Source organism: Ciconia boyciana, chromosome 1 (genome assembly GCF_034638445.1).
Source record: "Ciconia boyciana chromosome 1, ASM3463844v1, whole genome shotgun sequence".
Classification (NCBI taxonomy): domain Eukaryota; kingdom Metazoa; phylum Chordata; class Aves; order Ciconiiformes; family Ciconiidae; genus Ciconia; species Ciconia boyciana.
In genome coordinates, this window is record NC_132934.1 from 200,517,817 (window position 1) to 200,661,995 (window position 144,179).

General features: G+C 39.3%; 1 protein-coding gene across 27 annotated transcripts; it reads right to left on the reverse strand.

The window, feature by feature from the left end:
• Positions 1-23,409: 23,409 nt before the first annotated feature.
• On the reverse strand, positions 23,410-118,910 carry ZMYM2 (zinc finger MYM-type containing 2). 27 transcript variants are annotated; one of them, XM_072850543.1, is made up of 27 exons: positions 117,850-117,952; positions 116,729-116,786; positions 104,999-105,059; positions 99,874-100,013; positions 97,125-97,248; positions 94,989-95,848; positions 87,052-87,337; positions 83,308-83,473; positions 82,213-82,425; positions 69,249-69,399; positions 68,365-68,480; positions 61,048-61,164; positions 60,275-60,425; positions 49,937-50,109; positions 43,989-44,154; positions 43,008-43,042; positions 41,116-41,245; positions 40,832-40,947; positions 39,822-39,993; positions 38,010-38,117; positions 35,970-36,064; positions 34,614-34,782; positions 33,559-33,710; positions 29,416-29,530; positions 28,068-28,319; positions 27,571-27,691; positions 23,410-25,081 (listed from the first exon to the last, which is right to left on the reverse strand). In XM_072850543.1, exons 6-27 carry the CDS (start codon positions 95,836-95,838, stop codon positions 24,889-24,891), a joined length of 4,047 nt encoding a protein of 1,348 aa, XP_072706644.1. In that variant the 5' UTR covers positions 95,839-95,848; positions 97,125-97,248; positions 99,874-100,013; positions 104,999-105,059; positions 116,729-116,786; positions 117,850-117,952; the 3' UTR covers positions 23,410-24,888. The 27 variants fall into 27 exon arrangements, with proteins under 27 accessions (XP_072706644.1, XP_072706646.1, XP_072706642.1 ...); XM_072850545.1 differs by lacking the exon at positions 104,999-105,059; XM_072850541.1 differs by lacking the exon at positions 99,874-100,013.
• Between the last annotated feature and the right edge of the window lie 25,269 nt (positions 118,911-144,179).

A 144,179-nucleotide genomic window follows, 5' to 3' on the forward strand; every position in this document is an offset into this window, starting at 1 on the left:
GCTATTTTATGAAGGTCAGAGGTTGAAAAGACACTGATATCACATAATGTCCACACCCAACATCAGCAGAATAGAGCTGCCAAGAGAGAACCAGCTGGACATGGAGGCCATGGTCACTGTATGGACATACTTATGAAGTTACCTACAGAGAAATGAAAGGTTTTTCTCTGAGACAAGTGTGTTCCAATGCAAGAAGATGCTATCATTGAATAATCGAGCCAGGCCTTTCTGGTTTCCCAGGGAGTATCTGGGTTTGTAAAATACTACTCACATGAAAAACATAATTTTTTCAGGAGGTAACAAGGATAAATAGCCAGGTGTCCTCTGACATTTCTCTTCCTCCAGCTTCAGAGGCCACACCTTGCCTTGAACATCAATTCTCCTGGGAGCTTTGAAGGAAGACAATGTCCTACACTGACTACCCAGTGAAGAACAAACTGTTGTTGTACTCTGAATGAACTTTGAGTGGCTTAGGGATTTTTTTCTGTTGCTGACAATTGGTCTTTCTAATGCTGTGCTGCAGGCCCAGCCTAAAGTCTTTCCTGCACGCTTTTCCTTGACTGATCTTCCCTTTAGCTCCTTTAGTCCTTTTCAATGTCATACTTTTAAAACATAAAAAAATTCCATGTTGATCACTTAGATGGGGCACTGTATTGCAATGTTCTAGCAGTATTGTCTTTAGTTCTGCAGTAAATCATGCAGCTCCAGGATATGGGAAACCATGGACGTGATTTCTGATAATACACAGTGGTATTCCTTTCTTGTTGACCTTAATTTGCCTTTCCTTGTAGCAGAGCTCTGTGAAAATGTTTCTGATCCAAAGGCCACATTTTGAACTCCTGCTGCTGTCATCACTGTAAGGGAGACAGAAACCAAGCAAAAGTACTGTGGACACAACAATCAGTAGCTGCCTTCTTCATTTCACCTATGCTTTTTGCAGTGCTTTGTCTTGTCTTTCAAGTGCAGAACATTACATCATGCTCTTGCCAGGTATTCAGAGACTGAAATAATGGTAGAAAGGTATTCACATCAAGAAAAAGCCTGTATGAAAAAGGCAAGCGATACATAGCTGACAAGTGAATCATATTTCCTGGCTGCAGTCGCCTGGCTCTCAGGGTTACAGAAAATGATTTTCTGACATACAGCCCAGTCTGTGCCCATCTTCTCCAGTAACTCCTGTTCGGATGTCATGGACGTCAGCACTTCCCTGTCTCCAGGGAAGACAATATTTACCTTGGGTTTCAGAGATGTCACATGCTAACCTGAGGTAATGATTTCCTCTGTGAATTTTGGCACGCATGTGAATGTTAATGAGATGCAAACTTTGCAAATATACACTTAAAAGATAATTTGATTGTAATCACCGTACGAGACATCCTACATCAAGAACGTAGGGGAGATTTTCCATATAAAAAGCATAAGAATGATTTTATGGTTGAGGAACTAGAGAAAGACTAAGACACAGGTTTAGGCTCCAGCTTTGCTGCAGACTTCCCGTCCGACCTAGGCTGAGTCATTCACTCTCTTTCACTGCTTGTTGTTTGGAAATGTGCAGAATTAACGCTTTTTTTCTTTCTTTTTCACTCTCCTGTTTTGTCCTGATTTCTCAGATTAGAAACACCTCGACTTTATAATTCTCTTTTTGTGCATTTGTAAAGCTTGAACATAACTGGACACTGAGGTGCAGCTATATTACTCATAATTACTTTGTCACTCTTATGCTTCACTTGACAAGGAAGTCAGTGCTGCAGAACGCCCACTTATACACTGGTTTAATTTGGTTTATTTATAGCTGTTCAACAGGTCTGGAATAACATGGGTCAGCAGCAGCATGTAAGTAAGAAAAAAGAGATCTTTTTCTGAGGATGTCAGCCCATCTTTTCTGCTGCAAGAAAAAGATCTTAGCTTCAAGGGGAAGTCATGCTTGACCAACTTGACAAACTTCTATGATGAAATGAGTGGCTTGCTAGAAGGGGGCGCGGAGCAGTGGATATTGCCTACCTAGACTTCAGTAAGGTTTTCAACACTGTTTCCCGTAAGTATGGGCTGGATGAACAGACAGTGAGGTGGATTGAAAACTGGCTGAATGGCTGGAGCCAGAGGGTGGTGATCAGTGGGACAAAATCTAGTTAGAGGCCAGTAACTAGTGGTGTAACCCAGAGGTCAATAGCGGGACCTATCCTGCTTAACATCTTCATTAATGATCTGGATGATGGGGTAGAGTGTACTCTCAGCAACTTTGCAGATGACACCAAACTGGGAGGAGTGGCTGATACACCAGATGACTGTGCTGCCATTCAGAGGGACCTCGACAGGCTGGAGGAATGGGCCAACAGGAATCTCATGAAGTTCAACAAGGAAAAGTCCAAAGTCCTGCACCTGGGAAGGAACAACCCCAGGCACCAGTATATGCTGGGGGCCAGCCAGCTGGAAAGCAGCTTGGCAGAAAAGGACCTGGGGAATCCTGGTGGATACTGAGTTGAACATGAGCCAGCAACCTGTCCTTGTAGCAAAGAAGGCTAACGGCATTTAGGCAGAGCACTGCCAGCAGGTGAAGGGAGGTGATCCTTCCCCTCTACTCACCACTGGTGAGGCCACACCTGGAGTGCTGTGTCCAGTGCTGGCCTCCTCAGTACAAGAGACATGGAGCTACTAGAGAGAGTCCAATGAAGGGACAGGAAGATGATGAAGGGACTGGAGTATCTCTTCTATGAGGAAAGGCTGAGAGAACTGGGACTGTTCATTCTGGAGAAAAGAAGGCTTAGGAAGATTTTATCAACATATATAAACACCTGAAGGGAAGGTGCAAAGGGGATGGAGCCAGAGTCTTCCCAGTGGTGCCCAGGGACAGGATAAGAGGCAACTGGCACAAACTGAAATGCAGGAGGTTCCCTCTGAACATCAGGAAAACACTTTTTCCCTGTGAGAGCAACCGAGCACTGGCACAGGTTGTCCAGAGAGGTTATGAGGTCTCCATCACTGGAGATATTTAAAAGTCAGCTGGGTATGGCTTTGGGCAACTGGCTCTAGGTGGCCCTGCTTGGGGAGGGGGCTGAACCAGGTGACCTCTGGAGGTCCATTCCAACTTCAAGCTTTCTGTGACTCTGTGAAAGGGCAGTCTGAAGGGCAAAGGAGTACAGGAAGGCTAGACATTCTTCAAGAGGGAAATCTTAAAGGCGCAGGAGCAGGCCATCCCCATGTGCCATAAGACAAGCCGGCAGGGAAGAAGACCAGCCTGGCTGAACAGAGAGCTTTGGCTGGAACTCAGGAAAAAAAGGAGAGTTTATGACCTTTGGAAGAAGGGGCAGGCCACTCAGGAGCACTACAAGGATGTCCTGAGGTTATGCAGGGAGAAAATTCAAAGGGCCAAAGCCCAACGAGAACTTAATCTGGCTACTGCTGTAAAAAACAATAAAAATGTGTCTATAAATACACTAGCAACGAAAGGAGGGCTAAGGAGAATCTCCATCCTTTATTGGATGTGTGGGGGGAAACATAGTGACAAAGGATGAGGAAAAGGCTGAGGTAATTAATGCCTTCTTTGCTTCAGTCTTCAATAGTAAGACGAGTTGTTCTCTGGGTACCCAGCCCCCTGAGCTGGAAGACAGGGATGAGGAACAGGATGAAGCCCCCAGAATCCAAGGGGAAATGGTTAGTGACCTGCTACACCACTTAGACACACACAAGTCTATGGGGCCGGATGGGATCCACCCAAGAGTACTGAGGGAGCTGGTGGAAGTGCTCACCAAGCCACTTTCCATCCTTTATCAGCAGTGCTGGCTAACTGGGGAGGTCCCAGTTGACTGGAGGTTAGCAAATGTGATGCCCATCTACAAGAAGGGCTGGAAGGAGGATCTGGGGAACTACAGGCCTGTCAGTCTGACTTTGGTGCCAGGGAAGGTTATGGAGCAGATCATCTTGAGTGACATCACACGGCACGTACAAGACAACCAGGTGATCAGGCTCAGTCAGCATGGGTTTATGAAAGGCGGGTCCTGCTTGACTAACCTGATCTCCTTCTATGACAAGGTGGATGAAGGAAAAGCTGTTGGTGTTGTCTACCTAGACTTTAGTACAGCCTTTGACACCATTTCTCACAGCATTCTCCTGGAGAAACTGGCTGCTCATGGCTTGGACAGGCATACTCTTTGCTGGGAAAAAGCTGGCTGGATGACCAGGCCCAAAGAGTTGTGGTGAATGGAGTGAAATCCAGTTGGCGGCTGGTCACAAGTGGTGTTCCCCATGGCTCAGTACTGGGGCCAGTTCTGTTTCATACTTTTATCAATGATCTGGATGAGGGCATTGAGTGCACCCTCAGTAAGTTTGCAGACAACACCAAGTTGGGTGGGAGTGTTGATCTGCTTGAGGAGAGGAAGGCTCTGCAGAGGGACCTGGACAGGCTGGATCGATGGGCCGAGGCCAGTTGTATGAGGTTCAACGAGGCTAAGTACCGGGTCCTGCACTTGGGTCACAACAACCCCATGGAACGCTACAGGCTTGGGGAAGCATGGCTGGAAAGCTGCCCAGTGGAGAACGACCTGGGGGTGTTGGTCGACAGCCAGCTGAATATGAGTTGTCAGTGTGCCCAGGTGGCCAAGAAGGCCAATAGCATCCTGGCTTGTACCAGAAATAGTGTGGCCAGCAGGACTACGGAAGTGATCGTGCCCCTGTACTCAGCACTGGTGAGGCCGCACCTCGAATCCTGTGTTCAGTTTTGGGCCCTCACTACAAGAGAGACATTGAGGTGCTGGAGTGTGTCCAGAGAAGGGCAATGAAGCTGGTGAAGGGTCTAGAGAGCAAGTCTGATGAGGAGCGGCTGAGGGAACTGGGGTTGTTTAGCCTGGAGAAAAGGAGGCTGAGGGGAGACCTTATTGCTCTCTACAGCTACCTGGAAGGAGGTTGTAGTGAGATGGGTGTTGGTCTCTTCTCCTAAGTAACAAGCCATAGGACAAGAGGAAATGGGCTCAAGTTGCGCCAGGGAAGGTTTAGGTTGGGTATTACGAAAAATTTCTTCACCAAAAGGGTTGTGAAGCATTGGAACAGGCTGCCCAGGGAAGTGGTTGAGTCACCATCCCTGGAGGTATTTAAAAAACATGTAGATGTGGTCCTTAGGGATGTGGTTTAGTGGTGGACTTGGCAGTGTTAGGTTAATGGTTGGACTTGATGATCTTAAAGGTTTTTTCCAGCCTAAACAATTCTTTGCAAGACTATGAGACAGAGCAAACTCTGGCAATATTTATATCATCTTCAGCAAAGATCCTGTATCAACAAAGCCAGACAATTGTAGGCAGAGCTTTCCTTCAAAAACTAAAAATGTGGTCACATGCTAAGAAAGGGCCTGTACAGGAATGGTGACATGCTCTGCTTCATGAGCCTACAGTTCTGGAATTGGAAGACACTCTTACACTCTGTCACTGCAGTGTTGTTCCCCATAAGAAATTCTGCCATGGTATACCTCTTCCAAATTTACATTTCCCAGTTCATATAGTTTCTAAAACATTTCTTACAAAACTAATTTACAACCCGTCATGAAGATTTTTTGACACTTTTTTGTCTAAATCAATGCATTTCAAACCTGTGAAACCAGTTATGTCCTGTTGCTGAGGTTCCAATGATACACAAGGCCATGAGGAGACAGCCGGTCTCCAGGGCATCAGTGACATATAGCTTTATAGTAACGCTCAGTTACAATGTGATGATTAGGGAGCAGGGTGACGAGATGAGTAGTGCAGCTTCCTGCTCCAGAAAGCTGAGGAATCAGGGCTGTTGTGCAGTTCGGAGGGGAGGCATGACAGTCTGGTTTGGGGTGGCAGAAGGCAGTGGAAATCATGGCAAGTCCTTTGTGCTGCCCACCAGGACTTCCACCCAGAGAGATTGTGTCCCCAATTTTATTATCAAACAAGTTTACCTGGCTGCTAGCAACTTGAGTTAAGTGAGTGCTTCCCACTGATATTCTCACTACCCCCTGCCAGGAGTTACTGCCATTTCCTAGTCCTGTGAATTAAACTAGATAAGAAATGAACTAAATTAGTCATACAAGGCAGAACATATTCAACAAGTCAGCTCTAGGATCTGGAGCAACAGGGGTGGCTGGGCAGACTGGCCCCCACATTGGTGACACTGTTGTAACCATGATTTCTGAGTGATGGTATGGCACTGGAATGTCTCACCACATACTTTCCCTTCAGGTACAATACTTTTTGACTGTCTTGAACATTAGAAATATTTTGTGATATATGTAACTAGAAGATTGGATGGAGAGTTGAAGACGTGTCAAAATTAACAGTACTATTTTCAGACTTTTCCTCCTACATTTTAGCATAAAACAAAGTCTATAGCTTAAGCAAATTATAATTAAATAACCACTAGAAATAATTTTAGAACAGAATTGGAGTTGAACTTTTTATATTTACATTTTTAATAACACATCTTGAATTAACTATTTAAAATTTTGCAAATTTTAGCTTAATAACCAAGTTTAGTTTTCACTTGAGCTCAGAGATGGATGTAGATACTGATTGCACATCCCCTTTTCAGAGGATGAATCCTCATGCCCTGAAAAGACACTTGTTCTAACCGAAACCAGCTGGAAATACTTGCACTTATTTTAACTTCAGTTTTTCCTAGTTATCTAAAAAGATCACACTGTACTTGCTTAAACAAAACATTTAAAAATGCAGTTGTCATCTATTCTATTCCTCCTGTAGCTGCACACTTTGTTGTTTTATAATAAATGGTGACATTAGTTCATATCATGTGATTAAAAAGGATTCATCACACATTAGAGCCCATAATCGCAGCCTATAGTCTCATTTTAACATTTCTCACTGGCATATCCTACTTGACCCTGCTTACTGCAGCACTTCTATTATGTTGTCTAAAAGGACAAGAGGGCTGAACAGAAACAAAAATGCAGGGGTGAACATTGCTTTCACACTCACAGCTATGTGTTCAGTGCTGTTATAGCTCTAGATGAATAGAAGAAATCTGGAGTCTGGCCAACACTACTCAATTGAAATCTCCATCTTCCAAAAAAAATGTCCTGATGTGTTTAAAATAAACTGAACAACTAAACCAGTGAGCAAGAACCTTCTTTCACATAAATATAGGACACCACTCAAGACAACCTCATTTAATATGGTATCAGCTTCATGCTTTATGCACTATCTCTGTTTAGCAGTGTTTATTTTCTTTCTTGGCAAGCTGGTAATATATGATGAGGATAAATATCAAAAGGTTGAAGGCTACTGATTAGATCTTTTTGTCTAGGTTTGTAAGAGGTAATGCAGTGTTGACGTATTGCTTAGGAAAGAAATCAAGCTATAATAGAGCAAAAGCGCACCTTCATGGTTCAACTTTGTTACACGCTGTTTGCTGATAACATCATGAAAATAGCTTTAATGTCTCTATGGAATGACACAAACAGCCAAACCAGATCTTTCTTCTTTTAGCTCTTTCTTTTTTCCTCTCTTTCTTTTAAGAGAGCTGTGTATCAAAACAATGTGAAAATAAAAGGTAGCGAGGTGCTGTCTGAAGCCGAGCAAAACAAGTTTTGCTAGAGCTGAGCTGCTGGCAGGTTTGTGCCACAGGCTCTTGGAGCCAGTGGAGGGACAGGGAGGCCACTGCTGGTGTTGGGGTTTTGGAGGATGGAAGGAGGGCAGACAGCCCTGCTGCGGGCAAGGGAAGGAGGGCTTTGCATCCAGCCCACAGGGCTTCGCATCCACTCCGCATGCTGGTGCCACAGCTTGTTTCTCTTGTGTTTTGTTCCAAGAGCTTCCACGTAGAAATATGTTGAGGAAGCCCACGCTCAAGAGAAAGCCCAGCTTGAGGCTTACCCTGGACATTTGTGTTTCTCTCCTACTCACACTTAGTTATCATTATTCATCATTACTCATTTAACTCCTAACCAGTCTTAATGTTTGCACCCATCAGTTTTCTTTACTGTTGCCCTCTTTTACTCACTAAAAAAAGTCTATCTAGAAGCCTGCTTTGCCCTTTTTATGTTGCCACAGTTTTTGCTTGTTTTTCCCCTTGTGGCCTGTCTGATGGGGTCACCTGCTGACAAAATTGAAGGAGCAGACCATCAGTACGAGCACCACGTGCCTGATGTCCACCCTGCCTTGTTACGGGCTCTGCGACCCATCTCTCCACGGCAAACCTGCTCAAGACAGGGCTGGCTTGGAGCGCTGTCTTCCTGGTGCCTCAGGACTGGGGATTTGGTCTGGACTTTCTTTTATTTAGCAGTTTTAGGATAGCCTTAGAGAGTAGCAAGTCTGAGTGAAAGCTGTTGGACAGGAGCATGGTGTGGTTGGGGTGAGGCAGAAAATGTTCCTCTGTCCTCGTAACCCTGCTCCTGGGCCCCAGGCGTGGCCATCTGCATGTTTCTGAGCTACACCTCTGGCTGAGCCAATTTAACTCATCTTCTGAACCGAATCTTCCCCAGCTTTGCTGAAATCCAGGTGCGCAATGATGGCCGGTGTCCACCCAATGGCATTCCCCTTCCTGAGGAAAAAAATCCCAATTGATCTGAATCACAACACCTCACCCATTTTAAAACCCTACTCCACAGTGCTTATCGCTTCTCTCTCAATTGCTCATGTTTTCTTCTGGGACAAAGAGACAGTCTGTTCCAGTGGCCTCTTTTTTGCTTGGCAAAATCAAGCTAGACTCAGGCTTTCCCCAAATCTCTCACAGCCCTCAAAAACTGATGTGTAGAAACTCCTGTGCACACAAAAAACAAATGAGACATCCCACAGTCCAAAGTATTTCACATCTCCACTGGGGGACTTCGCTCAGATTTTCAAAATTAAACAAAATCTTCCCTGCTCATTTTGCAGAGGCTGGTTATCCTGGCTGGGCCTTTTTTCACATTGTTTAACATATTTTTCATTATAGCTTCTAAAGTCCAGGTTTCAGGGCTGCCTTACAGTGGATCTCTTTTATTCTTCCAGTGTGCCTGATGATATTCTGTCCTTTCCATAGCTTTCATGGTCCTGTTGTGTCTTGGCTTTCCTCCTAACTGGGTCCAGCCCCATAGGCATCAGTCGGCTGCCATCCCCTTCCGCTTGCACTTATGCTACTGATATGTGAATAAGGTCTGGTGTCGGAATCGGTGTGACCATTCCCGCAGCTGGCAGAGGCTCCCTCCGCATGGGAGAGGAGCCCTTTCTCATCTCCTGGCCACCAAAAGCAGACCCTTTTGCTGGCTACCACAGGGATCTTCCATTTGTTCCACAATCCATTGCCTGCTGGTGTTATTTCACCATTGAATCAGCATTTACTCAGCAAAAGTAAGAGTTAAATAGTTAAATAATTATTTCAAGCAGTATCTAAGTACTTATGTGGCGGTAGTTACTGTAGCATCCAACCTCATCCAACATCCTCATACCCTGCAGCACCCAGACAAGAAGGGAAATTTCATTACTTTTGTTTTCCGGCTGTGGATTTGCCCACAGCTATACAGAAAAGCTGTGGTGCAGCCACCTCAGGACACCCAAGTTCACGTGGGCTATGAAAATACCCAGGTGTGATATGGCTATTAACACAGAAATATTCCTCTAACACCCCTCCATGATAGCTTCTTGATTTTGACAGATCAGGATATGGCATGTTTACATCTATTACATCTAGAAAAATAAGTAGATGAGATAAAAGATATGGAGACCTTCAGGGTTATTTGCATCATTTGAGCACATTTGGCATGGGATTCAACTCGTCTAAGTTTAGATGGGAGTAAATCTGGGTTCACTTACAGTCCATGGTGAGATACAGGCACTTCTGCAGTGTGATTCATCTGATTTGCTTCAGACATCTGTACTGGGATTTGCACAACAGAGAGCTGTGCCTCAAAGCTGCCTGTTCTCTTACTGAATTTGGAGGGAGCCGAGGGGGCGAGCTGTGATGGAGATCCTGGCATCATGTAGTGGACTTCACCACACGCAGCTCCTAACTGCTGCCCTGTTAACAGACGTGGCTACTGATGTGCTGGTGAGTCCAGTGTGATGAGTGATGCTCAACTTCTCCCACTCAAAGAGTCATCACAGTGTCGTGTTCTGGTATAAAAAGCCACAATGAATTTTCTGTGTATTTTTAAGTCACAAAAGGTATCCATTATCCAAGTATCCGCCATCTGAGCCCACAGGAAGCCTGGAGCAGGCGAGGCTGGACCCACGGGGTGGCTGCCAGCAGGCAGCAGAGCACTAGCTTTTAGAGTAATTTCTTCCTTTCATTCCTTTGGAATGATTTTCTCTAGATTTATTTCTTCAGCTTTCAATGCTACAGTTGCCAGTGCCACAAGTGCTGCATAGACACCCCCAGCGCTGCCTCCAGCCAGAGACCCCACTCCCTCCCCAGCCTCCCCCACATACTTCTCCCCCGGTCAGTGGTTTGGGTGGCCCCAGACCACACCGTTCCTTGCTGCTGCTGCCATGGGTCGCCCAGGGCTCTCCTCTTCGGTTTGGAGTTTGAGACTCCATCATAACCTCTTCCCGTACCCTTTTGCCTGAAAGACCCTATTCCTCAGTTGTGTTGGGTGTCTGTGGGGCTTGAGCAGAGACAATTGAAGGCCACAAACACCACACAGCTCCAAGAGTGATCCCAGCAGCATGCGCCTTCTTTTTATTGTGATAAAGCTCCTCTTTCCTGATGAAAACCATTCCCAGTCAAGACATGTGCTCCTTAAAACATAGAAGGAAACGTGGCTAAGGCTTCCTCTGTCCTGCAGGTGTTACCTGTTCTGGGACCCAGGACCGTGGGCACGGCCAGTTTAGGCCAGTGATTCCTCATTGCAAGAGTACAATCGCTTTGCGTGCGAGGGAGGATGTGGTGATGCTGTGTACAGGTCATCCCAACTCACCTCTGAACATTTCCCAAAACTGCCACAAACAAAAACTGCGATCACTGTCCAAACCTGTCCACAGCGTGGTGCTCCCATATATGCTCCTGTGTGCATGTTGCTCCCATATACATGGTGTGTGGTCCTTGCATGGTGCTCCTGCATACATGGTGCATGGTCCTCAGCATGGCCCTCCTGTACACATGATGTATGGTGCATGGTCCTCGGTGTGGTGCTCCTGTGTTTCCGCACGTGAAGAGAGCTCGGAGAGCTTGGTCGCCCTGCGGCTGCTCATGAAGGAGGTGTCAGGAAAATTGCAGTAACTTTCACAGGAGGTGGCAGAGCACTCCTGTTAGGCTGCAACCTCTCCCGTCTCAGACCCAGCTGCCTCTCCCAGGCCACCAGGACTCGGTGCTGTCTCCCAACACCTCTCCTCCCATGCTGAGGGAGTCAGCTGTCAAATCATCACTGCCCGGGTCAGTCCTCCTCCAGGACAGGTACCCACATGCCCCACGGCTGGGGGCAGCTGCGGGTCTCCTGCAGCGCTCTGCTGCTTCGCTTAATTTCTCTCTGGTCTGTCAAATAGGGAAGAAAAATGTGCAGTGTAAAATTCCACTACCACCACCCCCCCCGACTGCTTTTTAATCATATATTTTTGTTTGAATTTGTCTGGTTAACATTGGCTCTGTCTTGTCCTGCTTTATTGTAGCACATCTGTACGCCTGGAAACCAGCAGCACTGACACAGAAGTTCAGGAAAAGAAAAGAGTTGAAATTAGATTATTGTTTTCTCCCTCATTCTTAAATAAAATTGATTTTTTTGAAATATTTTGCTTGTTAACAGTACTATGTAATTAATGGATCTCATTTCACTTTAATATGTAACTCTCTGAGACCTGCATCGTTCATGTTCCTGAGTTCTCACAGAGTTAACAAAAATGTGGTTACATCGAGCTTTCATTGTATGTGGTGCCAGCTATGTGCTGTGGGCTTTGTTAGGGACTGGCTGCGCGCGCGCCCACGTGACCGTCTCAGACACCTCACACAATGGCATAAAAAGGCTCTCGTCTTGTCAGCAACACCAAATTTGGCAAAAAAAGAAAGAAAAAGATTTCAAACAATTGTCTTCTGTTGCAAGAACATATATTTTAGTAGATAGCTCTGATGTATCATTTATCTTTTAATGCAATTAATACAATATTAATTCAGGTGCTGACAGCATCACATATTATTCAAGGAACTGATTTTGATCACCTAAATTCCTACTTCAAAATAAATTTATCACCAATTGCCATGGACTTAATTCTGAAATTTTCCCGATCCGTTCTTGATCATGCTTTTCTGCCTCACTGAGAAATGCGTAATGGCTGCAGTGCAATCTGCCTTCCCCCATATATCACACTGCCAGTGAGATTCCTGTTTAGCCAGAATATCTTTTACAACACGTAGAAGATTGAACAGCTGAAAACTATGTTGAAAATTAGTACAAATGATGAAGTAGCATTATATATAAGGTACTTGCCTGCTGACACATATTGTTTCTTCTGTGAAGATGACTGTTGAACTTCTGACCTAAGACACATGGAATTCAAATCTGGCAGAGACTACAGCAACATATAGTAAACAGAGTTAATGTTCCCATTTACAGAAAAAATCTAACTGATTTAAGTCTTACTGTAACTGAGAAACATAATCACCATATGTCCATTGAACTGTGTCCAAAGCTCACGGAAACCAATGTCACTGCTTTCCTTTCCTGCAGCCACCACTGGATCAGGACCTCCTGGCAGCAGGTGGTATAGCTGCTATGAGAGGAGTTTCTTACAAAGGTTAAAATACACATAGCATTTTTGTATTAAAGAAATACTGCTTGATACTGGGGAAAAATATAATTATTATGCAAAATGCTTAGTTCTAAAAGAACATTTTCTGTTAAAAGAAAAGTTATTTGTCTCAGGTGTGTTATACGTGCTCAGACATCACTAGTGAACACAACGCCAGTGGGAGAAACTGCTTGTACGGCAATTTCTCCTTGTGCCTATCACTGGGTTCATGTGTACAGTCACCTCAAGGTTCTCTTGGAAATAGCAAATGAGCAGTATCATGGCACGAACAGACCTCTATTTTGTCTGGCTTGGAAATAATTCCTAGCTTGCCAAAGAAGCAAAGGCAATCTGAGGAATTTGCACTGCAGTTCAAGTAAGAGCTCCCTGCTTCTCCCTTGTGAAACGCTTTCTTTTGCCAGGTTTCCAGTGCTTGTATCATGCATTTGGTAACCAATAGAAGGGAGGGACCTGTTTTATATTCCCAGTGTTCATGGATCTTACTATCAGGGCCAAAGGAAGGTTGTCTTTTGCAATATTCCCACTAGCAGAGGTGAGGATTAGCCCTTACAGACCCACAGTGATGAAGCTGGGAGGTGGGTGGGTGGGTGATGTGGGGTTTGGCCCCCAGAAGAAGCTGTTTGGTGGTGGCCTGTGCTCATAGCAACATGCTGCGAGTGACATGGCAACTCCCAAAATCACTGACTTGGTGCCAGAAGGCTTGTGGTTTGATGGGTGGGTTCGGTGGGTTGGTCTGGGCAGGTTTAGAGGAATTTCATATGCCTGGAAGAACACGTGCAAAGAAAACAGAGCAGCCCTGCAAACTGCCAGGCAGTCTTGAAAGGGGAGACTATTTGGCAAAATAGTTTCGGCTAGCAACTGCTTCGTAGACCCCTTTTCTCCATGAGCTCAGGGTGAAGTCTTGGAGTTGAGAAAACATGCTCAGGTCCCTGTTCCGTGGCAGCAACCCTGGCCTGGAAAAGGTGCTGAGGGTTTCTGTCCTACCTCCTTTCTACTTTGGCCACCCAGGGTTATGCCATGCAGTAAAGTTGGTGGCAAAAAATCCCTGATGCACCAGTCAGCAACTGGCCTAGTCCTAAAGGGCACGTCCACATGCACCTCAGTTCGGGCAGTAGTCACCAGCCAGTCAATTTGCTCTCAGGCCACATGGATTTGCTGCAAGGATGGACCTTCTCCAGCAGATTGGGCTCCACCCAAAATCTGCCAAAGCTGTAATGTTTTGGCATAGAACAAGCAAAGAGACTCTAGGCCAGGTGGAGAAAGCATAAAATGAGCACAACTGGGGGTCAAAGCACTGACATAAAGGAGGGGAAACCTGTGCTTTCTTGCCTATCGTGGCCACCACTTATGTGTTGTATTCAGTAATGGTTTCACGTACAAATTCCATGAGCCTTAAATCAGTTGTGTAACAATTTAGAAAAGTTTAGGTAGTTTGGTTTGTTGGCTATTGAGTTCACACCACTGAAAAGGCACATAGATGCCTTCTCACAGAGGCTATTTCTGGCCAGCACAGTTCCAGGGAGTGATGTACACGTACAGGCTTAAACTGCCATGGAAACAACTCTAAAATGAGATTCTTCACTTGATGAAGGATGCACTTGTACTTTCCTCTGAGCTTCATGCATCAAACATCAAGCAGCTGATGTAAAATTTCTTTTTTTTTCCTATGATGTTCCAAATTATCTGCAGGGAAAAGAGTTTCTCTTTCAAGATCAGCATTCCTTAGCCAGGCTTTCTCTCATTCACCTATGAGACAGCTCAATTTGGGATGAGCCTAAAGGGGTGCCTTCTAAAAACATCATAAACATGATTATTTTTTAACCAATGACACATATCAGCTAAAGAAATCTGCTGCCTCTTATCCCTGCTAGAGGTATAGTTTAAGACAAATTGCTGCAAGACAGCAGCACCTCAGCTGTTTCTACTGAAGAGGGGGAGGTGGGGAGTTTGGGTGGCCTGGCAGGCAGCAGAACATCTCCAGAAGCATGCAGGGGGCAAAATAGCAATCACGACTACGTTCAACAAGGTTTGACCCTTGAGGCAGACAAAACAGTCCAAGTTCTCCATCTGAAAGACCTGCCATGTGTGGGCCAGAAAAATGCCAAAAGCCATAACTGTTTCTGATGTGGCCTCCCATCACATATTCCTTGCTTTGACCACAGAAATTTCCTTCTGAGGAAATCAATCTTAGCAAGACAATGATAGCAAATGCGCAGGCATGTGTGTCTGCCATTGGGTGAGACATGCCCTCACAATGATATTTATCACCTGGTATGTCTGCAGGAAATCAGCTTTCACTCAGGGTCTCTGTATGACCAAACCCAGTTGCTTATGGGCTGAAAATGATTCATGAAAAGATTAGTTTCCTGTGCTTGATCTCCCTTCCTGTACCAAAGAAAGGTTTTTCTCAGAAGTTGAAATATTGTGCTGGTAACAACATTGCTTTTTCTTGAATTTGACCCAATTAGTCTGGTACCTTGCTGGGCATCCTGGGATAGGCCCTCTCTTTTGACCCTGGCAATGTTTGTATTGCCTTTCTTAACCACAGACAGAGAAACAGACCTTTTATAGAGTCCAAATGTGGATCATGACTTGTTATAGTCATGATCTCAATTTGCAGAGCCAGTAAAGCTGTTTCAAAGGCCTTTGCTACTGTGTTAGTTACCTTCCTGAAACAAGTAGCTTGTATCTATTGATTCCTCTAGCAACAGTTCAGCAAAGTGATTGTCACGAACTGGAAATGATGGGCTACAAATGCTCATCTTCAAAATCTTTTCAAAGAAAAAGCAGCCCAAGCCCTTAAAGGATTTCTAGTAGTCTCCTTGGTACCTGCATTTTCTGAAAGATACAGTTGGGGAAGCTGAATGCTAATTTCCCCCGTAAGTCGAGAATCATACAAAAATAAGTTGTAGCAGAGCTTCCAGAGCTGCATTCAAACGAGCCAGCTTACGTTAACTTCCCTGTCCCTCACATGCACTCCTGGGGTCTGCCAGGAGCACCATGGCTGGGGGAGCTGGCAGGCTTCTGTTGGAGATGTAAAGACCAGAACAGGAGTTCTCAGGTATGGCTGGCGCATGTGGCTACCCACTGCAGGAGACATTCATAAAAGCATTTTGCTTTTATTATCTTCTTTTATAACATTAGGATACAACTCTAATGTGCACTACAACATGAGTGAGAAATCACAGCAGGTTCTGGATGGATATACCTCCAGGCTCTGCTGTCATAAAACATCAAAACCCTGCCAGGGCCAACATGCCCCACGACTGCAAACTTAAGGCAGATACCTTCTGCAATCGATACATATAGCAGAGCAACACACCTACACTATAGCTCTCTATCTTCAGCTCCCAACCTGAATGATCCATTAACATCTGGGGCATCTTGACATGAATCTGGACTAGTGCCCAAATGCACCTCCAGGGATTTTGGAAGAAGGTCTCACACTACTTGCCATCCCAGGCCTGCAGGCTCACGTGATTCCCGCCAGAAGCCCTGCAAGATCTGCAATGAGGTGAGTCTCCTGGTGGTTGCTTCCACCACAGGAACTCTGCAGGCAAGGCACAGTGGTCACAGGGTGGAGCTGCCACTGCTTCGCCCCTTGCGAGTGGGGACCTTTTCCAGCAGGACATGGGAATTACTCCATTAGTGAGAGGGAACTGACAGACAGGAGCAGCCAAACACAAGAGCGGGCTGGAGAGGCGTTTCCCATGCCAGGCACCTCCATCACCCCCAGCAGCACAGTGCCTCAGCTCCCAGCCTCCTCCACAAGACCAAATGCAACTCCCATCGGTGTACCGCTAGCCCATGGTGGCAGTGAGGATGCCACTGGCACCGAGAAATCTTTTTCCTCCTGGTAATGATCACCTCAGAAGAAAACAGCAGCACAAGATGGCTCCCCCTTGACTCAGGAACCTCGTTCCCTGTGTTGGGAACAGCTGTGCCTTTGGGAAGGCAGAGCACCAAACAACTTGTAGGTGGTCTTATTTCTCTGAGGCCCTTTTGCTTGCCTGTTTCTCCTTGCAATCTGTCCCAGGGTACTGCTGGAGGAGAAGCAGCTGGGATACTTGCCTAAAAATACAGGGGAAAGGTTTCACTTTCTTGCATTTCAAGGAAAAAAATCTATACATTGTTTCTGTGATTGCTCTCCTGATGCAAAAACACATCCACCCTTACCTAGAAGACAGCACTGCTTGCCCCTGAAATCACATCCCAATGGGTTTCTGCAGAGTAACAAAACACAGTGTGAAGGGGGCATTACTCTTTTCTTGTTAATTTTGCATTCTTTTGCTTGACAGCTCATAGTAACGTCCCTGGTTATTCACTTCCTCCCTACTGAGCTTAAACAGTCCAAATCGTTCAGTCTTTCTCCCAGAAAATCCTTTTCACATCTTTGCTAGGCTCTGATCCTTAGAAAGTTCAGTAATGGCAGCACAATGGCTGGTTCCTTGTTAAACCGACTGTGGAGCTACCACGGAATTTTACAGGATTCTCTCTCATTCTGGCAATATACTGAAACTTAACTCACCTAAGCTATTGCCTGTGGTTTTGGGGATTTAGTTGATGTGAGGAGTTACTTGCTGCTCTGAACCTCCTCCTCTCTTCCTTTGTGGAAGATTATTCCGCGATAAGACACCAATGACACAGACAAGAATGTCCTCCCTTGGGGATGAGCACACCTTTTTTTTACATGTGAAAATACACGTCTGACCACCTCTGGGGACGAGATGGGATTTTATGATAAGAAATACTTTTTGCCTGAAGATCAGCAGACATGACTGCTTCAGTGTAATGTGGTCATCTTTCTGGATGAACATACATACATATATAAATACATAGTGCAATCTATAGATACTTCTTTGAAGTATATCACTTCAAGTACATTGGCTACAGGAACTGTCCAAGATACAAGAGCATCTATGTGAACAAGCCTGTACCTTGCAAAAGACGCCTAGGCTCCTATCCTCCAGCCAACCTGAACTGAATGGACATGCTGGTAGAGAATTCAAATTATTTCCTTTTCAGTTCCCTCAGCTGATATTAAGCCCATCAAAGACTGCTCTTCCGCCTGTTGTCTTTCAAAACTTGTCTTCTTTTATTTATTATTTTTTTAAAACTTTCACCTTTAGTCCCAATAAGGTCACTGATACAGCCAGAACTCATCAGAGGAAAAAAAAAAAAAAGCTTTATTTCTTAAGTTAATGGAAATCAGACTGTAAATCTTTCAATATTTATCCTTTTGACTACCACCATAGAGTTGTTATGTACTAATGTGGATATCATGTCTGGGCCTAGAGAAAAGACAAATAGAAAATGTTTTTAGACGTAATGAGGAAGGGAGACTTTTGGGATTTTTTTTTTTCCAGAGGTACCAAGGCTGATGATTTTGCAGTGATGGTGGGCCTCTTCCTTTGCCTTAGTGACACAGCTTTATCCTGAGCTGAAAAGCTTCCTCTTCACTTCCAAGTAGGGTATTTAAAAAAATACTAACTAAGACTAGAAATGCAAATACTACACTTACATTGCCTTGCATAATGCATGCTGAAAGCAGAAATAATCTTCATGACTGGAGGAAGCATACTGCTTACTCAGCAAACATACTAAGAAATAAAACAGTATTTCATATTTTAAACCAGTAAAACACTTTTAGTGGTTTGGCACAAATGAAATGTCAGCAGTTTAAATTACACAGATGACAAGGATGTTCCTGTTCATTTCCCAGAAAGGACAAAGAGGTTTCATGTTTTATGAACCAGAATTTTAGTGTAAAACCAAAATAGAGGACTTGCAAGTATCTAGGCACATTGTACATGACATAACACACTAATGCTTTGAACACTTCCCTCCCCTGTGACTGTGAACCAGGAACAATTATTTAAATAAATAAATAAAAAATACATAAATAAAGGAAGAAGATGCTAATAAACCTAACTCTCCTTGGACTGGGCAGAAGACCCATCCTTGAGGAGCTCTTCTGAGAGAAACCAAAACAGCCTGCTTGTGTTTGGGAAGAACCAGCCACCAAAGCATTTTTTTATTACTTTTTTTTTTTCTTAAAGTGTACAAACTCAGACTCAGGAAACATCCATAGCTTGAAGGAGGAGCTGGTTTAATGCTAGGTTTTGCTCTTTCCAGACCTCTCAAGTCCAAACTGCCGGCTCCCCTGCTTGGCACCCGCAGGCCTTTCCAAAGCTTGCACCTCCTGCACAGCTGGAAGCACCAGGCGACAGAGGGACACATGTTTTCAGTATCTGCTCCTCTGTCAAAATCTCACCGTTTTGGGTAAAAGCAGGTAAAACCAGTACAATAAAGATTTAAACTTGGGGAACAATTCCAGGAAGCTTTCAGCACTCACGTCAGGAAGGAAGATAGCTGCTTTGCTGCTGCCTTGACATTGCCCCCTGCCCCAAGGAGGGGGGGCAGCCAGAAATGGCCCTCACCAAGTACCACATGCCACTTCTCCGAGAAACATCACATTGCAGAGAAAGCAAAACTCAGATCATGTTCAAGTCCCGTTCATACTCACATCCTTGGAGTTTGAAAAATTACTTGAACGAGAATCAAAGTTGAGCTTGATCTTCTCATTTTCTTTCTCTATTTGCTTTTTGTGAACATCTGCAGAAATTGTTCTGCTCAGAAGTGTTTCCAGGACTGCCACCAGTGCTGGTTTGCCTGGGTAAAACCATGCTTCATGAGGGGAGTAACAATCTGGGATGTTTTTCCCAGCTATGACAAACAAGAGGGTCACCTTGTTGCTCCTCACCCGTAGCCAGCTCTCACGTCCGTCTGCCAGCAACACAGGAAATGACCAATGGTGTCCTTGAAGGCTTTCTCCAAGGACTCGGCGATCATCAGAGATTTTCTCCTTTCGTTTCGCAAAAAAAGAAAACAAAAAAAAGGACACTGGAGGTAGAAAAACATTTGATTAAACAATTAGTTGAAGTGTTGTGATGCCTCACTGGTACCGGTACCTGGGACACAATACAGTGGTTTAACTGCATCCTTCCCTACTCAAATTATGCCCATGTAAATCTGCCGTGACTGCTGTATCAGTGGCTTTACTCCATGAAGATAACTGGTTCTTGGGTGAGGAAATAAAAATATTTCCCAGATATATGTATTTGGAAACACCAACGTACTGAAAATACAACTAACCAGACTAGGCACTTTTAAATATGTACCTCATTTCCATGTCCACTGACAGCATACAGCAGTCACTGGGTGAAATCCTCTGAGCCAGGCTACGCGGGAAGTTGGAACAGGTGACAGAAGCTCGGAAGGGATCAGAGCGTGAATTAAACCCACGCTCCTAAACCCTGTTAACTGTTCAAAATGGATAGAGCCAATCTTTTCTGTCCCTTCTCCTTGTGCACTTGCTCACTCTCCTTGCCCACCAACACCAGCTTGTCTAGTCACCATCATCTATCTATCTATCTATCTATCTATCTATCTATCTATATCCCAGAAGCTCTTACCCATGCTAGTAACTCACTCAAATCCTTTCTGGTATTTTGCCTGTGAGAACCGGGTTGGGGAGAGGGCAGGCTTTTGTAAAGGTAACGTTAAGGTGCAATTATGCCTTACTAAGGGACAAGGAAGAGGTGGAATTATCGTTTCAGCTCCTTTCCTGCCCAAGTCTTATTTCGCACCCAATCATGAACTTGGCTTATGTTGCAGTCACACATTTTCCATCAAAGACAGACATGAAGAAACTCTGAAGCAACCTGACAGCACAGGAAAGAGCATGAGAGATGCCTCCGAGTGCGGCGCAGGTCCCGGCCTGCCCGCGGGCAGCAGAGGGGAAGCGTTGCCCGCCAGCACCCGCAGCGAGCTGGGGCCCTGCCAAGGCAGAGCCGCTCGCCAGAGGCTGCCAGCTCTGACCAGAGTAGCACAACGAGCAGGCACTAATCCCCACATCATCTTTGTACATCTGTGAGACACCTGCTGTGCTTGTGGGTGTCCAAAGAGATGGCTAATTAGTGTTAGAGACACTAACACCAGCCTAAGTTTTGAAGCACATGTCCCGTTACGTGCTGGTTTCAAGCATCCATGCCGTGGCTCGTGTGCTGAGGCTTTCAGGTGTCAACATTTCAAATTAAAAAGGTGCTAGAGGAAAGATTTATTTCTGACTTGACAAATCGGAAATTGCCATGCTTGACCAAGCCCTTGGGGACAGTGTGTCCAGTGCTGCGGCCACGTTCAGACCCCTCACACAAACCCTACGGCTTCGCTCTAACCCTGAACAAAGGGTAACTCAACCCTCAGTGCTTCCAAAGCATCGTTAGCATTTGCCATTATAACCTGGAGAAGTCACGTGTGAGGGTCCAACACCCTTTTAAATCTTGATGACTTCTTGGCCTTAAAACATTTTTAATTTCAGCTTCATTGAGAGTCCCTACGCTCAGTGCAAGAGGAATCAAAAAGCTCCCACTCCACTTACTCTGCATCATACTCCATCTTACATGTAATGCATACCACATAATGCACAACATGAGCGTAATGAAAAGTAACTGATTACAAAAATGGAAATTAAAATATTTAACTGCCCTTCCTAACAGTAACAGACAAAAATGGGAAAGTATAACAGAAAAAACTACTTCTATATAATAAAAAAGGTCAGCGAAAATGGAAATGTGGTGAGTGCCTACCACCACTCATGCCTTTTCTCTTCCATCCCACACACCTCCTCCTTTTGCGACTGCAAGGTTTATGGGCCACCTCTCCTGTTTTCCAACTATTCGCACAGCCTCTCACAGGCTAGACATGAGGAAAACGAATTTTGCTGCATTAGAGAGTACACTGTGAGCATCTGAAAGATAATTAATATTGTACACATTGAAATTACTCCACAACCACAACCTTTTGTTCAATAAAAATTAACTGTCATAATTTATGCTTAGTTCAGTAATTACAAAAAGCTGCATTTTCCTCAATGACTGCACACAATTATTTATGGGAAAAAAGATGACTAAAAGCAAATTTCTTTTCTGAAAATTGCATGAATTTTTCACTATTTCTCACACTGTACTATATTTTGTATGTAATTTGCCTATTGCTGCCATCTAATTTTCTTAGAATCTTGAGGCTACTACTTCACCTTGAATTGTTCAAAACTAGATCTCAAACCGAGGAGACACAGAGCACGTGCTGGCATGATTTGAGAAGTGAGGAAAATCCTGCCCAGCCTGGGCTGCGTTGCCAGCACCATCTGCAGGGCTCCGTCCGGACGGCGCATTACAGTCCCCACGCTGCATTTCCCAGGTGAGCTGTGCCAGAGCTCACAGGGACGGCCGGAACAGCCAGGTTGCCACTTCACACCCTTGTAAGGTGGAAAGCGAGGGCAGGTTCCTGGTATGTGTCATTACATGGAAGCTCTGTGTAGACCAGGGCGTCCTAAGTTTTCCTGCACAGCAACCTGCAGGTAACTCAATGACACCAACCTGATTCTATAGTCCAGCTGCTGACAGTTCTTACAAAGAAAAAGAAAATGTATTCGCCCTGAACTCCTAATTATTATAAAATTGCATGTCTTTATTTTTTCAGAACTAAGGCCTTTTTTTGCATTTTGCATCACCTTTCAAATTTAGGAATAAAATGCATGCATTGAGCCACAATGCATTCTTGACTGCAGTATCTCAGCAGTTTACAACGTTCAATCTAAACACACTAAACACTTGAAAAACATTAATGCTGATGATGGAATAGCTCCCTCTTCTGGAATAAAAGTTATTTTCTTGACGACCATCTTTATATTTCCAAGATGGATCTACATGTAAAAATTTCTATTTCAAAACTTAACTTCATTTTCACTGATATGGAAGGTGAATCTTGGGTAGAAAATGGGAGGAATTTAGGATAATAATGTGATTTCTGATAAACTTCAGGGAGCATTCATTATTTTCTAATGACACTGAAAATGTACGTTTGTTGTACATCATGCCATATTAAAAACTGACATTATTTAAGAAATAGCTGTAATCTGATTTTGAGAACAAGAATTTAAACTGTTTAAGACAAAACACTCAACACACACATACTCAACTTCAGTCCTTTAGTCCTTAGGGTACTTTAAGCTTCACGTTAAAAGTCTGTAGTTTTACAAAAGTGTGTTTTAGTTAAACACTGTCCTAAACAGGGAGTGATTAAAGCCCCTACTGAAATACTTGACATCTGAACTATAGAGAAGGGGCTACAAGTGATCCTTATTGCTATTTATCAAAAAACTGAGATGTATGTTTAAATGAAGTATTTCAAGTTAAGCACATGATGCATTTTAGGCAGGTATTTCGTAACGATGATTCCCATATGTAAAATTTAACTTATGGTCAAGTCAGGTGTTCACCTGGAGAGGCCAGAACAAAACCATGATTACAGTTTCTGACTGTTTCACTTTTATGTATCATGGGCACATTCTATGGCTGTTGCTTGAAAAAAAGAAGTGTTAATGAACTAAGTTCTTATGTACTTACTCACAAAGGGAAAAGAACACTGAAGCTGTTAGTGATCTACTGACTGGTGCTGCATAGTATTTCTTGATTTCACAGGAAGGACAGAGCCACCAGAAAAAAATGAAAAATTAAACATGTACATCTCCATCTACTTTTGAAATAGTGGTATATCTAAAGTTAATACATACTCACAGACACACAAGAATAGCAGAAATTTAAACAAACTTGCTTAACAAAACAAAGCAACTGAAGCTTTATTTCTCTATATAGAAAGAGGTGTCCCTATATGCATTCTTTTAAGCTAAGGAAAATGAAAAAGCCATGCAGCCCTTGCAAGAAATAAATCCTAAGGTGGTAATATATATACACAGAAAGTTTCCCCTTTAGTAGGTGATTCCTCTCAACAGATGCTTAATGTCATTTAGGAGAGCCAAACTTATGACTACTTTATAGTAGAATATTCTACTACATTTTTTTTCAGCACAATAGCAAAACCATTGCATGAACCACCATATTGCTCACATCAGTTAAACAAGAGCAAGTAACAAAACTTAAGCAGCTAAACGTATATCTGGAAATCAGACTCCTTATGCAAAGTAAGCACAATGAAAGGATATAGAACAAATGAAAGGACTTTTCTTCAGAAAAATTATCTTTCAACTTTCTGCAACTTCACGTCTCATATGGCTTTTGAATGGAGGCATTAAGTTAAAAGAATTTTCCCACCCATAGTCAAGTATTGACTGTATTTAAATACAGCAATGCAAGGACAAACAAAAGTTGAAAATTTATCATACCATATTACTTTACGTAATACAGCATTAAAATCCCTTTTGCTAAGGCTACAAAGGACAGATTTACAGTAATATGAGGTACCGGCATTTATGGTTGGAAAAGTAAGGAAGAAAAGAATTATACAGCATTGTCATCAGACATTTCTTTTCTCTTTTTCCTTTTGTTTTTTTGAGGGGTTTTTGGTTTTGGTTTTGTTTTTTACAAAATACATGTCTTGATGACCACATGCTTTAAGCTTATATTCATTTATTTTTTTTTAATATATATATATATATTTTCTTTGTAGGGGCAATTGAGAGAGAGTCACAAATAAGGAAAGGACACTAAGGTTTTAATAAGGGCAACAAAAAAATGTTTTCACCAGAATAGATTCACATTACAGTACACCAATATTGACAGCATTCTCTTTTGTCTATTTTTGGTACATAAGATGGAATCTCTCTACATAACCTTATAAGGCTTCAGTAACTAAAAAGTAAAAAACCTATTAGTTTACAATTTATTTAAAAATTCTGAAAGACACAGCAAGTTCTAAACTTTAGTAGTGCTACCCATACACAACCATCCGGTTTAAGAACCCATTAAAAGAGCCTCCTTTCAAGGGAGCTTCCAACAGCAGAGTTGTGCAATATGGATGTCTCTTACTACAAGGGAGGGGGGGAAAGAAATTACACATGGCACATTCTCATTCATATTTTGCAATGTAAAAAGTTACAAACATACCTAATCAAATAAATAATAAAAAAAAGAATCTGAAATGTGTTTGTTATGTATCCTAAAACCACTACGCAGAATAATGGAAACTTTCACTCACAGACTATTTACATGGTAATACCCAGGTGAGGGTACACACTGCTACAAAACTCATAAAACAAAGGGTAAACTTGAAATGTTTTCCATAGTAAAGGTCTAGCAGCATGACTATATCTAATGCTGTTTGTTTTCGTGACGGTTTTTGGAAGTTTGTTTTAATCTATGTCTTCATCCAGTTCATAATTGTCTTTATCATAAATATCTTTTACTAAAAGAACCCGTACGAGCATATTTTCCAAAGTGTTGCGGTCCAGTGAAGTGGCAGTGTACCAGATGGGACTCTCCGTGGAGACAGAGCACTCTGGTTGCAGATAGAACATGTCTGTCCTCTGATTCAGATTCTGTGGGCTACGAGGGGGAAAAACATGGGAGGTTAGGAAAACAGCCTCACGGGACAAAACAGTATGTTAGCACTTCTGACATCCTCTGTAAACAAAACTCTAACTGTACTTAGGCAAGTTGCAAAAAGAAGATTCATGTGGAGAAATGCAGTGTTGTTCATAGAAGGAGCTGAGCTGGGTCTGGCCTGAGCCCAGCCAGTCCCACGTCCTCGGAGCAGCCAAATGCAGATGCCTGGGACTGAGCAAGCATATGGGAGACCACAGCCTCTTCCAGCTTTCAAAAATTTGCAGCTCCAGGACTTGCTAAACCAGAAAGTACTTTCTATTTATTTAGTAACCCCTGATGGACAGATTTGCAAAGAGGCCCAACACTGACACCAGTAATTGCTTGCACCACAGCCTGATGCAGCCATCTCTGAATACAGAGCCAAGGACGGTAGTTCTGAGAGATGCACAGAAATACAAGCTAAAATTCCTCCTCCTCCTTCTTTACTTAAGGGGTTGGTCGCTGTAAGTCTTAAAATCCTTTAATTTCTGACCTGCTATACTTTGGAGTCCATATACGTGCTTGATCCAGCTCAGACATAGCCTCTAAGCCACTAGAGAAGACCCCTCAAGGAAATTCTAGCATTTTGTCCATTTAGGCAAGTCTCAGAAAATAATTTTCAATTCTGCATGTACAAGTGCTCACTCATGCTCCCTCCTTCATAAATACTGCAGACTTCAGAGGTTAACTGTGTTTCAGGTTTGTGTGGTAAAAATAAGAATTTTTACCAGCTCATCTTCCCAAACTAGCTGATAAAGTTTCAGGTGTTGCTCTTCACCTGCTGGGGTGAATGTTGGCTTGTTCTACTCTCACATAAAACAGATTAAGAGTCAGATAAGAAGCCAAAATATGATAGTTTTAAATATTCTAATAATTTTAATATTTTAACCCCCTTCCTACTTTTTTGACAAGCCAGTATTTTTCTAGGAACAAACAATGATACAGTGCTCATAGCTGTGAATGATAGGGTCCTGAAATTTCAGCTGCAACTGTCCACTGATTGCCAAGTATATTTCAAACAGCTGGCATTACCGTAAATTTTACAATAGCTTTTAAAGTGTTAAATATTTTATTAAAATTATTTCATCAATGACATGAGGTATATGTTATTAGAAGTGGAACCAGGAGAAGCAGTCTGCTGCTCTAGTCAGCAATGGTGACCAGTATCTGTAAGACAGCAGGACTTGAAACCACACCATACATGATGCTCCAAATGGGTTTAAGAGCATTCTTTTCCCCAAAGTTGAGATGTTTCTAAAGAAAAAGAAATTATTTGTTCTTTCCCCCCACTGACTGTGTAACTCAGTTCAAAAATCCAGCTTCAACTTTTGAAGATAGACCCTCTCCAAACCATGACAGTGGATAGTGTGAAGGCAAGCCTCTCTCCCCTCCCAAGTTTATGAAAAACAGAGTTTATGAAAAACAGGTGCTTGCATTAACACACCACAAGTTACTCTTTACATGTGTTGCGGTTTAACCCCAGTGTGTTATCAACACTGTTTTCAGCACAAATCCAAAACATAGCCCCATACTAGCTACTGTAAAGAAAATTAACTCTATCCCAGACAAAACCAGCACAACATGTTTCTCTCGACAACATCACATACTTGCTCTTCTGCCTACATTGTGCGTAAGCTCCTTCTTCCTTTTTAAGAATAAGATGCTGTTTCCTAACACGTTGGGTCTCATACTTCATTTGATTTATTGTGCTGTATATATAATGTGATTTTATTTCTTTGGTATCACTTGCCTATATTTCATTTAGAGTTACATAAAATCTCCATTAAAATCAGTTGGTTGAATGGCTGTTCCAACTAAAGAAAACTATTTCCCATGAAATCCTGTTTTCAAACACTTCCAAAACACTTAGCTGCTAAACTGGTTTTGGGTTTTTTTGGTCCCACCTGCCCTGGAAGAGTTGCCTAAGCTTTTCTTTTTAATGTATTAATTTCTGTGTAGATCGGAAGAAAACAAGCTATTTCTAAATGCTGGGTTACTGTCAGTAGTATTTTTTTCTACTACAAAGTATTTTAAACATGCTTTCAAACTAGGTCTCTCAAAAAAGCACCTACATTTCAAATTCCTGATAACTTAACATTAAGCAAATCCATTGTCTCAATCCAATTCTTACTGAAGAGACAGGGACCTCACAAATGAAACCCTTAGTAGCAAAACCTACCAGATCCCTTGCTGGTAATTCTCCACAGAGATACTTGGTGTTTCCCGGTAAGAAAACTGAATCATACCGTCATTCCCAGACACTGAAGTACTCTGCTGCTCCCACACTTTCTGCACATCTTGTCTAGATTTTAATGCTTTCTTTTAGCTATTTTTCAGAAGATCTCAATCCATTCCCTTTGCTTGAGTGTATTTAATGTTGCATCAAAACATTTCACTTTTGTACCTGGTCTACTCTAGACCACTTCTGTATAACCCCATATCATACCTACCTTTTAGACAGATAGCACTCAAACATTTTCACAGGACATCTAGCTGGATCAGACGTGTTTTCGATTTGTTCAAATACTGGTTCATCATCTTCATGTTTCCTTTTTCCAGTAGTAATTTTATCTTTAAGAAGAAAATCAACAACATCTACGTTACATTTGAAGTTATTTTACATTTTCAGTAAACACCCCAGAGTGGGCAGCCCACCAAGCACTGCAATGCAGTCACCGCAGCTATGCATATCTGCAAACTGGAAATGCAACCTACAGCCACAACAAAGTCACAGCATTTAGCATGGAGACCAGTGGGCTCAAAGGGATCATTTAACGCAGAGACCCTGTAGTCTCCATGGACCACACCGATTAAAGATCTGGGAGCTGAGAGCTGCTAAACTTTATGCAAAGGCAGACCTCTGGCTCCTGGCAAGGTGCCCAGGTGTCCCTCAGAGGAGCACAACGTGGATGCTCCTGCAATACTTATTTTGGAACTGCCATAGTACCTTCACTATCAGCTCTGCACAGGGAAGACACTTGATATCGAAGACAAGCTTTGCTTTCCATTGTTAGAGGATTTTTTTTCCACTGTCTGAAAACAGTGCCAAAAGAAAGTCTTAAGTGCTGCTCCACTGTTTTCAGGCCAAAATATTTAGTGTTAAAGTAGAACAGAGTATTCAGAAGAGCAACCGGTGAATGTGATCCTAGCTGTTTAATCCTCCAAAGGTAATCTTCTTCAACTCGAGAGAATATTGATCCTTCAAAAAAAGAATAGTAGGGAAAATACAACTGATTAGCCCATAAACTGTCCAGGTGCAAAAGAATCAAGTTTCTGTTTACTGTAAAATTTAACAAAATGCTCATGACAGAAGCCTCTAATAAGCATATATGTCCATACCCCCAAAACCACATTGTAAAGACACAGACACTCACTGTTTCAGGAAGAGACAGTCAACGGGAAATATCAGTATAGGCAATTTCACACAGAACACATTTCTGTTTAATTACAACAGCATTGCTTACATGCAGCTCCCTCATGTTATTACACAAAAACAAATGTTCAAGGGGCTAATCTTAATCCCTTAATAAAAAGCATATTTTTGAGTTCATTTTATTCTGCTCAGGCAAGGCCTCCAAATAGCTATACCTTCTTCTTTCTTATTGCTAATGGATACCTCACTTGGAAAGCACTCCTGGACCATATCAGGGTATAGGGAGGGCCCTATACAGAGGCTCTCCAGAGCTAGACAGAGAAAAGCCAATCAAGAAGAGAGAGAAAAGGGGATGGTACAGACAAGCCCTCACTCAAGAGAGGATTGTGAGAAGGATGGAAGAACAGTGGATTCTGCAGTTCAGCACCAGCATCGATCGGCTGGGGAAAATTCCTGTTTTCTCCATGAACTGATGATCCTCCTGAGCAGAAGACCCCCTAGCAGAGAGTCCTCCTAATCCATCTGAGAAAGACTAAAATACATAGCTCATTATAGCCCTACCCACACATAGCCCAGTGCCTGCCTGCCTGCTTCCCATCTGGGAAAAAAATGGACAAAAAGTAAATTCAGATCAGGTGAAAAGTATAGGTTGAAAAGCTGCTGCTTATTCTAACTTTCTCTCCTAAAAATGGATAGCCAATTTAAGACTAACAGGCAGTGGCAAAATCAACTCTTGCAGCATGGATTACCAAGAAACAAGACAATAAGAACAGGTACAGTTTTAATTGAACTCTTAAAGGAGACCTTTATGATTTTTAATCAATTACTATTGCAATGCATAAAATGTTTTTATATATCTACATGCTTAAGAATACAGAACTATTAAGAGATGAAAAACATACGTGACCAAAAAGAAAATTACCATCTGGAAGTATGCTTGGTTGCCAACTTCTAAGGATTTTATTTAATTCCTGTTCAAATGTCTGGTAGATTGGATCAATAAATATGTTGTCTTTTCGATTACTTCCATATAAATACTACAGAAGAGAGAGAGACAGACAATATTTACAATTCCAGATTAGAACATATGCTGTGCTATAGGGTTCTTTTTCAGTACAGTGCTTGCACTTTTATATAAAATCAGCGTCTAAAGCAATGACACTTTTCCAACATTTAGCAGTTAAAAGTTACCTCCAATATAACGTATGTTGTAAATTTCTAACTGGATATGAATCATAGATTAATTACAACTCTAACATTTTTCTCGAAAATTTCCTGTGTGCAACATTGTATCAGTGAATGGGGAGTAATTTAAAACAAACAAAAACTAATTTATCTTTTCCTCCACCTAGATCTTCAAAGAAAAAAAAAAACATTTAGCAAGAACCTGCCATTTTAAATGTGAACTCTGGACGCTGACAAAAGCATCTTCCACACAGAAGTGGGAGCAAAAAAAACCCCATATATTTGTGGTAATGATATGCAACAATGCAAGAAAAATGACAGGATGGTGCAAGGTGCCTGCCTATTCTGCAATCTAATTATCTTAACCTTCTTGACCTTACAGACAGAAACTCTTTTGAACCTTTACCAAGAATTAATGGCTGAGGGCTATACTAGTATTTGACATTATCGTCTCTGGAGACATTTCTAAGAAACGGAGGATTGGCTTCTTAAATTTTCCACTTCAGTGTTATCTTTGCGTGAACAAGCCTGTTGTTAGTGAATACAATAAAAGCGACAGACACACACAAAAAAATGTACTCACTTCTGGAAATGGCATCTATTTCTGTACACATACTTGAAATAACATTAAACACAGCACTCGTTTATACTGGCTGGTTCAGCATATCTTGACTTCCTTATCTTTGCACTTAGTTTTATAATAAGGAAAAATGAATGAATATACTTCCTTCCTAGAAGTCTCCAACACAACATCTTCATTTAGATAACTATTTTATACGATACGTTTAACTAATTCTTCAAAGCACAATATTTCCCAAAATGTGCTTGTTTTTACATATCAGTTTGGATTTTATAAAGCAGTTCTAAACCAGACAATACAGCTTACTCTAAGCTTCGTGGGGTTTGCCCCTCTGTTCCCTGGCATGTTTTTCCTCCATGAATTTTCTTTTTCTCTGGTTTGCATTAAACACTCACACGAACGCTGGCAGTGAAACTGAAATCGAACTGAAAACTGGTTCAAAACCAATTCCCACACAAGCCTGTGAGAACTCAACTAAAAATATTTCTGTTTTCTGGTTCAGAATAAGTGTTTGGCTGAACGCTGACATCCCCAGCAGAAACCTGTGAAGCACCCCAGACCCATTAGCGCTGCAGGGTCTATGGAAGAATGACGTCATGTTGCAGTCTCCCCTGCTACACAACACCCAAACGCATCTGCAGACCTCCATTTCCACACCATAACACTGTGCACTGCTACTCTACAAACTGGGCAGGATCAGCATAAGCAGTTTCCACCTGAGATGAGCTCTACCCAAACCGCAGAGAACGGGAAGGAACTCAACATACCTCTGAGTCCCACAGTGGAGAACAGGCTGAATCACTGCCCATAGCACCTTCAGACAAACATCTGCCAAGCTCCATCAGCCTGAATTTTGCCCAAACGACCCCATCACTGCCCCATTTTGCATATTACACGTGAAAAAAAACAAACAAAAAATCCCCAGTCTGTACTGGGACAAAGAACGAAGGCCACGATGCAGCAGGGGAGCGAGGCAGGCTAACACCTTCTTCTAGGTGAACCCTTTCCACTAGCTGCCTGCCTGACCATGCAACAACCTTTACTTTTAAGTGCGATATTTTTCAGGATCAGTACTTCAGAGTTATCAAAACCATTATTGAACCATTTCTGGCTGGAAGCAGAACAATTTCAGCTGCAAATGAACCTGAACTGAGAAAATGTACTGGTTTGACTCTGGGACTAGTTGGCTGGAACAGAGTTTCCAAGTGCCTTCTTTAAGAAAAACAGTTATTTTACAAAGTGAAAAAAACAACTTGAGACTTGAAGACCCCTGAGCACTTCCCCTGTGCTCAAACCATATTACACTCAGGAGGAAAAGCTCCAACTTGAGCCCATACATAGCCACAGTGAGTGCAGTAATTCTGGTGGAGGGGGAAAGTGCTTTTTTTCTAACCTGCAGCTTCCACATTCTCTTCCTTTGGAGAGAAACTTTCTCTAAGTTAGCAAAATATTGCTGATCTTTGGCACAACTTTATCCTTAAATGGCATCATTTAACCTCCTCTGAGCCCCTTCTGAGTTAAACAGAGCCAATATCCTTTATGCAGTAGCAGACAATTTACTCTCTTTCAGGAGTACATGCGTCAGGGTTGTCAGATGGAAAGAAGGACTAAGAAAATACTAGAAGCTAATGGAGTTCTGTTGCACATTGCGACAACTACATTGCATTTAGTGTACCACTAACTTGTTTAAACCCGTTTCTTCAGAAGAGTAACACATACCCAGATACATACAATTTGCCATTAGCACACAGATGTTGGCTGCAGCCCTTGACAGCTCACACACTTACATGTTTCTGTCCCTCACTTGCTGTCTACCTTTGAAATGCAAACTCTTCAGAACAAGGAACATCTTCCTACCAGTCTGAATAGTAGTGGCACAACTGGGTCAACGAAATGGGGCTGTTAACATCACCCAAATTAAATATTGGACACTAAGTATAAGCAATAATTACAGTAACATGACCACAAGTTGTTCCTCTAATGTTCCAGCGTTGTGTATGCGTATTAGGGCTTATGATAATTGTGTTGTGCCACACAAATTTTGGTTCTGATGAGCTAAAAAGAAAAAATGTTTTACATGTAACTAGCTTTCACAATAGACGAGATGACAATGTCACAGGCACAAAGAGAAAGGTGAGAAAAGAGATTAGTTGAGTTCCATTTCATAAACAAATAGCTCACTCTATGTATTGTTTATCAGCTTAATATGAGTATTTTCAATTCAACAGAAAGAGAGAGAGAGACAGGACATCATGCAAGTGCAGTGGCAGAAAGTTAGCTGCATTTGAAACATGCTTTGTAGCAATATTGACTAAAGTGCCAAACAATGAATGCTCGCTTCTCAAATTTCAGCCATGAGGGAAAGATATCAACTAACTCCTTAATTTTGCATACTCTCAATACAGAACAATTAGTGGAGTACTATTTATTTCAAGATTTTGATTACAAGATTTGTTATTTGATTCAAGTCCACCTTAAGTATAAAAAAAGTTTAAGCAGGATTGCAAAGCCCATGAACAGCCTGCTTTCCACATCATATGCATTTTTTATTGCCTTTTAACTTGAATGAAATTTTCTGTGTTCTCAGCTCTGAACACGGCTTATTTTATCTATGATTTGCCTTATGTACCAAAAATTAAGACATCCTCTGTTTAAAAGATAAGCTGTGGAATAGCTTTTCTAATTATCTAGTGATATGTTATTGCCTTCACATACGATACATCCAAACAGGCTCCCTTTTGCTTTGAAATACAATGAATTGCAATTTGAGGGCAGAGGCGTGCGTGTGTAAGACAGTAAATATAGCAGAGTTTCCTGCACTCTACAAAAAAGCCTGACCACCCACAATCTGCAATATTCAGTAAATTAGACTCTCACAAAAAGACACTTCAAATAGCTTGTTTCTACCATATGCTAAGTAACTGAATTAGTAAAACCTTTACAAATTATTCTTTGTTTCATTCTGCTTTTACATTAAGCCATCTTTAGCAAATAAAATGAAGCACAGCATTTGGAAAAATTATGTCATTTTAGACTGCAAATTCCTTGCTTTAACCCAGAAAGAAGCTTAAAATTATGACAATATACCAGTTTACATTTGAGTTTTCGGAATGGGTCTGCAAACTCTTTTTCTATACAGACAGCTTTCTACAGTGTGATTTACACAGCAGCCTCTCTGTGTTCCAGATCATATTAAGAACAGCTCCTAGCCAATAAATCCACATTATCTCCATTCTTCCACTGAAATGGGTTAGAGTCAAATCAGCAGCTCTGCTTCCCACCTCTACAGCCTCTACTAACCTCCTGAATCCCAAGACACAGATAATAGATGCTGTCAGGTGCATAGTTCTCTCCATTTGGCCTTCGAATTTCATTGACAAAATGTGTCAACCCATAGTTTAACTCAGCTGAAGTATGTGATAATAGATCTTCCTTTAATTTCACAGACTTTGCTGTAAAATAAAGAAAAAAATGCTACATTATACAACAGTATTATTACACGGTGGGGGTGGGATGGGGTATTTTTGGACCGCAGAGCAGGAAACTGGCTTGATGTCTTCTCCACTAACCAAAGAATGAGTCTAAATGTATTAAGTAGTTCAAATGTTAGGTCTATATTAAAATAAACAAGGCTACCAGAGTAAAGTCTAATTAACCCAATGCAGTATCACCCACTGACGAATATACTATCATGCACAGCTGAGGATGACACCGAAGTGGCCCAAGATGCCGAAGTGAACACACTGCTGCAGAGGGAGACCTTCAGCGGAAACGGCAGTTTCCAAAGATCCAACAGCATAACGCAAGGGTGCTAAGACGCACATGGGAGCTGAAGAACAGCAATCCCCCATTTCCCTCACAGTACAAATGTACGCACAGAGGAGTGTTGCAGAAAGATCAGCAAGGCTCCACAGGAGCGAAGGCCACCTCATGTCAGAGCTCCACAGCCAGGTAATGGCAGCCTCAGATGAAGATCTCTTTCCAGGACAAAGAGTAGGATGACCCTCCCTTGCAATTTAGAAGTCCATAAAAGTTGTGAACTCCAAGGTGAGTTAGAATATGATGAAAAACAGGATGCAAACAAAAAAATCAAAATGGTCACGGAAAGTCAGAAGAGCCAGGAAGGTGCTGTCCTGGCTTGCACGAGAAGTGTGAGACCCAGCATTTTGAACCAAGTAGGGAAAACTAGGAAAAAAAAGAGTTTGGCAACTCTGTGGTAAAATATTCCCAGTCATCGTGGGAACATTAGGGACATGTGAAAACTTCTATTAAAAACTCCAGCTGAAAATCAGATGAGTACAGCAATTCTCCCTACCAAATAAGAATCTGGATGCCGGTTTTTTGGAAATACTTACTTGATTTCAGTTCCTCTAATTCTGGAAGCTCTTCATCTAAATGCCGAGACTTTACCCAATGCTTCCATGCATTTACACCATACGCGTATTTGAATGGAAAGCTACACTCTGAGTTTTCAGAGCTGTCATCGTGAGACTGGTATTCTGACACCGCTTTCCTCTTCACCCCCTGCCATTGAAACACAGTGGTTAACACCGCCAACAGCCACTGACAGCAATAACACAGCAGCTGGGCAGAATAAGCAAGCTGCAGGCCAAATTACAAACTGAATGTTCAGTGTAAAGAAACACATGCTTCATTCAGGAAGTAGTTTCTGTGTTGAACATACTTCTAAGGACAGTATTTACTCAAGCTGACAGATGTTTCTAATTCGCCTTTCAAACTCATTCCTAACACAGACAGAAAAACTTTTGATAACGGAGTTGATGTATTGATTATATCGTATTACGCAACAAACACATGATGCACCAAATAATTCAGTGTATTTATAGGATTTCATTGTGTTAATGCACAGGAAGTTAAAGATGCTACAAATCTATGTCAGAAGGTCAACTTTTAGGCTCAACTGAACCCATCAATGGAAAAGCCAACATTGGTCCCAAATTAAAGCATGTCCAGCACTGGATGTGTGGATAATGTCCAGTGGATAATACCAACAGTTTAGACTCCAAATTCAAAACTAGAAAGACACATTTATTCTTAGAAAGTTTTATTAGAAGTTGGCTGATTTTTTTAAAGCGATATCTACTGCAGTTATTGCAACAAAACCATTTCAGCTTTGTGCCAGGCACCAGAAACTCTATTTCCTGTTAGTTTCCTTCTAAATAAAAGAATATGGCTAATTTATTTGCAGTCTCTAAACTAAGATTTTTGACTGAAAATAAAATCTGGGAAAATTACAAGCAAATAAAAATGGGGTTTTAAACTATTTTATATAGGAGATGCTATAGCTCCCATTATAAGCCACGGTAATGCCAACATTCTTTCATTTCACTATCAAATTAAACCAAGACAGCTTTGTTCAAAGTAGAAGGTAGAAAAGCATTACTAAGAGTACAGTAAGTATATACACACTAGCATATTACATCACCCGTTCTACCAATGTGAAGCAAAAATGGGATCAGAATTTAGAAATCACACTCCTATTAAATCCAACAGTTAACTGAGACATAGGACTGAAATAATTTTATTATTTGAAATATATCAATTTATATCATAAAGATAGGATATTAGGTACAAATAGGCAGTAACACATTTTAGAGCAGTATAAGAACTGGAAAAAAAAAAACCCGGCATATTTTTGCCCACTTAAATTTTGTGCTTTTCTGATTTTTTTAATAGCATGATAAGATTACCTTCTTTTTGGACCGAGGCTTTGGCTGTTCCTCATATTCTTCCCCAAAAACAGGAGGTAACAAAAACTCATTTTCTGTATCAAGCTCCTCAGTTGCTGAAAATACATTAACAGAAACTTATTTCTAAACATCTTTTGAATAATATCGGTTTGAAAAAACCAATGAATTGTATCAGTGTGCATTAACATAAGGGGTCCACAGAAGCACACACATAAACATTACCAAAGACTGGATTTCGGTAAGAGGAAATAAACCTATTCTTATTTTGAAAGTAAGGCAAAGCTATCAAAATGTTTATTTCTAAATAATTTGTAAAGGACCCAATGCTCAACATTTTCAAGCAGTATCTCATGTCACTAACGCAGCATTTCTTACTATGGACCCTTACACAATTTTTCCTGCCTAGGCAGTCTTTGGTATTAAGAAGTTTAAGTTATGGTGAGAATGAGCAGCTATGAGTGGAAAAAATACAAATTAACTTACTACATGCACTCTTGTTCATGTATTTCCATCATTTCTATTCATGTTTTGTATTTTATAGAGCACATTATACTTGGTTAAAAACATTAAGAATGAGAATGTAAACTCTTTCAGAGAAACTGGTTTTAGTCTACATTTATAAAAGTGTTGGAGGTCTAGCTCATGATGGATGTTACAGTAATTTCAGTAAACAGATATATGGTAATACGTCAAAATACTATTTACTTAACATTTCAGGGGTAGGATGAAGGACTATTTTCAGGCAACACAGTGGAATGAGACAAAATATGAATGAATTTAATGCTGCAAGTTCCAACTTTATTTACTTTACTGAAGACGGTTCATCCCTTATTTAGCCATCAAACAATGTCTTCATTCAAAACTGAATGCTCTTCTGATAGTCTGATTTCACCACCTTACTACTCAAGACACCATTCAAACTGGTCCAGATGAAATAGCAGTCACATGCAAAGATTTAAGAACTCTGCCCCTTCTCCTGCTACCACAAAGAATCTTATCTCAGAAGCACTTCAGTGTAATCAGTATCTATTATAAACTGCTATTATTTACTATTCCACTTTGATTATTTTTTTTCCTTTCGTGGTTTTTCTCTCTCATGTACCAAGCCTCACTTATGAAAAGGCTTAAAAATCTAGTATGCATCTGGCTAATGAACTTCCTAAGACTAAGGTTAGACTAACCCTTAGACTGGATCTTTAAATTAGACATACAGCAAACTGAGAAACCCAGTCCAGGGATCTAGTGTGGATATCTATGGCACAAGGCAAAAGGAGACTTTCAAGATCAGATACAGAAGCTATCCAGGAGAGGTATGAGAGTTGTATGTCCAAGAGAAGCCATGTCAAGGGAGACACTAGCTACAGCCAGGAGCTTTCTTGGATCTTGGCTTGATTAGGACATGGTATAAGGAAACAGACACTGTTGCCTGCATTCTGTAGAGTGGTTGAAATTTTAATACATAAAACGAAGACCTTCTTTCAAGAAAGGTCTCAAAGTAGTGTTTTCCCTGCTAATTCAAAAAACGCTACCTTTTTCAAATACAGGTATGGACATAAACAAGATACTAAAAGGTAACGCAAGTGATGTGCAGCATACCAGCTTGCAATTTTCTAACAAACTTGATTGCGAAATTTGCCCTTTTGTAATTTCTGCTCTAAAACCACCGTTTCCCATAGAAATACCTGCTGATTGAATACCTGGTGGCATTCATTAGTGTTTTTCATGATACATGCCATCTGCATCTTTAAGCCTTCAACATACCTTTCCTATATCCATGTCCAAAACAAGTGATGCAGCCAAGTTCGTTTGTGAAAGGTTAATTCCCCCTTTTCTTTGCGTTTCAAATATTGTATTTAGAAAGACGGAGGAACTAATTCAGAAGTCCCCAGTCTTGCAAAGACATGGCAAAGTTTTACCTAACAGTCAGTGAACTGGATCTTGCAATCAAATAAAGCTCCTCTGAAAGGATGATGAAACAAAGCACAATGGTTGCCCACAATGTTTATTTCACAATACTTATTAAAATGACAGAAAAATTACCTCTTGGAAAGTCTATTTCAATATCAAGGTCTGGTTCATATGGAACATCAGGCAAGCTTGTCCGTGCCTCTGTTTCTGAGTTTAGTAGATTTGCCTCAACTATCACACCTGTTAAAAAAAAAAAAGGAAAAACTCTCATTATTTTAACCAACACATGTATTAGTCAAAATAAGACACATTTAGAACATTATAAGCTGAGTGGTTCTAAAGCTGCTTGTTCTGCTCATCACCTTCCTAGGTTTTGTTGTTCTTGGGATCTCAGATTTACTTCTCCAACCTGATTTCCTTCAAACAGAAAAGATACTTACTAGCCCATCTGTCCTTCTTCAATAAGATGAGTCAGCAAAGCATGTGTATAGAAAATCAAATACTGGCGAATCTGGATCATATCAACCACAGAACTCAAACAAACTTGATAAACCTAACTATCTATTTTTCTACATGATTCTGCCTGCAACAGAACAGACTTTCAAGTCTGTGAAAGAGATCCTACAAAAGCAAACAAGGCAGGCAGGCAGAGAGAAAAAAAAAGCTTGACCTCTTTCAAATTTCTGGCAAAGACAGATTTCTCCAAATTCATTCTCTGCAAACTAGCAAGCTCTGATCCCACACATCTATTCATTCAGCTAGCTGTACTTAGCAAAAGAGAGCAAGGAACTGCAAATTACAACCTTGCAGCACTACCAGAAATGTCCAGCTTTAGTGGGGGAATGGCAACAGTTTGGAAAACAACAAGCGTCCTGGGACTGCAGCACCATTGGCCTCCTATATGCCAGGCCCAAAGCGTAAGTTCATGTCATTTATCAACATCCTTTGAGACACGTGTTGAAAAAGCTTGAAAAAACCCCAAAATTTCACCTGAGTCATGGAAAAACCTTAAAATCTAGTTTTTAGAAGAGAAGACAAATTTTCCTGGGAAGATACAGAAGAGACTTGAGGATTTTGGCAGGCAGAGCCGGGAAAGAGGGGCAAAGAGGTATGTGCACTGTGAAAATATCATTACAGGATATGCGGGATTTTTTGATCTTCAGCTGTAAAGTTGTCCCAGGCAGTTCTCTCCTTTTAGGTGAGCTGGTGGGATGACAAGCCATTTCAGCATCACAACCCCAATGATCTATCAGCTGATGCATTACTATCTTCAAAGAGATGATACTTGCAGGTCAGGATCAATCAAGAACAAAAGCATCATTAGGTCACCTGGTTTTGTTGACCACAGTTCCACTTGTGAAACGTACATTCCTCTTAGTTTTAACAGTCCCTGCTTCCCCACACCCAACAGAAAGTGTGCCAACAGAACATGTTACTACAAAGAGATCAGGCCCCTGTCATATCCCACCTTCTTCAAATAAAGTTGTGTTCACACCTTTAAGACACAGCTACGGACATCACTTTCCCTAAACGTTTGACTTGAGTTTTTCTGGAAGGAAGAATGGATTGGTTTTGGCTTATTTTGAGTTATGCTGAGAAGAAAACAAGTGCATGCAATCCTGGGTGACTGCCTGCCATCAGCCATGGAGCTGGTGCAAGCAAAGGGAATGCCTGTGTTTTTAAAGACAAAGATCTGGTACAGCACACTGAAGTCACACAACAGACTTCAGAAAGTTTTCTGTATTTCAAATGTGCTAAAATTATCTTTTAAAAATATTTAAATAATTAAGATTTCAACTTAATATAAAAACTCAATAAATAACACTGTTGTACTCAAAGAATCTTTCCCTAAAATAAAACAACCCCAACCCTTCTCTCGATTCACACAAACCCACAGATACACCCCAGCACTCCAAAGAGTAAAAAACTCGGCAGGAAACTCACTGGCCACATCAGAAGCTTCAGCTTTTCCATCGTGTTCAGGTACCATCCCTGACAAGTTCAGTAGCTCAGTTTCCAGAGAATTTGAGGGCACTTTTCCCCTCAGCTCTTCTATTGCTGCAAGGATTTTCTCACTGCTATCCAGAGTAGTGGGCAAGAAAACTGGAACTGGCACCTATGCAGACAGGGAGGAACAGATAATTAGAAAAGAAAAAATGCTGCAACAAAGCATGAACAGCAGTCAAGACAGAAACAAACTCTACAACCCTCTTCTAAAAGACAGAGTTAATACAGATTAGAAACATATCACTTCAGTGTGGGCTAACAAAAAATGTTGACGTTAAATCTTGACGTGGAATATAAATGATTGAGAATGAAGGGGAAAGCAGGAAAGGATAAAAAAAATTAAATATGACAAAATATAGTGGGTTAAAGTAAGAACGGAAGGCACTTTGGAGCTTCAAACCCGTCTGACTATTGTCCAAACTGTTAGTCTGAAGTTAATCAGCATCCTGTTTTAGTGGCTTGCTTGTAAAACACAGAATTTTAGGAATGCAGGGTTTTTTTTCCACCATTTGGATGAGATTTGGTACATCAGGGATAACAAATATAACTTATTTTGCTGGCAAAAGGTTTGGTTTTTTTGCTTTTCTTCCTTCTGTTTATCCCACTATGCCATCCCTCCCCAGCACAATCTTTCAGTTTCCCCATTACCAGAACAAATCTTGCTGTTTAATGCTTATTCAGCAAACTCAAAGGTATCACTCAGAATTGTTCCTAAAAAGTTCAGCAGCACAAGATTTTTCACTCTGAAAACAGGGAGACAGATCCTAAAGAACAATCAGAAAATTAAGTACCACTGTCAGATTTCTAATGCTTTTTCAATAAATAGTGCCGCAGCATCCTGCAATCCTTTAGATGGACCAGAATGAGAACAGTCAACAATACAAAGTGGTCCCAAACATGCATGTGAATGGATGCCAATTTAAAAATGAAGCTGAAGTCTCACTTACAGGAACAGGAACTGTTGTAGGAACAGGAACATTTTGACTATACATGTTCATAGGCACCGGAACATAGACAGGTACAGGAATAGGCACTGGGACATACTCTTTTTTCCAATCATCTTCTATTAAAAGAAAAAAGAAAAAGGCAAACACTGCCAGGTACTTAAATATATTTTACACCTGCAGTTTAGGGAAAAAAAATCAGAATATTTGCAGTATGTCCAAGACAGTAACAGTTAAAAAAATCTGCAATGAAGAAATGAGTAGTTCCAGTACAGTTCAAGAGTTACCTGTCTGACAAGATTTTGTCTGCATATGAGGTTTACAGTATGTGGCTTTTGTCATTGTCAAAGGCTTGCAAAGAACCGCCTTGTTCTTCATTTCTCTGTTAGGTGTTGGAGAAGGTGGTGGTGCTGAGCCCTACAGACAAGCAAATAAAAGAGAATGTGCTGTTACACAACACTGATTTCAACGCAAAGTTCTTGATTTAATATATCAGTTGATACTTTTTATATATGAGATACTGAAGAGGAAGCTCACAACAGCACCAACTATTATTCTTTAATTGCAAGCTATTCTACATTTCTAGTAATGAGCTGCCACTGCCAGGAATGTAACATAGTTGTGTTTTGCTCAGTCAGGGCTAGCACTTTGATTAACAACTTCTGGCTCATTTTCCTTTCCTTTTCTTTTTCTTTTTTAATTTAAGATACTCTTAAAATATTCTTTTTACATTCTTGTTTAAATGAAAGTGCAATTTCAGCTATTTTATAACTTAAAAAAATAATGTTAGCTGTAAAAAGAATTCACTGTAAGTAGCATAACAAACTGCTGGCTCAAGGTCTAACCTTCTTTAATATGCTATAATCCAAAGATTGTTTATTTTTTTAAACAAAATATCTCTAAACAATTTTTTAATACCGAAAGTATTAACTTCGAGCTCCCCCTGCTGGCTCTACAATAGTGACAACAAATACTTGGGAACGTCACATGCATCCTCAAACTGCATCCTTACAGTCAACAGGTAAAAAACCCTCTTGTTCCAGACATGGTTTTCGTCCCCTAGCACCTGTTTTAGAACCTGATTTAAGAAACAGACTGTCACTTTTATTTGGTCGTATGTAGTAAGACTAGCCCCATATATCCTTTCAAATATAGAAAGAAAGTAAAGTCATAAGAACAGCAGGGAACTTTAACAGGCGTACACTTTCTAAAATATAAAAAAAAAAATATTGTATCACACATAGCTTTTACATGATCTTTAAAAAATTATGGACTGAATTAACATCATTAAACATAAAATACTAGATGTTTTTAACATGACAGTTTAGCTTGCCTGATGTCTCTAGTTACCTAAGCAACCTTATTTTCTGTGTTTTTCATTAATATATTTTATAATGCCATCAAAATACTTTCACTTAAATCTAAGATTTACCTTACAGAAGCCTATTTGTATCAAAAAGGTGAGTCAATTTTTTAATGGAAAAATAGGCAGTTCTGAGATCTTCTATATGACAAACAAATCAAAACAAAATTAGGTTTCAAACAAAACACACTAAGCTAACTGAAAAAATATTATTAATAATACTTTTGACAAGCTGACAAAAACTGAAACGTAAAATGAAGGCTGCTGTTCCACTGATGATCCCCACCCTCCCAGACAGTGATCCTGCAAAAGGCTACGCTTCCCTACTCTGTCACCTGCAGCAAAGTCAATCAGACCTTGAGCACCAATTATTCTACTCTTGGGAACTATAATTCAAGATTCGAAGCATTATTTTCAGCCTTTCAAAGCTGAAATACAACCTTAATACTCTAATCAACCAGTGAAATTCTCTTCCCTTTCTACACTCAATCAATACACCTGATCAGTCTAAACATGTGAACAAGATACTCATAGTTTGTGGATTAACTTTTAAGCAACGCTTTTGTCCACTATAGATGTAAAATACATGGCTGATGATGTGGTTTCCAGAAGACACTGAAAAGACAAAATATGAATATTTAAAAATTTAATTTCGACTGCTGATATGAAAAAGATGAAAAAACTCCATGAGTTTAGCTTACTATCATTCAAAGATACTAATTTTTTGTTTTTTAATAGCATCCCTTTAAGCCACCAGGGTCTCACATTTTAAATACATCTAATTATGTTATATATATGTTAAATATATGTACTTACTGTTATTTTTGTTCGGGGGGTTTGACAGCCCTGATCTAAAAGTGTAAGAAAACATTTTTAGAAACTTTTTTGCCTTTTTCAGAATCAAAGCAAATTTCAGTAAGCAACTCAGACATCTATCATCAGGATAACATTAAATTAACAGCACTGATTAGTACTGTATCACAGGTGAGAACTGCACACAAGACTTCTCATTCATAGGCACCTCACTACTCCGTCACTGAACCTTACACAAAGGCAAACGCTAAATCAATGCTCCATCCAGATGTGAATATAGCCTCTTTCAGAAAAGTAAATACCCAAATGTTCAAATACGAAAATGGCTATACAAAGAAGTTGTGTTGCTATAATTACATCAATTAAAAAGCTGATTTATTTGAACTTTGCCTGACTTGCCATTTAAACCACGTAAACATGCATTCAGCCCCCATCAGCAGATTTACACAGTACCTATTGCCAACAGGGAAAAAAAGAAAAAAGGCAATGTATTCCTCTTATCTAGATACTTTCATTCCATTCTCATTTAGTTTCCATTTCATTTATTTCCTTTTAAATCCATTTAATTTCTTTTTTCATTCCTAGAACATTTATCTGCTCTCTGTGACCAAAACACATTTTGAAAAGAAGCACTTCCACAGAGCAAGTAATGACAAACTGGAACACAACGAAAGAGGAAAACATTTTCTGTCCCCATGACGATACAACACTAAAATTATGCTTAATCTAAAAAGATTTGTTTTTAAAAAAGTGATTACAAAGCTGTTTGATTACCTGACAATGTTTCAGCTCTCGAAAAGGCAATAAAATAAAGAGCCAAGATAAAAAATAGCAAGCAGCTCAATGATGCCTCTGATGATAAAATAAAAATGGGTACTCTCTAACACAGTTTATTACAACAAATAAATAATTAATGCAGCTTTAAATTTTTCATTTAAAGGAAGCATCTTGTTTGCCATTTAGCAGCCATAAAGCAGCACATACCATAGTGTAAGTTCTCAGGTCCTTTTTGGGTTGCCAGATTTGGTTCGTTTTGTTGACAGTAGAAACGGAGCAAACAGTGCTGATCACAAAAGTGTTTCATTTCGCCACGCCACTGCACTTTCTCTTTGAGAGTTCCTTGAGACTTACAACAGTCACATCGTGCAGCCTTAATGCAAAGGAAGATTTTGACATTTTTAAACAAGCCTTGGAAAAAAATTATTTTTACATTTTAAAAGGTTACGTTTTCTAAGAGTACTGAAGAATCATTCTGTTGCCGCTACACAGTTAAGTCTCGCTCACGTAGGCTGTATGATAGTTATGCTGCCTTCTAATCTGTGTATACAGGCACATCTGTCAATTTATTTTCAATTGTTTGCTGGGGGTTAACACCCAGAATGAATCTGCTTTGTTTCACTAAGTCTAAAAATTGCTCACTTCTAGACAGTCAGCAAAAAATGAATTTTATGCATCAATTTTAATTAATTCAATTGAAGCATTCTGCAAAACAAGAGCAGAAAGTGACTGAGACTCCTTAATGACTCTCTTTAACCAAGGACAAGTAGAGTTGTTTTCTTCCCCCCAAAGTTTGGCCATTTTTTTGTTTTAAGTCACAAAAAGAATCACTTCTCTAGGTATCAAACCAGAGCCCTTTAGTGTAAATAACTTTTATAGTTTCATTACTTTGGTAGTTTGACAACAATTTTAGGTTCCAATTATTTAGTTCATCAAAGTTTCTCTATGATTTATAAACAACAATAGCTCTCAAACTAAAGAGGTTTCCACAAAATCCAGTTAGCACGTAACTTGAAACTCAAAACTTTGTTCTTCTGTATCCCTAAACATTTAAGTAATATATCTTTCACCAGCCTACGTGATAATTTCATGAGGCATCACTAAGATAGACATTGTTTTTCTTCAAAATAGATTCCACTGAATTTAATCAGCCATGCTATAAATTATTATCTGAACAGTGGTAACCCTAGTTTAAGATCTTCAAGTAAGCAAAGAATTGTTTGCACTACTGCTCCCCTTGATACTGCTTGCAACCTCCATCCTAAAGCAGTCCTTAAAAAAATAAAAGCTTTATGGATGCTCAGGAATCCAAAATAAGTCAACCTAATAACATAGCAAGGAAAAGAAAAGGGAAGTTATGATAATATGCAACATAAAACATTAATACGTAAAACCATACACAACATTGCAGTTATGCATAAGGCTCTGATGGCTAAAAAAAAAAAGTCCAACTGTAGTTCTTGCAACTCCAAAAAACTATGAACAGGCCAATGAGTTCAAATGTTAAAAGTAATTAAATGTTGAGTTCCTTCTCTGTACTTGAACAGTCCAGCACCATCCTCTGGCAACGTAGGAAATTCAGCTCTCAGTTGTAATTTTCAAATATTTAAGATGATATATAGAGAGACTCGATTCTAACAGTATAACCAGCTTTAAATGAGGAGCAATCAAAGCTGTGGCTTCAGGATCACCTCACACTGAGCTCCAGGTGCCCCTGGAAGGGCAGGTACTACTTTTCCCCTTGTGCACCTGCAGGGTACACGAAGTCAGGGACTTTACAGCACTGCATTACCCCCATCCTCCCTCAATTTTTGTTACATTTGTCACTTTGTCTTTCTGCTGATGCTGATCCACAGTTCATTTTGCAGCAGAGATGTTCTCAGTGGGACAAAAGAGCAAGTAAGTTGTATTCTTGGAAGGGAGTGGGGAAGAAGATGAAGTGTGGAGTGTTGCCAAAATAGCCCAGATTTATCAGTTCAGGGAAACTGTGAATTCACACCTTTCATGCAAATGCATCTTCCATAGCCACCAAAAAGGCTGAAATACGAGTAGAAAAAAAAATATGTATAATTCACTCTAATTTTAAATCTCAAGCCCACCTAACACACATGAAGAGTGACAGCTGACCCATGTACAGAAAAGCCCACCTATTCTGACCTGCTGCACACTGCTTGACTATCAAAGCACCACTTTCTGCTCAATTTTCTCTCTCCTTCAAAGAAAGAGATGACAAATCTTGTCAAATGCAGCAACTACAGCCTTTGTGCAACTGTTTTCTCCCTCTTCTGGTTCTGCTCTTCCGTTTAGGCCTTTGGATAAGTGTATTATTGTCTCTCCTGAGCTGCTACTAAGGTATTTAGGTGAAAAAAAAATTGGTTTGCTTCCACATGGAAATTACTATTCCTTATCAAGCCCAAGATTCCTTTATAAGGATGCTTCACTTCTCATCCATACATTTGCTACACCGTAATTCTACCATTTCCATAATCATGCTTGCAGTCAGTACTATACACCCTTCCATGCACTGAAGTTTCCTACCACCTGCTTGCTCTCCCCACTTCCCTGACCATGAAATTAACTGAAAGCAGAAGTGTGAATTCACGATTTTCTGCTTTTTCCTTCCTTCACTTCCCATTTGTTTCCATTTGGGATACTGGCACTATGTGTTAATTGAATCTCCAAAATACCTGCCTTCAAGTCTGCTCTATCTCTGTGTTTCCAAAAAGTCCATCTACACTCTGTGCTCCAATTGCACATAACTCCTTTGCCACTCATGACTGCTTTTTGGTCCAGTTCTTTTCCCACATCCAACTTCAACATGTTTGAATGGGCATGGTGATTAGTATAAATCACTAATGTTTGCACCAAACTTGGTTTAAAAACAAACTTTTCACACGGGGGGCTTTTATTTACATTTTTAATCCTCCAATGACCTGTTCCTAAATGTTCTCCAATGGTTTGGACTGGTATTAATTTGACCTAATCTTAGCTATCTATTCTGAGTTCAATCTGCAATAAATAGGAAGCAAGAGATGTTTCCAGAGAGTGAGTGATTATAAGAGAAAGGAGATCAACTGTTCTGAAACAGTACCTACTTGAAATTGAGATGCCTAACTGTACAATGGCTAAATTTGGACAAGAGAAATTCCACAAGGTTGCTTTGCTGCCTTTACCATTTAGATTAATGCTGGCTCCATTGTTTCAAATTTTACCACTGTTGACAATCATTGCTAGCTGAGCTCACCAGCCACAATAATTTCTCTATGCCTCAGACTGTAGTTCCCCACCTCCTATGTCTTTGCTGAAGACACCTGACCTCCACTGAATAAAGTCATCACCGTACATGCTCAGTCCAATCAATATTCCACTGTAGCCCTGAATGACCTGTAAGCGCACTTCAGCTGTAGTATTTTCAGCAATGTTTCACAATGTATATTTAAAGAAACAGATTTCTGTGCTGTTCTCAGAACGGTATACTCTTTTCAAGGTACTTTCAATGCTCAAGTAACATCAAATGATTGAAACTGTCATCAAACATCAGGCTACTAAAATATTTATATCGAAATTTCCCAGGCATTTTTCAGATTAACATCCAAACCATGGCATGCAATTGAAGTTTACAGGAGGAGCTCTAATAGCTTAGGGAGCTAACCTCAAGACACCAAAAAATTTGACCTCTCTTAGAGGTGCATGGATACCATACAGTAGAAATTTCCTCAGAACTTGGCGCCAACTGGTAACTGTAGCTGTCACCCAACAGATGATTAGGACTGAACTATTCTTTTATGTTTCAATCCCTCATATTAGGTTTGAAGAACACTTCTAGATAAGTCTGATGTGCTTCTAATACTTCTAGGTAACAGTCTGTTGTGCTTCTAACACTGCTACCTTCTTCTGGCTTTCTGAGAAGGGAATTTTGGCATTCAGGGAAGCTCTCCCATAAAACAATTATTTTTAAAAGTTAAGATGGTTTCCAGATAATACTACATGAGAAAGGTATGTCCATAAAAAAAAGTAGACAAAGAAGATGGAGACAAACACTTGTTTAATGAACACAATGCTGGTGTTAAAACATTACTAGGTTATTACTACTTATTTCTCTTAATGTATACATTCATTGAAACTCCAAAATAACACTGGACATTGCATAAATGAGACAAAGCTCATACATATGTAACTATTCTTTTAAGAAGCTAACAGACGAAACAGTAAATGAAGTACAAATTCAGGGAGGGGTCCGTATCTATTCTGTCTTCCTATATTTTGGTCATTATCTATTTATGGCTAGGTAAGAACATCGGCTAACAATGCACTACCAAATATAAGATATCTGGAGTGACTTTTATAGAGGGAGAAGTTACCAGCAAGGATATAAAAAAAAAAAAAAAAAGACAATTTTAGCAAAACACACAATTTCCCAAAACCTATTACATGTCTTCCCTATGTAATAAATCCCAAACTTTTATAATCAGAACTGAATTAGGCAAAGGCTTTAAGAAGTATTTGAAAAAAATGACAATCAGCAATTCAACATCATGTAACACTAGTTCCACTAGCAAGCATAAGATTCAAAAAGTAAAAATATCTAAGACTTCAGTATCATCAAAAGTATCAAAAGTCACTAGTTACCCGCAAGTCTGTTTAGATTAAATTGCCTTTTCATGGCATCATGTCTAACTTTCCTGTACCACAGTACCAACAGCATTTCTTGAGCAGACTTAATGGGCCAATTAAGTTATTGCCTTATCCCACGGATCAGGATAACCTGAAGTCAGAGTTTTCAAGTGGTTCTCAAACCTCAGAGTACAAAGCTTCCATAGAAGTTTATGTACATGAAACTAGTTTGGTATGCACACCCCCAGACTATATTCTTTGCTGAATTACCGAGATATTTCTAAAGCACACCAAAGCTTTAAGTTCTCTATCACAAGGCACTTTTTACGCAGGGATAAATTTCACCCCACACCCCAAGTTTTAAGGCATATAGGCTAAATATTATTGTATGAAGTTAACATTTTAGTAAGTTTAAGAACTTTGCAGCCAAGCTTCATCACCCTATTTTTCCCCATGAGACAGAAGAAACACATTCTGGTCTTCACTAGTTTTCTTTCAGGAATGTCTGACAGGACCCTACATACATTATTCAAAATTAAGACTTTACAATGTTTGGCTGTAACATTTCTGGAACCAGCCATTCCAAAATATCAGATATGTCTTCAGATTCAGTTCTTTTATGGTAGGTAGATCATCTTGAATTACAGGACTTGTATCTAGCCCTCTAGCATTTCAGGCTTTTTATTGCCTTCCAGGCTGTGTACCGAGTTTTGGTAAGGTGATGAATTTTGTACTGTCTTTTTTGCAATTGCATCCACAAGTGTAGTTCTTGTTTTGATATTATCATTGTAGCTTTCCAGGATGTTCACACCAGAGATCAAATATTTTATCCATGGTACTAATCGCAGGTTAAACCCAGTCCAATTTCACCTTTATTTCTTTCAAAAAATGAAAACAAAAAACCTCTTAACGTGAACTCTTTGCTGGTTGTGCTTCACAAGGTAGTTAAGCTTCCAGAGATTTAGAAACAGATGCCATCTGTTTGATTTAAACTTTTATTAGAAATCCATTTGGTCTTGCTTTTCCCTTTGGCATCCTTTCCACTGGGAAATACTGAACAATCAAAGACTCTGCAGTTCAAACTGTGGGAGAAGGGAAAAGGCAAAAAAGGAGGCAAAAACAGGAACAAGAAAAACTCTGCTAACCTAGTTTATCATCAGTCAACTCAAGGTATCATCCAGCTGCTATTAACAGTGTTTTCAACATTCTGAGTACACATTTAAGAAGTTTTGACAAGAAAAATATGGTATCAATTGAGGAGAAAAAATTGGAATTGTAAAATAACAAATATACATAGTAGTTTCTTGGTTTTCTGTAACTCAAGACTTCCTTGCCAAATGAATTAATAAAATCAGATGGTAGAAATGCTGCTCTAAGGTCTAAGAAAACTCAAATGATGAAATTAATACATTTGCTTATTGTGTAGCAAATGCTTTGCTGAAGTAAGCCATGTTTACTGCACAGTCCTTGAGATATCCTCACATGTGCATTTTTGGTTTTTTTAACTGTGGAGCTCTCGTCAAAAATTCTGAGTTACTTGCCTTGTAGTACCAGTCCTGAAATTTTTTACAGCACTCTTCACTGCAGAAATCTCTCACTACACCATCAAGTTCCTTAGTTGCTCCCTTTTTGCACAGCTGTGAGCAGTAATTACAAGTAACACATCTCAGTCCTAACCGTCTTGCAAAGTCTTGTTTATATAGCAGCTTGCAGCCTGGAAACAGATTTTAAACATTAGGAACAAAGTAATTTTTACAGAGAGATATCACAGTTAAGAGTTAAATATTGAAAATTAAATGAATACAACAACAGCTAACAATAGGGGCTTCAGACAAATTCAGGTTGCATAATAGACTATATTTCAAGACATTTTTACCTGAATACCTTTCCTGCACAACTCTATGATTTCATGTGATGCCTGCATCTTTTTCAAAACACTACGCTTGAATCTGTGCTTATCAAATCCCTGAATAAACAGTCAGAAAAAATACATAATTTTCTTTTCATATAGACCCATGCAAAAGCATTGACTTGTAATTACATTGCTCGGTTACACATCCTCAGGATGCTAGATGTCCAGACAATGACAAGCAGAAATTTTAAGCTAGACAACACTATCCACTAAAACAATTCATCTTCAAGGATCAACTTATTTCTACCACTACTTTCATTCATATTAATACAACAAACCACTTAACTCATTACTTTTTAAGAACACTAATAGGTACAAGATGACCTAAGAACTGAGGAGTTTTTTAAAAAAACTTAACTATAAAGTAAGCAATGATGACTACCGAGAATAATTATGCAATGATAAGAGTTTACATATGAAATTTGTGTAGGATTTGTATGCAGTGAATCTTTTATTTTTTCTCTTCACATCAGGTGGGTTTTTGGTTTTTTTTTTTTTTGCATTTGCTATGCAGTCATAATTTCAAGGTTGCCATAATGAGAACTATATTCTTCAATAATCTGATCCTCCCTCAAGCAAACTAGAAAAAGACATTCTAACATATTAAATGCATTAAAAGATGAATACTGTAGCTATTACATAGGCTATTTTGAGAATATAATGTATTTAAACTACCTCAAATCTAGTGTCTATTCAGCTGATGCCTAAATCATACACCATATATCTCTGTAATTGTGCTAATTTTACAGAAGAGAACAGTATGAGAAGATGAAGTAACTGTCTATATTAAACACTGGAGGGATGAGATAACATCTACACAGACCTTTAATCTAAGGTACTGCACCTGTTTTTATGATCTCCCAAATATCACAGTACCACCAAGACCAGAACTCAAGTCTTCCAAGTGCCCAATCTGCTAGGGCACATAGTCTAACACATGCAGACTTCTGTACTTCTGGTAAGCTATGAAACTCAATATGTAACATACATGCTGCACTTCCTCTGGCATACAGAATATAAAAATACTATAATTGAAGGTACTGAATAGATTATAATTAAGTGACTTGTGCTGTTGTCTATTAGGGTAGAATTTCGTATGTGTGAAACTGAGATACTCTTTTAAAATCACTAAAAGCACAAGAATGCAAGTGGAAGCTGCAGCAGACAGCATCTTCCAAAAGCAAAAGGCTATTGAGGCATTTTAACTTGCAATGCTACAAGCTTTGCTAACAAATTAAATTTGCTAGCAATGTCAAAACAAGACAATTATAGAATATTGTACAAATAAGACACTGTAGGTAATAGCTGTGTTTTAAACTGCTTTTCTTGGTCATATATCTGATCCTTTAACAACAGAATAAAGAAAATTACTAAGACACAAAACAGGCAGTGCAGATGGAAAGTGCCAAATCAAGCTATTACCCTTACAGTGCAACTAATTCAGATGTTAAATACACTGCTCTGAAGGAAATAATAATCCTGAGGATACCAGTGTGTGCAAGCTATTAGTTAAAAGTACCCATTAAAGCACTGAAAATTTCTTGCCATTATTTTTTCCTGCTGGGTCTATCTCTCATTATTGTATGGGGCATCAGATTCTTTCACTTTACAATTCTAGAGATAGCTCAGCACCACTATGTATCCTCCTCTTCAGCTGTGCCTTAGAAGAGCCATTCAATGCTGCATCAACCTTTCAAGACTATAGATTAGTAGAAGTACTCTACTAGTAATCAGGTACGCTATGTGCACCTGGCTAAACAGTCTACAAAAAGGAATGGACAAAGTTGACATTCTTCTTGGCTGCTAAACTATAGGGAATAAACTTGAAGAAGATACTGCTGTTACATGAAAAAAAAGTTATCAGGTAAGAATTTTTCCATTCTACAGTCAAACATCTCCCACATCTCTGACTCATGGAAAATAATGAGCAGGGAACATTAAGTAAGGGGAAACAAAAAGTCCAAAATTCCAGCCCTTAAGACTAAATGCCTGAAAAACATGGGCTTTTTTTATAGATCACTGACTGCAGGGTTTCTTGCTGAAGGAGGCCTCTACAGAAGATAGAAAATCCATCTTTATAAGACTTCAGATGTTGACAGAAGATTGTGACAACCCTGAAGACTTCTATAATGCAAGTACAGGCTTTTCTTTCTGCAACATGATGAGCAAAATTCTTCAGATTTGTCTGATACTTTTTAATGTCTTTGCAATAGGTAACTTAATCCACCTGACCAGGGAACATTTGGTTGCTTCAAGATCTTGTCACTTCAGAAAAAAGGAAAACAAAATGCCTTTCTTTTTATAGGATGTATTTTAATTAGGTCCTTGGTACTCTGTGCATACCCAGGATATAACTTTTTATTATAATGCTATGGTTTTGATCAGAATAGTATGACTTTCTTTGAAGCATGGAAAAAGGCATTCGCCTTTGGCAAAACAGATTCTGAGCTCAAACAACTTGGTCTTCATGGTGCACAATGTAAATCCTGAATCAACAGAGCAGTAGCATCCATGCTCACTTTCTAGATGTGACTAAGAAGTGGGATTTGACTGACAGTACTTTGTGGATGAGAAATACAAAAAGCACTGGCTGTCTGATCTTTCCAATATCAACACTAAAATCCTGAGGGTTTGGCCAGCCTAACTCCCCTGGGGACCTGCGGTTCATGAGTGTAAGCGCTGCCTAAGACCAACAGCTGGTAGCCCCAACATTTTGAACAAGAAGATATGAGTAAAATCCTAAGTTCTTCAGGATTCCTGCTGTAACACCAGACAAACAAGTTACAGCGTGACCAGATGGAAATCTCTAGTGCTTTAAAGTGACTCTAAGAGAAAAGAGCTCTTAATTTCAAAGAAAAATCTAAGTGCAGGTCATTTGGTTCAAGCTACACAGGTAATCAATTACGTTCTTTAGCAAAGTTCTAACAGAAGACCACCCCGCAAGTCAACTGTCTCAGAGAGACCATTAAGAAGCATTTTCAGACAAAGTATCTCCAACTCAAAATCTGAACCAGGCAAAAGAGAAGTAGCTGAATACCTGCTAAATCAACCTAATGTATCCTTACTCATGCTATTAGAATTCTGGCTTCCAAGCAAAACGCAACACAAAACCTATCCCTTCCAACAGCCCTGAACTTTGGTTTCCCACATAAACTATAGAGAGAGGATAAGGATCTGAACACACGCAACAGAGGCTTACTAACAGGACAACACACAAGCAGTTCCTCCAAACCTTTACTTCAGGCATGTTCCATGTCGAGAGAGCTTCCTTTCTCTTGACAGACCCAAGAACTGCCAGGTCCAGCCCTGCAGAGCTACCCACGGTAGGAAACATGCTTCACTTGACTGTCTGCAGACTCAGTACAAGCAAGCTACTAAGAACCTGATCCTATTCTACCAGCAGCACCTACCTGAATTACAGGAAGTTCAGTACATTCACACATCAAGCAGCTGTGAAAAAGGATTGCTGAACTAGAAACACTTCCTGAGTCCTCAGAAGTTCTCAACAGCAGTCTCTCTTTACCACAGAGAATAACATCTTTTATAGAAAGTAATTGTTCCATCCTAAAAGCAATTAGTTTTTTACCTCTGAAAGGCTGTACTTACTAGACTACCTTTCTCCTCCTTCAAGCTACATACAAGACTTGCTGTTCTCTTATCTTGTAATAACTTCAACTGTTATCCTTTAATAACTTAATCTACAGAAGCATAACAGGCCTGTCATATCACAAGCCTGAAGTATCAAGAAGCCTGTAGGATCACAAGCTAGGTCTTGAAGATTTCTGGAGCTATGTTCCATCCACATCTTTCTGCTGCCTCCCTCTATATTGATTCGAATGCAATAGCCACCTCTTCCATGCCCACGTTCCTATCATCTGCTGTTTCTGTCTTCAACATAAACATCACTATCCTTAGGAAAACAGATGCAATGCATCCAATTTGGGGTCCTGCTTGGATTACCATTAAAATAGACCCCATCCTCTCTGTGTAACAGAGAGGCTGTGTATCTCACTTTCTTCCTTGTCTTCTGCTTAAGAACCTTTTATTATTTTATTATTCAACTCAACTTTTATACATCCTCAGTTTATCCTAGTATTTTCTGATATTAGATACTAGCTCCTTCCTTCCTCCTCCCTCCTACTCCCAAGCAGTTACTGAGTTTTTGCTTGTTCTTAAATCTTTTAAAGTTGATTATTTTTTCAGGTTAATAAGAAGCATCTTTATGAGCACAAGAAGAAAGGCTATAACCTCAGCACCTTAAATTGTCATCACCCCTTATCTGCAATAGCCAATGCTGTCTTCACTTAAAGAACTGTCTCAAACCTCTTCAAAGACACAATAGTGGAATTAACATGGAAGAACGCCAATCTGACAAGGACCACTGTAGTCAAACGATGCACAGGATTTCACTTGATATTCTTTACCATGTTAGAAATTAGCTTTCCATGAACAAAAAATCTCAAGATTCAGCACAACCTGTACTCAAATTAAAATTTAAATTACATTACTTTAACAGTATAAATGGGAAGATAAACATATAATCCTTTCCTCAGCATAGTTCTATCTTCTGACTTTTTCAACTACAAAAATGCTGCCAGAAGTATCCAAATCCAGGTTAACAAGTTAAAATTTTCAAGTCATTCCAGAAGATATGCATCCAACAAGCACTAATTGGAAGCTACATCTACAGGGTCAGACTCCTCCACAAGTGGAATACCACAAGAATCAAGTCTCCAGCTCTTCCATGTGCATTTGTCTGGAAGGCACGGACCTGTGCTTTCCTTCGGCATAACCAAGAGCCTTCACTTGGTGCTTCTGCAGCAAGGGAGCCTATTAAGTATTTCTTAAGGGACTTTTCTGATTTGAATATGCTGTCTTTTTTACCTTAACTCATTTTTATCAGCAGAAAAGTATCTTTGAGCTTTTACAGTAAAAAAATTTGTTTGGAATAGTCATCTGCAGCTCAAAGATTTAATACCAGACTACTAAATAAGGCGACACGGCCTGAACAACCGCACTGTGCCAATCAAAGTTCTCTAACAAAAACTGCCATGGCTCAAATGGATGCTGGGGATGTCCCATTGTAACTTTTGTCCATAGCAGTCAAAGGAGATCACGTTCTCTCAGAGTAATTCAGGCACCTCAAAATCCCTCCGAAGTTGATTTCCACTTTTCTACTAACCTGATTTGTGGGAAAGGAACACCTTCCCTCAGTAACAACATGACTCTTGCAATTGTGAAAGGGCATTTTTATGGATCATACAGTTTACAGTATTTAAGACATGTTTTGCTTTTCATTTGTCCCCTTTTGCTGGGATATTCCAACTCAGCACCAAATAAATCTTCAAAACAAAGCCACAAGAAAGCTGATATTTCAGGTTAGAATTTATCTCAGAGGGACACTGCCAAAGGAAGTGGTCAGAAGCAGAACGAAACTGTCTAACATGGTAGGCTAAAGCTGAAAAGGCACCACAGCAAGCACAAGTTATTTTAACATGGTAGGCCACTGTCAGGGCTGCAGAAAGGGAGATAACAGCTCTGTGAAGCACAAACCCGAGAGCTTGTAACTGAAGACTTTTATTATGCAAAACACTTAACTGTGATAGGAAATTTTATATATACTAAACGTCATTTTTTTTCTCTAACTACATTCTATACTACTTACTAATCCTTGATAGCTTTATGAGGTCCTATTGCAAAGTAGCATGCAGTTAGGAAGTTGTAATTATGCCATAAAATTTTACATTAAAATGGGTGCTTTACTACTGTCTTCAAAGATTTCTGTACACTAGCCCAAATTCTGCACATTTAATTTTTAAAAAGTGTATCAGTGTCTCTAAAAATAGAGAGTTGATAATGTAAACTATAAAAAAAGCTGTATTTAAACAGTTTCTGTAGCTCATGTTTAACAATAACTAAACCAAACATCAGGAATGAAGAGGTTCAGGCAGGCTTAATGGCAACCCCCTTTGCCTAGGAACACAGCAGCTCAGCGCAGCAGGGCCAGCGTACCAGCTTTTCCTCAGTGCAGTCCTCCAGCTATTGAAGAAGCCCAGCAACGATAACTAAGTCTTAGCAACACTTCATATCACTTATTAGTTTTGAAACTAGTTTGTTAATGTTTCTAGTAGCAACAGGAATTGCTATAAATTTCAGGTAATATCTTAACTAGCTGTGAAACGCTCCTATGTAAGCACTTGTATAAAATTTAACACACTCATATTTAGGCTATTCCCAGTATCTGTAATGTTTTCATATAAACCTAAAAATTAATCAACTAAACATTTAATAGTATAACTTTACTGAAAATCTACTGTGCAGCAGTGGCTGGAAAAATGCCACTCTAAAATCTACAACGCTTTAACTAAATATACACCTTTCCTAAATACACTCAGTTCTGAAATCACTTCATTTCCTAAATTCCTTTTTCCACTTGTCAGGTCTACAGTATTTCAAAAGGGGTTATCTCTACTTAGATGAAATATCAGAATGTCTACATTGAGTTTAAGTTGCAGAATCCATAATTCCCAGAAAATTATTAGCATGCTATTAAGGTGATAGTACAGTTGCCAGTTTTATAGCTGTCTTTATCTGTATTATCCATTTGAAAGGAACTCCCAAGCGTCAGATAACTGAGTTACTCCACAGCTTACTGACCTTCTCCTTCCAAGAAGCATACTACTGGATATGAATCAGTGTTATTAAAATTCACATTATAAAATTATTACAAAGCCTGTGCTATTTAAATCATAACACTTAGTTCTATCAAAAAGATAAATTAAATGCAAAATAAGTCTACAAGTAAAAAAAGTTATGGTGACACTCACCATTAAATGGTTCCATTGCTAGATTGCCAAAGACTGATCTGTTCTCCTAGACCCTCAGAAGGAATATATACTAAAAAACCCCAAAACTCAGTAACTTGAAGATTTCCTCAGGATTAAAAACTTGCACAGCCTATCCTCAATTGTCACTCATGCAACTACACACATAAAAATCCATGAGCAACTTTGATCTTCTTGCTTTAGCATATACAACATACATCTTATTTAAGTTAGAGACTGGTATTTTGGAATGAGGCATTCTAGTGGCAAAACACCTGAACAGTATAATTTCCAAAGCCTCAGCACCAGAGGAACAGATTAAACTCTTTCAACTAGTCCATTCAGGTTGTTCATCCTCCACATAGCATCCGAGTTTCAGACAGAAACAGAAAAAGCATACCGTACTCCACGAAAGAATTAATAACCATCTTTAACACAAATGACAGGTCGGTTCTAATTACACCTTATTGCAATAGAAGTTTCAGCTGGTCACTGCACATATTTTTAAATATCTCAAGAGAAACATAGAAAGAAACACAGTTGGAATGAAGCTGCACAGAAACACTGATCCGAGACACTTTAATGTGGGTGCCAGGGTTTGTGTGTAAATATATTCATATGTGAATGTGTAAAAAAAACCTCAGGTATGAAGAATGCGAGCACAGGAATGATGACATCTTCAGTACTCCGGCTAGGCAGGCATAAGCAGTCAAGGGGTATTTGTGGTTGATCTTATATATGCTTTCCCATCAGTTTGCTTGAAGACGAACAAATAAGCACTCTTGCAGAAATTTCAACACCTGTTTAACTTCTGTTGATTTTATCTAGGATCTTTCTTTCATAAACACACACCTGAAATTTTCCAGTATTTTCCCTTGAGACTTCAATTTCTTCCAAAAATGCCAATAACTTCTGTGACTGAGCACCTTAGGTTATCCATTCTCAAATTGTAATACACTGTCTTCTGTTGAAGAACAATTGCATGCTCAGCAAAATAATCTAAGTTGGTGAAGTTCCTTGAACACTTTGCAATATCAAAACCAGCATGGCCTCCATATCCAACAAGTTGATTTGGTACTTCTACTAGTTTTTCTACTTTACAAACAGTTGGACAACCTTCTGGAAAAAGGTTATGACATCAAGGAAAAACTGGTGGTGTTTGGGTGCCCGGAAAAGGGGGAAGAGAAATCTATCACCTCTGATAATGGAGTTTCTATTTGTTGACCTCCACTCAGTCCATCTGAAGACCTGGCCCTCTCCTCCCCATGTCAGAACTAAACACTGTTAACTCTTGGATTCCACTATTTCTGCAGTAATCAATGACAACCGTTGGTTTTCCTTTAAAACACAGGGCCTAAGTTGTTTCTACGGAGCTTCTGTCCAGGTCAGCAGTTTATTTTCATTGGGTAACATAGACAGCTTTTTTCATATGCATCATAAAGTAGACCTAAGCTACAGCTAGCAAATGTGTGCCATATTTATGCAAGTTACATTCTACTTAATGGTGCTTTTGACTACCTTCTCTCTATTACTCAGTGGTTCAGATCATCACAGTAAGCCAATAAACTTTGTTCTAATGTTAACATTTGGTGTATTCATCCTCATAAAGATCATCTGTGCTCTCAAGCTGGCAGTCTAACACATGCAAACTCAGGACCCACACTAAGACATCTGGCAATGGATTCCCCCCATTTAGTAACTGGATTCACGCAGGAGAGAGTGGTTTTATTTCTTTGCTTCCTCAAGTTTTCCAATAGGAAATACAAGTCCTCACTTATTTCAAGCCTCCTCATACAGAAATACCCCTACGGAAGTACTAACATGGCATAGCTCGCATTATGAATCTTACTGATTTTGTTGTGACAGCCGCCAGGCTTTAAAATTAGGGAGTCATAAGCATTCACAGTAATTCCAGCATATACTGTAATCTCCAGACCAAAAAAGTTTGCTCTTGTCTTTGAACATATTCTGTGGAATTGTTTTATTCACAGAAACAATTTCTAGCTAGATGTTATTGAGCACTGCAACAATACACTGTAAAACTGGGCCTTGCTTTGTCCTTTTTTCCTCTCCAGCTATCACTTTGCAGTCCAGAACACAAGAAGAAAGTAATGATGGCAAAGAAACCTAAGCCACCACACTCCATTCATCAGAAACAAAAGACTGCAGAGTCCAGAGCTATAAAGGAATGGCATGGAGGGAAGGCTGCCTCCAGCCCCGCACTCCACCCCTCTCCAGCTTAACAGGATCCTGCTACAAGTAAATTGGCACATCTGCTGTTTAATCTGTTTGAAAGCAGAGATCTTCAGCAAGGTTTATCAAATGATAGTGAAAGCATTATTATTATAACCAAAGAAAAAAAATATTCACTATATCCTCCAGAGATAGGTCATCCAAACTCATAGTTAGACTTCTAAGATCAGGATTAAATACCAGTATCGAAGGACAGCTCACCAGAAGTGGAAAGGATAGGTTCTTGTTAAGACTGTATTTTGCTGTTTCTATTATAACAATATTTTAATGCAACTTAAAAGAGTCCTAGGCCCATATACCTCCTTTTTAGTTTGGGTTTTTTTTTTTTAAAACCAAATAATTAGTCAGGAAAATTGTCATGACAGTAATCAACATACATCAACAGGCATCATTTGAGTTATTGCTTGAATAACCATTCTAAGCCAACATAGAATTTCCACTGTCGTATTAAATTATGAAAATACTATACTAATCAAAGAGAAACCTTGGTATTCCTCAATGCAGTTAGTGTTGGTATAGGCTCTGCTGCATAAATTTCAAAAAATAATTTACGTATAATTTTTTGTGCATATGTATATATGCATGTGCATACATATGTGTATGTATTTATACACACACACTTAAGAGTGTTGCCCACTCTTCCTTAACCTGGAGTAAGTGGTGAAAAACGCAAAAGACCATAAAAGCAGCTCAGATAAATTAACAGGTACATGCACTAATAACAACAGGTACATGCACTTCATTAATAATAATGAAGAAACTTCTGTTTTAGCCTCAAGTACAACAGAATGAGTTGTTACCTTAAATTTTAACATTAAATATTAACATAGTAAGTCAACTGCAGTAAAATTACAATGCCCAATACCTTAGAAAAAAACCCACATACATACCTTCACTACAAAAGGGTCTTCTGATGCCAGAGAAATTCACTGTCTCATGCAGCGTTTTCTCTTCTTGACAGTATTCACAGTATGTAACTATGCAGTGCAGTTTCTTATAATCATCAGAACATGCTCTGCTGCAGAACTGATATACTTTGTTCTAAATGCAAAGTCACAAAGCATCACAAATAGGGTTAATGGATAAAATCTTAAGGTCTGGATAGTGCAACTTTAAATAACAGTTTGCCATTAAGACACAAATTTAACATGCAAAGTAAACAGAAGTGCAAACACACAATTAGGGTATGACTTCTAATGCTAAAAATTAACAACTCTCAAGTTACTCTCAAGACAGTGAGTGCTACAAATACTCATCATTTCATATGAAAATGCTAAACAGAAAATATGCCAATCAATCTTAGCATATCCTCTTCAGATACTTCTCAGTTCAGAGAGAAGTGTAACAATGGTCTATCATATCTACAGTCATACAATAAACTGAAGATGAAAGCAGATTTCAAACTTACAGCTGATCTGAGAAATTACATTTTTCTTTAAATCCCACAGATGTTTTTTTGTCTGTTATTTATGAACAAAGACAACTGCTTTTATCCATAGCGATGTTAAATGATATTCTACAGAACCAGGTAGATTTTATTAACTTAATTTTTTTAAGCTTCAATACCTTATAAAATAGCTATCTAGAAAAACTGTATTGGAGTTACAGGTTTAAACTTTTAAACACTTCATCGTTCTAAAAATAACTCAAAAAACCCCCTTACCTCCCATTCCAGTACTTCTGGCTTTGAACAAAAAGAACTTTTGCAATAATTACATTTCAACTGAATATCACTGGGAGAGACAAACTGACCATTTGTTGAAGACTGCACACTGAGAGTCTGAAAAACATAAATATATAAATACACACATCACTAAAAAAGAAAGTTACTTTTAAAATGTGCTTTTTCAAGTAATCCTATAGTGTTTGAGAATTTTGGAGTTTATAAACAAACTCTGGAGCATTTCTGGCAAAAGCACAGCAGGTTAGTCTTTTCCCTAAATTCCTTTTCCCTTGTCATCTTAGGTTTTCCAATCTCAGATCTTTACCTTTAAGTTGTATTTCTTTTACCTTACCTTTCTAATGCTTGTTATTTAAGGGTAATTATAAATGCCAAAAAATAGTCTCCCAAAACTGAACACCTGTTAATCACAAAACATGTATTTTCAGATAAATACATTTCACAGCTTGCTTTATTTTGGTCACAGAAGTTCAAAGACCTACAAACAAATATTTTCAAATTCAAACCTCACCAAGGCAGATTATCAACACCTTACCTAAGCATACCACTTGAAAATACAAATACTAAAGTAAAAGGCCTTCAGTGAGAAATCCTGCATCTACTCAGATGTAGTCCTAGTAGTCCTAGTAGTCCTAGCTGGCCTCAATCACCATGGCAGGAAGAGGCAATCATTCAAACAGCCAGCCCCCAAACAACTAAGGTTTTCAGATTGAGAAAAATACTATAGATTGCATGTATAGGTATGAGAATTTAATTCTGTAACTGCATAATTCACTTAATGCATTTCTGAGACAATCAATGGATACAGAACTCAATTTTACAGTATCCATAGTCTTCCAGTAGGTCTTATACGCCTACAGAACATAGTCTTTTGCACGTTCCCTAGATCAAGCAACACCTATTACACGTGATGTTCAAGACAAAATTTGAATCAGGAGTGATCAGTCACTTAAGAAATTTGTCCTCTGGATTCTTCATGTCTGTCTTCTCAACAAACTTTCCCACACCGTTTGCAGCAAGGCAAATATATTAAAAGTCAGCAAGTTCTTTTCAGATAGATTTGTTACTACCTCTCCACCTTGTAACAGTGAAAATGTAAAACACTTCTGTTACAGGATACGTTTCTTCAGACTCTCCTGTTACTAAGGGTTCACCTACGCTAAAAAAAACCAAAAAATATTGTGATTAGACTGATCAGGGTTTACTGGCATAAACCCTCACATAAGTGGACCCATACTGCTGAGTGCTAGCTAGCAGTGCAAACAGTATCGTTTTATGCAGATGCACTAATTCTATATCAGGAGTTTGCAGACATTAAGTAGTCATGCACATTTCCCAATCACGGACAGGACCAGAGAACAAAATACCATATACAGCAGAAAAGATGCCACCTTTATCCCAATGGTCCATTTTCCCATAACAACTTTAACAGTGTCTGATGCTCATATACAGTATTGTCATATTTTTCCCAGTATATCCAGCAAATGTCCCTGTAGTTGAGAGAGGTTTGCTAGACTTTTGGCTGCTCTAAATAGGTAGCTGAAAACTTGTACTAACATGGGAGCCACAAAGGCATTTTAAGTTCAAGGTCCAATCTGTGCATTTCTGCATTTGCAGGTTTCTGCACAGAGCAAACACCATGCTCAACACATGCTGCTATACAGGTTATGTAAGCACAACGAAAGTCCTAAAAGTTCTGGTTGAAAACAAAAAGAAATCAAGAAGCAAGTATACCCACCACTTCCAGTTCAGGAATGAAGGAAATGTTAAACAACTAGCACATGTGACAACTTGTACAGAAACACTGAAGACAGAGGGAAGAATGAAGATGAAATATATTAAGTGCTCATCAAATGAAAAGCAGCCATATTTTTTGATGTCTGTAATTACCTTTAAATATGGGACCAAAACACCCTATTGTGAGGGCTACAAGTAAAACATCTTTTTTTTGTAGTTTTCTCATGTATGGCACTGTTAACTTCTTTTATTTCTTTTCCCAGTTGTTTGCTGTGGTAGAAGTTCAGGCCCTACATAGTCTAGGGGGCTGGTAATTAAACAATAACAAAATCTAGAGATGTGAGAACAACAGAGTTCGAGAGTGTTTAAAATTAAAACTTGTTTTAAAGTACATTTACATCTAACTGTAGATGAAAAAAATCTAAACAATTAAGAATTACTGTTTCTAAAACAAAACCAATGGTTTTTATCATAAACTCCTAAGGCCAACTAAATATTTTCCCACAGAAATCAAGAACTGAATTCATATTACTGAAAGCTCTAAACCAAACAGAAGATGGTTGTAAAACCAACAGTTACAGAATCACAGAATCGTATAGGTTAGAAAAGACCTTTAAGATCAGCAAGTCCAACCATTAACCTAACATGACACCATGTCCCTAAGCACCTCATCCAAATGTCTTTTAAATACCTCCAGGGATGGCGACTCAACCACTTCCCTGGGCAGCCTGTTCCAATGCTTGATAACCCTTTCAGTGAAGTAAAATTTCCTAATACCCAGTCTAAACCTCCCCTGGCACAACTTGAGCTCATTTCCTCTCATCCTATCACTTCCACCTGGGAGAAGAGACCATCCCCCACCTCTCTACAACCTCCTTTCAGGTAGCTGTAGAGAGCAATAAGGTCTCCCCTCAGCCTCCTTTTCCCCAGGCTAAACAACCCCAGTTCCCTCAGCCGCTCCTCATCAGACTTCTGCTCTAGACCCTTCACCAGCTTCGTTGCCCTTCTCTGGACACGCTCCAGCACCTCAAGGTCTCTCTTGTAGTGAGGGCCCAAAACTGAACACAGGATTCGAGGTGCAGCCTCACCAGTGCCAAGTACAGGGACACGATCACTTCCCTAGTCCTGCTGGCCACACTATTTCTGATACAAGCCAGGATGCCATTGGCCTTCTTGGCCACCTGGGCACACTGCTGGCTCACATCCAGCTGGCTGTCAACCAACACCTCCAGGTCCTTCTCTGCCGGGCAGCTTTCCAGCCACTCTTCCCCAAGCCTGTAACATTGCATGGGGTTGTTGTGACCCAAGTGCAGGACCCAGCACTTGGCCTTGTTGAACCTCATACAATTGGCCTCGGCCCATCAATCCAGCCTGTCCAGGTCCCTCTGCAGAGCCTTCCTACCCTCGAGCAGATCAACACTCCCACACAACTTGGTGTTGTCTGCAAACTTATTGAGGGTGCACTCGATCCCTTCGTCCAGATCATTGATAAAGATATTAAACAGAACTGGCCCCAATACTGAGCCCTGGGGAACACCACTTGTGACCGGCCGCCAACTGGATTTAACTCCATTCCCCACCACTCTTTGGGCCTGGCCATCCAGCCAGTTCTTTACCCAGCGAAGAGTACGCCCATCCAAGCCATGAGCAGCCAGTTTCTCCATGAGAATGCTGTGGGAAACAGTGTCAAAGGCTTTACTAAAGTCTAGGTAGACAACATCCACAGCCTTTCCCTCATCCGCTAAGCGGGTCACCTTGTTGTAGAAGGAGATCAGGTTGGTCAAGCAGGACCTGCTTTTCCTAAACCCATGCTGGCTGGGCTTGATCCCTTGGTTATCCTCTACATGCCTTGTGATAGCAGTTCATCACAAGATGATTTTGTATGCCTCCTTAAAGTTTCTATTATCCTGCTTACAATTAAGGACTCCTTCTGTATAGTATTTTAATGAGTCAAGATGACATGCACATAGTATTTTCATCATCTTGCTTTGCCTCTAACTTACAAGTTGCTTAGAATAGAGAATATCTTTAGGAATTATTTGGGAGCATTATTACACACAAAGAATAATGCAGCAAAAAGATCATAAATTCATTAAAAATCTTTCACAGGTCACCCCGAACAGCAAGGTTTTACTGAGGTTGTGCTTTATCAAAGATACCTTTGAAATCTCATACATATATATGTATATATATGCTCTTTTGAATATCTTAAATTCTATCAAAAAAATTGTTATGTTTAATCTGACTTTTCTTGAGCCTGCCCTGAACAACAAGAGCATAGGAAGTGCCAAGCAAAGCAAAAAATCATCGTAAAGCCCTTTTCAGCCTTCAATGCAACCACCTCAAACTGCTCTAAGCTGCCAAATTACTAATCAACAGTAGGCAGACGCAGCCTAGGACTCTTCTGAGAAGACCAGCATAGTAGCACAGCTTCTGGCCTGCCCCTGCCACTGCAGCGTAAGCGACAGAGGGGTCATCCTTGCTCACAGCAACACAAAATCACATTGTGGAAACATTTCTGTACATAAATGTATAAGTGAAAGAGCTAGTAGGCAGACAGACTGTGGTCAGTTTTTTTTCTAGTTGAGAAAAAATAACTTTGAAAGAATCAAGTTGTTCTTAATGTGAAAAAGAGAAGCAAATACGTACGAGGAATCTTTTACATATGGACATCCACTACGACTGTTCCACAAGCAAAATCAGGGGCACTAAATTAAACAGGGAAGGAACCAAACACTCCTCTTACACTCATGCACACACAGACCTTCCAGCCTCAGCGTGGAAGCCTCAATTATTTTTATTATGATCAAATTTGGGAACGTATTTCTGTGACAAGCATGCCAAGCTTCCTCCACACTTCCTGCTGCAACTTACTCCTTTTTTTAAATGTATGTATGTGTGTCTGTGAGAAAGAGAGATGTAAGGTATATAACAAAGAACACTTACAGACACCACAATGATGCTGAAAGAGAACACAACATTAGTGAATAACCAGAGTGAGTAACCTGCTAAAACACATTGTACTTATCATTCCTACACATACTGGTCCTACAACTCTCCACATACATCCATAAACTGGAAAAAACCAACCAACCAAACAAAAAAAAAAATCAAAGCTTTAGCACAAATGTTCTGAAAATTTTGCATGGACTCATGTTTTGCAAGATAGCTTGTACTTTAAGACATTTATACATTTGGTAACTTTGGGAAGACACTTGTACTACAGCCTCCACATTCACAATAAATAAATTAGCAGTTTATTTTTCCTTAAGAGTCAAGTTCAGAGCAAGATCTTCAACTGACCCAGTAAAGGTACTGATAGCAAAACTGCCTTAAAACAATACAACTTTGGAACAGTTCTGTCCTTAACACTGCAATAACTTCCTCCCAGACAGAATGTGAAAGAAGACAAGATACAGTCACACTATTCTACCACCAACTCCCAAAGAAAAATCACATCAAGCAGGCTATTCGCCCTCTTTTACCCTCTTTCTTACAAGGATGAATACTCTTGCAAGCTGTCCACACAAAGGAGAATATAGATATGGACATAAGTTGCACAACAAGCAGCTCAACTGAATCTTTCAAATATTTTAATACATTAAAACAAGTTAGCTAGAAACAAAAGGTTATTCATAAGATAAAATGACAATCAACACTGAAGTAGTGTAAACAAATTAGGAATTTAAATATTCCAACCCATTTGTAAACCAAAAGGACTAAAATTTTTGTAGAAGGGAGACAGACATGAAACAGCAGTTATTCTGTTCTGAGAAGGGTAACCCCTAACAAAGAATAACATATAGGAAGAACAGGCACAGTAAGAAAAAGGTATGAGTATAATGCCAGAAAATTAAAACAAGAGTTATCTGCATTAGTAAACAGTGAAAAATATGGAGCACCACAGTAAATCAGCTTTTCAAAAGATCATAGCAGAAAGCATTGCAATTCACTGAATGGATTAAACCATTTTCTCAACTTAGGTTCAATCCCTTATGTGTCACTTAGGTATAAAAAAGCCTCAAAGGAACACTTACAGTCCAATGCTCACATTGTGGTATACCGTCCTTTCTATCTAAATACTACATGAATAGAACAAAGAAGCTGTTCTCATACAATCAACTCCTATCTAATGGTGAATACATTTTATTCTTCTAGACAGTGAATACATGAAAACTATCAAAAGTCAGAATCTATGACAGAGATGTTTGAGCGAACTAACCGTAAGCAAGTGACCACCTACCCGTTTTTGGTCTTTACTGAGAACTCACAGACTGTATGGCTGCTCTAATTAAACTCCACTACAACATTACAGAGAGAGGTCTACATGTAGCACAAACTGCAACAGAAGCATCAGCAAGGTCTCAGTAAGATCAGAAATTCATAACCAGCACCAACTGATCTGGCAGTTATATTCAATACTGTTGCTTAATGTTGATTTATCTGCAAATCCAAGAAGGCCCAGGCTGTATTTGTCATTCATTAGCTTTATTTTTCTCACTCAAATAGCAGAAAGGTTTTGTTCTGAGAGCTCTTGGGGCTGCAATCAATTCTAAGACCATGTAGAATAAAATAGATGCCGAATGAGTTTGCAAGAAGTATTACAGATTTGTCATTACATACTAACAGTCTGCATCTATTTTGTTAATCAGTTCCACTAACAGACATCTACTAGATGAGTTAGGATGGAAGCACAGAATAGGGCTACATGATGGAGGTCCTATCCACGGTATATTAAGGAAGCAATTAAGAGATTGATTTACTTTCCAGTTGACAGAAAACAGCAAAGTTTAATGACAAAAGGGAAAACCCTGTATGGGTGTAACTGTTCAAGAACACATCAGAAGGCAATTATCAATTATACGGTGCACATCTGGGAAAACTGTTTTTACATACAAAATTGAAATGTTTTCTTTAAAAATGTTATTTGATCACCTAGAAATTAAGCACTACAACAGATTTACACATGCTTTAACCTTGTCATTTTAAAAATATTACATTTGCACAAAGCATAGCAGCCTCTTGAAGTATGCCTATCATTGGGCTTGCAACACTCCAGTTTCTGGACATAATTTAAACAGCTAGTTTCATCCATAGACGTTCTAATGGCTTAGGCTCTAACCTTTCATTTCAGAGACAGTCACTATTCCCCATGACACACCTTTGTTAGTACAATATTCAACATGAGAATTTTGTTACTCTATTTAGTATAAAAGACATGAAATTTGTTGATCTTCAATGCAAAACAGCAAGGCTCATCTCCATAAAAAGGCTGGGGTGGTAAAAATAAGATGAGCAGTGATATTGCTTTGTGTTTTCTTATGCTATCAAGGAGAAATGGGTTGTTGTTACCTGATTTTCTAAGTTTAAGATAGCAGCTAGTGTTATCATTAGGAAAGAGTACTTTGATCAAAGGAATTGTTATGAGCCAGAAGCATCTGCTATGTTAATTATTACTCATAAACACGTATATACAAACAAGTTAGTTTAATATGCAAATACTTAACACAAACACAAGTACACAAATATTTAGGGAGGAAAATATTTAACACAACAGCTAACCTGAAATTTAGCTACACAACTGGAACTGCAAAAGTTGTACAGTTTTCCATCAGGCATTGTGGCTTGATACTGAGGTAAAGAGTTTCGTTTACAAAAGTGGCAAATAATTCCCATACCTAAAAGAAAAACGTAGTTTACAAACAAAATAAACACAAAATAGTAGCGCAGAAAAAAACCCCTCTGGATTACAGGTCAGCTCTTCCCACCATTTCAATGTAAAAAGCTAAGATTTGTCTGTTTTCCAGTCAGCTTCTACGAGTCACATAAAACAAAAGAAATTGCAGAGGTTTTGCTGAATTCTTCCATTAAAGATCAGCATTAAATATGAAATAGCACCTTCTTCTATAAAATTCACTAGAGCATTTTCAACTTTTGAGTTTGCTGAATTGAGATCTATGCCTGCTTTGCATATTGAAGAACACACATTTTGAGTTATTTACCAGTTCCTTTCACCCAGATAAAAAATTTTACCTAGAGAATATCCATATACATTATAACTACCTCTATCCTTCTCCAACTGTTGCTTGAGGAGATAAAATGGGGTGGGGTTGGATCACAGACAAGAAAATATTAATTCATATGCAAGCAAATTGCACTATCATTCTGTGACACATCAGAGCACATTATGTCTCAACACTTTTTCCCCAGAAGTCTTGAGACAGTTGAAAACTGTTTCTGACATCAAGCAAAGAGGCCAGTGGGGAAAATGACCCCTCATTTACTAGTGTTGAATATGATTTTTTTTTTTTAAATAAGTTTAAAAACCTGTAAAGTCACATCTGCCTAGATTAATTCCAAAACAAAACAACCCCCCCGCAGTGTTCAAACTTCCAAAAAAAGTCTACTCTGATCAGTGATGAAAATCCATCATCCTTTTCACTTACTTTGTGATTTTGCATATTTTGATTTGTGTGTGTTCATGCATGCAGTTGAGCAGTATGGCTCCATATATCCATTAGGTCCTATGCACTGAGTCATGTCAAAAAACCTGCACTGAGCTCTGCAGCCAGTACAAGATGTTAATTTGCCATATTTCTAAAACATAAAAAAAAGCAAAACAATGCATTAGTTAAAACTATGTTTGGCTTTTGGTTTTAAATTATGGTATAGCAAACACAGAGGAAAACTTATTTACTTCTGCAATTTGCTCCCCCATCAGAACCTTCCTACATTAACTAACTCTTATGATCATCCTCTCAAGAGCATTCAGTACTATGGCTGAGTCTCTTACTCCTTGGGGGAAGCTGACTAAAACTAAACTTCTGTGTAAAGACAAAAAACAAACACACACCCCTCAAAAAAACCCCAAACAAACAAACAAAAAAACCCCATCCCAAATCCCACCATCTCCAAACTGTGGCTGTGGTAAGAGCATACAGCAAGCTGTGCTGAATTGAAGAGTTTGAAACAACACTGTTCCTCTCTCCTTCTTGATAGGACAATGGTTGTAAGAAAAGAAACAGGAGTCTGGCACGGCAAAGAAGAAGGATAAATAATGATGCTAAACTTTGAAAAAAATTGTACTCTCCAAATGACAACACCCTTAATATTATCAAGTATGAGTTAGGCGTAGCAGTTTCTTGGTAACAGCACTGTTAGGACAACACCTAGCTTCTCAACTCTCCTAGTTCCAGTCCTCCAGGCAGGAGAAACACACTGGAGAGTTCCTATGCTCCTCATCGGATCCAATGAGGAACTGTGACTCCGTGAATCTGGTAACAGACTCAATTTTGACATCTCTCAACACAGCAGTCAATCAACAGTTTTCCACAGAAGGGAACAAATGTTCTATAGAAAGCACAGAAAAGTCGCACCAAGCAGAAATACCAATGACACAGTCAACACACAAAATCAATAGTTCTGACCTGCTACATATATTACATACTTCATTGTTAGGCAAATATCTCAAGCGCCATAAAGCAAGTTTCAGAAAAAAACATCTAGACACCTTCCCTGCCCATAGAAGTAGTATCATGGTTTTGACAGCCATCACAGAGAATTCCTCATTAGAACAGCCATGAGTTTCCTATCAGGCAGACTCTCTCCTTACTGAGTATTAGAAAATACCCTATTGACACTTAGGCACTTAAGATTTCTTCCCTTCTGTTAAGGAATAATTTTGGCACTACCTCTCCCTCTTTCCCTCTTCTCAAGGACTGAAGCGGGAAGGAAAGGCAAAGCATGTTTCATAGGTGCTTCACTTTGTTCAGAGTAACAGAAGCCTCAGTAGATATCTTTGCTCTTCCTGTTTTTAACTACTTACATTTGAGAACTAGCTAAATCCAGTCTTACAGACAGCCAGAGAAGAAACTTATGGTTTTATAACATGTATCCATCTTCCCTATATTAAAAACATGTACATAAAAATGTACAAATACACATGCCTCTGCCACAAATTCGGTGTAACATCCTGAAGAGACCAGAAAAATTTCAAGATACCACACAACTTCACAATTTCCACATGCTGCTTTGATGAAACCTTTGCTGTGGATTTCCTCCAAAAAGGAGTGTGTGTCAAGATATCAAGTTCCTACCTAGAGGAGGGTATTTTATACAACTCCAGGATCCTTCCTTCCCATCTTATTTCATTTTTTTCTGTTTGCCTTTAAAAATGTTACCCAGCACCTAATAATCCTCCTAATCAGCCACAATATTGACAAAATTCACGCTAAGTACCAAGACCAAAATGCAGCAATTATATTGTTCTATGAGTTGGAGCTATTCTTCCAATACACATTCACCTCCTCTGACATGTTAATAGAAAAAAGCAGGACATCAAGAATACTTCAAGTTATATTACCAGTGAGAACACAGGAGGTCACAATTCACCAAGGACTTGACTTCTTGGAACAAGCTTAATGGACAACAACCATCAAAAAACCTGCATGCACAAATAGTCTTGGTACCTCTAGAATAAACCAAAATGTAAATCTAGAAGCACTAATACAAATATGCTGACACACAGCTCCACAAAGAGCATTCAGGAATATAATCAGTAAACAATGCACAGGTAAGTGAAGCTTTCACAAGTTCTAGGTCCAAAAGAAAAATCAAACTGAGGCCATGATGACTTCAAGAGACAGCAAGATTAAAATACTGGTAATAATAAATGAATTTATAGTAAGCTGATCAGAGCATAATCAGAAAGGATTCATTGTGTCAACAGACTACATGTTTTGACAAAAATCCTTTGAAAGTAGAAAGAGCTTTTGCTGACCAGCATCTCAAGTATCTCATTATTTAACTGATGTCAAGATGCACACAAAGTACAGTGCAGCAGCATGTCCATCACTTCTGAATTTCAAATATCCTTATAATACTGGAGTTGTTTACCGATTTCACCCTAGATCTTTCAGACTTAAAAGCAACAAGAAGAATCTTTACTAATATCTAGTTATAATCTAGCAAGCCTCGATCTAAATTATCAACACTACGAAGAACAAGAATTTCCAAAAAACATATCAAGGATGCAGAAGATTCTGTGAGCAGAAACAAAAGCATAACAGCAAAGCTCTCACTTTATTCTTCTCACAGCAACTAGGAAGAGTGTTTGAGCATTTCTGCATTATTAAAAGTTTAAACATGTTGTTACACAAGTGAAGGAGGTAGGACACCAGTGAAGAAAAAAAAAATTAAAAGGCCCAAAACCTCTTCAAATTTATTGCTCCCAAAACCTCATAATCATAATTTCCTTCAAGTTGAACTTTTTCCTGCATTTTTATTACTCGTCAGTACTCCCCAAACTTGTAAGTTTGAATATTAAAACCATTCAAAACCCAAGGAATACAACACTATTATTAAAAAAAAGATTAAAGCATAACTGCAAGTATTCATCAATCAGCATTATATAGGTGTCTCACAACTATTTTAATAGTCTAACTCAAAGGCTTCCTCCATTCAGAACATCAGAGGACCTCATACTGTACTATCCCATATGTTTTTAGATAGCCATAATGCAGACCAAGAATTTTCTCTTGTTCTTAGAATCATAGAATAGTTTGGGTTGGAAGACACCTTTAAAAGTCATCTAGTCCAACCCCCCTGCAGTGAGCAGGGACATCTTAAGTGTCAAATTTCCAGATGAGACTCTCTCTTCTCAAGGTTCTCAGGTAACTTACATTTCTACTCTCACATTCATCACAACATACTTTCATCTCTAAGAATCTGCAGTATTAGTTTCATTCCATAGAAAAAATAAGATTTGAGAATCCTTTCCCTAGAAGTACCCTTCTAGCTGGAATAAACAAACAGAAGATTCACTAAAACGAAGGAGAACTACAGTAATACATAGGGTTGAAGAGCATTCTTATGAGGTAAGGATTTTTGGCCTGGAAACAAGATAGCTTAAGAGAATAATGACAGAACCAAAACGGTATAACGTGGGGCACTGGGGATCAACTGTTCATTGTCTTTTCCAATACTAACAACTATGGGAAATCATATGAATATTAACAGAAGTTTCAAAACAAACAACAGGAGGCAGCTCTTTGCATGACAGACAGCAGGTCAGCAGAACTTCTTACCGAAGAGTGTCATGGATGGAAAACTGCTTCTCTGTGTTCACAAGGAGACTGGACAAGCACTTACTAAAGAGATTCACTAAAAATAGCACACAGGAACATTGCATAAAGTTCAAGAGGTCCCCTGACCTCTAAAGGGTCAGAAGCTAAGAGAATGCTCAGGGGAAAATATCCAAGTACCTCCTGCCCTGTTCTTACACTTCCTTGCATGCCCACTTACATACACTGCAGGAGTCTCTATCCCCAGTCTGAACTAGAACAGCTGTTCTCATCTTCTTACTACAGAAGATTTTTCTTTTTAATTGAATATTTTAACCATCCTCAAGGAAAAGCAGGTGTTCAGAAAATAAATTTAGAAAAATTTAAAGCTGTGCCAATGTTGTTGGTATTTCACAGTCAGGGGACAAAAGAAAGAACTTCACTGGCAGAGAGAAAAACAGAACAAAGAATACCAACATCTTCACTACTGATTAAGTAAAGAGGGAACAAAAAAAATAGAAAACTTCCTGATTCTTTATTTTAAACATCATTGCTTCATTCTTTGTTTCAGAAGAATAGAATCACAGAATCATGTAGACTGGAGGGGACCTCCAGAGGTCAAGTACAAGCTTCTGCTCAAAGCAGGTCCAGAGCTGGTTGCTCAGGATCTTGTCCAGTCAAATCTGAGCATCTCCAAGGATGAGCATTCCAAAACCTCTCTGGAGGATTTCACTGCCCTCACAGAAAAAAGCTTTTCCTTCTATCTAAATCAAGTTTCCCTGTGTTTTCAAGTTGGGCCTGTTGCCTCTCATCCTTCCACTATGCACTTCTAAGAAGAGTCCAACTTTGTCCTCTCTATACCCTCCCATTAGATAACTGATCCCCCTTTAGCCTTCTGAAGGTTGAACAAACTAACATCTCCCAAGCCTGTCCTCCTATATCATGTGCTCCAGCCCTCTAAACATCTTGGTAGCTGCTCTCCACTGAATTTGCATCAGCATGTCAACGCCTTTCATCCTGTGGAATCCAAAACTGGACACAGTGCTCCAGATGCAGTCTCAGAAGTGCAGGGAGGGAAGGGAAGGCAGGAAGGCAGGCAGGGCACAGAAATCACTTCCCTTGACCTACTGGCTACACTGTTGCTAATACAGCAATAGGTTGCCCAGAGCAGCTGTGGAGTCCCCATGCTGGGAGATACTCAAAACACAAATGGACAGGGTCCTGGACAATCTACTCCAGGTGACCCTGCTTGAGCAGGGGGGTGGACAAGATGACCTCCAGAGGTCCCTTCCAACCTCAACCATTCTGTGACACAACCCAGGATGCAGTGGGCCATCTTCGCTGCAAGGCCACAGTGCTAACTCCTGTTCAACTTGTTGTCCACCAGGATACCCAAGCCTTTTTCTCCAAAGCTGCTTTCTTGGCAGTTATCTTCCATTCCAGATGAAGTACTAGCTTCATCTTGCGCTGCTCATGATACTTCAATGGTAGGCAAAAGTGATTATAGACAAAAACCTGCACATTCAAACTAGAATCAGTTTCAAGTTTCCTTCAAAAATGGAATTAACTTGGAGCCAAGCCACAAGAGAACGCATCAAGCATTTTCCTTCCATGCACCACTTCTGGCAAATTCAAATCTACAGTGTCCTATAAAATATATGCAAGTTTAAGGACTGCTATTTTAAGAAAAATTTTAAGTAAAAACATTGCTATCAAACCAGTACAGACAATTGTATCAATTAGATTACTAAGTTTAAAAAAAGTTAAATTAATCCAGAGGCAAAATTTCTAGAGAATAATGGCCCAGTGCCCTCTGAGGGGAATTTTGATGCAAAATAGTCTGAGTACACCTCTCCCTCACTATTCTATCTAGATTCTGTGTTGAGATGACCTACTTTTAGCTAGATCCCATTGCATATTTGACTGCTTCCAAAGCATAAAGTCTAAGGTAAATGCAGAAGCCTGAATATTCTTCTGTTCTTATATTTGATTCTAAACTCACTTGTTCTTTCATGACTTGTTTCTATACCCTATTAGAGACTTAATCCTAGAAATCAGGTCTACTTCATGATAGGTATCTCATGATAGATAACTGAGAAAAGACATAAAACTTGATGTGATTTGAAAAATCTTACGTGTTACTAGTTCTATATACATTTCAAATCCTCATTCTGTCCACTAGGACAATATTGAAGTGAAACTGGCAACTACAAAAGTGGCTATCAAGATGCAAGACAAAACAGATCAATGAGATATATTCCAGAAATACAAGTCTTGTTGCAACAGAAATCCAAATTTCTGGAAAGAAGAGAAATTTCACTTGGAGGGTTTCTGAGGAATTTTTATTCTTGCCATTATCAGCAACAGTCATTTTAGAAGGAATCTTGATCTTCCTTTATTTCTTACTGAAAGGATCACGAAAGCTGAAGTCTAGAGCTCTTCTTGCATACATCCTACTAAGAAGAAAGATCAAGTCCCAGAAAAAGTATCAGACCAATACTGTAATTTCATGGTAGTTTAGAAGAGAGCTTCACTTCTGTTTGCAACTGAAACTGATGAAAGTCTCTGTTCTTGAACCTTCTGGCTGCAAGAGTATTTCAGTAAAGCTATTAGTGCCTTGCATCTAGGCATCTGTGCTACAGACTTTTATTCTTGACTGAAAAAAAGCAGTATGATCTGCTTCACATGCCTTCAGAAGGACAGAGAGCAGGATGAAGACAATGCCTGCAATGTAAGAGAGCATTCTTGCTACAACTTCTCCCATGCAAAGGCCAGTCGACTGAGAACATCAGAATACCAGCTCATTATTACAACACTATGTAGGCAGCCCGAAGATTTGTTTCCAGTTGAAGGAAATGCTTTGCAGTCAAACTCATATGGTCCACAGTAAACCAGATTGGTACATACTTCTCAATCCAGGCAAACTTCTCTCTGCTAGCTTTACAGAATAACAGTTTCAGATCAGAAATAAGATAAATACAGGGAAAGCTTCTAGAAAAGAATATTCTGGGACAGAAACACAGTCAACCTGTGTTCAAATACAAAGGTAAAGGAAAAAATAAGACAAAAATTTTCTGTAAGTAGAAAAGCAGAAATATTCATTACATGGAATTCTATAACAGAGATCCATTAGTAAGGCAATCAAGAAAATAGCAGCTAAACTACTTCAGATCTATTTGAAAAAAGAATGGTCCAGATGGATCAAGAAGCAACACGAACATCTAAGAAAAGAACCAGATGCCAGCAGAATCTGTAACAGCAAAGAAGGAAGAAACCATATTATTGACACAGTCTTTTGAAATACTGCACCCAAATCATCTCTCCCCCAAGAATAACAACTGTAAACTCTTCCCTGCTCCAACAAAAGAGATTAAGATTAGTAACACCTGAAAAGCATTTGCCCAAGTCTTAAGAGCAAAAGCTGAAGTAATTGCTTTTGTGGTCCTTGAACACCAAGTGATTTGTGTTTACATTCCATCAGCTGAACTCTGCAAACAGCCAAATCAGTAACTTGTCCAGTAACTTTTATTTGGCATCTCCAACTGCCAGTGCTCCCTCTTTTTGCCAGTTTTGTTGCTGCTCTCAAGACGCTTGCCTTCACGCCTTCAAGAAAAGCAGAGCTGAAAATCCCTTCTTCCCCTGACTCAAAAGGCAAGTTACTTTTACATTAACTGAATGTTTCAGCTGTTTCTGTTTTGCCTCTTCTCCCTCTTCCCCTCAATCCTCTCCAATTATTCCAGGTACAGCAGTGCACAGATGTGGTTATATCCATCCTACCTCCGATACCTAGTCGTATCACCTTCTTGCTTCTTCCTAAGAATTTCCTGTGCTCCCACACAGATCACACCTCACAATTTTGACTGCCATAAGTACTTTTCTTCAGAACTACAAAGCTGTTTTAACATCTCTGATATACCTATCTCACTATCTTCTAAAATATTGAGGAAATAACATCCTGAACACTTACTATGAATGATAATTCAGGTGCTTAAGGAAGCTGATGATATAGTTTTTATTGAAGAGCAGCAAATTCTACAGCTGAAGACAGACATTTGAAGCAGAAATGGCAAAATAAATGGTTCCAGAAACAGGAGTAAATAAAAGGTAGAAGAAAAGGCAGAACAACAGGATAGTTTCTAGAAGAACTTGATTTGCATCAGAGACACAAGAAACTGGAGGCATAAATATCAAGAGGCCTCAAAAAACCCCACACACCACTAAGCAGGAAGGAAGGGGAATTAAGTATTTCTTGGTTGATAAAGATTTCTGTCATTTAACCATGGTAGATGGGGTAAAAAGCATCTAGCTATCTCCATTTGTAGGAGTGTACATGGTATTGGACTTCAGTATTATCAGAGATTACCTAATATCAAATTTAGTATTACCTGAAGTGAGACAGAAGTGGTTTATCATATGAGGAAGAGATTCCACTACTAAACCACAGTTTGAACTAGCTGAAACCACAGAACTTCTCTTTAAAAAAGTGACCAGAAATTAAAAACAAAACAAAACCCCTAAGTTTAAAAAGTCAGTATTTCTAATATTTCAATGTAAAGGAGCTGTTAAACTCTCACAATTACTGGTTTTGTCAACAGTATTTACTGTTGAAACAGACACTTGGAAACAAGAGTTTAGAAAGCAGTAACAATGGCAGGAAGCAGCAGATTTTGTAGTTAATTGTACTATCAAAATAAGAAGGACAGATCTGTTCTAATAGTAAAGCAGCACAGAAAGACAACAGACACTGCATGGAACAAGATAAAGTTGAAAACCCTAGATGCTTCCACTGAAGTACTATGTGACAAGACATTCTATTCTAGCATAGCATTCAGTTAGATTGAAACCAGTAGGTAACAATGCATTTTGTGATATTAAATACAAACTCTACAAAAGCAATGAATCATAAGTTGCAGAACTGATACACATATTACTGTACACAGTGAAGGCTCCTAAACCCCTGCACACAGATAAAGCAGATGAATTCAAGAGTTTCACAAAAGCAGTTGTTTGGCAAAGAGCAGAATTCAAAACAAGGAAGCACAACTGCCTAGGTTGGGTTTTTTCTATTGCTTGTAAGTGAATGGCTTAAAGGTATGGCATAGCCTGGTTAGTCTTGAAGCATGTTCAGTAGTAAGTCTTCATCTCATCAGGGAAGTCAATCAAATGCACTTTTATTCAGTGCTGAAAGAAAATTTTCACTAGATGAAAACACACTGCAAGCATCCTCTCCAACTAGGAATATACTCATTTGGCTTGCATTCACCCGGTACTGACCTCATTCCAGAGCTATTAAGAAGCCTAAGAAGAAACAGCTAGAGTTCCTTCCCCCCTTTTTTGACAGCACATTAAGACCATAACTTTTAAGAAGCACCCAAAGCAAGCAAATCCCAGGTCATATTCCAACAAGAAGAATTTTAGTTAAGGGAACAAAGCAAAAAAAGTAAAGGAACATTTTAAACTAGTAAAGCATTAAATGCTTTCATGGCACAATCAAGAGCACTGTGGACTGATTAGGCCAGTAAGCAAAGCAGTTAAAGACTGTATTTTTAAAAGTAGACAAAGACTCAGCTTTATCTTAGTTGAACAGCTGAAAATTAAAAGGTATGGTGGGTTGCACAGGCCAAGTCACAGAATTCACTTATTCCTTAGAACAAGGTTGTCAAGCCTGTACCCAAATCCAGCAAACCAGGACACAAACAAGGTTGCAACTGCCATGAAAAGGAAGTCGACTAATTTTGTAGACAGAAAATATGCAACAGTATCACAACATTAAATCAACATATGTATATGCTTTTGGTTAATATGTCTTCACAGCAGGTATATTCGGGGTCTGTTTCAATTTATTGCATAGATACTTATTTTTAAATGAATCACTAAAGTAATTTTTAAAATGGTTAAGTTCTCATTTTAATTATATGAAATGCCTACTTGAAGAAATAAAATATTTCAGCATTTGCACAGTTGCAGACAATTTAGCCACCTCCTTGTCAGATATGATCTCATTCTCTTCTAGCATTGTGGTGTTTTATTCATTTTGTTTAGCATCATTCTTTAACTCCCTCTTGCCCCTTTACATGTGAAGAGATTGTACCTCAGTGCAACAGGTAAAGAATTTATGATCTAGAAGTAGTAGTTGTCTTCAGGTTTAAAAGAAAATAACCACGTCCAATAAGGGCTTTGTTATTTTATCTAAACTATCACAGTTATTTCATTTTTGGAGGAAGTATTTTAGCGTTGTTTTCCCTTTTTTAAAAAAGCTTGACCTGCACTTAGCTGTCTTCATGAACAGCTGTTGTGCCATCAGGAAATTAACATGCTCTTGCATATAACCACCATGAGCATTAGTTAGGCTATGTCTATTTAAATTTTTTTTACATTCTTACACAATTTATTAATCTATTTATTCTTCATAGCTCTTTTAATATGAAAGAAACCTAAGTTCTGTAATTACTTCAGTTTTAGGTAACGAAGAACAGCCATCACCTCTCAGAAAAGCAAAACACAGGATGCAATATTCAAGAGTATTTGTGTGTGTTTTAAAGCAGGTTCTGAAACTGGTACGTAAAAAGCTAAGTGCATCCACCACCTTGAAAGGTGACTTAAGCACTTCAGAAAAAGCCTACTCCCCATCCCAGGAATAACACTGTTTCTTACTCCCACCAACAGTCTAAGGCAGAGGAAAGAAACCCTTTGTAGCCGATGGATTATTTGCAGTCAGTGGCCATTCCAAGAGCCACGGTAATTTTTTATTACCCACAATTTTAACTTTTTCATTCCAGGAAGAAAAAATGTCCATGATAAGTTATTGAAAATTAATTGTTCAAATCAGTGTAATATTTATTCAAAAAAATAGGGATGAAGTATATAGATAGGTACAAGTAATAAGAATCAGTTTTCATTTATTACTACTACAAATGTATAGCATATTGATAGGCGTATGACATTTACAATATAAACTGCTTAATACAAAGCTCATACCGGTCAGACCTATGTATTTTACAACTGTTTGTAAGAAAACATTTGCTAAGACTTATGTGACACATGATAATCAGTTGTACAACACAATGCTGTAATCAAATGATACATCAACTTTTCCTATATTATTGATCCCATTGAGTTTATTTCAGTGTGTAATAGCAACTCTCCCATATTCTCTCCTTCACCAGTTCTCCTTTAAAAGCAAGATCTAATAAAAAATTTCCAAGAAAACATTGTTACAACTGAAAAAAGCAACCTACAATTTACCAATTGTGGCCCAATGAGTTGTCAGTGACATTTTCCAAAGTCTAAATACCTTTTATAAAAACAGAATTCCTTGAATACATTCAGTTCAAAAAACCTTAATGCAAGTGGAAGTTCAAACCTAAATAAATCCTGTTACACAACTAAATATGCTCAAATAATTGTGTCCTGAGCAACTTTGGCACCTACAACAACATACACTAAAAAACTCCTAATGTTATAGTTTGAGTTTCTCTTGATATCAAAAATACCCAAAAACCCCCACACTCCAGGAACATTTGAATCCTACCAGTTAAGAATTACACTTAATCACCACTCCAAACCAGATGCACATGAGCACTAGAATTAAGCTTCTCACAGCCTATTACAGTTCCCCAGTACCGAATATTTCCACAAGTTTTAAGAACTTGCTTGAATAAAGTCTGCTGTCAGAACTGAATGCACCAAAACAATGCGTCTCAATTTTAAAGCTTCTCTTAAGGATCCTCACAATAATGCACCATACCCGACACTACTTGTGAAGATTCCTGGTACTGCAAACTGCTCCTCCGCCCCAAATCAAACCAGAACATACAACCTGCTACCCATATCCTTCTCAAATACATATCTAAACACAAAATACAAAAATATCTGAACAAATAGAGTACAGTCTGTAATGAGAGTTAAGTACAGATTTATCATTCGACCTCTCAAAATTCCATGTTCATTTCATAATTCCATGTGCAGTGCATGTTATACTGGTTGTGTGGGAATGTCTCAAGTTCAAAGTTAATCTCATGCCTTTTTGTTTCTTCGAGAGACAGTATTCAACGTTTCTTCAAGTCTTTCCATGGCTTCTGGGCATGACTATGTTTTTAGTATCTTGGAAACCTATCCTGTCCCTTTTGGTATAGCTGTGACAAAAGAATAACGCTTATGTTACGTTTTCAGTTACGCTGTTTACATATGCACGTTTCCAGATTTGCTGTTTGCACATTGCATATACACAAGAACAGCCATCCCCAAAGGTTCAAAACTGAATGTCCAAAGAGAAAATACAAACATACATGATGCAACATTAAAGAACTTAAAAACATTCAGCACTGCACTCCCTTTTCTCTTGGATCATTGGTTTCTTAAAAATGGAAAGAGATGAAGAAAGAACCCAAAGCAATGTGCAGCACTGGGGCCACTCACATATTCAAGTGTGGACTTCAAAATCAGATAAAGAAATTTATTTCTAGTAAAATAGTACTTTCTTATTTCATAACACTATCCCTACAAACTAAGAGCAGAATGTACCAAGCAAAAAAACCCAAAGAAAAAAAAAATCCCCAAATTGCATATCCTCCCCCAAAATATTTACTATTTCACAGCTATCCTATTATACCATAAATACTGTGATTAACATTTAAAACCTCCCAGCCAGCATTAGCTATGGTTGAGAGCTAAGCTGGTTCTGTAATATGTAAAAGACATCAGCATCAGGTTTCTTGATTTGGAATTATTTTTAACCACAACAATTATTACTATCTTAACGGTCTTCAGAATAAATTAAAAAACCAAACCAAGTAAAGAAAATAAAAGCACAAAATTTAACATGTCGAAGGATGAAAGTAACAATAAATTCTGAAATCCTATGCTATACAGCAAAGGAGATTAGACATAGTACAGGTACAGAGCCAATGTATAATCAGTTAGAACATTCTCACAGCAATGTCCAATCTGTATGCTCTGCACATTTTTGAATGTTTTGATTGCATACAACTGAGCTTTTATATCTAAAAAAGAACATCACTTAAGGACTAGTAAGCCTGTGTGTCGGGCTTGCTATTAATATATTTGTGATACACCCATTAGAAAGAAATAGAAATTAACAGAAAGTTTAATTTTAAAGATATTTTCATTAATAACAAATAGGTATTGCTATTACAGCAGCATTCAAAAAAAGCCAGGAGTAAAACGTCCATTCCAGCTAGTCTGCCCCCACTGGAATGAATTTCATTTTTAGAAGTCTTTGTTACTTTAGGCTTCTAATGAGAAGTAAAACCATGTTATCAGTAACAGGATAAATTTAAGGCATATTAATGTTTATTTAATTTTAATTTATAGGTAAAGAAGTAATTACCTGCTTGTATTCACCAACGCAGTTCTGACAACAGAATCTTTTCTGCTGACCATCAATAGTAAGAATATTGTTTCCAGCTCCTTTACTGGGCAAATACTCTCCGCAATGCTCACAGCAATTCATTATTAAACCATTTGCCATCCTGTATCTATTGAAGCAATGGTCACTGCACAGCTTATGAGTCATATTTTTAAAGCTAACTTCATGACGAATCTAAAAAATAAAAATAAAAAAATGTATTCTATCACCACACAAGCATGAAGTTGTTTTAAAATACTAGACAAGCCAAAAGTCTTACATTCAAGGACAATAACTAAAACCAGATTATACTAGCTCACTATTTAAGAACAGAGATGCTTGAAATGACCATGAAATATAGAAACAGAAATTGGTGTTTCTGTTGTCTCCAAAGTTCTAGAAAAAATGTTGGACCCATTTGTTCTTTTAGCCTAGAAGCAAAGATCACAGAGAAGGATGTAACAATTGCATATTAAAGCAGAAGGTAAATTTATGCAATTTTATAAAATACTCAATTTGCAGGCTAACAACATGGCATATAAAGACTGGCCAGACACATATGCTGTGTAAAGTAGTAGCCTGATCTATGGCAGGCCCAGTAACAGCATCAAGAGTAAATTAATACATTAATGAGAATTTAAAATTATGTCTATTCTACATATCTCTAAAAACTTTTGCATAATCTTTCAAAATATGCAGTAAAAATAAAGTAAATAATACAGTAAATATTGGCTTTTTTCAACAGCAGTTCTCCTACATGGGAGATCTGGGTTATAATTACAAGATTCTATGCCTAATAAAATTGTTGACAGTAGCTACAAGATATTAACAAAAGGCACTTCAAGTTTCTGGAAAAAAAAAATCAAATATTAACCTCTTTGAATTCCTTCTTCTGTCAGTGGCTCTTCATGAATATTAAGCCTGCATATCTTAATATCTCACTACATATGACAATACTGAATCATTTTAAATTTTCTTATTTTCAGTTCTCTTGTTTCAGAATAGAAGTTATTAATATCATCATTACTGAGAAAGATAAGAGGGGAAAAAAAAAGAAAACAAACCAGTCAACCAGACCTCAGTTAGTTTACCACAGATAGTGCATCTTGATTTATTCAAAACTCCTTTCGAGGGATTCTGTTTATCTTCATAGAAGGATAAACATGATGTACTGCAAAACTCCTGGAAAGACTCACTTGAATCGACTTGAGCAACAATGGTACCTTTCATTGTTGTTATATCTCTGAAAGACAAAAAAAACCTCTAGTGTGCTTGTGTATAAATACATATATGTATTTAAACAAGAACACTTTACATTTTATAAGATTCATCCTTCCTTTTAATGCTTACATTTCAAACTGGGTTTGTGGGTGTACAGTTGTTAGTCACATGTCAAACACTAAGTTTAATAATATTTTTACACCTACTGCAAGTACAATGTCTTTCCTGTGTAACAACCTATTTTTTTGTTTGGATTGGATTTTTTTTTCCCATTACATTATTCTAGAATTAAGTGATATTAATGCACCATTAGGTACCAGCTGTGGCAAACTCAATCTTATACAAAAAATTAACACAGCAAATTTCAACTAGCCCTTTTGCAACTTTATACAAAAGCTATACTTAAGTTTCATATGAAAAATTCATATGAAACTTAAGTTTCAGATTGATAGTAAAAGGCAAGAAATGGTCTTTATTTGTATGTAGCACCACCATTTACAGTATTAATCTCAGGATAGGATGAGGCGAGGAGAGAAGGTTGTTTTCTCATACTTATAAATATAACCAAAAAGCTTAAAACTCTACCACAAACTTGCCTAGAAGTTTTATAATTTAAAATTTTAAAAAGTTAATTTCATCATTACTTTAAAGTTCCAAAGCACCTGAACAGTTCATGCAGTTGCCTATGAAACTGCACCAATTTAATCCATTAAACCAGACATGCAACCATCAATAACTGAAATTGAACAAACTTTCTTCTAACCAAACTGACCTACACTGTTTTTCACTGAAGTTAATTCTAGACTTCCTTGATCTTCAATGTGTGCTGCACACACTGCAAACTTAGCAAAGTTGCTAACACCATGCTTGTCAGTGCACCTTTGTAATCAGGTCTCCCAAACTTCTACAGTCATTTCTAAGGTAGTTTCACTCTTGATCCCAAACTATCACATCCCATAAATTAGAAGCAGTAAGGAGAAATAAAAACCTCCTCCTTTACCCTCTAAGTAAAAAAACTATCATTGAAATACAGGAAATGCTATTGGGCAGAAAATAAAAAATTGATTGGGCACATCTGGATCTCTATTGACATCACGATGGATCACCAGTTGGAAGAGACATGCCCCAGACACTCACACCTAGGAGCCCTAAAACCAGGATGAGTGGAAAAATGCTGTATGCTTCCCTAGACAGACTCCCTTGAAAATAAACTTGTACCGCGCCTGGATATTAACACTTGCAGGCCTGCCTTCTTCCATCAAAGGAAAGTCAGCAGATTTTGGCTTGCCCTTTGGCAAGCTAGTAAGAATTTGTGTTGGGGAGTGTTATCACTTCTGTTCTACAAAACAAAGCCAGAGCTCCTACCCTGAGGAGCTTACAGTTTCCAGCTCGATTCCACCAGGACTTATAAACACTATTAACCTGTATCAAAGGACAGAAGTGCGAAGTCAAAAAGAGTAACACGAGTCAATAAAAATTATAAACACTAAGGAGAATGCTAGATATTTCCCGTAATTTCCTTCTTATAATAATTCCTATGCTATTTATGTAGTTACAAAGATTCAGAAGGAGTGCTAGAAAAAGTGGTTTACAAGAAAAAAAATGTAAGAATTCTGACTTTTCAGATGGGGTTATAATTTTTTTTTTAAAAGTTACTGTAGACTTCACTTTTTCCACTTAAAGTAATCTACATATTTAAAGATAAATCTGAGCATTACCTCTGAAAGTCTGACCTATGACATATCAACTATTATAATCTATCCAATCTACATTCAAGATCTCCTGGATTTTGCTAGAATTCCCTTATCCTTCCACTGAACTGCAATCTGACAATATTATGTCTGCTTTAGTAGGAAAAGAACTCAGAAGCAAGTACGGAGCAAAGAGTACCTGGTTTGCTACCACCAGCTAGCAAAAGTTTGGCAATAAAGGAAAAAAAGGCTGGATAAGATTGAGCTTCACAACGAAGCCATGCTGCAGAGGAACAATTTCATGCATGTACTGCCTTCTATTTAACTGTAATTGAGTAAGCAACTGCATATTAGTGGAAGAGCGAAGACCAACATCACCTCAAAAATTGTCACAGAGGTTCTCTAGAAATCAAATACACTAAACAAACTACTTTAGGTAACCCCAAAAGTTAGACATAAGGTATTTTCCTCATAATTCAAAAATAAAGCCTTTTCATTTAGGGCAGTTTTATATTTAACCTCTTACAATACACAGATAAGTATCTCCAAAGTTGCAAGAGCACAGATTTAGCCATGAATTTTCAAGATTTCAGTCAGAAATAAAAAGATTAGACTAATCTTCATCTTTATATATCATACAGCTAGGTGAATATGGTAGCCGCCAGATTATTTCTAAAAAAAATAGCGTATAAACATATACAAGCCAACAGAGTACAAAGTGCTTTTAGCTATCTCTGTAGAGGCAAGGGTTGAAAGAATTTGAGCTTTTACATGTATTTAAAAAAAGCTAAAATACGTTACATCTGCTAGGTTTTCAGTATACCAAGGTATGAACATACAGGATACCAAGGTACGAATATACAGGATATCAATACTTTCTACAAGTTATTTTTACTGAGTCTCAAGAAGAGGGGGGGAAAAAAAAAAAGACACTCAGATCAGTAGCTTACATCTGAATACAAGTCATTAATCCACCACATTGCATACTGAAAAAACCTTTTTCACCAGTTTAAATCTGCAATTGAGCAGAGATCACCCTCTCCAAAACATACATTAATGAAGGCAGTCTTTACTGCAAGCCTTCTTTATTTCAGCAAGAATTTATCATAGTGTCACTGCAGGGTGTACTGGATTGAGACTTTACTGAAAAAACATGAAAAAGTGCAAGTATCTCAGTAATAAGCACCCTGAAAGAAAGATAGTACAGCTATTTTGTACACCTAACGCTACAATAGTACAATTATGGAAGACTTCTCTTTGGCAATTTTAAGTTTGGGAAATAATGAAAAATTACAAGTCAAACCTAACCAATAATTTAGAATAAGCCACTTCTAGGTATGCTTGTCACTCCCTCTGTACTTCCCACTTAAAGTATCTTAAGCTTCAAATTGCCATAGTTGCCCCTTACTATGGGGAATGTCTAAGGCTTCTCCTCTCCCCACACTGCAAACAGTGGAAGAGCTCCTAAATTTCTTCCAGCTTCTTGCAAGTACCAGTTCCTCCTCCTTCTAAAGCCTCTTGATTTTGTATCTTCATCTATCAAAATGAATACTTTCTATACAACACAAGGTCCACTTCTTTTCATAAAGGACTTTACATATTAAAAAATATATCTTGTCACAGGGTATATTATAACTTGGACACCTTGTCTTTAAAAAAAAAAAAACAACCAATAATTTTTAGTGTATTGGCTTTCATAGAAACAGTCTACCATACTCCAAATTCAAAAGCTGGTAGACTTTTTATTTTGTTATAGCAGGCAGTGAATTCAACATTTCCAAACAACATTAAAGTGACACTTATAGTCAGATTTTATGTCATTAACGGAGCAATTCTCATACATGCATGAGAATCTCAAGTATTACTGGATTTAGCTGCTAATATGAAACAAAATTTAAAAATCCCTTACTTTCTGCACATAACACAAAGTTTCTTTGGAGTGGGTTTGTGTGAGAATGATGACAGGCAGGTAGTAGAACAAAAAAGGTGAGCTGATCCTTTTCGCTGATACGCAGTCTGTCCCTTTTGTAAAGGTTTTTTGCAGTTTGCACATGTGACTTTAACCTGTTTAGAAGGCTGCTGCTGCGCAGAAGGCTGGAAAATCTGTTTAGGAAGTGATGCTACAGGTGACAAGGAATCCACACCTGGTTGCTTCTGATTCCTAGGGAAGGAAGCTGACTGGGATATCCAAGAATCTTCAAGACAAAAACCAAACAAACATAAAAGTGAACAGACATGTACATATATATAGAATAATATTCACAGATATATAATCATAAAATAATTTTTCTGTTGGAACTGGCAACAGAAGAAAGATGATATTTTAGAAGTTCAGGTTTAAAATAAAATACTGTTAGATGGTACCATTCTCCATTGTTACAAAGCTTCAGAACATGAACAAATTTCAGGTTGGTCTCATCCTACATCTAGTGACAAGTTTTGCAGACCTCAATTCACTTGGACTGGGTTTGCAAACTCACAATTTTATCTTCAGACAAAACTGCAATTACAAAAAAAAAGACACCAACAGAGAACGTAGAATTTCTAAACTAAGGTTTGAGATATAAACTCTAGAAATTTATAAGGACATGAAATCTTAAGCTTTTCATCAGTTATTTTGTTGTAAAGCTTTAACAAGCATCTGTAAAAGTTCACGTGTCTGGCCTCAGTGATAAACCCCAGAGCTGGGGTTCCCCATACTAGTTTCCTAGTCCAGCCTGCAGCCAGAGAACTACACTGCAGTTAGAGCGAAGCACAGCGGCTCCACATCTGGGATCTGCTTCTATGTCATTGATTCCTGTAAGAGTTCCTGTTTTTCTCAATAATCTTTTCAATGCAATGAATACCACTTAATGTGCAAACTGGCAAAGTCATGAGAGTTCCAAGTCATCCTCAGTAGAAATCAATGAACCTAGAAAATAATATTTCATTAAGTTCTGGCAGTACACAAATCCATGTCCCTGTGTTCCAGGCTCCACTAGTCTTCCATCTGTATTTTTGGACAACAGACTATTATGGAACAAAGTCATCTTTGCCCAATCTTTTGTAGCATAACATGCTACAGAGTAACTTGCATAACAAGAACTTAAGTAAAACTTTTTATCCAACAGAAATACATCTAGAAAGATCACATGCTTCTGCTAAATTACAGGTTCAGTATCTTGGTTTGGAGCAGAATATACAGTTCTGTGAAAAAAAATCCCCCAATAAAATGTTATTTCTAGGCTTTTCTCTGGAATTTAAGCTTTCATTTTAAATAATTATCACCAGAATTTAGGAACGTTGAGCTTCTGAAGAATGCCAAGAATGATACATTACTTAAGCATTAATTAAAACCTGAATAGGAAGTTCTTTCTATTATAAAAAACATTTACACACATTTTCAATAGTATGTGTCAGCTATCCCAAATACTGTCACAGCACTTGGGACTTACCTTTCAAGCTTTTTATTCCCAGCATCTAGAACAGTACTCCACTGTTACCTACTGAATAGCAAACACCTGCATAAATATTACTGTATTTGGTAGTACTTGTGCTACTACTTTTAAGTAAAGAGCAAACACAGCATTTACTGTAACTAAATAAAAATACTAAAGCCTTGAATGTCTTACTGTAGTAACTCAGTGTATTGCTGGAGTGTTATTACAACTAATATTAACAACCAAATATAAGAAAGATTATTTCAAATTCTGTAACTTCAGATAACAAAAACTTTAACCTACACACTTCAGCAACTGCCCATCCCTTATTCTTAAGGGACATTATCTTGGTCCATAATCATTCATTAAACAGAAGGCACCCTTTCCTCATACTATTTTCTAAAGTCCTCCGCTTCCCCAAGAGGGTTTTATTAACAATATATTCTGCTGCATAGTTTTAAAATTAATTCTAGGGACGAAGTTCCAAGAACCTTTGTTACAGCAACAAACAATGTACATTCCTTAGCAAGTAGAAGATCATTTTCCAGTGTGCCTTTGTAGCTGTCAAGGATGTCCTATTTCTCAGACATGTAAGACAAGTTGGAAATTTACCCATTGTAATGCTTGAGGGTAAACAGAAGAGGTGGAACAAAGAGGTGAGGGGAAGCGAGAAAGGAAGCAGAACAAAACACATTTGTCTTTAAACCATTAAAGAAGTTTACCTTTGAAGACATGAGATCCATACCGATAAACTAAGATACATTACCACAGTGCTTAAAGCCAAAATTCACTTGAGTGCCCTCTTCAACCTTTTCTATATTATGTCTACTATCTCAGATATATTTATACCCTGGTAACCTTAACACCTCAAAATATTTTGACATTCTCCTCTCTTCTCATCAGTTTCAAGTGGGAGCACATTGTATCTCTTACCAGGAATATGTAAGCATGTGCAGTGAACTTACATGTGCTTGTAATTCCAGTAGCGCTCAACTGCCACTCACAGAAACTTGAGTTTGCTATGCTCATTTGGGTTTGAAACTTTTACCATGACCTCCTAGTACCTCATTAAGATTATCTCAATATTTTCTTAGTATCTTACGGCTTCAGACAGCCTCCCTTAATTGACATTTTGTTGCATTTCTCCTTCCACAAACATACCACAAGAACATCTAAAGATCTTCTTGCCTTTCCTTTTTTTGCTTTCACTTCTTCCACATCACACCTTCACAGACATTAATTTTTATATTGTGGCTTTTCTTCACATCTCACTTCTTAACCATGTTACATCCTCCACTTTATATTCTCTACAAAGGATCTGCAAAATCCATTTTTCATGTCCTTGAACTGAGAAGGTGTATCACACTTCCTTGCCCTTATATCTTCATCCTTCAGGTTCCTATCTGCAATTCTTTAATGGCCAATTTTATGAGACTGTACAGTTTCATGTTCAATTTCTTCTTACTGTAACGGTTGTTCAGGGTGTTCCCATTCTTTCGCACTCATTCCTGCTCTAAATTGCTATAAAATTATTCCTTACTCTCATCTGCACCGATGTATGTATTATGTGGAGCCATCTTGCAAAAGTGGCTCAATGAAATGATGGCTTTTAAAAAAAGCTGAAAAAACTCTACCAGCACAACTTGGGGCAGAGGTGGGGAGGAAGGCAGTAAAAGTTTTACAGATGTATGCAGCTCCTGAAACATATTCAGCTACATCTGCATTAATGACCTGGTTCAGATCGGGGCAATTCTGAACTGCATCCTCAATTTACTAGGTGTTGGTTCTGTTTTTGGAGCAGTTTTGATGCACTAGATTCCATTCAGAGAAACAAAACCTAAGTTCTAGTCCAAAAGCATCTGAAACTCATCTACATGGACTTCTGTTCATCTACATGGACTTCTCTAAGACCTTTGATATGGTCCCCCACAACATTCTTCCTGCTAAATTGGAGACATGGATTTGATGGATAAGGAATTGGCTGGACGGCTGCATCACAAAATTACAGTTAACAGCTCAATCTTCAAGTGGAAACCAGCAATGAGCTGTGTCCCTCAAAGGTCCACAGTGGGAATGATACTATTTAATACCTTCATCAACGACATAGCGGGATTATGCGCACTCTCAGCAAGTTTACGGATAACACCAAGTTGAGTGGTGCAGTTGGTAAGCTAGAGGGAAGGTATGCCATCCAGCAGGACCTTGACAGGCTTGAGGAATGGGCCCACATGAACCTCATGAAGCTCAACAAGGCCAAGTGCAAGGTCCTTCACCTGGGTCAGGGCAATCCTCAGTATCAATACAAACTGGGGGATGAATGGATCGAGAGCAGCCCTGCAGAGAAGGGACTTGGGGATAGTGATAGATGAAAAATTGGACATGAGCCAGCAATGTGTGCTTGCAGCCCAGAAAGCCAGTTGTATCCTGGGCTGCGTTAAAAGAAGCATGGCCAGCAGGTCGAGGAGGTGATTCTGCCCCTCTACTCTGCTCTGGTTCAGCTGCGTTCAGCTCTGGGGTCCTGAGCACAAGACAGACATGGGCCTGTTAGAGCAGGTCCAGAGGAGGGCCACAAAAAATGACAGAAGGCTGGAACCTCTCTCCTGTGAAGAAAGGCAAAGAGAGCTGGGGTTGTTCAGCTTGGAAAAGAGAAGGCTCCGGAGAGACCCTATTGCGGTCTTTCAATATAAGAAAGCTTGAGAGACATTTTTTACTAAGACCTGTAGACCTGTAGTGACAGGACAAGGGGCAACAGTTTTAAATTGAAAGAGGGTAGATTTAGATTGGACATGAGGAATAAATTTCTTTGATGAAGGTGGCAAGACACTGGAACAGGTTGCCCAGAGAAGCTGTGGATGCCCCATCGCTGGAAGTGTTCTAGGGCAGGTTGGACAGGGCTTTGAGCAACTTGATCTCGTGAAAGATGTCCCTACCCATGGCAGGGCGGTTGGACTAGATGATCTTTAAAGGTCCTTTCCAAATCAAACCATTCTATTAAATGTACTCCAATCCTTACTAAGGACTTTAGGTTCTGAATTAATGTGTTGGACAGAAGTTTCTCTGTTATGCACCTACTGCTTCCCATAGAGTGGACGCATTTAGCTGAGGGGAACAGACTAAAACTGCTCCAGAAGAAACTTTCCAAACCACACATAGAATCATTTAAGTTGGAAAAGTCCAACCATTAACCTAACACTGCCAAGTCCACCACTAAACCATGTCCTGAAGCACCACATCTACATGTCTTTTAAATACCTCCAGGGATGGTGACTCCACCACTTCCCTGGACAGCCTGTTCCAATGCTTCACAACCCTTCTGGGGAAGAAATTTTTCCTAATATCCAATCTAAACCTCCCCTGGAGCAACTTGAGGCCATTTCCTCTTGTCCTATCACTTGCTACCTGGGAGAAGAGATTGACCCCCACCTCGCTACAACCTCCTTTCAGGTACTTGTAGAGAGCAATAAGGCCTCCCCTCAGCATCCTTTTCTCCAGACTAAACAACCCCAGCTCCCTCAGCTGCTCCTCACAGGACTTGCTCTCTAGACCCTTCACCAGCTTCGCTGCCCTTCTCTGGACACGCTCCAGCACCTCAATGTCTTTCTTGTAGTGAGGAGCCCAAAACTGAACACAGTACTTGGGGTGTGGCCTCACCAGTGCTGAGTACAGGGGGACAATCACTCCCCTAGTCCTGCTGGCCACGCTATTACTGACACAAATACATATAATAGATTTGCCAGAGCCTCACTATCAACAATTTTGATCTACTATTTTTCTAACAACATGTAGATGTCACATGTCCCAAGTCCTTTCTCACTAGGGAAAAAAAAAAAGTATCAGGAAACAAAACATGTTTGCATCTTCAAAGGCTTCAAAACCTCTATATAGGAAGTAAACATGAATAATAGGTCTTGTCCAAGATGCAAGCTAGAATGTGTCTTTAGGTAACGGACTAGTTCTGAGATTTGCAAAACTGCTCTGTAAATTGATGTATTAAGTCCTTACGCAAAGTTTTGACATCAACAAATGCTAACTAGCAAATCCCTGAAGAAAGTTGTGGTATCTGAAAACAAAGCTCACTATCCAACTTCTTACATCCTATTTCTGAACTATAAGCAGTGTTTTTCAATGTGATCTTCAAATTTTATATATCAAAGCATTTTTATCATCAGTAGGCTTAAATTAACTAACCAGGAGTCTACACATCCATTGGAAATATTTTAGAAGTCTGGAAATCAGAACAGATGGAACCCCACTGATGCAGATAAGATGAATTTATCCTTGGCAATCTTAGACTGGAATTGTGTAGAATATATTAAACATATTTAAGATCAAATGCTTCCTGTCATATTATCGAAGTTTCTAACAGGCAGGGTTAACTTCTACTGGCAAGATTTTCTAGAAGAAAAGGAGGCAACTTCCAGGGAAAAAGAACAAAATTGAAACTTAAATCTTGAAAACCTTTCCCTTACATCTTTAAGTACAAAAACCTGTAAATGATCCGCACCTACCGTGTTTCAGGCTTTTTCTTGTACAAAAGCCATTTCCACTACAACTGTCTTCCCTCTTTCCTCCTCTTGTTTCTTCTTCTCATGTTCTTTATCATTTTTCTAATTCCTCTCGTTTAGTATTTTTCTCCTTCCCTTTTACCTGTGGCAGCCCTTCCTGCTTCCTTTTGAACCTAGTGCTCTTTATTTTTCACATACAAATACCACAGCCATAAGAAAGTCCTATATATGCACACCTTGAAATACATCTCGTATCCACTTGTAAACCTATTTTTTCCTCCCTTCCAAGTGAGTCTTTTTCATCAAGGCCCTAAAAGGGCTCCCAGCCACTACTCCTGTCTCTCTGAACTCAATCTATTTCAATACTGCTATGGTCCCAGCCTTCATACCGGGAAAATTCTGGTGTGTCTCTGTTAATCGCACCAAAAATAAAAGTTCAGTAGTTTAAGAGAAAGCACATGCTGATTTTCTTAGGATGCACTTTCCCCAAGAAAAGCAAAGGCACTACTTTAAGGTAACAAATGCTTTAAGTTCTCATCCATGACTACTTGACCATCTCTGATAACATCATACCCCATGTCTTAAGGGATCAACTAGCAATAGTGGGAATGTTGGTTTTAAAAGATTAGGAATTTAATTTCTAAATTATTCAGCGAGACATCCAGACTATAAAAACTTCCCAGCTTTCAACTTCAGAAGACAAATTTTGAAATCAGTTTCAAGATTAACACAAAAAACCCACAACCTAACATCCTACTTAAAGCTTAGCTTCATGCTGCCATTTCCAGAATACAATATGAAAGATATTAATACTTTTGCGAAAGTACATTTGGTAATATATGACCAAATTGAAGTACTGTGCTATTTAAATATTCGTTGAAAAACAGGTTAAAAAAAATCTATGTGTTTTAATCAGCATATGAGCAAGTTAAGAAATCATGCATTAACAAGGGTCTACTGCACCTAGATTCTGTTTTAAATTTTGCTTTTAAAATGACCCTAACTAGTCTGAAGTTAAACCTGTAGCAAAAGTGGTAATTTGGCTTTTTCCCTCACTTCTAACCTAACAGAGCAGCAGGGTACCAGTATGTGTTGGAACTTGGAAGGTTTTCAATTGCTTATGTGATAGCTTAAATTCTGTAGACTAGCAATTCCAGAAGACCATTCATGGCTGCTCCATTTGGCTTTTAGCAATACCTGTTTACTTGCTAAATCAGGAGACAATATACTACTATTTACACAGAGATATAGAACAAACCCAGCCAATTCAAACTAATTAATATTGTACAATATAAATACATATCACAGGCAACTAAATAGCAATTATAAAGTGTATATAACTTACTGCAGGAATATGAGACTCCACAAGTAACTTGGACCCCATTTTGTTAAGCATTATAAACACCAAGAATTGCTCAGTATGCAATGAATTATGACAGCTAGCTACTTACAACTTAAGATCAGACTTTCAAATTCAGGTTTATTTGCATGTCAAATTATATGTCTTGATGGCAAGACAACAGATCAGTAAAATAATAAATAACTTTGATGCATTATACTAGTCATAGAACTGCACAAAAAGGTACAAAAGTTACATAGATACACTAACCTTTGTGTCAATTAAAGGGGTACACTTAAGTCATACAGATAGCTCTGCTTTAGATACAAATACTTGCGCCTCAAAACATCTGAAGATATCACTAACTGCTAAACTGGGATAGTTTACCTACCTAACACGTTATGTCATTGAGCATATTTTATTCCAGAGTCACAGGTAAGGTTGTGATGGGGATGAAGGGAACCAAGATCTTCCACATGAATTAAGCTAAAAAACTAAGCTGTGCTACTGCCAAAAATATTTTAATCAAACATTCCATTATTTATTTTCAGCTTTTAAGGAAATGTTCAGAATTGCAACTTACCAGGATTATGATGAGTCACAGATTCTCCATTTTGAAATACATCTCCAGCCACGTTCATTCTACCAGGATTGAAAGGTCCTACACCAGTCTTGGTCTGTGAAGTTAAAGATGGGGTGTATGTTTGCATATTAACACCAAAATTACTTGACTGCAGTCCGTTAGATACATCTCCCAAGTTGGCATTCTGCAGTGATGTAACATGTGTAATCATTAAGTTCATGTCACGCCCTTCAGCATTTTCTAAATGACCATCACTCACAGAGCTCACAGCACCTGTTTCTAATGTAGTAACATTAGCAATCTGAATTTCAGAGTCTGGTTCTGTGGTTATACCACTATTACCTATTCCTGAATTTACCTTACTTCTTGAAAAACTGGAAGCTGAGAATTCCATATCGTTGGTTCTGTTTTTACACTCTGGAAGTTTTCGTTCATTAAAACTGGAAGCATTCTTCTCTTGTCCTTGATTTGTTTCAATGTCTTCTTCATCATCAATAATAATAGTTTCACTTATACTCCCCTTTTGAGAATTTAAGTCTTTTGGAGGAGGAAGCATTTTGCAATCATTCCCTTGAAGTTCTTCATTTCTTGATGATGTAAATGCAGTGTTCCTTTGATCTGTTATCAGTGATGTAGAATTTTGCGGAGGTTGTATAGGTTCGATAAAAACTACATCATCGTCATCTTCTATAGGCGAGTTTTGGAATTTATTAGGTTTAGAAACTAAAGAACTTGGTGGACCTCCAAATGTATTTCCTACATTTGCAAGACCTGCTGCCATGGTGGTATTCCCTAGTAGACCAGGAGTACGTTCAGACAGTTCTAATCCTCCCAGAGGACTCGTGTCCATTCCAGATCTGCTGTTTAAAGAAAAGCATAAAGCAAGAAAAAACACACCCAACTTCAGAGTAAGGTATAACTTTCCAATAACAGTTCTTAAAAAATAACTACAGAGTTAATAGTTCCAGCTTTTACTTTGTTTTCTTCCTGAGATCATGTACAGAAAAGACAAAGTTTCTCTATGCTCTTCTTTTAATGTCTTAACATTCATTTACTTTCTAATCCTACACTAGCAAAAAAATATTGCCATTACCAACATTTCCCACACAATAGCTACACATCATTATGTTTAGCAATACATACATACACAGGAAATAGAATTTGATGGTATTTATTACATGATCCTGATTTCTCAGTCCCTTTCCCACCCACATATGCACACAATGATCTTGTAACACTGCTTTTGCTAGACTGCAAAGCAAAATCAAAAGTTAAACACGCAGAAAGAAAATCTGCATTCCTATTAAATTTCATTCCTATTAGAAATGTTACAGACTTTCAATATCAATAAATTTATACAATAAAAGACTGAAGCACATATCCAAGTGCCTAGCAAAAAAAAAAAGGCAACTTCATTTTGCATATTAACAACTTTAACATTTGACTGATTTTACCCCAACCCCACACTGCCAAAGCTCCTTAGGTGGCCCCAATATAACTGGAACACAGAAGTAAGCAAAAGAGATATGGAACTGCTGCACATGACGAGAACAGATAAATTATTGAGCAGCAGAAGGTGCACAGCAACCTCTCATTTCTAGCCACTACCAGAGGCAGCTCATTTGAGATCCTGACTTACTACCTCAAGTTCCACTGCAGCTTTCAACAACTTTCTCTCTTTTCCTTTCAACAGCAAGTGATGCTTCTTCAGGCTCCTTCTCAACAGCTACTTTGCCTGGGGGTTTCTGTTTGCTTTTAGTAATTGTTCAGTTTGGGGAATCTGTTGTTTATAATTGTCAATTCTACCATGAATTAAAGAAATTATAAAAGGCAACCTGGATATACAATTTCTGTACCTGTAATTCCAAACTAGTATATAATCGGTGCTAAAGGACCTCAGATCTCTCTAAAAAACATCTGTACTAAAAATCAGTTAATTAAATTGATCTTGATATACACAACAAGAAAAATAGACATAATTACATGATAATTTGGGTATGTCTGGGAGTATACACTAACACGTGACATCACTAGCTTTTGTGAAAGGCTAGAAGTAGCTTTCTGTGCTTTTTTATAAATCCTTTATAGAGGAAGGTAAATAGACAAAGTAGAAATATCCTGCTCATCAATACTTACCCATCCAGAAATCCACTGCAATCTGTTTACCTTAATAAGTTGCTCCAAGAGCTTTTATTTTCTTTCCTGTGGGGAACCTGCTCTTCTTGTATCAACTTGCTGCCCTCCACAAAAGCAGTGTGTTCTGAAACAGGGTTAAAACAAACATTATAGGCGAAACAGTTTCTTAATTTCAAACCTCTTCTACCAACTATGTTCATTAAACTGATCTCCTTCTAAATTTACAGTTTAAGTTCAAACCTGACTTTCAGCACTATCATCTTAAACATTAGAGAGAGAACGTCAGTCTATACAATCATTGCCATAAGTAAAGCAGCAACAGTACTGTTTATTCTAGATTTTCCACTGTCACATCACATTTCCAGAATCCTTTGTTTGATGCTTTATAGATAGATGGAAAAAATACAATGTTTGGTAAGAGACAGACAGACATAACTGCAATTAAGTAATCAAACACTAGAATTAAGAAGTATATCGGTAATAGAATATTAAGGAAATAAATGGTTCAAGTAAACTGAGCTAGAGAAAAGAAACCTTAACAATTACATTTCTTTGCTTTTTATTGTGTCAACCTCCTTGATGCTTGTAGCAGAATGTACTATGCTAAAATTAAGATATAGCAAAAGGAAAATTATAGAACATACATTATAAATCAGGCTTACAATGCAATATAAACCTTACATTGCTAATAATTTTCAAATTGTATATATGCACTGCGGTGATACTTAGCACAGGTTCAGGCATCGATAGCTTATATTAACAAGTGATCATTCACAAGAGACTGAATATGTTCAAAGTTCAAGCCTGTATTTATTCTTCAGGTTTTATAAGTCATTAGGTTTCCCAGACTTGGAGGAATTTTTAAAATACAGAGTATCAACCTGTGTAGTTATCTACTGTTTGAGGACAGCCCTTAAAATCCCTCTGGTAAAGAGGCCCAGAGGAATAAAGCTCAAATATTCTTCTACTAATTTACAGCATTATTCAAGCCCTCTTGTCCATTAACCAAGTGGGAGCAAGATGGGGGCAAGGGGGGCCAAACAGCAAAGCTGTGAACCAAATTAATCCTAGAAAGGAGGCGACCACCTTTTAATTCCTTCATATGTTAGCCTTACAGCCTAATGCCATTATGTAACAGCATTTGAAGCACAATAAAGGTAACATTCTATTGGAATGAAAGAGGTTTTCTTACAAAAAAAGAAATTTGTATTATCAATGCAGTTGGCTTGTACCTCCCTGGAAATCAGTCAGTTACACTGAAGATTAATTTAATCCAATATTCTCTTTTACCTATCTTATTTTTCCCCTCTAGGGCTGAATAATTCAAAGATTTCCCTACATCTCAGCTTTTGCTGAAAAGAATTCATTCAGTTAACCGATTCTTAAAAGTTTCCCAGGTTTATTCCATATATTTTCTTTCTCTACAAGGACAAAAGTATCACAAGCATATAAAGCTTTCAATAAAGTTTTAAATATACCTGAACAGATGGGAGCAAAGAAGAAATGAGACTATGCCAAGACTATACCTCAGGCCTGACTCAAACCTTTGCTATTCCTATTTTTACAGATCCTTAGTACAAAGACAGACTTGGGCTGTATTACAGTACTACATGAACATAAGATGTAGCAAAGGTAAGACCCAAAACATATGTCTTTTTGCCTAAATATATTTTTTTTTTCCACAAAGGCTCTTAAAATAATATAGGTTATTAAAATCTTTAAGTATTACATAAAAATAAGAAAAGTTTATGTGCTTAACTGTTAGTGCATAGACATAAGTAAAATCTGCATATACTTCCTCACAAATATCAGCTCCTACCTCTGCAAGACACAGCAACAAAATTACCCCCAACCCCCAAAATCAGAAAATTTTTTTTCCAAAGATTCGCAAAATGAAGTAGCTTGTTTTCTAAAAATGCTAGTACCAAGGAGAAACACAAAAACTACATAGGCAATGTCACCGTCAGTATCTCTAAATGAGCAACTACCAAAAAAGGAATAATCTACAGAGTGAAAAGAATAGGTTTAGGATGTGAAACTAGGAAAAACCTCATGCTTCACAACTCGTAACAGCAAAAGATGCTTAACAATAGAAATACAATTGCTAGAAACCTGTAAGATTGATTAGACTGATCACTGGATGAGTTGTTGAGACTTTGAAAAACCCAACAAAACACAAACTGGTGAGACCTAGTTTGCAGAAAATGCATGTTCAATACTGCTGCAGAATGAGCTCAAGACTTTGCGGTAACACACAGGCACCAAAATTACAGCTGGATGGAAACAGAGGCACTACCAATATACAATGGTCCTTCCTGAACCAGGCTTTGTGTGTCCTCCTTTTAAATTAGGCTACATCACTCATTTATAAGTCTTCATAATGAAATAAATTACAATCCGGTAGCTACATTCAAGGCTTAATTGCTGGAAGAAATAAAAGGCAAAATGCAGGCACTTCTCTGGAAGGATGGCAAATACTACAGCTTTTAAGACAGCCAGCTAGGTAATGCTTCATAGGCCAAGTCTTAACTCCATAGTTGAATGATAAAATAGAGCTTTAAATTTATCATGAGTTGCAGAAATTGGGGTGGGGTGTGTGTCTACTTAAAAAAATATATATATCAATTCCACTTTAACAAAAGCAGAAACTGGAATTTAAAAGCCTTTACTAAGTGCCATTAATAATAGGATGCCATTCAATCCCACCACCTGGGATGAAGGTGACAGAAGAGTAGTCATGGTTACGTACACTTGGAGGAAAGTCACAAAAATCAAAAGGAGTCACTGAAATCCAGCCAAAACTACAGTTCCACCAACACAGGGCACTTGAAACAGACATCCAAAGTAGGACCAGCAGGTGCAAGTTGCGTCCATATAAAGGCTAGAAGCCTAAAAATAAAAAAGGAAAACTTGAAAGACTGCTTTTGGAAGAATACATAACTGAGACATCTTCAAAAGTGAATGGATGAACAAAATTCAGGACACAATATTATACTAAGGTAGAAACACAGGAACAAGAAGTGAGTGATTGATTTGCCTCAGCGAAGGAATACTACTTTCTGCTAGGAAAGCACAGTATCCTAACTAAATTATTTACCTCAACAGATACTGTGCTACATTTAAATTCCATATGCTATTTCTTCTACTTTGCATATTAATGGTATACTATCAATCACTTCCACTCAACGGTGACAGCACATGTGAGATAAGGGGAACGAGAGACTGCAAAGTAATAACTGAAGACTTCGACTACTGTTGTGCAGACTAGGGGAAGAGGGCAGACCAAACCCCCCAAACCCCTCGCCCCTGACACACCCAACCCCCCACCCGAAAACAACCCACCACTGAATGATGAAGACCAATTCTTACAACACAGCCAACTGCAAACAGCTAGAATACTGACAGGAGGAAAAACAACTCCTGATCTAATTCTGAGCCATGCAACATAGTTCAACATGCAGTTATCCAGATAGCACTCCAGAACAGCGTATTTGAACTCTCATGGGAATAAAAATTAAAAAAAAAAAAATTCATTACTTCAACTTTTGGCTTCAAAAAGGAGAACAACGTAACTGTGAGAAACCCAGTTAAAAGGAAACAAAATGGAGCAGCTAGAAGAACAAAAAGTTTCTTGAGACCATGAAGGCCATTTAAAATGCACCATATTAAGTATACAACCAATCTACAAAGACCCCCAAAAAAGACTACTATCAGGAAATCTGAGCTAAAAAGATGCTGGAATTGTACTAGGGGGAAGTTTCAAGTACATTTGCCCTGTTCTTTACCATTTGCTAGGCGTGGTTCAAGACAGGCTACTGAGCTACATCAGAGCAAAGGTTTGTGTAAAATGCCAATTCTTGCCAATTTTACAAACAGTAAAATTTTCCTAAGGAAAAAGAGTACCCAAGAAGCCTGAACCACAGCAGAAAACACAGAATAAACTCTTTGCATTGATGCTCAGTAAAGAAAAGGTCAGGGAAGACCACATCTAAGCTCTCTTTCTAGGGGTCAAGTCAGAGGAAAAATGTCATATCAAAGTGCTAATAGAGAAGTATTTTAGAACAAATCACTAGGGCCACATGGCATTCACTTAAGATTTCTAAAGACAGTCAGCAATTTTATATTTCAGTATCTGTAACCAATTACTTAAGCAGAAGGTGATAACGATTACCCAAATAATTACAGACTACAGTCCTATCTCCATCACTAAACAGACTGATAAACACTACAGCTGAATATGGGGAAAGAATTAACATGAATTTTGCAAAGAAAAAGTAATGCCTCGCAGGACTACTGGAGAGATCTTTTGAAGGGTTCATATACTTGTTGACCAACCCTGACTAAACTAGTATACAGCACTTAAGACTTCCAAAAGGCATTCGAAGACATTCCTCGCTAAAGACTGCAGTGGAAGCGATCTATAATAAAGATTCGGGAAAGGGTTCTGTGGAGGATTTGTAGTTATTTAAAGAGAAAAATATCATGTGTTGTTTGCTGTTATCACAATAAAGAGAAGTTACCAGAGGGGTTCCAAAATAAAATTATATAGGTCAACATAAATCAGCCGTAAGAGACAGTGACTACCAAAGTGACAGTTTCCTAATCATACAAAATTATTCACAGCAGCTGAAAACAGAAACTGGTTGTAAAAAACTACAGAAGGATATCACAGTGCTGAACGCTCACACAGTATGATAGGCAAAATCACTAGTGATAAATGCAAGGTAATGAGCAGGTAGAAAAGGGTAACTACATACCTAGCAATTCCTCTAAAGTGGAAGTCTAAGATCCAAGTTGCAACTCTTTCAATCTTTCAAATCAAATCTACTCAATCATCAATGATAAAAGAGGAAAAACAATATAAAAGAAGGAAAATCAAGCACAATACAGAACACATTTGTCATTACATAAGCAAGATGCTGGTGAACTATGTTTTTTTAACCAAGAGATGTTCAGGTCACCCCCTTTTCAGAGAAAGGGAAAAACAGGTGAGTTACATGAACAATTTATATTAAAGGAAAAGTCTTCTTGTTGGAAAAGGAAGACAACTCAAGGAAGATGACAAATCTGCAAGAAAAAAAAAACACCACAGAAGATAAATAGAGATCTATGCTCAGTGTCTTACAACACACAAACAAAAAGGTGCCCAGTGAAATAATTAAGTAGCTTTAATCATCTATTGTGCAGGAAAACATTTTCTTTTCTTCTTAATTGTGAGAGTCACTGCCATAGAAGGCTACAGAAGCCAGAAATGCAAACCAGTTCAAATAGGGATTGAGCAAACATGAAAATAAATGCACCGATGACTGTTAAACACAGCGGCCCAAAGGCAAGTCTACAAAAGTCCTTAGCCAGTCAGTTGCTGAAAACCAGAATACACCTGCAGAGAAATCATGCTGTAACTGCCAAGTTTCTACTCCTAGACATCCCTGTTGCAAACAGGTTACTGAATTGTCTATTAAACTAGTACAGCAATTAATCTAACCTAGTAGAGGAATAATAATATTTTTACATGCATAAGAAATGTCACTAGCCTGATGGAAACTTTATCCATTTACCCCAAACCTGAATTTTGGCCTATGGCTGCCAGGCTGACTTCAGCTGGTGGATGGGTGTCAACATTTAGGCAAAATAATCAGATAAGAGACCAATCTGAATGCATCTCAATGTTCTGTGAGGCTATACGGTTCTAATTATCAGTTCCTGCCCCTGACATTTCTTTGACCATAACATCATTTAATTTCTCAATTCAGCTACTTCCAAGAGTTCTTATCCTTATTACAGAAAGTCACCTTTATCATTCAACTTTTCGTAAGTCTGATGATCAAAAACTCAGTCTATTGTAAAGACTCTATGCAGCTATCAAGAAGCTCTTTCTCAGCTCAGCTTAACAGTATGCTGTAACATCTTGCTACAACTCAGGAATATTCATTCCCTACACAACCAGATGCAACCTACATACCATGGCTTTCTTGGGGTATGAACCATCAACTAAACCCCAGTGGCTGACCAAATGTATGCCACAGTTCACCCCAAAAGCAAAGTAAACCACTGCAATTAAAATCACCTTTAAGTAGCTGTTTTACACTGCAACTGAGGCAGTCTAATAGTCCAACTATATCCATTCACAAGGACTGAAAAATGCTAGAAAAGTGGAAGTAATACAACATTTTTAAAGGGCTGCAATTTAAGCCAGCTTTAAACTAAATCCAAATGCTGCTACTGCAGGCCAGTCACAATATGGGTAGTGAATATTATATACACTGTACGGACAGACACCTACCTATGCGACTAGAACTCCATGTTAGAAAAAAAGGAGTTGCAGGGCCCTTCTGGGTCATCAGATATAAAACTCTTACCCCAGGCAACCACACAATAAAACCATTTTTGTTAAACATTCTTACTATAAATAAACATTCAGCATTTTTGGTTTGGTAGGGTTATGTTTTGTTTTTCCTCCTTATATCCTTCCTGAGGGATATCTAGTCATCAACCCCAGCATTTCATGCTCAGATATGCCTCAGATATGTGGTGGCTCTGATTTACTTTCAACTTGTACATCTCTGACTTTAACAAAAATTTTAACACTTCTGAAGGTCCACCTAGTTACCAGGTCCACCTAGTTACCAGGTCCACCGACTCATTTTGTTATGCTATCATGTGGCACAGAGGTTTCTGCAACCACACACATAAACAGACAAAAGTTGATCCAGCTGTCAGAGACTTTCCTGCTGGAGTCCTTTCCAGCCGGATCAGTTCCCCAAAACAAAAGTCTCTCTGCAACACTAACAGCTGTGCCTGAGCATAACGAGGTTGGTGCCACAGCTCTGAACTTCAGTGTAAGGATCATTTTAGCAGACAGGATAGTACTGACAAGCCGATAGCCACAGACTGAACTGCACTACCGTGACAGCAAATACTGTGTAAAACACTCCAAAATGCATGTGCTAACTGACAATGAAGCAAGCAGTAACAGACTGAACATTAAAACACATGTATATCCACTGGTCACAATCAGTAGGGTAACTGAAATTTGTAAGATCTTAGGCAAACCTAACATACTACATTAAGGCCGCAATGACACAACTATTTAATCGGCGAACCAGCTCCACACACAAATCATGCTAGTGAGTTCAACATAAATACTTGCATACTTTGGGCTAAACTCAAATGCAAGTATCCACAACATCAAAGTAAAACAAGGGTCTGTCTTAAAATATTACACAAATTAATTATAAATATCAACCAAGAGTCTGAATAACATTTAACACTAACCCAAGGTATTTATATTGCTGTTTTTCAGAACACCGGTAAGAGCTTTCAGCAACAGGATACTAAGTTTAGGTCCACAAATCTAATCTATCCATTGTCTGAGTACCATCATTACAAAACCCTGAGATCTCATTACTTCAGCCTAGAGACACTACTCCAGAATTTAATTTTCCAGTAGGTTTGGAGCTGCTTCAACTCTCATTATTTCCCCAGATTTTCAAAGGAGTTGTATGGTTTGAAGAAATTAGCTTACTAAAAGTCATTATGTAACACCCAAAACGTGTTTGTCACACAGGTATCAGGAAATTTAAGAGAAAAGCACACGCACACGAAGACCTGTAATCCAGCAAAGATGGCAACTAAGAACAGTAAAAATGCAAGATCTACACAGTGAAAGAAATATTTTGAAGCAGTTGAGTCAGTGAGTTTTGGTTTTATTCAAAAGAGAAACACACTAACTAATTTACACACAAACTAAAGCTTACTGAAAACATGCAAACTTCAGTATCTCCTGAGCATCTTAACTGCACTGCAGCCACCAGAGTTACATGTGAACGCTGACATCTGGTTTCCAACTGATGTTTCCAGGAACATCTGAATACCTTTATTTAAGGCAGCCTCCTCCTTGGGTCTTCCTACTCAACCGGTGCTGAGAACTGCTCCCTGTATGCATGAACAGAATCAAAATTCGGGGTCAGTCTCAAATTTGATTCTATTCACGGTCAATCTTGAATGCAAGTGTATCCACTCCAAGCACCTGTCATTTCCAAGATTACTCATAGGGGAATAAGCAGCATTTGGCATAGCAATTCATGGCAAATCAAATCATGTTGACTAACTACAAGTAAGTTTTAGGGCAGCCATACTGACATGTATCCCTCCCTTATACACATACTTTCAATGTATTTCATGGTTGTTTAATCATGAGAAGGTGCTGATCAGCAAGAACCCAGCACCACTTCTAGCCTTAAAAGCCATTATGTGTAATGCGGTAGACAGTAAATTTTCTCTCTCTACTACTCAAGCAGCAACATGCTCCTTAAGGATATCCTTTATTATAAATGGAATAGAAAGGTGAAACAAGACAAAGAACCACAGAAGAAGCTGTATCTAAATGCTTATCTATTACTTATATCCAAATGCATATCTATTTTCAGGAAAGTAGGTAACACTAGACCACAGCAACAGACTTGAAAGATGACCTAAGTGGAAAGGAAGCAGTACAGTAACAGTAGAGAAACACTATGCTAAAGACATGAAAATAGGAAAAGGACAAGTAAAACACTGAAAAATAAACAGTAGAAAGTGGCCTTAATACAGCATGCAGCGAGGCCAAATTGTCATTTGACATATCTTAATTTTTAAAAAAATTAACACTTAGTAGGAAAAAAATACTGAATGGCTAGATCAGAAACAGACCTGAGAATAGTAACATTGAAAAAAAATTTTAATAGTAAAATTGAAAAAATAGTAAAATTGTTTAGATGTCTAGACTGGGCAATGGAATACAGGCCACTGATAAATGTCAGTGGGTCACAGGACACATTTTAAAAACATGCCTTACTCTTGCTCCACAGGGACCAATGAAGATTAATTGAGAATTCAAATGTATGAAGTCCCTAGCTTTTGCTAGCATTGAAGAAATTAAATTGAGATGGTAATACACAAAATGTATAATCTCTTTAAAAGAGCATTTAATTATTACAGGTTCTAAGAAGCAGGGTTGGAAGTACTCTGTTAACAGATGTATTACAGCAAGTGCTACAAATTTAGTATAGATGCTAATGAGATAAGGCTCTATAACTACGCAAATACTCTATTTCTCTATCTTTCATAAGAGGTATAGTTGCATTGGCTATACTTTTGATAAAACTGTATCATGATTATAGTGACTATACTAATCTGAAGCACCTAATATACACAAGAAGCATGCAATCTTTCAAATTTGTAAAGTTACAAGAAATTGGGGGTACAGCCAATCACATAAACCAATCAAATCTTAAAAAAAACCCCAGAGACAGGAAAGAGCAAGAGAAATCTCAAGTGCGAGAGGATGTCTACTAGATCTAATGCATCCTGTAGAACTACATGTTCAGCAACAGACCAGTTTATTAACTACAGTAATGCTGATTCTGTTAAGAAGTTAACCTTCCCTGTAAAATACTTTTTTGTTTTACGTCAGTATATTTAAAGTAATTTTAAGAAGCCGTTTTTAAACAATATTTCACGCATTTACATTTTATTAATAATTTTACCGCAACAGCACAAATTCTTATGGGGGGGGGCGGGAGAGTTCAAATTAACATACAGTGAAGCAGCGCATACCAATGGAGAGCATCTTCCTGGTCACTAAATGATATCAGACTTAGCTTAAGCACTGCAAGTTTAATAGAATCGCTAATGTTGGAAGGGACCTCTGGATATGACCTTATCAAACTCACCCCAGCTCAGAGCAGTGACAAATTAGAAATGAGATCCATTTTGAAGTTAAGTCAGTTTGTTAGGGTCATATCCAACAGAGTTTTGAATATCTATACGGATACAAATTTCCCAGCCTCTCTGGACACCCTCTTCCAGTGTTTGATTATCTTAACTAGTCAGAATTTCCCTTGTTGCAACTTATGCCCATTACCTGCCATCCTATCAACGTGCATCTCTGAGAAGTGCCTGGCTTCATCTTCTCTATACTTTCCCATTAATTAGTTGAAGACAGCAGTAACATGTCCCTCCAGCCTTGTCTTTAGACTGAACACACCCCTCTCAGCTTTTCCTTCTTTATTATGTGCTCCAGCCCTCTAAGCTGGTGGCCCTCCACTGGGCTCACTCCAGAATATCAGTATCTTTGTTGTAACAGGGTCTACCCAAAACACTACTAAACGCTGTAGATGTCGTCTCCCAAATATCAAACAGTGGGGAACAATTACTTCCCTCAAACTGCTGGCTACAGTCTTGTTAATTCAGCCCAGTATGCTGTTTGCATTCATCCCTGCAAGGGTGCATTATTCACGTTCAACTTGCTGTCCACCAGGACTACATGAAGCTGCCTTCTATCCTATCTATGCCCAGCCTGTACTATTCCCATACATTTGGGAAACAAAGACACTTTACTAGTTGTCAACAAGGACTTCTAATGCTATTCTTCATTAGCGCTGCCTCTTGTTTGGTTGTTTTTTTTTAAATTTCTATTTTAAAATAGCATGCAGTCTACATTCATATACATACAGCCCACAAAACAAGTAACTCTGTGTGGGTAACTGGTAACCGCCATGCCTAATGGCACACCCAATCTCTCAGTGCCTGATTGCACAAATCTTTTTTCCTAATGCTTTTAAAATTCTTTTATATTCACATGTGCTTAGAAAGAAGAAAAACTGTCACGCCATAGTTCATAAATGGACAAGAAGTTTGTAGATAGACCATTTTCCTTGTCTTTAACATCAGCTAGTAGTCTCAACCAGATTTTCCATCCCTTAGAAATACCCGAGTATCGGCTACCAACCTAGTATTTTTGGCCCAGTATAGACAAGCTTCTTCAACACAATTTACCTGCAGTGATTAGCATTCAATGCATCCAGTAATTCAGGACAAGGAAAACCGAATTTAAGAGAGCACATGAATACTATGCTACATATAGGGGAGAAACCCACATAAACTATGACCAAGTAAAAAGCCAATGAAGCTACAGTATAACAAAGGAAAGAAAGTCTTAACATCATAAACAAAATGAGATTTAAAAGGAAGGGGAAGAAAAGAAAAAATAACCACAAAATAGTTCAAGTTCTATGCTGAGGTAAGGTTGACAGGAAAGGGGATCCAAGGCAAGAATGGATACGGTCAGCAAGGCAAGTAAGATAGGTTTTCACACCTGCACTTGCTGGCTGGCTGTAAGTTACATTATGCAATCAAGACTCCGGTTTATCAAACTAGTTTTAAAAAGTAAAAGGTAGCTTTATTTCTGAACAACTAGATGCATATTGTATTTGATAAGGCTGCAGTTCCACAACAATAAACCACATCCAGTCTAGGACAGGACTACTATGGTTTTGAATTCCCACTGCTCTCTCCCACTTTCTCTAGCACAACTCTTTTTTGCTTTCTCACTAGGTGTTCATGGGTCCCAACAGCCAGTTGGAAGCTAACATGGTAGAAAGCTGAAATACAAAAAACAGAGCAAACAACCAACACCTACACAGCTCCCCTAAAAAAAATGTCATTGTGATGATTCATGGAGCTAAACTGACTCCCAAAAAAAGAAACAGAAAAGGACAGTGTTGGTAAAAAGAAGAGAGGACAATGACAATCCTAAATTAGTCTGGTTTAAATGGTCATGCAACTAAGCGTATATGCTTATTTTAATTTAACCCCATGAAAAATACACTATATAGCATTTGTTCCAAGCCAGTGTTCTGTCTTTTGAGTCCAAATCTGCTACTGGAATAAAGACCTGCAGAACATGAAGTGTATTCCAAGCCTAAGAAAATCCAAATAAACAAACAACAAAAAACCCCAAACATTTAACTTTGCTAATGGGAAGCTTTTCAAATCTTTAAACTTTTGTCTAAAAAGAAGAAAGTGATGCCTCAGGAAGTTATTCCAACTCTTAGTTAACCCAACTCCTAGTTATCCTACCTGCTGAAAGGCTACACACTGTTCCCATCTGAATTCATACTGCTTAGGCAATAATAAGCACTCAGAAATTAAGCCTTTAACATGGGGACGGAAGGGGGGAGAACACCCTATTACCTAATATGTTGTTAGACACATAGTCTCTCCTAGATCAGGATTATGTCACACCCTAATCTATTCTCTTTTAATTGAGGAACAGAGTGAATTTCTGAAGTTTGTTATTAGAAAGCATGTTTTTCACTCCTTAAGTCATTCTTGTATGTCTTCTTGGAACTCTCCAATTCTTTTTAATTATTAAAAAATGCTGGACCTCACATCACAATTGCTGTACTTTATACAATATTAGTCAGACCATCTCAGTATTTCTATTTGTTAATTCTTTGGACAGAAGTATATGTAATGATGGCCAAACACAGCGACAATGGCAGCAATTCCAAAATATATCCAACATTTGTTTCGGGTAAAAAACAACCAACCAACCTTTGTTGCACTCCCCATTTTCTGTCACTTCTAAGTTACAATTATTTTTTTAGTATAAGTATTACAGAGAACTTCTTACCTGGCCTTTCTAGATACTACTTGGCTTCTCTAAAGAGGCATCATCTACCAGAACAAAACCTCACCTTCTGAATGAACATTTTTCAAAAATAACATGACCACCACAAGCAAAACAAAATCAACAAAACCCCCCAAAACCCACGCACACAGAAATACTAGCTATTAATTCAAAACATGTCTGGTAAATTCTTCCAGCTTAGTAAAAGTTCTTAAACATATACAGGTTGGTATATTAATCATCAATTCTTGCTCAACCAAAATGATTAAATGATTTCAGGTATAAAAGAACACTAGGTCTTCTTCCCCTTTCCACACACATATACACAAAAAAAAAAAAAGAAAGAGAGAAGAAAAGAAAAGACACTGATACCACACCCATATATTGCAACTCTTATCACAGGCTCCTAGGAGACAAAGTTACAGACCACATTACACTAGCCACTGTACAAACACAGAGTAAGACTGTTCAAAGAGCAAACAAGCTAAACATAAGGAACAACAGATGGAGAAAGACAAAAAGGAGAATACAAGGAAACAGCATCACCATGAACAATGGTTAGAATTAGTTCTTGTTCTAAGAATGGTCTGCTGGAGTCCCAGAATGACAGGAAAGGTGGTGGTTTGGCTTTGTTTTCAGTAGGCTTTGTTTCCTAAAGTTACCTTCTTTTGCATTACCAGGTTGCAACTGCTTTAAAGGGTGCACACAGGGAACTTCTCCAAGCATGAGGAGCATCACAGGAGAATGAACAATAGTGTTTAACTGCCCATGATGACACTTTCTAAACAGCACTTAAAATCTCATTAACAACAACAAAAGATAGGTTATACCCTTCACAGCTAAACCCCAATTTTAAATTAAAGGTAAGTAACCTGTTATTTTTACAACCATAAAATATAAGATGCAAAAAGACGAGACAGTCAAAGCATAATATAAGAAAAGCACTCTTCTTCAGGATTCTGAATCTGTATCAACAGAGCAGGATCATTTTTACCACAACCGTAAGAAAAAACGTTACCACAAGATATAGAGACCAAAGGCAAGGTATGAGATTTAGTCATGTGATTTATTAACACAACTACATAACGAACACTTAATTGTTTATTAACAATTAAGAGACAGCTTACTATGTGAAAGAAATCCGCAGTCTGTTAGAAGAGTTTCTGTGTCTAAAACAAGGGCTAGATTACAGGCTTAAACCAAAGATCTCATAACAATGCTGTCCACAAGTGACAGCACAGAGAGTTTTCCTTTTGGGGAGGAAGGACTGCCTTTGTGATAGTAGCCTGAGCTAAAGGTCAGACATCCACAAAGGGAAGTCAGAAGCACACACTGAGATTTAGCTGGTATAGAAGGCAGCAAGTCTGGCAGAGAGAGAGACTTGAAGGTCATCCATACTGAGATGATAGCTGAGTTATGAATGAGATTAACAAAATAACTTTTAGAAAAATTTGATGTAGTACCAGGGGTAAATGCCAAACTGGAGAGGTCTTACAGGGATCTAAAGAAAAGGAACTCCAGAAAGAAGTAAGGTTTTCACCAAGGTTAAACTTTCAAGGTGGGGGGGCGGGGCAGGGGGAGAACAAGAGAAAAAAACAAAGGATAGTTGCATCACGAGTGCACTTTTGTTTAAAGTTTAGTATGGTTATATTGCATAAAAGAGCCTAAAGGAACACAAGATGCCAATATGGTTCCAACAAAAGTCTGCAGGAGGAAAAACAAACCGGTCCATGTTTCTAAGAGTGACTATGAGCCATAACAGGCCTAAATTAGAAAATTGTGCACAGAGTTATTCTATGGGTTATGCCAAATTTTACCATCTTCTTCCAATGCCATCTTTCACAACAAAATTGAGGAAACTGCATGCAGAAACCAATATGAACTCTTCCATAACACCACTGTCCTCTCCTAAAGATCCGCTTTCTTTGCTGGCCTCCCAAGAGTTAGATTGGTGAGCTACGGTACAAGTATCTAAGCAGTTGTCCTATCAGTTAACAGAGTGTGTGACCAAGTGTACATCACTACTTTGCACAATCTATTAAACAGGGGAAAAGGTGGAATTAAGATGACATCCTGCTTAGCATGTATCAGCAACTATTAAAACTAATGAGTAGGGACTATGCCTTGAGAGACTAGGTACACAAATTTAGGTATTGCGGCTTTTAGAAGTTACAGTGATACAAACTGAAGGATTCTGACAGTCTTTTAAGAGTTAAGGAAAAAAGTTTATGAACCTTAATGTACAGTTAAGTACAGAGTGCCTAATTCATTTATTTTAGGTAAAGCAGTAACATATGAAGTGTTAACTACTTTAGAGATCTAAAACTATCATTTCTGCACGACAGCAATGCATGATTAAGTAGCCTCGTCTCAGACAAACAAAGAAAAAAAACCCATCACAATCCTCTTGTGCTACTGACATTCAGTATGGTTGGGGAGAGCACTGGTAATGTCTGAGTACACTTCAACCCGTTACTGCAGCTACTCTGTTCGGAGCACTGAACACTTGCTTCTGTGTCCCTGCCTCAGCGATGAATCCCTACCACCCCCATCAGATTATTCTCCAGTGGCTAACAGTAGAAGGGGCAGAGAGGAAGTTATGGTGAAGGTAGCTCCAAAAGCCTTGGGAAACACTGAGAAAGATGGAGTGCTTAAGCATTAGGACAAACTTACAAAGCATAAATACCCTCCAAACACAGAGCAGTTTGAAAAATACACTGGTGGCAATCACATCACTGGAGACTCTCAGTTGACCACAAAACTGAATAATCTGTTAATTTTAATTATATTAGACTAGTAAAATCTGAGTATCATCTGTACTATAACCATTGATTTAAATAATTTTGTTCTGATAGCAAACTGGAGTAACAAAACAACTTTCATCGACATGTCCAATCCACAAGATACTTCAGGTGAAGGCATGAGAATCCCTGAGGGGACAGTTACAAGCTAACCTGTCTATAAAGGACAGTCGCTGATCTCATCTAATGCAACTGTTGATGTTCTCATCCATACAGACATATAATCAAATTTCATGTTTGTGTGAATCCTATCAAACTCCAGCAGCACAGAATTTCACAGAATAAATATGGGTTTTGTCTTAAAAATTGTAATTTCTGGAAGCTCACAGAAGACAAAAGCCTTAAATTGCCAAAACAATTCAATTATAAATAAGTGCAAGTTGAAATCATAGAATCATTTAGGTTGGAAAAGACCTTTGAGATCATCAAGTCCAACCATTAACCTAACACTACCAAGTCCACCACTAAACCATATCCCTAAGCACCACATCTACATGTCTTTCAAATACCTCCAGGGATGGTGACTCAACTACTTCCCTGGGCAGCTGCTTCCAATGCTTCACAACCCTTCTAGTGAAGAAATGTTACCTAACATCCAACCTAAACCTCCCCTGGTGCAACCAGGAGACATTTGAGGCCATTTCCTCTCATCCTGTCACTTGTTACTTGGGAGAAGAGACTCACACCCACCTCGCTACAACCTCCTTTCAGGTACTTGTGGAGAGCAATAAGGTCTCCCCTCAGCCTCCTTTTCTCCAGGCTAAACAACCCCAGCTCCCTCAGCCACTCCTCATCAGACTTGTGCTCTAGACCCTTCACCAGCTTCATTGCCCTTCTCTGGACACGCTCCAGCACCTCAATGTCTTTCTTGTAGTGAGGGGCCCAAAACTGAACACAGTATTCAAGGTGTGGCCTCACTAGTGCGGAGTACAGGGGGACGATCACTTCCCTAGTCCTGCTGGCCACACACTTTCTGATACAAGTCAGGATGCTATTGGCCTTCTTGGCCACCTGGGCGCACTGCTGGCTCATACTCAGCCAAGCCACCCAGAGCAGCAATGAATGCTCTTTGGCCATCTCAGTGGGGGAAAGGGATGGAGATCCACACTGCAGCAAAGACACAAGGCACCTGGGAACAGGAATTAGGACTTCTCCCCCAAAAAAGGCAGCAGGATCAATAGCCCAACTGAAGTGCATCTACACCAATGCACGCAGCATGGGCAACAAAGAGGAGCAGTTGGAAGTCATTGTGCAGCTGGAAAACTATGATATAAAATCAATATAGTAAAAGTGTTAACTGAAGAGGACATACCACACAACTGCATTCCAAAAGTCTCACATTGCTCCCTTCTACCTAAAATTTATCCTATAAGTACAAAACACTATCTGACAAACTCACAAATCTTGGTCCAAAATGAAGAATACTGGCATCTAAATTGAGCAGCTCATTCATATACCAACTTAGCACCTACTGCCAGCCATATCTGCCAGCGGCATCTGCCAGCGGCATGTAGGGTATGCTACAAGTATGGAAGAAAAGCTAAGTTTCCTCTGAACTCTAATCTCTCAGAAATCCAGTTATCCTCCTGGAGCATTCACCTAGTAAGATTAAATCACTGAAACTAAATTAAAGTTAAAAAGAAGTTGCAAAAAAAGCGCCTTCAACTGTTGAGTTAAACTCACCAGTTTCAGCAGACAACAAAACTCCTGTAGCATACAGGGCTTTAAGAGCCTCATGAGGCAAGAATTACCTCAAACTTCTCAGAAGGGACAGCTTACTAGTCTTTTGAATTCTTCTGAACTTCAAATTTCAATCCCTTTCCACAGCTAGATTGAGTTAATTGTTGTGATGTACATGTCTTCTGGAAAAAAGAAACAGTTCTCCACAAACAGTGGATTTTCCATTAGTAACAATACTTGATCTAAATTCTTCACAGAACTCATTCTGCTTTTGTTGCAGAGTATATCAGTTGCAAGTTCTGACACAAGACGATACAACTTCAGTAATTCTGTATTTAGTACTCGAAACCAAAATGAAAGCTACTATAACAATGCAAGATTGTTCATGATGCTGCTAGACAAAAAAAAAAGGAGAGCAAGACAGCAAAAATCTGAAAGAGGTTGTACCAGTTTTGGTCCCACATCCCTCTGAATACTTGAACAAGCTCTGTAGAAGACAAAGAAATTTGCTTTCACTTTTTCACTGGCATTTGTATACTCTTGCTGATGCAAATCCCTCTTAGCACATTATTCCAGGGTAAGCAACAGTAGAATGCCATCGTGTATTTGGGGTCAAGAGGATTAATAACAATAATATAAAGCAAATTTATTAGATCCTCTAATTAAGACAGCCTTTTATTAAAACAAGTTATTTAGTTTAACTACCTAATAATGTCCCATCATCACCTTCATTTCACAAATTGTGGCTGAGGAGTTTGGTTCCTAGAGCCGATCTTGCAGCAGTAAGCACGGAATACATTCCCCCACACAACAGCATGGCCTATCACACATCATAGGATACACTTTTTACCTCCAGTCACGTGCTAGAGAAAAGGCTGTACCATCACCACCACAGTTGGAGGAGGACAAAGTGCCATCTACTAGGATGCTTTTTGTGCAAGACGTTAGTGTAACTCACAAACCAGCTGGCAACTGCTTATTGAGGTCTACTGAGTCTTAGCTATACAGCTGTTCTTGGCAGCATTCTCATCTTTTCATAGGCAGCCACACAAAGCTGCAATAATTTTTTCAAACCAGCTCCAGTACACAACATCCTTTTTCACTCCCTTCCAACACAACAGCCTCCCTCCTTCCAAAGTATTCCTTGCCTTGATCAGTCTTAGAAGTAACTTTTTTAACATGAAGAAGCATCAGAAAAAGCAGAACAGCTGTTAGACTGGAATGTATAATGAATCAGAAGTAAAATTATCTGGTAGCCTTACATCCAAGACACAGTAAGGGTTTAAAAGTTACAATTAAAATTTAAAAATTACAGTAGTAAATCAAGGCATAGAACAGACCACTTTATTAATGATAACAGGCCATACAAACTCTCACCGTCTTTCATGAGGTTGGTAATTTTAGAAGCTGAGAATAAATCCAAATCTGATGCCTTCCTCCTAAGCAGTGAGGTTTTGCAGAGAACCACTTATTCTTTGTACATGTAAGCCACCAAAAAGTGACAAAGAAAGTTGCAAGCTATGCAAATCTGGGAAGTCTACTATGTAGAATGGCAAGGGAGGAAAAAAAAGAAAGAAAAAAATATTTCAAGATACTGGCAGTGGGGAAGACTACAACACCTGAATCCCCCCTGTACCCAGGTGAAGAACCCAGAGCGCAAGACAGGCGCTGCCTTTTTGTTTTGTTCTCCGGCCGCACGTTCCCCCCGGGCCGGCGGCGCTCCTCGCGGCGGCCTCTAGCGGCGGCGGCCCGCGGCCGCATCCCAACTCGGCTCCTCAAACCGCTCCCCGTGCGCACACCGCCTGACTTTCTCCTTCGCTGCGCTACTCGGCGATTTCAGAATCCCCCGTGCAGCAAGAAAAACCCCAGTATCAAAAGGGGCGCAAAACAGAGTCAAATTACACCCCAATCCTACGGACAGGGACTGGTAATCAGCCTCTCCTTAGCCGACCTAACGCCCAACAGAGATCACAATCTGCTTTGAAAATCCCACACAGATGAAACACTGAAAATGCTCGCTAGGAAGAAGCTTTGGGTTTCCCCAGTGACCTCCAGCTTTTTGGGGAAGAGGCAAAGCAGATGGCTCAGAAGCCCCGTGCCAAGGCGCACAAACTGCCAAAGGCGCCCAACAAAATCACCCAAGCAAATCTGCGGGCATGAAGAACCAGTCCAAACGCACAAAGGAGACACGCTGGAGTACGCTCCGCAAATTGCTGGGTTATTTTAAACCTCTCATTCCTCTTCTTAGCTTCAAGATACGCAGGACACGGGATTGGAGAAACAGGGGGAAAAATTTAAAGATGGCTAAAGATGTCTCGTCACGGATTTTAATACACACTCTGAAACTCTAGAGGGCACCCGAAATATGCCCTCCCCCTCCCTCCTGAGCCGGGTAACGTGAGCAGCGGCAGCAGCCCGTCGTCTGCTTGCCGGAGTTGGTACTGCAGGAGCGATGTCTGCAGCAGCAGCGCCCACCCCGAGGAGGAGCCGCCTCACAGCCATTACTGGGGCTTCGCCCCAGGGCAGCAGCTGCTGGACCCAGGAATTTCCCCACCCAACGCTGGAGGCCCCTCCTTCTACCCCAGCCCCCAGAGAATAAGGGGGGGTGGGTCAAGCCCTCCCTAAGCAGGTCTAACAGAGGCAGAAATACATACATAAATAACACTCACAATGGAGCTCCCTCTCCTTGTTGGTCTCTGCCAAGGCTGCACCAAACTGGGCTGGAGCCTAAGGGAAAGACATGGGGTTAACATGGGGCAGTGAGGAGCAGGCAGCGCCCCCAAGCAGCGTTTCCTTTGCTTGGCCAGGGCAGGTACCGCCTGCATCACCCACCACTTCCCTTTAATCCCAACCCTTTAAGTAAATAAATAAATAAATAAAAATTGCCCTCCCCGGGGGCGGTGGGGTACTCCTCAAGCACACCCACGCCGCCTGCCCCCGCTGAAGGCGGGGGGACAAGGAGCCGCCCCGGGCGCAGCTGCACCAGGGGCTTCTCCGCGCGAGTGCGGGGGAAAGGCAGCGGCGGCACCCACGGCGGGGAGCAAATATTACCTGCTAACTTGCCTAAGCAGCCCTGAACCGGCGCCCCGGGGGGTCGCAGGGCCCTCAGCGGCGGCGCCTCAGCGCCGGGCGAGCGCCTCGGCCCCCCGCACGCTCCCGCGGCAGTTGCCCCCGGTCTCGGGTTTGCCCCCCTGCAGTCGGCCAGCAGCACTGCCGCCTCCTGTCCGCCATTAGAGAGACCCAGCCAAACAATACGGGAGGGGAGCAGCGACGGCGGCAGGATCCGCGGAGCGGCGCGCCGCGCCGGGCAGGGGAGGGAGGCACCCGCGGGGGGGTGGCGAGGGCGGTGGGTGGGGGAGGCACCGGGGCAGAACAACAGCCGAGGGCCCGGCGGGGAAGGGAGGGAGGGAGTTAAAATAGGAGGCGCTAAAACAGACCCGGCCCTTCCCCCAAATGCCCCGGCTGCCCCCGGGCGCCCCCCATTTACCCCCGTCGCCCACCTCCAGGCCACGATGGTTGTCCGCGGGGCTGCCCCCGGTGCTGCCCGCGCCCCCTCCGCCGCCGCGAGAGGTGGCGGCGCAGCGGCGACGACACCGTGGAGTACTTAGCCCGGGTAGCTCGGAGGCACCGCGGCTGCTCTCCCATCCCCGCCCTGGGGGCAGTTCCGCGCCGCCAACCGCCCGCCAGCCCGCCCCTGAGGCGCAGCACCCCGCACCCCCACCTTACCCGGCTCCCCACCGCTCGCAGGCACGGACACCCCCCACCCCCCCCCCGCGGGGAACGCACGCACTCTGCGCTACTCCTCCGGCGTCTCAACTCTAACTCGGTCCAGTCCCGGGCGAAGCGCAGCTGCTAGCGAAGGGGCGGAGGAACCGGGCCAAGCGAGCTCGGGAGAGATCCGCCTCCCTGCCCCACCATTGGCTCCCCCAGAGGGCGGGCTCTCGCGCTAGGCTAGCGGAGTGGGTGGGCCGCCCATCCATCAGAGTCGCCCGCAGCCGGTTGACCCTATAAACTGCCAATCTTCCTCTTGGCCATGCCTGGGGTTCTTCCCACTTTGATCCATCAGGTTTGAGGAACCCGGATCGTTGCCCACCGGCTCGTTACCCGTGTCCGAGGGCTGCGCTCGCGCTCCCCGCGCAGCTCTTTGACAGCAGCAACTTGCAGAAGTTTGCGCTGCCGCCGGTCCGGGCCGGCTGCGCTCCGCCGGCGGGGAGGTTGCGCTGCCCATCCCAGCCTTGCGCTCGGTCCCTGTGGACGCCACAGTCCGGCCGTGGGGCGCGAGCTCACCTCTCCCTCTCCGCCCCCCGCCGCCGAGCGACAGGGCTGGCAGGACTCCTCCGTGGCCCTCCGAGAGGTCTTACCCCACTTCTCATCCCAGCAGGGCTTTGAACCTGGGGGCATTTCCATGAGGGGCAGAGCGTGGATAATGGAAGCGCTCCCACAGGGGAAAGGGAGAGAGCGCACGTATCCCAGGGAGGGCGCCTCCCCCGCGCCCCCGCAGCCTGCCCAGCCGAGCAGCGCCTCCTTGCCGCCCTCGCCCTAGGACGCCCTCCTGCCCCCGCCCGCTGCGGGGGAGGGCGCCATGTCAGCCGCTGACATGGCTCCTGGAGGAGCTGCTGGTGGTGGTGGTGGTGGTGGTGGTAGCAGTGGTGGCGTCCTCCATTTTGTCGGAAGCTGCTGCGGGGAGCTTGGGACCCATTCGAACCAACGTGAGGCGCAGCGGGGCGTCCATTTGAGGCGCCTCTGCCCGGCTCCCCGCGGGAAGAGGAGCCGGGTGCCCCCGGCAGTGCCGCGGGCTGGGGAAGAGTGCTCCGGGCGGCGACGGCGGCCAGGCGCCGGGAGCCAAGCTCTCCGCCCGCCCTCCGCCAAAATGGAGGATGCGCACTTCCCTTGCGCGGCTCCTTCCCCTGCGCTGGCCATGGCACTCACGCCCGCTCTTTCGAGGACTTGGGGAGCTCAGCTTCCCGTCTTGCGCGCTGGTCCCGCTCTGCCCCATTTACTCATCCTTCTCTGCCCAGAAGAGGGAGAGAGAGCGAGCAAATACCCGCCCTGTCTCCTCTAGCCGGTATCAATTCGTGTCAACCACGCGGAGCAGTGTCCCCTGGAGAGAGCCTCCTGCATGCGCAAGGAGCCGGGTTCAAGCCGCTGGCGCCATTTCCAGCCGGGAGCGGGGAGCCTCCCGCGGGATGAGCCAGGGGAGCCCGCGGATCAGCCTTGCTCTCGGGCGGCGCAGAAGTCACTTAAGGACTGGCTCCTTCCTCCAGCACCCTTGATGTGTTTGGTTAATAATTTTCATGTGTGGGAGAGAACAGAAATTTTCTATCTTCTATTGTCACAATACATCTAATTTCTTCCTAATGGTCCCACCCAGAGACACAGGCTTCAATCAACGACTCAAGCCAAAAGCTTGTCCAACACTGTTACTGTATGTTGTTGATGGGAATTTATGGGTTTTTTTCACACCATCCTAGCCATCAGATGAAGCTTGGACGGGGCATTTGGTGTGGGGGGAGAGAGTTACCTTAGGGCTGGTGGCAGCTTGCACCGCCATTGTTCATGCCTGAAAGAAAAAGGTGAGCTGATGGCGAAACAGCTCTAACAAACACAACCACTGCCAAGGAACAAAGTGCCACGGAGATGAATCACCACCCGTTTTGAAGGTTTCCTCAAAGTTGCCCTGTAAATTCATAAACTTTGTTCTACAGCATCACACCGTCCAGTTAATTATGTTCATAGTAATCAGACAGCTGTTGAAATTTCAACGTTGAATCTCATATGCTCCATCAGGTCAGCTGACCATTTCCATTATTAGCCTTTAATATCTTCTAGGTTGGTAGAAGTCAAAACCACGTTAGGTCATCCTCCACATTACATATTTTCCAACCTTTCCAGCTGCACATCTCAGGAAGACGTCTTTTGTTCTACAACAGTGCTTATCCATAAACATTTAAGTTCTGGTGAAGTTCAGAAAGAAATTAAAGAGGACTTAAGCACCTGTTTTTCAGAGCTTTGATGCATCCAGAGATGGATGGTAGAAAATAAGTGTTTTTCTAATTTAGAACACGTTAAGTGAAATGTATCACTCTTATTAGTCAGTAAAAAAGTAACCAAAGAGCACCTTCTTCTTACCATTGCCCTAGCAATAGATATTACCTGACAGTGTTATCTAGGACTTTTATGTAGCAGTGTAGCAACAGACCATTTTCATTAATGTTTTAGATTACACAGTTCAAACAGAAATTTTAATAGTTTTGCTTGCAATTTTGGAACTGTACTGAAATGTATTTATATATAAAAGTCTATAACTCCAGAGAACCCTTGCCCCCCCATAGACATGTAACCCTATTTTTGAATTTGTATGTTCAAATGTAGACAAAAATAATTAAATACACCATGATTTTTCCATTATTTTTTCAACTGACATCAGGAGAAAAGAGGAAAATGTTCAGACACCTATGTAAATTCCTCTTAATCTGTAAAACCATGTATAATTCAGATTATTTTTAACAATAATCCAGATCAAATAATTCCTTTTTATGGTTTGAAAGAGTTAGCATTATCTCAAACACCAAGCAGTAAAATCTCTTCATGAACAACAGAGATCTGAAACAGATGTATTTGTAGGCTCCACACCGCTGCTTTCATGGACAGGCCTGATGTCAGCAACTTCACTAAAAAATGTCAAACGTATTGACTGGCAGTAGATAAATTCAACAAAGCTGAACCAACAGTATGCTCAATGACTTACAAGAAGAGTGACATCCTTCTATCTGTCATGGAGTAAAATTGTCTCAAAAAGCAGTCAACTGTATTTGAACTGAGGAGGAGTAATCTAATATATTTCAAAGAGTTTATGTTTGAGCAGGAATCTTAAGAACACTGCCAAGCCAACCTTCAAGTGATGCATAGTATATTGTAGGAACAGAATGAACATATTTTAAAGATACCTCCTGCTATCAGCAATAATTATCTATGATAAAGAATAGTGGCATTTGTTCCAGAATTAGAAGGGAACATATTCCTTTGACTGAAGGACTTTTTCAGCCTGAACCCTGTTTAGGTTTACATCAATCTAATTGTCCGGGTGTCTAGAATAGAGTTCTGAGGAAAGAAGAGGAAATACTTGAACATGATGTCTTTCACTACTTCATATATGTAACACTTGGAAAGTAGAGGTTCCTGAAACCCTTTAGAACACAGTTTATTACAACTGATTTGAAGATTGGCTTGGGAAAAAATTGTGTTTGGAATGCAGATAAAACTTATGTTTATAGAAATGTCTGTGTGTTTCCACCACCTGTGGAAGTGAAAATGGAGTATAATCCGTTGTAAAGGATGTGACCCCAAAATTTCTTTCATGTCATTGTTGGCTTCTATACTGCCCCACCCCACAAACCTTGGAATCTCTGCCTTGCACAGTTTTATTTATCCCCTTTATCTTATTCTTTTCTCTACTTTCTTCCCCTACCATTTCTGCCAATATTTCTTTTTCTTTTCTGGCCTTAGTCTCACTTCTCTGTCTATTTAGCCTCAATCCCCCTTGGCCATCACAAAGAAGAAAGATGTGGACAAACTGTATTTGTTGATGGAACATGTCAGGTTTTCACTGTCATGGCATAACAGAATTCTGGTCTACTAGTTGGTTGCCCAACACAACTTCAAGAAATAGTAGTGGAAGGAAAAAGATTAAAAAACCAAAACCAAACAAAAAAAGTAGAATCTTAAAACAGCTATGATCAGTAACACCTTGATAATTTTGTTTTTATTATATAATATTCCCTCTATTGGTGTTCCAATTTTTGAGTTTCATTAGCCATTGCAGCTATTCTTCATAGACTAAGCTCTTAATGAAAAGATACCGTATGTGTGTATATTTGTACTGTACATAACAGAACGCAGACTATAAAAAATTGAAAAAAATTGCTTTCTACAAAACATTACCTGTGGTTTTCATTATGGTTGTTGAACTACATATACTTTTCATAATATTCATAAACAAATCAATATGTATCTATAAATAAATTGCATTCAGCTGTTTAATTTGCAGCTTATTTAACCAAAAGGATAAAGGTCTTTCAAAAGGTCAAATAATGAGACAATATACACTATCCTATACGATTATTATTAATTGCATGATATAATATGTCTTCAAATTACCTTTATGCCACATCCCGTATTTCAGTTTTGAAAAAGTAAAGAATAACTTATGTTCTAGACTGGGTAACCTCCTCGCAGAAGACATTGCAATACAGTAAAGATTAAGAATGGAATACCCAATAAAGTGTTATTCCGAAATCACTTGCAGTGAATTTACAATAATCAACATAATTTTTACTTGCAAAATAATTTTTATTCATTTTTAAATATGGGGTTTTGAGGGTTTTAGTTGGATAAATCTGTTGTCTTTATGGAGAAGAAATGACAGTGCAAAACAGAATATAGGACCTTAAGACTGGAAGAGACTCCTTGGGACAGTGAGTCCAGTTTCTTGCTATTACAGGAAACTGTGTCATATAATCCCTTCCAGAAACTTTTCAAGCTCCATCTTAATGGTAGTTTGATATGTTTATCCCCTACTCCTGTTGCAAATCTGTTCCAGAACTTCATTGTTTTGGTGGTTAGAAACCTTCTTCTAATTTCCAGACTAAATTTATTCAAGAATCCATTATCCATTTGCTTTTGTGCCAGTATTCATCCGTTGGCTTAAATAGCTCTTCTCCCTCCCTGGTGTTTACCCCTGATATATTTATAGACAGTAATCATATTCCCTCTCAGCCTTCCTTTGCTAGACTAAATGAAGATCTTTTAGTCTCTTCTTGCTCAACAGATCTTCATTCCACTCGTCATTCCACTAGTTTTTATTGCCACCTGTCCCAGTCTGAACTCATCTGTCTTGAACGTGGGTTCAAATTCCCATAATATTCCATTTTCAGTTGAATTACTACATTGCACAGTACATTAATATTTCCATATCTCCATTAAATATTGCAGTCTTGGGTGTGCAGTTGCCTTTTTGCACAACTACATTAGATAACCACCATCTATTCTAGTAGTACTTTGAACATAGTAGTACTATGTTCTTTTCTACACCACTCATTTACTGGGAAAGTTCTCTGTTAACAGCAAAATTTTTATTAGCCTCCAAGTGCATGACCTTGCATTTTGTATTATAGCAGTTTGTTTTGTTTCCATTAGTTAAATCATCAAGGTCATTCATTGTTTTTCCATATGACATCCCACTGCAGCTGTGTTGATGATGCTGCCTAATTTAGTGAAACCAGCCAATGCAATAAGCTTATTTTCTCTTCTTCGCCAAACAATAAGATCAATTCCAAGAATAACTCCCAAAGAAATCTACTAGCAGGCACTCTCCAATTTGACACTCTCCTGTTCAGTACTACCTGCTGCCATTTCCCTCATTCTGCTCTGGAAAATATAATCTTATCTCTGTGCTTATCGATGTGTAGCAAAGCTTTTTTGCTAGTCAGTCCCTCTTTCCCTGAAAGCTCTCTACTTACTCTCAATTATCCTTTTTATGCACTGTGTTAGCACCTGCTCCTTGAAGAAACAGGAAATCATTTCCATTTCAACTCCTGACCTCCTCAGTTCAGTTGACTTGATTAACTAGGTCCCTTAGTTTACCAAAATTTGCCTTATGAAATCAAGAGGCTTAGATACAGACCTGCTTTTGTTTTCTTTCCATCCAATTTACACCAAATCAACTTTAGGATAATTTTCTACAACTAGCTTTTCTATACTGTCCTCAAACTGTAAGTCCAAGTCTAAAATAGCATCATTTCATGTTGGTTTAGTGACATTTTGCTGAGAAAAGCTGTCAGCTATGACATTCAGCTATATTTGGGGCCCTGCCACCATTAATAACACTTGTTCTCCAACCTACTAAACCAATTAAGGAAAAAAAAAAGCAAATAGCTTTTTGCCACCTTAGTGAGTTGAAGTGACTTATGTGTCAGACAGGTACTGAAGCCCCCACAAAGACAGCACAGAAGAGTTATTGCAGCCTGAAGGAGGATGGAATGACTCCATTTTCAGCAGGAGGGAGTTGTTGCATGAACCTAGCTTCTCATCTTACCATAACCTATCTTTGGAGCCGCATCTGTCTATGTATTTGTATATATAAAGAAAATTCCTTATTCTTTCTAAACCCAGTTTATTTCTAGGTTTTCATTAGTGGATCTCAAAAACTATTTGATCGCAAATATTAATCAAGTACTGGATTTGGTAAATCAAACCTTTTCTTGTCTCCTCCTAAACAAGATCTTTCTACTTACAGGTTGAGGATCTCTTCCTGTGGGGTCTGTAGGAACAGCGTTGAAAGAAAGGGCTTCAGTATACAGAAACCTCCAACTCTGTTTCTTTCCATTAAATCTGGCATATGGTATTCCTTTATTTTCCTGGTATTTCTCATAGTGAGGAGCTTGAATAAGATCAGGCTCCATAAGGTTTAGTGTGTGGTTTCACCACAGGCAAGTTGCTGCATGATAAAGCTGCTGCCAAAAGTAGCAGTCCTGTCCTCTCCTCAATGACTGGCTATAAATTTCTGTCACCTTCCTATGCTGACATGAGCATTCATGTGGCTAAAAATTGGCCAATTTTCAGTTGGACCAACACGTTGATCTCGCTGCGTGTGCAATGAGACGAGTGATAGTGCCAGATAAGTGGGTGCAGTGGGAAGCACAGGGGAACATGTATATCTCATTTGTGAAACTGCACTGCTCGCCTGCATAAATCAAAGTGATGCTACATATATGAAAAGGAATGAGTAGTTTTTGACTGGTGATCTGGCTTCTGCTTTATCTCAGTAAGATCCACAATGTAGTTTTTAATTGGTTATTAGCATTGTTTAGAGCTGGCTGAGATAAAAAAAAAAAGCAAAATATGAAATTGTGAAGTGAATTCTATTTTATAAGGCTTAAAACTGGTCAATTTTTAAAACATTATTTAAGAAATTTCTTGTAGGAAATTTAAGTTAAAAATCAAGTTATTAAAAATCATAATAGGATTCTCTTACTGCAAATCACTGTGATGATAGTTTTGACAATATTTTGACACATACTTCATAGCCAAAACCTGGAAAAAATTGTAATTTTTTGCAAACCTTTGCTTTTTCAAAACAAAGCCATTTTTCTCCAGTTTCATTCAAAGTGTCTAAGCCTGTTCTAGCAATGAACAAAGTTGCTTTTTTAGGCAACTTGTCCTTTCCTGTTGGATGAGGACTGTGCAGGACACCGTGAGGATTTTACTACAGGATCTTTCCACCAGGGCTTCATTGAACTATAAGGTGGATAGGAGAGTATGCTAAACAGCACAGTCCCTCCCTTGCCATGAGACTCAAAAGATGTGCCGCACAGAGCCTTACAAATGGGAAGGATCCAACCCTACTCTCCACAAAGACAAGATCGTGTGATGAGACTCTCATAAGACTCCTTACTGACCTTACCATTTCTTCCTTTAGAATGACTGCAAAATGAGACTTTCACTTGTGTCCAGAAAACTAAAATAATTCTTCCTTAAAGACCTGTCATCGTACTGCAGCCTCTTTTCCACATACTCAAAATTTTTCTTCCTTCTTCGTTGCATTAACCAGTGCTTGATCCTCGAGTTCAGTCCCCTCACTGGTGCACCCCCACCCCCAATTCTGAATCTGTTGTGGTCTTCTCTTTACTTCTGTGGTCCTCCAAAGGTTCTTCATTCCCTTTTAACTTTCTAGTGTCTCTTAAGGTACCTTCCCTTCAATCTCTTGCTCTTACTCTAGAACTATAATCTTCTTTCACAAACATTTCTTCATTTTTTCTAAACCATTCTTGTGCTCTCCATTATAAAGAAATACATTATACACAAAAAAGTAATTTAAGCAATAGTAAGTTTGCAAAGTTAAATGCTTACAGGTTATGAAATGCAACATTCCCTACACGCCCATGCAACTTCAGTTCAGTTCTAAAAAGCCAACTCTGAAAATCACAGCCAATTCATGACATGGCTTTTGAGAAATGCCTCCCATACTCCCTACTCCCTGGAGCTGCTATGTCCTATCCTTGAGTCTCGCTGCCTATGTTCAGCTCAACAGCCAGCTCCTCCTCCCACTTTGTCAGCTTATGCTGAGTCAGACTCAAAAATCCCCACCCTGTGATCCCACCTTCAGACCTGCTCCTATGCTTTCCACCCCTTGAACTAGTTATTAATTGTCAATGCACATTTGAGTGTATGCATTATGTCATATTCCGAAACTACACTAATACTCCTTTTTCATATCACCTCTGTCTCATTCAGCATATAAGGTGAATGACGTTCATGAATACCCTTCAACATTTTGTTTTATCCCCATGTTAGGGTATTCAGTTCATGCTTTTTTTTAAGAAACACTATTCCATGATCTAAATAATTTTCCTTGGGATGGTGTAATCCTGGATGTATGTATATACTAGGGGACAAGAGCCTGGAGTGCAAGCACAGCCCTGCAGAAAGGGATCTGGGGGTTTTGGTTGATGGTAAGCTCAATATGAGTCAATAATGTGCCCTGGCAGCCAAAAGGGCCAGCCATGTCCTGGGGTGCATTAGGCCCAGTATAGCTAACTGGTCAAAAGATGTGATTGTCCCACTCTACTCAGCATTGGTGTGGCCTCACCCTGAGTACTGTGTGCAGTTTTGGGTTCCACAACATAAGAAGGATATAAAAATATTAGAATGTGTCCAAAGGAGGGCAACAAAGATGGTGAAGGGACTAGAGGGCATGACTTATGAGGAGCAGCTGAGGATACTAGGTTTGTTCAGCTTAGAGAAGAGGAGACTGAGGGTTGACCTCATTGCTGTCCACAAATTCCTCATGAGGGGAGCAGAGAGGGAGGTGCTGATCTCTTCTCTCTGGTGTCTGGTGATAGGACGTAAGGGAATGGCTTAAAGCTGTGTCAGGGTAAGTTCAGATTGGATATTAGGAAAAAGTTCTTCACTGAGAGGGTGGTCAAGCACTGGAACAAGCTCCCCAGGGAAGTGCTCACGGCCCCAAGCCCGTCGGTGTTTAAGAAGCGTTTGGACAATGCTCTTAGATATATGGTTTATCTTTCAGGTTGCCCTGTGTGGAGTCAGGAGTTGGACTCGATGATCCTCATGGGTCCCTTCCAACTCAGGATATTCTATGATTCTTTTGACACCTATCACTGCCAGATGACAGCTTTACAAACATTAGTCCATTTATCCCCATTTTATACACAGCAAACTAAGGTACAATTATATTAGTGTCAAAAATATGTGTTATTTTGTCTGCCTGTTTTGGATGGTTACATTTGTCAAGGATATAGCATTTATTTTTACACTTTATTTGGCAGTCACATCTGACATCAACTTCACTTGCAGCTGAGAAGTCTCCAGAGCATGAGGCTGGGTACCTAGGAAGTGAAAAATACATATCTCTCATTGCCTATCCCACATCTGAATTAAATGAGTTTCAGCCTTACACAGGATTCATTGAAATGAGACAAGGAGAGAGTCCAGTTGTTCAGGAGATACTCTTCTGTCCAAAATACACAACCAACTTTTTCTTCTTGAAATTTTCTGCCTCAGTCACTGCACTGTGTAGCTTTTGTACTAGATGAGGAAAGGGTCATACATGCAACAGGCTACTTCATTATTTCATACTCTGAACACTAGGTATCCTGTGTACTCAAGGAAGGAATGGCCTGTGGTAAAAATAGTATGTGACCTCGTAAATAAAAGACTGTATCATAGTACATATATTCCAGGAGTTTGAATTAAGTTTTCACAAGCAGCTTGAGTTCAAGTGCTCTCTACTTTTTGAATGTTTTAGTCTCTGTAATCTTAACCCTCTCCAAATTACTTTTAGGAGGTCACTTCCTAAAAGACAATCTAGAAAAAGAACCATCAGAAATTCTATCTGGTCGAAGCAAATTTACATCCCTGGGGCTCATCCAAAAAGTTCACAACTCAGGAGTTTATAGAACAAATTCTGGTGACGTGAGCTAATAGCAAATAAAAGCAGGAGAAAAGTATCATCTGTGAATTCTATGCAGCTCAGTCATTAGGGACAGATAAACTAATATTTTATGTTGTCTCTTTACCAGCTAACTCAGGAATCCTGGATCCTAATCTGCATTCAAAAGGACCATGCATTCTCTTTTCTTCTCCATCACTGCCTGCCCTGCAGCTTACATCTCAGTCTTCCATTTTCTCACGTATATCCTAACTTCCAGTCTGAAGATGCACATCCTGGCACTTCTGAGGCTTATATCCTAGTCCTGTATCTCTTTGAAACCTTGTTCCAGCTCCCATCCTTTCCTTATCTCAGTAATCATTCAGTCCCCTCAAGCATATCTTCTCACATTTCCGTATTCCAGCACCGCTTCCCTGCTCTCAGTTCTTGGAATTATAGCAAGCTGTTCAGGAACAATTACAGAGTTTGCACCTCAGACTGAAGCGTATCAGTATGGATGGAATCTAAGAATTTATCAATCACAAGCTAACTTGTGCAAACAGAGAATTTTCAGGCTTACAGGAACATAGAAACATAAAAGCAGTCAAACCAAAGGTCTGGTTAGCCCAGGATCCCGTGTCTCACAGTGGCCAATGGTGGACATCTAGAGCACAGCAGAAGACAGCAAGAGAGTGATACCTCCCCAAATATTCTCTCAGCCTCCAGCTTACAACTTCTGCAAATGTAGGTTAGTGGACAGAAATCAGGAAGGAGAGAGGTGGGAAACAACAGGTTGCATATATTACCATGGATCACAGTTGTTAAATACATAGATTTCAAGGTTTCTTTTGGAACAAACAGGAGATATTTATGGATTTCTATGGGCTCTGTCCCATGGCCTTTGGATAATGTAGTTACCTATGTGTCACGTTTTAAAGATTCAGGATTTCAAGATACCTAACATTGACCATATTATCAAAACAACCCCAACCAGCCCAAAGTCATAGTTCTGCTAGAGAACAGATGACCCACTGAGGTAGGTGGCTTGTTTCTCTACTGAGATAGAAGTAAGATACCAGTTAATTGCTAGACAAGGAAGAGGGAGAACTCTGATGTAACACATGAGAGAGGAAGCTTAGAACCAGATAACCTACAGGAGAAAGCGTAATCTGAACTTAAAATATACTTTATTATAAATCCCTTTACAACAAAGCCAAATGCCATAAATTTTAACTCTCTGCAGTTTATAGACCTTTAATTTAATGGGAAAGTGTCAACAGATAAATTTTACTGATTGAAAAAATAGAGTATTTGACTCTATTTCTAGTGATGTTGGTAAAACAGAAGTAAAAGTATGGAACAGAAGTAAAACTGTGAAGACACCTGTGAGGAAAGATCCTAGGCTGGAAACTTCTAGTTTCCTAATTTCCTAATTTCTAGTTTCCTAATTTCTAGTTATGTTGGTAAAACAGAAGTAAAAGTATGGAACAGAAGTAAAACTGTTAAGACACCTGTGAGGAAAGATCCTAGGCTGGAAACTTTGCTCTACAAAGTCACTTTTCAACACACACAATTTCAAATGGCTAGAGATAATTAGTGGAAAATCCCCATTATGAAGAGCTCTCCATCAGCAGATGACTAGGTTGATTACAGCAGATGACTAGGTTGATTCATGTAATCATGTAATTCATGCAATCTGGGAACAGGAAAGAAATTAGTATCGGAATTTTCTTACGCTATACCTGATGGGTCACTGATAATAGCAGAAAAACTTATGATGGCATAATTTAGAGAAACTCTTGCTTTAACTTCTGTGGGGACCCAAAAGTAGGATATGAGAAGTCACTTTCCACTGTATGCAGGAGCAGCACATAACACAATGTGATCCAGTAAGACATTTAAAAAATGTAATTGGGGGTCTTCCTTGTTTTCTGACTATAAGCCAGTTAATTAATACAGTTAATCTGTAAGGGCATGTCACTCACATAGAATAATATAATCATTTAGTAAGAGAGTGCAAGGAAGAAATAGGCATTTGAATATTTCTACATGCAAGCTCATCAGTTGGGAAGAAATTTTACCATCTTTAAGAGTGCAGGTGCTCTATCCTGGCCAGTGCTAACTGGGTCACAGTGAAGTGTGATCCTTCAGCACTGTCTTGTAGGCAAGAGGACCATTATAGTCCTTAAATGTATAAAGAACAAAATATTAAGAGGGTGTAATTAAGTTATATTACAACTGTACTTGGCAAAGTTGTGGACCAGTACTGAAGTACATGGTCCAAAACATGAAAAAATAGACAAAACAAATGAGGAAATGATGGAGAATAACTAAGAAAGTGAAAAAAATGGACTTACGATGTGGTTTTCATCTCACAAAACTGCACTACTCTGTAGACAGTACAATATCTCTGCATGTACTTTTCACTCACCGTTGACTGTTTAGGGTAGTCTTGATGCTTACTTATTCTAAATGCCCAACTTTTGGATGTCTGAAGAGAGCAAAGCCAATCTGTAGTAAGAAACACCATTGTACTGAGAAGCTCAGGTTACTTTAGCTTTGTACAAATCCTAACTTGATTTAAGATTTCTCTCATGGGAAACTTACATTTGCTAGTACTAGAGCTCCTTGTTTATTGCCTAGATGTTGAAGTCAGATGTAATAGAACAAAAGAAAGGCACAGGCTGCACTAGAACTACTTATCAAGCTTAGGTATGGATTCTTCATCACTACAAATGTTTTAATCACAGTTACCTTTTTTTTTCCCTAAAAGTTATAATATAGCTCACGTGGGAATTAATTCAGAGAAAGTCTTTTGTTCTATGTTGATTAGGCAGGCAAGGGTCTATTCTAGAATCAATAGGAGAGGGGACACAACAGCCCTTCCTGGCTTTCTGATCAGTGAAGGCATCCTGGATATCCTTTTGTCATTAACAGGGCCTAGGTAGTTTAACTAGAATCAAGAATTTGGAAGAAAAATGGAAAAATGTCCTGTAACAAACGACATGTGGTATAATCAGTTTGCCAGAGGAAGACAGATAAGTTTCATGTTACTGTTTATTTAGATGTGATTATACATAAGTAGATGGCACATCAAGGAACTGGAGAGAAAGGAATTCAGAATGTAGAACTAGAGAAGAGTTACCATCACTTTCTTGTTCTTCTGCTATAAAAGAAAGATAAAACTGTTTGTATATTCCTCAGAATTTATGTATCTTTTTATTTCTTTGGAAATAAGTGGGATTGTATCAAGAAATAACTGACTTTATTGTCAGTTTTTCTTCTGGAGGAAACAAATCAACACCCAAAGTTGTTGGGAAGGCCACTGAAACTAAACAGAGGTATTGTATTTTACACTAAACAGCTTTTTGTTGTTCGGTTTTGGTTTTGTTGTTTGTAGCAATTACTCATTTTGGTAAGAGATTTTTTCAAGGGTGATAAAATTCTAAGATAGGTATAGCAGGAAAAGCTCGTGTTTTATTTACAAAGAACAGTTAATAATAGTTGACCAGTTATTTTTCCTGAATTGGATTGCATTTCTTAATTCTGATTTTCCTCCAGCAACAAACAGCAAGGGGCTTAATTTTAATCACATTTACCTAGATGCAAACTCGGATAGATATTTTAAATTAATAATTACATTGTTGTCAACTTCTATATTTGCTAGAGAAAATAATCTGATTCAGACATTTTTGTGTGGATTAATGGGTGCATTCAGAATTTGTTGCAGTTCTATATCAAGTCTGTCACTGCTGGGAATATCATCATCACAATAAATGTATAAATTCAATACGATGCTTTCAGAATTAAAATGAAACTATTTTACTAGAAGTAGAAGCAGTGAGGTAAACAGGAATTTGGATGATACAAATTAAATTAAAAGCAAAACCTTCATTTGTGTATTGTAAGATATACAGTTTTGTAGTAAACATTTCTCAGTATATGGAGTAAAAGCTGGAAGTGTTTTAATTTTCTTTCTTTCACTGACTCAGAGGAGGGTTCAGAAGCTTCACAGTATTCCTACCTCTCCCAATTCCCTCAGTTCTAGAAACTCTAAAGCAAGTGTTTCTTGGGCATTGATCACTTTTAAATTTCAGACTAAATGTGAATCATGTAAATAAAAAAAATATAGAGATGCTGCAGCATTTTCCTCTTTTAGCATTCTCACTTTCTAGTTGTCACTTAGAAGTTGATGTATTGAATATTCCCAGGTATATACCAGCTGAGGTAGTGATTGTCTTGTACATTTGGCATTGGCCCAGAGAATCATGATTATGCTTCTTTGCTATGAAATGAAGGAATCATGTACTATTTGATAGTAAGTGATTGAGGAATATTCAACTATGTTCATCATTTTAAAAAAGACTCCAAGGAAAAACAGAATTAGCTAACCTTTTAGGAAAAATCACTATGAATTTTTCTGCATAGCACAGGACTTTTAAACACAGGAATGCAATATTGCTTGAATATGGAGCGAAGCTAATACAATATTTTGCATTATAGAGAAAGAAACATAAAAGTTAAGTGCTTGGAGAGTTCTCATTTTATATGCAAGGTTAATAATACTGTCTTGAGATCAACCCTCTTTGCCTAAAATACTGCATGTATTTTCCTTATTAGCTGTTGACAAGCATTATTCCAAGATGAGTCTAGCCCAAGCCAATGGATACTGAAAGTGGTTGTAAGTAGCATTTTGAAATTAAAACACTTAAAACCATATGTGTATTAATAGCTGACAATATTTGCACCTACTATTTCTCAACAAGCAATAGACTATGCAAAATAGATCACAGCAAAACCCACAGGTTTTCATTGTAAACAAAGAAGATGCCAAACTCAGGAAGCCAGAACTGTCAAAGGATTTACCAAGTTAAGTAGTCAGTCAAGACTATGTTGACTGACAAAGCTAAAAAGAACCAAAAAAAGTTCTAGTGTATGCTGAGAGCTGGGGTGATCTGGTTGAAAACAAGTGCCACTACTGGAGTGGGAGGGGAAACAATATAGGACCAGAAAGCAGATCTCAAGAATATCAGTAATGACTCAAGAGCAAAAGTCAGGAGCATGATTACAACTGAAAAACAAAGAATTGCAAAGAATTCCAGTGTGCATGAAATGTATGGGGTAGATCTCTGTTAAACACGGGGCAAAGCTCTGGGGTCAGGTTCTAGCTTGTCCGCTTGTCAAGACTTGCTGTGATCAGCTACAGAGCTATTAGCCCAGAAAGTGACTCCCAGAGCAGTCTGACTGCAGGACACAACAGGATGTAATCCTCAATGCATTGATGCTACTTGGATTTCTCAGTGGCACAAGTGAGAAACAGCACCTCTCAGCTCCACAATATCTTTTGCAGCTGAGTATGGTCTTAGAGCGAACAGAGCAAAGGGTTAAAAAAAAAAAACAAATTAGAAGTTCCACTGTGGACTGTGGCAATACCACTGATCAAGATTAAATCCATCAATGAAAAGCTGTCTTTAGACATTTTGACTATATAGTATGATTTGTTTAGCTTTGTTTCTGGGAATTTTAATTTTAGTCATTGCAGCAGCTCCATTACCTAACACTGGGACAGAACAGCTAAATTCAAATGAAACATTATACAGTAGAGAAAAACTGAGTTGGTCTCAGCAGACCAAAGTTTCCAGTTGTCATTAAATTTTTGTAATCTGAAATGATCCTTTCATATCATAGTACATATCTGCATATAACTTGTCATCCTCCTCTGGAGACAAGATAAGCAGTATTTTTAAATATTGTAAGATGATACTGAAGGCTTTTATATTTTTAACTCTAAACCTCTTACCTCTGTAGAACACAGCCATGTTTGCATTGATAAGAAATTCCGAGAACTAGAAATATATCACCAGTATCGATACGGAAAGCAACTTACTTCACCTATAGGTAACATCTATAAATTTTAGTTTTCAGGGTTGGAGACAGCTCCTATGTTGAGTGGCAGCTGGATCCACATGCCCTTGTTTATCTGCCACATGATAGAAAGAGTGCACCTCAGCAAGGGTGCTAATGTGAGACTGGGAGGGAAGTAACTTGGACCTTCTACCCTAATTTGTAATCAAAAAAAGGAATACCTGTAATGGCAGATGTCCAATTAGAGAAACAAATGCTTTTGGACACTTGCTGATAAAGATACAGAGATAAAAAGTAACGACCAGCAGAGTAATGGACTTCTCATGTTTGCCATCAGTGATGGCAGGTGAGACTATCATGATACACAACTAGAAGCAGCTTATCTGTTGTGTATGGCACAAAGTGAATCCTGTGGAAACAGAGAGATGCAACATGAACCCAAAACTGGCTAACATATATGGTATTATAATGAGAAAAAGGACTTGCTTAAGTAAACAACTTATGCCATCTTTATTTGCTTAAAATTACAGTTTAGAATATACCAAAGATAGTGTGAAGCACCAGAACAGTTATTCCTGGGAAACTTACTTTATTCCTGGGAAATTTACCACCGGGAGTGGTAAAAATGACAGTCATTGTTACAGACATAGTGCAGTACCTTATGCAAATAAAAAGAAATTACAAAGTCAAGGAGAATGACAACTGCAACACATGCAAAAGAAACTGTCTTGCACCTTTGGGAACAGCTAATTACTCCATAGCAGACTGTGCACACTGAGTGATCAGACAGGGTCAGCATGTGACAGTATGCCATACCAGTTCTTTTTAGAACATCAAACAAATATTCTGGCACTTTTCAGATACTGATTGGAGAATGAATAATTAATTCCATTTCAACTACCGTGCTGTATCTTTAGGTGCAAAAGGTATCTAAAATAGTCTTAAGTATTCTATGCAAAGAACTGGAAATAGTGAAAGTAATAAGGCCCATGAACAAGAATTCTCTGAACAGACCATAAGTGGCAATGGCTCAGTTTACATTTGAAGCATTCCAGCTGCTTTTTGAGGAAATGGTATCAAAGTGACACATCAGCCTCTTACCCTCCTGCCATGAATGGATTAGTGAAATTATTCATTCAGCCATTAGAGAAAGCAATCTGTGCTCCATTCCTGCATGGTATTAAGCTAGCTAGCTCAAGCTAGTTAACAACACAATAATCTTCTGTCTGTAGAAACGCACTCTAGCACTATTGTTTATAGGACTTAATTTAAGACCTCATCAGGATATCCTAATCCTTAATCTACAGAAGGATACTGAAAATAAATATAACTGAATAGTCACAGCTAAAAACATCTGAGCAAGCAGTTTTCATGTTAAAAAAAAAGGTATTTCTGAGGCAATTTGGAAAGGTGGATTAATCAGGACGGAGGCTGGTCCTCTGCTTCACTAGGCTGAAATCTCATAGAACTAATTAGGTTGTGGAGAAGACATGGAATGCTAAGGCTGAAAGGGATCTCTCAGGGTCGTGTAGCCCATCACTTTAGTCCAATGCAAAATGAATTATATCTTTATCATTCCTGACCTGCTCTTTAAAATTTTAGTTAGCTTGCTTTTAAACAACCTCTACAACCTCATGAATTTTATTCCAACACTTCAACACCTTCAACATTCAGAAGTTTTCCCTAACATCCAATTTGAATCTTGCTTTTTCAGAACAAATATATCCAGACTATATTCCTAATTTCTTTCAGACCATATTTTCTACAGCTCTAATCATTCTTTTGGTTTTCTCCAGACACTTGCTAGTTGATGCATGACTTTGCTGAGTGCCCAGAATTGAACACAGTATTATAGTTGAAGAGTCTCTAGTGCCATATAATGTGGGATTATTTCCTGTGTCTTGTAGACTGTATTCCTGTTTATCCACCCCACTATTGGTGGTTTTTCTGTAACACCATTGTATGTTGGTAATACACCAGGAGTCCCACATCCTTCTTTGTAGAACAGTCACCTGAGCACTTCATTGTTCTCTATCCTACATTCGATTATTTTTGCCCAAAGGTAGCATCTTGCACTTTTCTGTGTTGAGTTTTTTTTCTCCAGGTGATTTCTCTGATTTACTCCTTTGAATTCTAATCCTGACTAAACATAGTTAAAACCTCTCCCATTTTTGTGTCACCTGCAAAGTTGGATTTTCTATTTAACTACTCAGGTACCTTTTGAAATAATGAACAATACTAGACCCTGCCCCTGCAGGACTCCTCTCAATACACTCTCTGCTCTCCCACTTGGACAGATGTCCTGGTTTCAGCTGAGATAGAGTTAATTTTCTTTATAGTGGCTGGTATGGGGCTATGTTTTGGATTTGTGCTGAAAACAGCGTTGATAATACAGAGATGTTTCAGTTGTTGCTGCACTAGTCAAGGACTTTTCAGCTTCCCATGCTCTGCCAGGTGCAGAAGAAAATGGGAGGGGACACAGCCAGGATAGTTGATCCAAACTGGCCAAAGGGCTATTCCATACCATATGACGTCATGCTCAGTATGTAAAGCTGGGGAAGAAGAAGGAAGGGGGGGACGTTTAGAGTGATGGCGTTTGTCCTCCCAAGTAACCATTACGCGTGATGGAGCCCTGCTGTCCTGGAGATGGCTGAACACCTGCCTGCCGATGGGAAGTGGTGAATGAATTCCTTGTTTTGCTTTGCTTGTGTGTGTGGCTTTTGCTTTACCTATTAAACTGTTTTAATCTCAACCCATGAGTTTTCTCACTTTTACTCTTCTGATTCTCTCCCCCATCCCACTGTGGGGGAGTGAGCGAGAGGCTGTGTGGTGCTAAGTTGCCGGCTGGGGCTAAACCACAACAACAGAGAACAATCAATAATGACTCTATTAGTACAGTTTTGTATTACAGTAGTTTCATCTAGGTCATGTTTCTCCAGGTTATTTATTAGACTTTAACATACAGGAATATCAAAATCATTACTAAAGTCAGTATACAAAACATTGACTAGTTCTTCATCTATAAGACCCATTAACCTGACACAGAAAACAATTAAACTAGCTTGCTGTGATTTGTTTTATGCTGGCTGTAACTTTTGTTCTTTCTGATTCTTATGAGTAGTTTGTTCCAGCATTTTTACAGGAAGAGGCATTAGGCTGATTGGTTTAGAATTCCCTGATTTCTGTTTTCCCCCTTTTTAAATATAAAGTACGATGTTTTCCCTTTTCTAATCTCTCATTACTTTTCACAATTTGTCAAAGATAGCTGCTAACTACTTCACCCAGTGCTTTAAGTATCCTAGACTGAGGTTCCTCAGGTTCAGACAATTTGAGAGTACACAATTCAAAGTATTTTCTAATCTGTTCTTTCTTATTCTTGGCTGAATACTTACTCCTTTAACTATGGCATTGCGCTACCATCTGATCGCAACTGACCTTGGTGGTGGAAGCTGATGCAAAGAAGGCATTAAACTGTTAGATCTGTTGATAACTTTCCTATGTATTGATCAGTGGGCTAATTCTTTTATTGAGATTTGTGTTATTGCTAATGTAGTTAAATATATATGTACTATTCCTTGATGGTCTTAGCTCACTGCCTTCTTTTTTGTTTTTATTTTTTGTGTGGCTTGGCCTCTCTGATTTTTGTACCTTTATACTTATGCCATATATTTTTATTTCTTCTTTGGTAATTTGACCTATCTTGCACTTTCTCTGTGTTTCCTTGTTGCTTAAGAAGAATGAAGAACTCATGGTTTAACCCGGTTGGTCTCTACATTTCCTGTCTTTCCTACACAATGAAACAGTTGACATTTGTGTACATAAATTATTTCTGTCAGGAACTGGCAGCTTGTCTCCAATTTCTGCTTGCTCTTATTTTCCTAAAGATCTTGAATTCCTATTTCCTAGTCTCTCCTTCCTAGTTGTTCTCCTAACTTCCCATTTTCAACCAGTTCCTCAACTGGTTAAAAATGTATCTTGTAGAAGCTTCCTTCAAGGTGCTTTCCCCTGCTGCATCAAAAAGTTTTCGTCAGAGCATTGTAAGACCTTATTGGACAGTCTGTGTCCCACTGTGTTCTTTTCCCAACAAATACTAAGCCCAATTAATAATCTACATTACTATCAAATAGTTGCTCTGGATCACTTGTCTACTTGCCCACAAGTAGTTACAACTTTTGGTTTGCTGATCTGTAATAGGTTCCCACAGTGGTAACACCCATACATATTTCCTTTATTCTTTGTCCAAAGACCTTCAGCACATGTCCCTATACCATCTGCAGCTCACAGCAAGGATAAGTAAGTCTTTGCTTATTTCCTTAGCTGTCCTTCTACAACAGGTTTTACACCATTAGTATTCTAGTTCCCTGAAAAATAGTACAATCATCTGTTACACCAGTTTGATCATAGCTTAAATCATGTATTAAGACTTAAAGGTCATTAAACACAGTCATTTAGAATAGTTGTATTTAAGCGTACGGGTGAGGGAAGGGGGTGTTCATCTTCTAAGCATCAGGTGAAGACTGAAAATTCATGACTGCTTATACTAACCATGAACGCTCAGGGCTTCTGGTTATTTCAAGATATCCTCATCATCCTGTAAGTTTCTATACTGCAAAGACTTAGAGACTTCCCTACTCCTTTTTATTCTACAGTGGGGATCAGCAAGTTCTCAGCCTAAAGACCTGTCTGACAAATCCCAATGTACTATCCATACATTTTGGGGGCATAGTCTCCTAGCCCTTGAAGTAGTCTATGGACTCAGGTATATCATGACATGGGGTTCCCATTAGCTTTGCTGTGACTACTCTACTGGAGTGGTGCTGGCAGGAGTTGCCTTCCCCACCATCCTGGCAAGAACAGTGGCACAGACTCTGTTATCTACTCCCAGACAGGCCTCAGGGGATGACTTCTCTCAGGAACAATGAAGTGACTCCAGGAATTCCATGTCCCTTCAGAGAAGAAGCAGGAGCAGGAAGAGGTATGCATAGATAGTACTTCTCTGTAGCCAAGCTATGCATATGTCTGTGTGTGAAAGAAGCCATCTGTGACTTCTTTTGTCTGTTCACAGAGTTCTTTCACTAAGTGGTAGTTGCTGCTCACACTTCTTATTTAGTCCGGGAGATTAAACACCCTCAATCAGTCATACCTAATTTATGATTGCAGTATTTCCTTCACAACCACAAGACCAGAAATTTGCTTTTTAAGTTTTAAATACAAGTCAGAGATTTTTATTTAAGTACATTGTTCCAGGAGGTAGACAGCAGGCACTGGGATATAATATCTATGCTTTAAACCTACCCTAGATAAAGTTAGCTCTCAATGTCCTAGAAAAACTCTAGAATGCATTATTCAGATCAGGTAGATTTTCTATCATGTTATTTGGTAGGCTAAGAATAAGGTAGTAGATAGACATTGAATAAGCAACTGTATTTTCAAAAGTGATACCTGATAGTTCCTAATGAATTTACTGGTAGCTGTTGATTACCATTGCCCAAAGTCAAACTATGTATTTAGAAAATGAAATATGGACAGAAGATACTAATTTTAGATTTCCATTAGAAAACTGACAAATTTTTAAGGATCTATAATGTAACTGTACAATCAGTTTATAGCACATAAAAAAACTTCTCCTGCACCCTGAGATTAAACAATGGACTTTCCATGTGACTTGAATTTGGACTTTCCATGTGACTTAAATTTGGACTTTCCAAATTTACTTGAAAATGTTCCTATTTAAGTAATTTTCACAGTGCACTAGCTCAGAATCATTCTTGTTAATAATCTTTATACAGTGCAGCTGAAATTGTTATTCAGGTGCTTTAATAAGAAAAAAAAATCCTGTAGCTGGTTTCTGAAGACACTCTTCCTCTGCTTGATTGATAGGAACAGACCACAAGGCCATAGTTTCACAAGGCTGTCAATCTCATTTAGGAAATCTAGTAGTATTGGATCAAAAACATTGCAGCCACATGATGCAAAGTCCTGAGCTCATACAAACTCACCATGCAACTTCAAGTGTATGTAAAAATGTGAAGGTTAATTTTGTCCTAGAGGATTTGATATTGGATCAGGTATTATCTCACAAAGCTACTTTTGACTTCTTGCTGAATCAAGCATCTTTTGTCCTCCTATAGACTGTATGAAAAAGGATAGCCACCATAAAAGAGGCATAAACACTGTATCAAGTGCTCTGGTAGTGTGATGGAAATGTAGTGCTGTATTCATGCTTGCTCTAGATTAAATCTATACTGAAAAGTGATCCAGCATGTACAAATTTGGAACCAGGTCCTAAGGCTTCTCTTGATCAGGAGAAGTATTCCAGTAAATGACCAGGATGCTTACTGCACTCATCATAATTACGTATAGTTTTACTTAATTACAACCTCTGTTCAAGTAAAACATCCCATTCATTATTTTTCTAGGAGTTTTAAGAGTGGAAGACAAGGTAACATAGAAAGAGATCCTTTTGAACTAGCGGATTCTAAGATCCAGATCCTACAAGGTATTTGGCTATCAGACTATAGTGGCTATAGTTCTATATAAGTTGAATATTTTGGCTTGAGGCAACTCCAAAACACATGTCAATGTTGCACAGTACCAGGATTTTTTTCTCCATCATCTGGAATTCAGAACTAGTCTGCCCAACTTTTCAAGTCAAACAAATTTACTTAAATAAAACAATACAGGACTACAGACAGAATTTAGATGGAAGCTTAATTGTGTTGACAACAGTTCTACAACAGTAGCAGTACAGTTTCTATAGGTAAAATTGAACTAATGGAGTTGCATATTTAACTACAGTAAAAACCAATGTATTCTAGTGAAAATAATCAGGAAATTGGGAGACATGTCCCAGCTTCAGCTGAGTAAATGGAGATTTAATATTCTGCCACTTAACAGTCAATTAAGTAGCCACAGTTACTTTTTACTTTACAGTTACTCCCAGTCAGTCTCTGGGAGGTGAGTAGAAATGGATTTGTAATTGTAAATAAGAAGAAATGTGTAACTTTAAAAACCACATTGTCTGGAACACCTGGTATTTGGGTACATATACCAGAGTGTCTTTGTAGGTAGACAGTTTTGTGACCAGTTCCCAAACAGATTCACATAGATCATGGAGACAAATGCAAAGGCAGAACACATACTCCTATAAAAACATCAAGTGGCAGCAGCTCTAGTCTCCAAGAATGGCAGCTAAGCAGGGTGATGGATGTTCTTCCTTCATCATTATTTCACTGTGTAGCACAAGCAGCTGACTGTGTAGTGATTATCTCTGAACCACTTTTCACTGTAATTTCTGTCATTCCACATCAAATAACTTTGCATATCAAGAAAACCTATGTAATCTGTAAAGGCATTTCTTCACTGAGACTTCATTCAAGCTTGATCTCTCTGTGCCATTCATCCATTCATTTCACCTGCCTGGAGAACAAGTTCTGCAGTTCTGTCTCTTTCCTCAAGTTTAGAAAAAGGCATTAGTTGCCTCTGATGGCCTTACTGCACTCCTCTGTATGATGTGAGCCTTTTCCCCAATTTTACAATGTGCTTGGTTTTCCTTTTTGCACTGTTTGCTCCTCTGATCCTCAAACATTTATGTTGGGAGAAGTAAGAGATTCATACCAGAATTTGGAATATATATTTTTAATTCTTGATTAACCAAAACTTTTATCACACTCTCAAAACAATTTGCATCTGAGGATGGTGGGATAGGCTTCCCTGAAGTGATTTTGAAATACACAAAGAATGTTTTATAACAGTAAATACAGTGCTTCTCACACGCAGCTCTTCTCTAGGTTAAACATACACACTGTCTGGATGGACTGCAGTCTGTGTTCACAGATTTATGTGTATTTTTCAAATACAGTATCACCCATTTTGCACAGTATGGTCTTCTGAAAGTTCACTTGGCAAGAAACAGTTCTTGCTAAGTATAAAGTGTGAAATCTGGCAATAAAATTTTAAATTAAACCCAGCATTTCTCAGCCTACATCCTGGCAACTGCTGTCTTACTAAAAAGTAGCAATTTCTAGCCAGTATTATGTGTAGCAGTGTAAGAGGGTGTAACTGAATGCTCATCCTTCTGCATTTATTAATATAAGTTTTGTGTAATAAGTTATAAGATCTTATAATGCAATCTTCAGTACTTGTATTTGTAACAGATAATCGCAATGGTATAATGATTTACTTAATGTAATGTTTTACATTGCAGTATCACTTAAGAGTATCACTTAGTCCCACTGTGTTAATGACTTTATAAACATCTTAATACCTGTTCCAAAGTATTTACATTTTAAGTATGTTCAGTTTAACTTTATACAGTCTTAATGTACTAATTAATATTGGGCTTAAAATGAGTTCCATGAGATCAGTCGATATCTGCTCTAAAATACATTGCAATTATAGTTTTAAATTAAACTGAATTATAGAAATTGTATAAAAGTAAGTGTGTATATTCACATAATATCTGACTCAGACTTCAGAAAGAAGCAATTAGTTGAGGATATGTATTTACCCAGAACGTTCCACTTAGCTTCCCCAACATACACATTGCTGTTCTCCTCCACTCTGAATTAGCTTGAGGCAATCTTAAAAAAAAGAATAGCATAAAGTTCCCATTAGCTATTTGGATAAATATTTCTAAGGAACATTTAATATATTTCTTTTTCAGACTTTTTAAAAATCAGTCTGTGCTATAATAATTTTTTGAAAATAGCTATTATTTTTTTTGTCTATCTCTTACTTCAAAACATCACCCCAAATAGTCTCATTAGCTAAAAACTAATTGAATAGTAAACATCTAGCACATTAGAATTTATATTGTCTTTGAAACTGTAGAAATTTGAATAGCTTGTATTTTCTTCTACTTTTAAAATCACTGTACAATTTAAGCAAGTATTTTGACAAGTAAAACTATGAATACAAGCCCTTCTGTTGGGTCAGATCAGTCAGTGGAACCTAAAAACCGTAGCAGTTGAAAATCCAGATTGCAAGTGCCTTTATTTATTAAAGCTTGATAATACACTTTCCTTTAAAAGTTGTTCTGATGAGTCACACTTTAAAAAAACAGTGTACTTCCAAGAGGTATTATTAAATGAATAAAAACAAATTACTTGTTTCATCCTTCTACACCTGACTTGCAAGCTGCATTGAACATACCTACAATTGCATTGTGAAAGCTAGTCCAAAACTGCTGTCAAAATCCCACTTCCTCATGGGGATGATGCTGCGTTTGAAGCTGCGCCTGAAGCATTTTCGCCGTCCGCCCCAGACCCAGCGGGCATACCTGAGCAGGCTGCCCCGGGCAACGCTGTCGGCAGGACACCGGCTCACCAGGCACCTGGCCGTACAGCCACTTCCACCACCTCTTTTTCAGAGCAAGGTACCCACAGCCACTGAGATACCAGGTATGACAAGGCAACGATGGATGGGCAAGGATGACTGCAACACCTCTGTTGAGGATATGGTGCACGTTCCCCATAAGAAAGGTTAAATGGAAAAAGAAACAGTAAAGTGACTTTATTATCTTTCAAATGTGTTGCCCATTGGAGAAGTGTCTTGCAAGAGTAAATACACATTGGGTAATCCTGGCCAAGCCACCATCGAGGTAAGTGATGCTCAGTCCGTGAGCAGAGAGGATCCCATCTTGGGAGACAGCACTCAGCCCTGACATTTCCAGGGATGAACAGTTGTATCAGTGTAGAGTCAACTTCTTTACCGTATATCAAAAATTGAGAGAATACTTTTGAAGATTTCAGTGCTCTCTTCTTGACTACAGTCAGTTATAGGATTGCGTAAATCAATTACTTAGGCTAGAAGTTAAAAATTGATTGTACCTAAAGTTTTCTATACTGTGTATAGGCTTACCCGCCTCAATTTGGGCCTAATATGGAAACAAGGTGGATCTTTCAGATTCCTACACTGTTGAAAACCACTGGCACCTCAAGCACCGCATCCTTTCAGTGTTACACTCGGGGCTGTTCTTAGCTGATGACCTGTTCCCGTATGCCCAAAGGCAAGTTTCGCCCTCCACAGTGGCTGAAGCCGCAGGGAGCGCCCTCTTTAAAAATGGCGGCCAATGCACATAGCTGTCAACGGGAGTGAAGCCGCCATCGCCCTCAGGCCTCCATTTCGAGAGCGGCGGCGGCCCTGTGCCCGGCGGGTGGACTGGGCCTCCCGGGGCGGCCGCAGCCGGGGCCGTCGGGCGGGGAGCTCAGCCCGGCGGGAACAATGGCACGGGGCTGAAAAATGGCAGAAGAAAGCACATCAGCCTGTGATCTCGGCCCCACTGGGAAGAAGGGGAGGCGCTGGCATTG

Excerpts from the sequence above, each read along its gene's own strand:
- ZMYM2 (XM_072850535.1), bottom strand. The coding sequence starts at position 95,838 with ATGGACACGAGTCCTCTGGGAGGATTAGAACTGTCTGAACGTACTCCT. Across the intron at positions 68,481-69,248 it reads AAAATATGCAAAATCACAAA|GTATGGGAATTATTTGCCAC; the intron begins GTAAGTGAAAAG and ends TTTTTCTTTTAG. Across the intron at positions 29,531-33,558 it reads TGTGTCTTGGGATTCAGGAG|TATTTATATGGAAGTAATCG; the intron begins GTTAGTAGAGGC and ends TCTCTTCTGTAG.